This window comes from Platichthys flesus, chromosome 13, assembly GCF_949316205.1.
Source record: "Platichthys flesus chromosome 13, fPlaFle2.1, whole genome shotgun sequence".
Taxonomy (NCBI): Eukaryota; Metazoa; Chordata; class Actinopteri; order Pleuronectiformes; family Pleuronectidae; genus Platichthys; species Platichthys flesus.
The window spans coordinates 7,358,947-7,503,125 of record NC_084957.1 but is presented as its reverse complement, the minus strand read 5'-3'; the positions used below and the strand labels follow the sequence as shown (position 1 = coordinate 7,503,125).

The window sequence follows — 144,179 nt, the reverse complement described above, 5'->3', positions numbered from 1 at the left end:
ATCTAATTTCCCTCACCCAAACAAGATTGGCCCTAAATCAAAGAAGAGGGTGATTTTTTAATCTAAGTATTTTGACTATGAATTCATGGAGGTTCTTTTGACAGACTGCGGTACTAATAAGATCAGCATTATGCATAATGGCACGTGACCTTTTACTGTGCTTTTAGCTTCACCTCCAGATTGGAACATTTAGCTGTCGCTGTGGCCAATTATTTCTCAGGTACCTCCTGTTGTGCAGGATAATAACACTTAATTAGCCAGAGAATGCGGGGCAGGCTGGCTCTCCTTTTTTTTTGTCTCCCTTTTCTCTCATCTGCCATTTCCTCCATCACTTTGCCTTCATCTGTTGGAACGCTGCTCTCCTGCAGGGTTTCCAGTGAGAGTCAATCATGTCCACGCTGCTGCCTCGACACTCACCTGAACAGTGAGGGGTCGTGGGCTCGTGCAGTCTGGCCTGGCCATAATCAAAGTATTCACAGGTATTATGCTTTCAAGAGATGTAAAGGTCAGACCAGTGGCAGGCAGGAGGGAGAATGCGGGCCCATCTGCCTCTCCAGCCCCAGAGCTACTCTCATCATCATGATCATGATCCTGATCGTCCAGCAGGGCTGAAACGTCACAGGAAAAATGAGCCAACAAACACTGAAATGCTGCATTCCCTTAAACTGTTTTGACTTCGAGGTCACTTTGAAGAGCCAGGACCAAGTTAAGTAGTTTTAAATGTAGCCGTGCATTCGAGAATAAAAAAGCAAAGGCATTGCACATCAATGACTTGCAGAGTTGGAAACTGAACTCCCAATATTAGAGCCAAGATCTAAAAGGAATTGTTGTAGGAACTACATCAACCTGCTCGACCATGGTCAGAATAATAATGTCTGAATGTCTGAGGTGGAAAATACAGGAAAGTAGCAGGATTTCAGTGGCTGAAACCTCATGTCCTCAGAATTGAGGAAATTGAACGAACCCAATGTTTTAATGACCTCCTCCTGTAGAATACAAACTCAACCAACAAACACATTCTCCCTAAAGCTGTGACACTGATAGAAAAAACTTCTTTGATTATAAAACAACTCAACTTTCTGATAGATTGTTCTCGTCATGTCCTCTGGTTGAATTAGTTAACTGAGAATTCTGTCCCTTCAACAACAAGCTACATGACGTCCCTACATTACACAGGCGTGTCCTCATGTGAGCCCAGGAATTACTGTGGTAACTAAAACTGCATCATAAAAATATCTTGCATCAATATTTGATACTTCTAGACATATGGAGAATTAAGCATCTCCATGACATGTGTATTGTGTATTTATTCAGCACTATATTATGCTTCATCTAACCCATCTTCACTTCCTTCAACTATCCTTAAATTAATCCAAAATATCCTGGATACACACAATGCCATCTTGAACCAATGGCGTAATTTAGCTCCACAGTCAGTGCTGTAGTCGGTTCCATCCTCTAACATGGAGGAGGTGGGATTCGTGACCTATACTGCAGCCAGCCACCAGGAGGTAAGCGAGTACACTTTTGCTTCGCTTTTGGTGAGCTATGATGTCGATCATCATTATAAACAGTCTTTGTTCAGAGCAGAAGAGGTTGACTCGATATCAGCCGGCTTTAACAAAGTATTTAATATTACAAGATTTCCACACCAATCTCCAGCTGAAACAAACAGTTAATTTCAAGGTTAATTAAATGGCCCCTTAAAGATAAGAACTGGTCCCAGTGTTACACCTCTATAAATTAAATGGGCCACAAACACTACTTTGCATATTGTGCCAATATAATTAGTTTTTTTTATGAATTATATTTTTCTAACTTAATAATGTGGGATATACACAATTAATATTGTGTATTCCTTCACTTTGTTGGAGAATGAAACATGTGTTTTGTCCTGATTGCAGCAGAACTTGCCGTCACAAAAAGTACAGCCAGAAGTTTTATAGTCAAAGCTGCATGAGTTGTAGTTTTCACATAATCTGGCAATGTCTCTCCAGCTTTAACAATCGTATTAACAACCTTATCGGATAATTGAGATAACATGTAACTGAATGACCGAGTGATACAGACTCTAGCTATTTACCTCACAAAAGCTCAAATGTCCATGGCAAAATCACATAAAGGTTGTTTTTCTCTGAATCTTGACCACTGCATTACAGAGATGCTATGATGTGCGTTTTCTCATGAAACTACTTCGTGCTGCCACAGTAAATGTTTCTATTAAAAAGGCCACCAATATCACAATCTGATACATCAATTATATTTTAAAGGTCACACATAGGGTACGACGCTTCAATGTTTGGCTCCAGCTATTTGATGATTTTCACCGGCATAGAGACGTTCAACATTCATTATATCTTTTTCAGGCAAACCCAGGACTAAAAATAGGACAGAGATACCGTAAATTGCTTAACGGAACGCACTATTTCGCTTTTGATGTGGCCAGTGAAAGTCAAAGGCTTCGCATGCCAGCCGATGTCTGTGGTCTAGGCAAATTGTCGAGAAAATGGCAGACAGCGCGGGGCTGAGATCGGAACAATGGTGCAGACAGTCAATAAAAGATCTCAGTCAGTCATCAATTACCCAGAAGACTGTGTGGGAAATACAAAAGCCAGCTAATTACATTTAATCTCGACTCTAGATGTAAAACAGGAGGTTAACATAATATCACTTAACCATCTTCACGGTTCAGCGATGCCAAATGACTATGCTAATGAAAGCCAGTCTGCCTCACTAACACCCTCTGACCACTCATTTTTTCTGAGACAAGGCACTCTTGAAAATCCAATTTTCTCAGCGCTTGGTTTCTTTTTCATGTCTATTCACTTGTCATGTCTTACGTCACCAAGATTTTTTCTTTTCTTCCAGTTTTTCAGCCTCGCTATAAATCTCTCATTTACAGCAGGTACAATACTTGGATGGAGCATATCCTTTCTGCATGAGCTCCCCTTCTGTGTCAAGGACTTGAGAGGGGAAGGAAACTGTTGAGCAGAAGGAATGAGTTCTGTGGTTTGTGAATATGTCATTGGGTTCATAATCTCAGGAGGAGAGTACAGCGAAAAACACTGACAAAGTTTTGCAGCCCCGAGAGAAATGCTCAGTAAATTAAAACTTAAAAAAGAAAATAAATAAAGCTTTAAAACTCACATCAGGAACATATATACTTGCATAGGCATGAAGCTCACATTCACGCACGGACACATATAGGTCTCACTGATTTCCCCATCACAGTCATAGATCATGTGGAGTTATTACTCTTACAGCTTGTAATGGGTCTGTACAGGTAATGGGAGAAATGGGCAGAATGTGACAGACAAATGGCCAATTTCTACCCACAACCTCACAAGGCCTCTAATACTCCCCCATATGCTTTGTGCTCTCACAAGACACATTGGAGGACGCTGGAGCTCTCATTTTAGCCTGTACAATTCCAGTAAGAGGGACTATAGGAGGAACTACCTATTAGATATATGGCTAATGGAAAAGACCACTGCAGGCATTGTGTTAACAGATCCTCCAAATGTGCCTGTACACTACGGGCGTTCTCCATTGATCTGTATAAAAACATATACGCAAAGACATGTTGTAAAGCTGTTTGTGAATTAGTGCCTTGCCCTGAGGCTGACAGTGAAAGCGAGGTTGTGTGTACAGATCCAACTGAATCTCATCAGGTTTTAATGGCAACACGAGGCTGGTTGTGAGCCTTTCAAAGACATCACGTGTAATCAAGAAGAGCACTGCAATTATTATCTCAGCAGTAAAACGTTTAAATCTCATTATCTGATCGCTTTCAATGCTCACATCTTCAATATCATGAAGTGTTTTTTATATGATTAGAAGATTTATTATATTTTATTTAGACCCAGAGCTATTTGGATATAGAATTTGATATTTTGTGTTTTTTTTGCGAGGAGTAAGATGCAAGTTCTTTGGGAAAACACTCAATGAATTAATCTTTCAGAGAACATAAACAAAACTTGCTGCTGGTTAGCTCAGCCTCGCTTAGCGGGAAACAGCCACGTACCAATAAAAAGAATTTCGCCATTTGATCAAGTTAGTGAGGGATTTAGGGAGCACACTAAATAATTTTGTATGATATAACATACGTACTTTTGTCATCACCTGGGCAGCCTCTACCTTTACTTGCCATTGATGGGTTTGTACACAAGACTGCGTCTTTTGTTCATTCGGCAGGTAGCAATGAAGGTGATCAGAGGTGAAGATAGCAAACAATCCTGAGAGCCTCTTCTGCGGCTTTTTCTTGTATTGTTAAATGCTGTCTCAACTTCCTGCAAATGGTCTGAAAGTCAGAACTATCCGTCCAAAACAGCAAAAGTACCAAACCATGATTCAGTTTCCTCCAAAAGTCTGATATATGACATACAGATAACATAAAATACCATTATACCATATCATTTGCATTGTATTTTTATGTATAGATTAAAAAAAAGACAAAATGTGTTTTGTATGATATATATTTGTGAACAGAGCCAAGCCAGCCATTTCAGATGTCCAGCTGTTGTTTGCACATTCATATTCACCATGCGGACATAACCAGTCTGGCCATGTAATTCTCAGTATCAATTTGTCAAACTACTTCTTTGGGAATTTGAAAGCTTTTCTGACCTCACGTACAACACTGTACCCATCTTTTCAGGATGAACTTGTCACAACCCACCTTGGTCAATAAAATTAGCCTTGTTGTGATATAAAACTGTCTCTTTTCCTTAAGCCTCATCCACCTTTGTCTGTTTTTCCACTGATAACTTGAGTACTACTGGCCTTTGGTGTAAAATCCTTCTTTGCAGTAATTCAGATTGGACCAAAAAGAAACAGAGATAGAAAGCAGGGTCCCTGCAGACACCTTGTTCCAATACTGTGCACCAGCTGCAGGCTAAGCCTTCGGGGTTAATCTGCTATTTAGTAGCAAACAAAAACATATCGAGTGGATCCCCACTCAACACAGTCCTCTGCAGGAAATGTTCTACTGGACTCTGATTGTGCTCATGGCTAAATACTGTTCCTAACACAAAATCTTGTGCCAAGAATATTCAGATTTTTATTCAAAGCATTATTCCATCACTGTCACAAAAGCGATTGCTCCTGCCCTTTGTGTTTGGTGGCTAAAGTGACCTTCATTCCGCTTGCATATGCTTGTTCCCTAATGGGGCACCACCATGCCTAATTTTTGCCCAATTGTTAAGAGCAGAGAACTCAAAAAGGCCAAATTACCCTAACCTAACCCTAGATAAGCCTGTTATACATTTTCAACCCTACCCCTTAGGGAGTCCTTGAACAACAAATATTGGCAACGTGTGTGCAAACATAATTTTATAGTGCTTATTGCTTCTTTTACAATCTGAAAGACCCTCAGGTACTGGAAATGGAGGGTGTGATGACACTTAAATGCAGCATGCACTCCTAAAACCTTTTCCCTCTCTCAGTAAATAACAGTAACTGGCATTACAAAATACTTCCACCAACATTTTTGTGGCTCAGTCAGCCTTGTGCTGTTATATAGTGTGTAACACGTGGTGTTCACTGTTTCCTAATCTTTCTCTGATGATTAGTTGTGCCACATTATTGACAAAAAAAAGGGTTGTGTGGAGGTTCCTTCAGCATAAACCTCACACTTAATTCAATGTCGCTTACGTGAGATTGTGCATGTGAGCAGAATGACATTATCCAATATGCTGAGAAACTGAGAAAAGAGTAAAAGGATAAAATACACACTCAACACATAACTCACCTATAATCACTGTTTGAAGTGTAAAAACATCAAAATCTCAAAAAGCCTCTAAATAAACTTGTGTATCCTCAGTAAGTATTGTACTTTCAAAGTAATCTTTTTCAAGATTGGCTTTTACAACATCCCAATTTTTGTCATGTGTTTTTCAGATCAAGGCCAAACACAAAGGTTTTCAATGAAAAACCAATTTAGAGGTTCTCCCAAAAAAGTGACACACAACTTTAAAGTTCCTGCTTTCCATTTAGAACAATGACCTCAATCTAAACCCAGTCATCCTTTACTTTAGGGAGGTTTGTTTTCTCTTTTATGATCTTATTAACATACATGATTTAATACCACTCATTCCTGAGTCAAATTACTCGTCAATATTTAAATAAGTAAAAATGTTAAATTTGATTACATTTAGATGAATTACAAGCACTTGTTGAGGAAAAAATAATTCATATATAGTATTTTTACTAGTAATTGGTGGAGGTACTGATGAAAGGCTAAATCCGCTGATGTTTGAAATGGGGCTTCGATTGCAAGATGTAGGAACCATTAACTCTGTCATGTGCTATGTCTTGTGCCTGATAGGATCATGTCCACAGCAGGTGAGGAGAGAGATGGCTGACTGTCACATGGAACCACAGGATCAAAAGCTTGCTACCTTTAGTGACACGCTGGGGGCTATAGTGGTAGGCTGCTCCAGACTCAATCATGGTTATGATCGTTCTATTTAAAGAGGAGAGAAGAAAAACAGACGCTTACGGATGTTTGGAACACACAAACGAGAATATATATTTAACCAGTGATAAACAACTGCTTATATATTCATGCTGTTCCAGAATCAGGTTGCTTTTCTTTCATACACTGCTCTTGTATGCTATTTATTTGTCTGAACAGGATTAGGGTGCATTGTGGAACCATTTGTGATCATCAGACTCCCCTGGACATCGCTTTGACACACAAACAGCGACTGGATGCCATGTTAGAAGAAAAGCTAACGAGCCTTTCCTTGTTATGCAGCAAAGGCCCTGTGTCATTAATACCAACCAGTCCAGCACTCCCAGGGACAAATGCCGCAAGCGCTGTAGGCCGGCTTGCATGCTAAGCTAATGGCTAGCCCTTTAAGACTGGCATCACTGTCTGTGTTTCTCTCCAGTGTCCGTTCACTGGAGAGTAAACTGGACCACTCCAGCTGACTGTATATTAGAAGATCAAGGACTGCTGCATTTTCACTGAGATGCTGCTCCATGAACTTATTCCTGAGAAGGATGTCCAGCTTGAAGGGCTGACTAGCCTCTGGGAAGAACCTTCATCCTCCAGTAATACTTGTGAAGTGGGACTGTATATGTACATTAACGAGGAATGGTGTTTGAATAAATCTGTCGAGACACTTTTCCCTTTCATTGATGGAGCCTTTAACCCCTTAGTTCTAGCCATTCCATCTACCGAGGGAGTTTGTTGGAATTATGGTCATAGGGGTCTGCATCCCTCCTGGTGTGAAGACTAAAGAGCTTTACAGCATCATGAATAAACCAGAAACATACATACTAAATATATTTATCAATGCAGAAGACTTAAACCATGTGGACCTGAAAAGCCTGTTGCTTCAATGTTACATGTGGACTCTCTTTATAGTTGTATTATTAGTATGGGAAAAATTCTAATTTCCCTTGGCCTCTGTCATGATTTTTTTTTTTACTGCATTATGTTACACCACTGCTTGATAGGACAATGATGTAAATATTAGCATCAATGTTGCTGTTGCTTAGCAACAGTGTTTTAAAAACTGTATCACTTTATCACACAACTCAAAGCACACCATGCATACGACTTCCCACAATGTAAGTACAACGAGCAAAAGAGTATTTCTGTCTCGGGCAATCAGGCGGGCAAAATTCACCCATGCACAGAAAATATACAACCTTTTCGTTGTTTTAAGGATAAGTCTGGTATTTGTAGCAAGAGGTCTTCTCCATTTACCACAATCTCACCCTGCACGCCTAAAGCCGAGGGAGAGCCCTCCCTGATAGACTCATCAACTTTGATGGATGCTTTGAGGATCTCAAGGATGTTCCTTCAGGAAGACTCCCACTTGGACTTTTGAATAAGCCTTCCGTCTAACCCCAGCCGGAGAGTGGAACACCCCCCGAGTTGGTCTCACAAGGCCAAGGGCCCTGACAACCTTCCAGGTTGTGTTCTCAGGGATTATGCAGAGCAGCTGGTGCTAACAGATCAAATCTCCCTGAAACCTTCATCCCCATCACTAAGATGATACGCCGTGCTCCACACTGTGCTGGTACATCTGGACAGGCTGCTTGTCAGGATGCTTCTTCTAGACATCAACTTTGCCTTTCTCACATCATATAGGAGAAGCCAAGAGGAAAAAACTGTAATTGTACTTTGGACTGAATCCTCGACCATTTGCTGGAAAGGTTGGACGCAACACCTGTCAGACAATGCACCAGAGCTTTATGCTCAACTTCTACTATTCACTATGATGACCCATGACTTCTGTCGCAGGTAGAGCTGCAATAGGATGATTTATTCTGCCAATGACACCACCATAATGGGTGTAATCAGATGCAAGGACAAATCCATATGTACACACAGAAACAACTGATGACCTGGGGCAGCTTGAATAACCAGACCAGAATGGCCAGCACCAAGTTCATTCAAGTAAACTTTACAGAGGATCTCACCTCTGGCAGCCATATGACATGCATGGCCAAGAGACCACAACAGCACCTCTGTTTCCTGCGTCACCCGAAGCAAATGAGCATCCGAAACCCCATCCTCACCAACGTCTACTGAGGCACGACTGAGGGTTTATTTATGAGCTTCATCTCCACATGGTATGGGTCATGCACATCTACACAGCTGTGGAGAGGGTGATAAAAAGCACTGAGCACATCAACGAAGCCCACTCCCTGCGATCCAGGACATCTTACGCAAGAGTTGCTTCTGCAGAGACAGCATAAGTGTATTGGACAACACACATCCCTCCAACAAGATGTTCCACAGCCTGAGAGCGAGAAACTTCTGAACGAGAAACAGCTTTTTTTTGTGGAGAATGTGAGACTCCTCGAACCCTGCTACTTCAAGCACCTGACGCACACTTTTAGAGACACACTCTGCCACAACTCCCCACGCTCTAAGAATACACTCAATATATATATGTAGAAATCGAAAATCAACTTCACCATCATAGATTGATATTTTAATACAATATGTGCCTCTATTATATCTGATTGCATGCTATATCCACCAGCTTACTTAATAAGCAATACGCAGTAATACTCTTCCGTTATACATTATGTATCCTGTTTGCAATTCCCACACCAAGACCTTTAGCTACATAATCTAGATTACATTTCTGCCCTGCACATTTGCTGTTAAACATCAATAGTATTTACAATATGCAATTTCTGGAAAACAGTGTGGTTCAGTTCAGTGACCTCAAAAGCTGCTGCCCAACAAACTACATACACAGCAGCTGATTGTAATCTTCAGTTAGGCAACACTGTGATGGTCAACTTTGCACGTGTTTTTAATTGGTGAACAGTAGGAGTCTTCACACATGCAAAATGTTAGATCTAGTAATTTCGGCATCACAACATAAATCCTCAGATTTTGTGAAAAAATGACCATTGAGAGTGATGCCACTGTTTTAGGGAAATAACCAAGCTGCATTGGGGATGTGCTAAAAAAAAGCTTAAAAAGACTTAAACTCACCAGTGACAACCACTTACGTGAATCTTGGCACTTACCTTGACTTTGATGTGTTTGCATTGTAATCAGAACCCACTTTACACCCGGTACACAGAATATTTTAATACAGAGTAGTGTGAAACAAAAAACCACTTGTTCAAGGCCTTGTAACTCTTTCTTTTAAAATTAAAACTTGAAGTGAGCAGAAGAACAGAGGAATGACACATAAATCCCACCGCATTCTCATTAGCACACAAAAGGCATCTAATAAAAGGCTGACCTTCACACCATGTATTTGAAGGAACCTGCAGTTTTAAAGTCAAAGACTTTATGCCAGATAAGCAGGAGTGCATTTTAATCCTCTCTCTGCTGAGTGGGGCATCTGGTTAAATAACTGCCTTTTCACCTCTTCTCTTTGTAGTGGGGATTTCTGTTATGACTGCGCTTCTCCCTGCAGATCCCCAAGACCTCAGATCCACCAATTGTATAGGCACATTGTGTCAAGCTTAAGCTCCTGCTCCAAATAGCCTTCACAGGCTAAGGCAGCATTTTACTGTCCATGGCATGAATCCTTACTTCCGGTGAATTCAGACTACGAAATCGTTTTCAATATTCCAGCTTCCCTCCAATGTTTACAAAAGCTGCTGCTGGTCAATTATGGTTGAATCTCAAAACCAATTAATTTGTGTTTTTCTCCTCACTGAGCTGATGCTCTGTCCAACATTATCTTTTCCAATGCTTGTAGCTTTGAATACAGTGTTTCCAAGGCAACAGCTAGGGCATCAAGCAAGATGTCATTTCATCTTTAACATTCCAGCCAGGTTAATTACTTATTATGGATTTAAGAAGTGAACACTGACATGGCCAAGGCATGTAGTGAGAAGTGGGTGAAAACCTCTAATGAACCTCATTATTCTTACCTTGCACTCTGCACCCTGATGCAAAGCAGGTGAGGGTGCTCCGTATAAATATGCATGCACTCAAGGTTTCAATGTACTACCTGGTGGGCAGCATGTCCAATTAGAGCCGCCTCCATGCCATATCTGAGAGATCACAGGGGGTGTCAGTGTTTGACAGCTTCTGAGCTGCTGACGTTGGTGATGATGCTGTGGTGATCGCTCTTCAGTAGAGGATCTTAAGCTAGTTTGCGAAGAGCTAATATACAATGTTTGGAGACTAAAGGCTCATTTATGCTCTAAAAAGAGACACGCCAACTTCAAAAACTGTGTTTCTGTCACTGCCCACATACACCCATTCGTCTTTTATGTGTGAAGGGTTGTTGAATTATATATCCATTAGAGGGCAGCGCAGAGTCGAGAGTGCCCGACAATAACAAACATGGTGATTTTTGAGGAGGTTGCGATTATGTTCCTCACTAAAGAGAAGTCAAAGCAGCGGTTTGTAAAAGTGTCTGGACACAATAACATAGATTAGATAAATGTAGTTTCTTATCAACTCGTAGTTTCCTCTTCTCCTATGGTCGTCTTACTTATTATTAGCTACACTGCCCCCGGTGATTAAAGGTGGTACTGCTTTGTTTTATCTGTTTAGTCGACATTAATAAGCTTTCACAAGACAAACACAAATCGGGATCAAATTAATGCAGAGTACAAACAGAAGGGCTCCGTCTGTTTCTGTATACATCTCTAAAATTGGGCATAAAGGAGCCTTCTATGGCAGCAAGCACACAGCCCCTCTTTAGATTTTCCCACCCTACTTAAAATCCCTCTGTTATTATAACTCAAAGGCTTAATTTCGTTTTGAAAATCAAGTTTGAAAGTATCCTGAGGTCCGTTCCCATCAAGTAACAAAGCGACAGCCGAAGCATCAGTGTAACAGTATTTTAAATTGAAGATCAAGTTGGTGTGACCTTTCTGCCAGTTGGTGTTAAATTACATGGAGTTACAGCCGCGGTGGATGACAATGGTGTGCGGCCTCACTCCCTGCTCACCAGCATAGTAATCTTCCTCTCGACAAAAACATGGACAGAAACCTGATGGATTTGCATACAGATAAGTTTCCTGTTCAAAATGCTTAGATAAAGTTAAAGAAGAAATAACAACCAATTTACACATTTCAGGAATATTAAATAATGATATGCTAATTATTAGAAGATACTATGCTCAGACTTGCATCGGGTTATTTAGTACGTGTTTTTGTATAAACAAATCTTTACAATACTACAGCATACATAGAAAAAAATCTGGTGCAATAAAACCAAACTGTTGAAAAACCCACACTTTAATTTGAGGCTTGCACAGTGGATAAGAGTGACTCTACAGAAACAACCTTATTACAGAGTTATGCCCTTATGTCCAAATTTGCAGGAGTTCCGGACGGGGATATTGAGATTATCCTTGAAGATACAGGGATGGAGATAGAACCCAACCTGGTAGGAATCACCCCTTGCAATATATGGAAAAGGCTAAGCTTGAGTACCTCAACAATCACCCTTATCTTACGGATTTATCTCTCCTTAAAAACTCATTATATTTAGTATGAAGAAATACGGTCCTACTGTTAACCTCTGGCTAACTGAGTGGACAGGATGTATTCGTTTTGATGTGTGGTGAAGACCATTTCCTCATTTCCTCTATTGTGAACTGATATTGACAGATAGTGTTTGCTGTGATATTAAGTCCCTTGAGAGATGTTTGTTTTACTTATCCAATTTCTATGTATAACAAAGAGCTCAAACTCTTTACTAAAAAAAAACTCAAATCATTAAACAATGATCATTTCTATTCCACTAAAATAAAATAATTATAAATATTATATTTATAAATATATATATATACATACATATAAATTTTAACTCTCAAACAGGAGAGTTTTATACAAAGGTATACTATCCACACATCCTCACTGAATGTAATCGGATGCTATAGCCACACAATCAAACTGAACCAGCCGATCGTGCAAACGTGCTAAGCTTACAAACACTTGCATGTGATCATTCACATCAAATTAGTTTTTTAATCATGCCACAAGTTTGAATGCAACATACAGTAACCGTGCAAATATTTAAAAAAACCCACCTGCAGTGGAGCTCACAGCTCATCATTTAGAACCAGTGTAATGATAAAGTGCAAGGAACTGCAATCAACATTTGAAAGCAGGGCCCACCTCATTGATAGTGGCACCATGGCTCTGTATGACTTGGCACGGCGCAAATATTTAACAAGGTCCTCACTGAAATGGATGAATGTACAGGAGGGGTTGAGATAGAGTTTCATGCATGGGAGAGGCAACACTGCATCTGCATTTTGCTTGTTGGTGATATCTCATGTGCAAGAAGCAGAAAAGGAGATTTCTGAGCTTTATGTCGGAGGAGATGCTGCGGTTTGATAAAGATTCATGCTACAGTTCAGCAGATATGAAATTCTGTCTGGGAAACTTTCAGAAAATTATCATAGAGAACTGTAGGATCAGGCTCAGAGAGGTACGATTAAGACATTGGACGTTTTTTATTAATAGCACGAAGATGTAACGTCCCTGTAAAATGAAAAGGAAAGCCACACACCAAAAGGCTCTAATGATCAATCGGTGTAAGGGGCAAGACATTTAAGTCAGATGCAGAGATAAGATTTTATTTTTAGAGCTGGTGTGGGAATGTGTCATGTTCTCACAAAACCACAACAACTGAACCATACATCTAACTAAAATTGAATCTGGAGCATGTATAAATTGGAATTAATTAAAAAAATCCTCTTTTATATAATTTGTAAAGGTTGCAGTGCAAATTACTACAGATCACCTGAAATAGCACTACTACCACCTCAGATGTGTGCTTTTGTAATTTCCTTTTTTCTTCAAGCTGCCAAACAACTGTCTTCTCCCTGTCATGGAAATGAAGGTAAATGCCTTTAAGTTAATCCAGAGCTGACAAATCATAAAATGGATAAGACGTATGGACGGACATAATCTTTCTGATCTGCCCCACTGTGCCAGTTCACATCCAATATTTGCTCTTCAGCTTTCTCTTCAGCCGAGACCTTGCATTTCAGCAGTTTTGGACGGCTAAGAAAAAAAGCACGGTCGAAGCAGGAGACGCTACTTTATGAATCTGGACCACTTGCATCCGTCTCGTTTGACAGAGGCATTTCCAGCAGAGCTCATTCCCACGTCAGCTGTGGTTCTTTGATGTCAACAGAGAGGATTAGTTCAGCAAAAAACAAAGTTCTTGGCAGAAAGTGAGAGTATCCTGGGCCTGCCGTCCTTCCCCAGCCTATTGTGAAGGACGTTTCCCCTCCTCCTGACTGTCCAATCAATCAGCCCCCTGTAGGGAGAGGGAGCTTCCTTGTCCCTGTCACAACAAGTGATTGCCTTTGCTGCAACAGAAGCAGGACGTCAAGCTCTGAGCAGCTCATAATCATCCCTACCTGACCAAACTGTCTCTGCAGACACATGCACAAAGCTGAATGAAACAGATATTATATTCCTATATTTCACTACACTGTGTTAATTCTGTGTTAAAAGATGAAGGTTTTAACATACAAGCACAATAAATACATTTGTTAAATGTTTTAAATTATATAGACTTGATGACTCAGTTGTTAATCACAGAGTTATCCGGACCAGTTTGCATTCAGCTCTATTCAAGCTTGGCTGTTCTACTTACTGACAGTATATTTATCTCTTTCAAGTCATTAAGGACACTGCACTTTGAAAGCTTGAAAAGACGAAAAAATATACACACCTGAAGTGACGATTATGCGAGAATCCTTTTCACTGTCCATCTTGTTAACGCCACATTTGTTGGTATGTTATGAGGCTTATCTGCTAAAACACTGTTATAACCCACAGCAATAATCATACATCTCTCTACCAAACGTTTTGACCCGTTCTCTCTGGATCAATTCATAAATATCCCACTTCAAAGAGGAAATTGGTCGGGTAGGTGCTGAATTATTTAAAGAAAGTTGTCAAACTTTACAAATGAATAGCAAAAACAAAGTTGGATAGAACTCACAAAAGCAACTACACCAAAAAACTTAAATTTGTGTGACTTAGTATTTATTTATTAGGCAAATGTGATTTTCTTCTAAATTATTTGCACACTAAATCATATTTGATGATCAAAATGTAAATACAATTACATTATGTATTACAACATGCAATATTAATGTATATCCCAATTAAAAAAGGATCCGGAAACATATATCTTTCAAAAGGCTCAACTTCATTTTTATTTCCTGTGTCATTTGCAAGATTTTGTTAGAAATATTTATTCCATCTACAGGCACCAACTTTGACTCTTAATAAAAAAAAGATTCCCAGCCGACATCAACTTTCTATCAAAAGATGCAGTGGTGTAACAGCAGGAGAAAACCAATTGGGTCGGGGAATATGTGGAATTGAAATGTCTAGAAATGACATATATTCTAAATGATCACATAGGCTAAACAAAGAGCTGGGCTGAGGAATGGGGAATCACAGAGGGAAGGTTGTCTTGTGTCACCAAAGACAATAGAGTCAACATTGTCAATGCTATCAGGAAGCTGGATTGGCCGTGTCTTCATTATGGGAACGAAGACTTCGACTAAGTGCAAATCTAGATACAATCTGGATACAAGATGTATTTTGACACCATGTATAAATTAAGTCTGTTTAAGTGGAAAAAGAAGACGACACGACAACTGTCTCCAAAAACGGGACACTTGTGATATCAACCCTTCGTTAGGTTAAGATGGTTAGATCTGGTGAAATCTAAAAGCTGGACCTGTTGGCCCTTTGGCGTATGTCCAGGTAGAGGAGGAGGATGAGGAGGAAGCACCTCAAGTCCCAGTGAAGCAGGCGGCTTATTCTCAGAGGGGGGCCTCTTAAAAAAAAAACCATTTGATTAGCTGCACCTCAGAGCAGAGGGTGCAGACGGAGACGGACAGTTATCTCAGTGAAGAGGTCATTGATGTGACGAAAACCTGCTGACTTGGTGGAAAGTGCAAAAAACTGCACTTTCCTCTTAAGTTGAACGTGGCATGGAAATATCTTAGCACCAGCCACAGGCACGGTGTCAAAACAGGATGTTAAGCACAGCTGGTAACATCATCACCTATCTTTGCACAGGGACAGTCATTGTTGCCGGTGGATTTATTTTCTCAGCACTTTATATATATTTTTCGGTTTTCACTGTTCTTTAAGTGATAAGCCAAAAGGACGGCAAAGCTGCACTATTGTTTTTTGGAATTTTTTAATTCATACATTTATCATTGTTTATATCTATTTAATAAGGAGACCTCTGCTTGATGTTTTCAAATGAACAAGCTGCTCAGAACAAAATATGCTATCAAATAATCAGGTTGCACAACTACACATAAAGTTTTGGGTCTAGTTCAAGATTGGGATTTTTGATTTGATGTAGATTTTCAGCAGTCAAACAGAAACAACTGAGGACAGCTTCATTTTCATTAATTTCTCGATTTAGTGAAAGACTGAAATCAGTGCACCAATAACCTGCATAAAATTACCCAACTACAACTGGCAGTTCCCACTAGCATCATCTCTGAATTATGCTTGACAGGTTATTTACTTTTCCGAGTTGAATTCTTAAAGGCAAACTAGCGAAGGCCTATTGTTGTCCCAGCTTTGAAACCGACGTCTGTCTGTAATGTGCTGGTGAACAGACCTTTGAGGAAAGAGACACGGTGTATGTGCCGCAGTGAAAGCAGGCTAACGCCAGAGACAGGGAAACAAAAGAAACTGTTACAAAGTGAGAGTGGGTGCTTTTAGTGCTATTTCTGTCCTTTTAGAATGCAGGTTAGTGATGTGAAGCTGTTACTTGTCTACTCTACTCAGCCTCAGGCACCATTTTCTACTTTCTTTCTTTTTTCTTGAAAAAGTGAACCCTCAAATAAGGCCCATACCATCAGGAGCGAAAGCTTTAGCCTGGAAAACTACAGCAAATAATTTTCAAAATGAATTGGTATAAGTGCAAAAGCACATTGGTGTCGGGCAAAATATAGGACTAGATTATAAGGGCGAAACATTATCCTATTCAAGTTTTTATACGTCCTGTTCCACTCTCGGTGTCTAAATCCATGGAAGTATTTTGTTGCGAGGGGGAAATAATCTTCGGGTTTGTGCAGGCTTCCGATTGTTAGCGTTTCTCCCTGGTTAATGTTCCTCTCTACAGTTCTTGCTGTGTAGGGGAGGGGGCTTAAAGGATACCCTGAAGGTTTCTTGAAAATACCGAGAGATTTCGTTCTCATTTCAGTCCGAGACATATCAGCGCTGTGTTGTGCTCCCTGAAAAAAAGAATTATAGCCACATAAGTGCGCTATGTTCATGGTGGTAATAATGAAAACCAAAGCTGAAATGAGTTTTCGGGGGAGAAATGCTTTCCTGTTTTTGCTTGGCAGTGCATGTTATACAGAAACATGGCTGCAATCCTGATAACCTTTACTGCATATCAGACGGGAAATCCTCTTTCATCGGGGGAGAGGCAACGGAGGGTGCATGTCCCCACAGATGCCTCTGTCTCCCGGTGATGATGGCTGGACAGAAAGATCAGGGATAAAACAAGGCAGCCGGGGAGGCAATATTTTCTCCAAGGCTCTAATATAATGGCAAGGATCTTAGGTGCGATAGATTTTGCTTTGACACGGTATTAAATAAAAATCGCCACGCTGTCCAGCTTCCATCTCCGAGCGCAAACAACGGCGAGATGGGTCGACAACTAGTTTATTTGTTTCACATTTGTTCTCGGGCTTCCCGTGGGTAATAGTTTGCAGAGAAGTGTCATTGAATAAAACAGACAAACATTTAAGCGGAGAGCTGCCCTGACTGTAAAACAGTCTCAGAGACCAGGCTGTATCGATTTCTTGTCCAGGGCACACAAACAGGGCAGCAGGGTAGAGTACCATCTTTATCTCGACTTTCAATTGTTACTGTGACTGATAGCAGAGGCCCTTTGCTAACAGGTCTGTCCTCCACCTATATGGACAGTTCAGAGCAGCTATACATTGTCTTCTGCACCCCCCCCCTGCCAGACCTCTGGGCCAACTGTTACAGTATTTGACAAATGGACTGATGCTATCTCGCCCAACAATACGGACTTCAACAAAAAGCAATTCACGGGGACATTTCGCTATTTATAAATGTCAACTTAAGTAAAAAGCTGCCGGTCTCCTGCTGAAAAGGTTTTTGCAATTAAAGGTCAGAATTTCAGATAAAGCAGTTTCACATGTTTCCATTTTCTTTTCTCACGCTGAGGGAAAGCAGGAAAAAACAATCAAGGATGAAAAATAAAGTCTGCATTACAGCAAAAGTGTAGGTGGGTGTGCGACAGACTCTTATATTAAGATTAGCTATGTGGTCTCTGAGTTTGATACCTTAAACAGACCATGAGGCAAAGGAAACGAACACTAATGGACAATGTGGCGAAGGAATAAGAATGAACCAATCTCCCTTCATATTTAAACTGTTTTTAAAACCAAAGACACAAGCCACACATGAAGTTGTTCTTCCTCCACACCTTCCCAGCGCCCACACCTACAGCGATAACCTGTATGTGAGCTATTTGAACAATTTGCGATGGTGACCTTCTGAGTGGATTAATGCCGTCCCCTGTATGTGTGGCTGTCTGCCTCCCATCAAGCTTTTCCCCAGACGTCTCAGGAGCTGACGTCCACTCAGCCGACAGCTCCCGGTGGGAGGAACAACTCAATGACCATGCGCGCAATTGAAGCTATAAACAAATAAATAAATAAAAAGACACTGTAGCCCCCGGTAAACATCAAGACACCTGTTTCCACTCCAGTAACGGTGATGGATAAAGCGAAGATGGCCTCTCCCTCTGAGAACAGGGCTTTTTCAACTGTTGGGTGACCTTGTTTTCAGGTTTTCATGTAATTACCTCTGCCAAAAAGGTTAGGTTTTGTTGAAATTTAGCAGAATTACGCAAAAAAACGACTTGGTGGATTAACATCAAACTTAGTGGGATGATTCGATATGAGTCACGGACGAACCCATTCAATTTTGGTCCAGATCTGAATAAATGGACAGGTTAGGAATTTAGTTTCATTTTCTCGACAGCATTTCCCACAGAATCCAATTAATCTATGGCGCACGCCCCTTGATCTCATGCGCTATAGATTCCGAGTGGAAAAGTACACAGACTAAAGCGTAAAAGACAAGTTCTCACATGAGAGAGCTTTACTGCATGCCACTTACAGGTAAGCACAAAACTGCAGATGAAACGATGAGGTTTAGCTGTGTGGACGGTAAAGAGTTCAATGGTGACGGCGCGAGGGAGCACTTGGAAAATAGGGCCGCACACAGCTAGACAAGTAGATAATGGGAAACACTACTGGTTACATACCTCACCAATTGGTTCAATACCACTTCATTGCACTAAATGTAGCCTTAGTTTCAACTCTGCCATGGGGGATGCCCTACATTTCGTGATAATTCAACTTACTGTGGTTTTTGAAATGAAATGATATTTAGTACACTGATTAAATATCACTTGATTACACAAATATTTCCGTCTAGTCTATTCAGTGAATCAAAGCATATTAAAAAAAAAATATTTTGGAAACTTGGGCCATTTATAAAATCTATAATAAATACCACTATTTACAAAAAGAGATGATAGAAGTGGGAAAATAATTTACAGTGCTACTAACAAGTACCAGAAACACGATAAATGAGACGTTACTGAATTGAAAGACAAAACACGTCATTATCTTCTGGCATTTTGAAAATTTAACTGAGTAGAACATTAGAATGAGCTGATATTGTGTTTATTTACCATAAAGACTGTATTTTAAACCTTTTTCGATGAAGCCTTAGGACCTGATACATCTCAACCACTCGTTGTGTCGCATCGCACATTCTCCCTCACCAAAGGGCAGTGCTACATTTACAGCTTATGTTTTCAGTTTGGAACAAGAAGTGTCACCGGGGAGTGCTGGGTGGGCGTGTGGTTAAAAAAGATGGGAGAGTTGGTGTTGGGGAGGGCAAAAATTCCAGCTCCTCAGAAGCTAGCCTTGAATCTCTGGGCCGTACACAACAATGCAGGATTTGTTATTAATTCGGGCCAAAAGACTCTGATTAATCATAATATTCATGAGGCTCCAGCGACGGAGTAGGAGTGACCTTGACTTCTCTCTCTCAACGCGCTTATACGAGCCCCGGAGTCAGGAAATATCAAAGGGGACAGAGTCCTCGAGATCTGGGGCAGAGACATCACCCGCATCAGTCACAGACCTCCGGGCTAAACCAACACTCTGGGTGAAATATCAGACTTTAAGGACATTTCCTAACTTGAGGTATTGGCCAAATCCTATAGGATATTTAAGAAATGTGTGTGTGTGTGTGTCAATAGTTAGTCAAAAAAAAGGCTGTTACTACAGTTAAGCTGAAAACACAATTGCAACATTTCCTTGATAAGGAAGTTGCTAATAATCAAAAGTTTCTCTTTAATATGGTTTTCCGTGCACACTTTTATGTGTGCACACATTATTCAGCCAATCGTGGTGCAGGCTACAGTTTGCTTTAAAGTTGTAACAGTTGTATGTTAAACTTAAGCAACAATTTAAAGGTAAAGGCAAGTGGAAAAACTCTTTAAAATTAGACTAGAGGAAAAGTCACTTTGCGTAGTTTTGTCCAATTGGATGCTTTAAAGCTGAAGATGCTCAAATGCACTCTTCATGCCACAGACCAATTCAAACCAAGGCAGGAAAAATAGCTCCTCTCTCTCTCTCTACAGATCATGCCAGTACACCAGGCCACATTTACATACACGAGTGTGCAGGGGAAATTTGTGCAGTGCCCTTTCATCCAACTTGTGTCTGCAAAAATTAGCACCTAAATTAAGTAAGGCAGCAGGTAATTATGCAATCAGTGGCTAGGTCTGTCTACCAAGTGCATTCTGGGAGTGGAACTGGCTGCCGGAGAGAACATTAAGAGAGGAAAATTAAAGAAAGTTTTATTCTGACAATGATTATGATTTTGTTGAGAGCCATTTATACATGGTTGTCAAATTTTTTTTGTGATTTTCTTTATGCTTTTCACTACACATAAAGTTTGTAAGTTAAGGAAGAACAAACCCATTTTGTAACAAAAAATATAAATAATATAATATCCGAAAACGATTTTGGTTGCTTTACTCCATAACCTGTATCAGGATATATATCAAAACACTAAAACAGTCAACATTATATATTGTGGTTATAAATATTAATACTGGACAACTTATGTCAAATTTACTTTGTCAAACATTTATTTATGAAATATAAATAAATTCAGCAACATTGAAGTTTTAAAACATATTTTACTCTCTTTCAAAAGAAAAAATATTTTTTTTTAAAGATAACCTGGATGATACATTATGTAGAGATGAAATGATTACTGGTTTCATGGTATACCGTAGAAAACTCTTGTTAAATTATAACTACCAGACCACCAAAAAAATGCTAACATCCACTTTTGCCATGTGCGTGCATTTTCCCAATGCTGACATTTGTGGTCGATGACTGCACTAAATGTTCCTTTAACTTTAGTGAATTACAAATAGTTTGCGTATCAGTTATATTTGAACATTTACAGCACATTTTAACAATACCACGATAATAATGATAACTGTGATAATTTCAGCTCCGTGGTGATGTTAAATTAAAATGTTTTGCTGTATTTGACAATGTATTGATGTTAATAACCTTTTTATAAAATCTGCACTTCGGACACTCAACATCAAAATGTAGAATTACAACTGTATGTCCCGGTCATGAAAAAATGCCTGACCGGGTAAACCAATCCACTTCCTGTCTTTCTTTTTTCACACCAGAATCAATGGTCATTCTGCTGCAACATCAATCACCTAGAACAAAATGCATTATTGGTATTTCAACATCAATAACTGATATCTAGATTATCAATAGACCTGAGAGGTGACAGGACTGGGTCTGACCTGTGACAGAGCCACAGAGTTTTGGTGAAGCCACGTACGTTCTGCTCCATGTTGAGTCTCCTGGTGTCCCGTTTAGACCATTATTAACAGGGAGTGTTACTCATTTAAGCTTTCCCATTTCCGTCAATGTATAGCACTCCGAGGGAGGCACCTGATGACCAGATAGACCAGCTCAGCCTTTCTCGGGGGGGGGGGCACGTTCTGCAGCGCCAGCATCGGCTGTCAGGGACATTTAACAGAGAAGCTGCATTATTTATGAGGCTACCTTTGAAATGCTTTCCTTAATTATGTTCCAAATTTCCATACGGGACTGGTGCGCGCAGTCCACTGAAACAGCCCGAAAACACACACCTAACACAGCAATTAGAGGACCAGCGTTCAGTGTCTGCACCCAAATTGAGTTGTGACACAGTCGCTGATTGATCATGTTTACCTCAACCGGCTCACAACTCACATAACGGATAAATGAGTTTTAACCAATTTCCCAACGCTTAAACCGGTATGGTTTCCCTGGTTACTTTGTTGTCCAATCACAAAGTACACGGTCTGTCCTAAACCCCCCCCCACTCAGCCTATAAATGGCAGATTAAGTTAGGGGCCTGTGATAGATCCGTTCTAAGTAGCCTTGGGTTACACTCAAACAAGCAAATTAAGGCAGGAACTAAATTACCTTTGTTTGTTCCTGTGAACGATATCACTCAAAGTCCCTCTCATCAGGGGGTAATCCTCCTGATTGTTGCAGGGAGTGCTAAAAAACACCAGTTTATTTCTACATATTTAACCGGACTACCTGCTGTGGGTGGTAGTGCCGGAGTGCCACAGTGGAAATGTTTTGTTCTCAAAAACAGATCAGCCCCAAGTCTTTAGAAACCAGCAATGTGTAACATGAAGTCTGCTGCAGTCTCGTCCATTGAAACATCACCTTCTGGACTGATGAAGCTATAAAATCTTTACACAGAGATTCAAACATCGTCTTTTATAATCACTATGTTCATTCTAACTATGCACGAGTAAATTATTATATATCAAAATGTGGTAAGATTGGAAAGCAAAATTTGAGAGTAAAAACAATATTGTTTTATTTACTGTAAGCACCAGGAAGATAGATTCTAAACCTGGTATTTGGTTGCTCAACACTAGAAAAAACGTATATAACTGTATTTTCCTCCTTAGGATGCATTTCCCAGATGCATGACTAAAAAACATCCCCTTTCAAGTAGCAGAGGGGTAATCAGGTGGTCCTTCAGCATCTGGCAGAATGATGAATTTCCTCTTAATGTATTTAGCAATCTGTAGTCTATTCGGAAAATGAGATATTGTGGGAGAGGCGTGGCAGCTGGTTTGTTGTTATTTGCCGTCGGGCTTATTTCAGTGCAACTCTGTCAAATTTCACTGACGTGCGAGCCATTGGCAAGAGAAAGAAAAATATCCAGTATGGGTTTTTTTTTTCATTCACATTCTGAATTTTGTAGGATAAATCCCATATTAATGCATCAACAGTCCGTGCAGGATTTTAAAATGTCTCCCGGCTCCTACAGGTTGCATCGAACGAGACACAACGATGTTTCCAATGTTGAAAGGTTTGCCATCTGAATTAATAAAAAGATCATAACAGAATGAAATGTAGGTGATTTTAATGGGTGTTAAAGCTGCAGTCTATTTGGAATATGAACATAGACTGTATGTGAAGAAAGACAACATGACGTCTCGCCAAAAGTGAAACCAATGCATCTTGATTGCTCCCTGGTGGCGGTTTGAAGTATAGTTCATAAACCCCGCCTCCTCCAGGTTAATGGGTGGGACATGGGCCAAACAAAAAAGTGTGATTTAAACGGATTTCGACGTTGACATTAGAAAGGAAGGTAGTGTCAACTTGAAAAAATACAGCAATTTACCAAATGAGAAATGTATGATCCTCTGTTGTTTTAACTTGACACAGGCTACTTAGAAATAAAGTCTAGTGTCTTGCTATCTGCTCCATTTTCAATTTGACCATTTTCTTAAAACTCCTGTGTCTCGTGAGTCCAACAACTTTATAGAAATACAAAATAATAATTTACCACTTTGCTCCTACAGTAATATTTTACGTGTGAGGAATTAAATGATCCAAAAAGTGAACATCTCAGGGGAAAAGTCTTAAAGCAGGAGATCTCTGTAGTCAATCACATAACGTTTCAGTCCAACTCCAGCTGGCTTTGAACCTCTCGTAGATGCATCGCTGCCATTTGGTACAAGACTCTGAAATGTTCGCACACGCAACACAAGATTTGTATCTATGCAAAGTGACTGTTTATCAATGTGGGACACACTGTGACAGTAGAGTAAAGATAAGTGGATAACACTAGCACAGATAGCGTGATGCCTCCCGTCAGCTCCTGGATTTGCTGCTAATCCACCTGATGTCTTTAAAGCACCATCCTGTGAATTGACTGCAGCCCCTCTTCCCAGATGCCTTTGATTATTCCGCACATATTCGCAAATGACAGGATCTTAATGGCGCAGCTTACAAAAGGAGGGGGAGGAGAGACAAACAAATCAACTCTGAAAGGTGGGGGGGGTGTGACTTGGCATTGAGGGGACGGAACCAGAGATGCGGTGAGAATGTGGAGAAGACGCGAGGTGCAGGAAAAGGAAAATGCGTATAGACAGAAAGAGAGGGAGAGATTTGGGAGATCTAAAATAATAGTGACATTGTCTCTAGACAGCACTCATTATTTCTCTATTCACTGAGCTCGGTGCTGAGGGGACATGGCTGAAATACAACTTCAGAATACATTTGACAGTAGCAGCGGAGAGGAGGCGGTGGATTTACAGTGCCATACAATATCAGCGTAATATTCGACTCCTGTCATCACAAATCACAGTTTGCGGCGCACGCTGGATAAATCCTACTACTTATTTGTAGAGTTTTTTTTCTTCTGTTCGTTTAAAAGAAGTGGTAGGAAAGATAAAGGCCATTTGGTTCAAAAAGCGCAGATCAAATCTACTCTGCTAACACCAAAGCAGCGTGAGATCAAGTGGCAGATGATTTGTGGGCCATCAGAGCAAAGACGCCACTCAGAAATTGAATTTGCCTCAGCAGCTTTTCGACTTTAAATTTATCCTCATGAGCTACGGCTGCATTAATGAACAAAATAGTGACCAGACAACTCACTAGCATGTAGCATAATGTCCTCATTGACTACAGGCGCTTGCTTTTTTGCCATATTCAAGTTTTGTGCAAAGGTTTAGAGCCGTGTCGCTCTGCAGTTAATTATTGTTTCCATTATTGATAAGTGTGATGATTATGTTCTGAATAATTCATTGAACAATGAAAACAAATGGCTGAAAATGTTTCCCAGAGTCATGACAATGTCTTTATGTGTCTTGTGCAGGAACTGGCAAACAAAATTACAAATCTTATGCAGAATAAAACCCAATTGTGTTTTAAGTCCTCAGTGCATAAGCTATTGATGAATATATATAACTTTTCCTTTTGTGCCATTGATGAAAATTATACAAAGATAATTATTGTTATTGATTATAATCCAGCCTAATCATTCATCACACCATAAATAATGTGTCCACAAACATGTGCACTTTACCACCAAATCCTTTACTCTATAAACGGGATAACCAGTCCCATTAGATCACAGAAAGTCGACCTTCTTCTTTGTTGTGTGTTTTTCTAACAACACGAACCTCAGCATGGAGGGTAAACAGACTGAACTAAAGAATGACACCAGCATCCTGACGACTACAAAGCTCAGCTGCTTAAGGGAAGAATAAAAAAAACATCACTGAGACAAAAGAGACACCCGTTCTGTGAAGACATGAATTTGTAGGTAAAACAAATCCGTCTTCTCGACATGAGTGGCCCATATTAATCAACTAAATGACTGCGTACGAGTTGCCCTTTAAAATCCCAGCTGTCTCTGGGGAAGTGCGGGCTGTTAATATTTAATATGTACACGTGTATTGTCGCAAATCAATCTGTCATACAAATTAGGTCTAATTAATTCAATCGGTGGTCAAAAAGCCATCTGATTAACATGAAGTGCTGACATCAGTGCAGTGGAAATTTATAGTACGGTTGATGTTGTCACGGTGGTTTCTCTTCCCCTAACCCGCTCCATTCCGTCCAAACGACACACAACATCAAAGCAGTTTTCACAATTTTGGTGCCACTTTAAATGTAAATTATGTTCAGAAATTCATTCTGTGGCTTGTTAATGTTAACGTGGCACTGGTGCGATTAAAGGGTGGTTTTTGTTCCAGCTCTGCTTTGGTAAGCATCCGTCTGTGGTGAGTGTTAAACAGATATCTCTAGCCGGCTTCAAGGTGGCTGGGCGCATCATAAATATGTATGTACCCGAGACGCTCATGGAAAGCAATAAGACATCATCATCACAGAGATCACCCTGCTGTCACTACCCTCTGAAGGGCCCATTAATAAACACTGACAATCAGAGCCCTTGACCTGCCCCTGCCACCTTGGAGGGGTGAGGGAGCAGAGCGAGCAGATTCCACCGGAGCCGCGAGACAATACTTTCAGGGGATTCTTTACATTTAGATCAAATTGACAGGAAACAATATCTCTGATATTCATAACCAAATTGCCACAGGAATATATTTTGATAATCAGCATCCTTCATTTATCAATAATATGAACTAGTGGCAACTGTATAGAAGTAAGCAGAGCTGATGATCAGCTAGGCTTTGATGATAAGGTTTCTCCTATGACAGATGTTTGGATGAGACTTAGCAGGAAAGCAGAGGTGCAACAGTGACAATCTAAACATGTCCACAGAGGAAGATCCATCAAAAAATATAAAACAAAACACTAAAAACCTAAAGCCTAAAAAAGAACTAGACACATCTTTTCCTGCTAATGATTTGCACAATCTTAATATATTTCCAACCTATATTAAGTTAATGCAAGCTTAAAATCAGTGATGTTATTTACAAAGAGCTGTTGCGGCTTGTATTTTTTTCAGTCTTCCCACAAGCACACATCTAACCTCCAATCACAAAGTTGACAATGTCAAATATTGAAGCTGTAGTAGAAGATATAACAACTTCCCTAATAAAGGTTATTTGTCAATTTATCAAATAAATTAGCTAGAATGATGCAAGAGGTGACTCAACTCCTGTCAAATAAAATGAACGACCCAAACACACACAGCTGGAGCTGTTAACAAACCAACAGGAACTTCGTCAAATTAAAAACTAAATTCTTGGTGCCAGCTGTTAAAACTGTTCGATGGACATGTTGAAGAAATACGTCCTGAATTTGTAACTCCTTAAGCAAGTTCTCCTCTCCTTGTTAATACTGTTCTCAAGTATTTTATCTTAAAATGTTATTAAGTGTACTGCTTTCAAACAAAAAAACACAAAAAAAGAACTCTGACCTTTTACATTGTAACTATAAGATGCTAAAAAGAGAAATGATGCAATTCCCCCATCCTGTGATATTGTGTCCAAAGGGGGGGAATTATTATCAGTTGTAAATCCATGTAGCATTGATCTTTACCTGTAAAACGTTTGGCTCCACCACATTTTGGAGGTGGTCTGTCACATTATGAGAAGTTATGCTGTAGACGCTATCTTTAGAGTTATGACTCTAAAGATAGCGTTATGACTCTAAAGATAACATTTTATTCCAGGTCCTTTGAGATAGAATACATAGTAGTTTCAACTATAATTTCCTATAGATTCTTGTGTTTTTAAATATCATCAGTGGTTTCACAAGGTGAGCAGAAACAACAAAGAATTTTTTTTTTTTTTTTTTAATGACTGAATTTGTGAGCAAAATTCAACATTGCCTTTCTATTCACTTCGGGACAGCAAATGTCTATCCTTGTTTAAGCAAATAGACTTTACCGAGAGACAGAGGGGAATTTGCCTCCAGGTAGCAGAGGCATTGGTGAATGAACGGGAGGCCTGTCAGACCGGAGCTGTTCTCCTCTGCTTGTCTGAGAGGATTAACCTTTGTTTATCCCAACCTCCACTCAGAGGACTTCCATAGCCAGCCCGCTGAGCACTGGGAGCACCAGCAGCCCATATCACCTCCTTTCACGACCTGTTTTCTATGAGGTTTTGTGATTTTTTACGAGTAGTATTATCATTAGTTGTAGATCGAGAATGTATTGTAAATATTACTAACACTATGGGATGTATTACTGTACATTTATATGCAAGTAAACTACAACAAAAAATACAGAGGCGTGATTGTGGCTGGTGTATATTTTCTACTGATTACAGTATATATTGTTAATTAACATTTTGTGCAAGTCAACAAGGTACTTTCCACCAGTATCAGTTAATATTGTAGTTCGATGTGAACAGGCCTCCCAGGAACTGACCCGTGGGGCTGCATATACAAAATGATCAGAAACAGAAATAAGTTACTACAAAGAAATAAAGATAAAACACTACAAAGAGACACAAAACTACAGAGAAGCGCAGAGAAATGGTGCAAAACGTTGACTACAAGGCTACAAAGATATGTAAAATGACAATTCAATTAATAGGCACCAAGCAACAACTCTCCATTGAAGGGTCTCACTCATACTGCGTATTGCAATTGAGTTGCACATCTACAATTACAATTCAACTCCCATTCAAGGTCCCAAATCGGTTTATTGATTTATTATCAATTGGAATAAGTTTTAATTGGGTTAAGGGATATTTCAGTTACCATTCAATTTTTGATTTGATATATAAAATATTCTCTGAGGACAATGTTACAATGAATGCTCTAACTTGAAAGTATTCTTACTTTTGAGTTGACATGGTGCAGGGGCCGTTTACTAAGACATAAATTTACTCAACCCTAAACTTAATAAATCCAATACACCTACTGCTCGATCAAGGGAACAACAACAAGTTCAAATTTAGGCATATCAGTCTGTCCATTTAGGAAGCACAAGTGATTGTGATTCAATTTCACCTGCATTGGTTAAAATGGAAGTGACAACAGGTGCAATAGAGGCAAAAGCAAGACAACCCCCCTGATGATAATATGTGCTTTGATATGGAGCAATTGTTGAGGCATAAAGGTTTCATATTTTGGCTTTTTACATTTTGCATCATTTTAATCTATGGACGACCAGCATGAGATTAAATGCTGTAGAATTCAGGATACATGTTTGTCTCATATAGTACATGGCTGCACCACCTCTTAACCCCTTATATAATTTTTAAGCCAGTCTGCTGCAATTTGCCAGTATAGCCAGTTCCTTTTACTCCGACGCTTCCTGATTAGATGTAATCATCAGCGTCGCCATAGTTACAATGTTGTTTCCTCTGCTGTGCAAATTTGAGTCCAAGTAGGAAATTGAAGGTCAGGAAGAACTCAGCGAGCAGGATGGTTAGTGTCATACAGAGTGTAGTTTTCGTCTTTTATTTCATATGTAACATTATGATGTTTTACTTGGATGTGACTTGGAGAAACTGACCCTTTACAGACTTTGTTATTTGTATCTTAACAGAATGTATACATATAAAAACACTTTTATACTGAAGGGAAGGAGAAAAATTACTCTATGGGCACTTTAAACCATTCAGAGAAAAAAAATGTTGCTTAACAAATAAACAAACAAATGCTGATTCATTCGAAGTTACCATTTTTGAGGACATTTCTGATCTGGGCGAAGGTTCTGAGCCAAAATCTTAAAAGCTGTGTAAAAAATACCAGTCAAATAAAAAATGCTCTTTAAAGATGTGGGTCTGAGGAATTCTTTTAAATAAATTTACAGGGGGGAATATACACGAGACAATCTCGCCGAGGTAGCACGTCATGTAGCTTCTCTCCGCTCCCTCAACTATTAAGCTGTGATTTATGACTTCATAACTGTAATTGCTGAAGGGCAGCTGCTCCATTGCATGATTCAACTGCGTTTCCTTGGTGTCGACTTCATCACCTGCTGTTCTGCTCGGAACTCAACGTCTCCAGTCGGAGGCTTCTGATGAATAACGCCGTGCACATCCCGGCTGTGGTCCAGAAAACCACAGCAAGAAATGACAAACTGGAGGCAGAAATCACCAGCGTGCCTTGTTTTTGTTTAATGTGATTCATCAAATATGAACCCTGGACCCCCTGCATACACATAGGGATTTAGAGAAGCGATTAATGACATTGCTGGGTGTGTCCTAATTGGAGAAACCGGATACAGGGGACGGCTGCCTGTTGTGTGCTGTCATTTTAATATAAATGTACATTTAGAAGTATTTAATAGGGCCTCTGTGATGAAGTTTGCATTACCTTGCAAACTGCAGGCAACTCAACCCGCCCGCCCCAACATGCTTTGCTTGTTTTGCATTTTAAATGCAATCAGGAGTAATTCTGCGACAATCTATTTGAGTGACAGCGTGACGGTGGAGTAATGACTGTGAAAGAGCATTTCATCATATCGTCACTTCATATTCTTAACTAAAGATATCCAGTGGCAGTGAGGAGTGTGGCATCAGTGATACACCAGACAGACAGAGAGCTAGCTGTGGATGCGTGGACACGAGACAGAACTGGAACACTAGATGTTTTTCATCGTTCCGGTTATTACCAGGAGCCAAATTATCTGCAGAGGACTCCTCCTCTCCGAAAACAAATGTGTATGATTAAATCTGCTAAAAAGAATAACACTGCATAGAGTAGCTTCACATTAAAAATAAGACGTACTCCTTTACTTAGCTACCACAGGACATCCCAGAAGGACAGGCCAGCTGGGCTGTTTGCTCAGTTTGTTGACTTAAGAGCCAGAAGTCTGATGAATTAAATCATCAATCTGGTTAAAATATATAATTCTAGAAAGTGCATCTAAAAATAAGCTGGAAACTGGATAAGAAGTACATTATTACTACATCTGGCTGAGAACGCCTGCTGACATACTGTATGTGCGAATGGGACATGATGCCATTGACAAATAAATCCAATATATAGAATGTCTCTACATTTGAAATGTATAATTTGTTAAACTATAATGCCAAGTGCACTGTTGTTTTTCTCGAGGAATCATTTTCTTCTTCAGAAAAAGAACAGCAGTTATTTTCTGATGTCACTTCTGTAGCGGCACTTAACCACATAAATATCCCCATGACTCACAACTCCCCGACAATCTACACAAAACCAAAGAAAGTAAAAAGAAAATACATTGCATTTGTTTCTAAGTGACAAAAAAGTGCTGGAAAAGGTTTTAATATACATCAGCCATGGAACCAAACCTTCAGCCTGGCTCTCTTCACTGACTATTTGTTCTGCTGTAAAAGGTAATGACTCCTTCTTCGATGGCACAAATAACACAGGCACTCGTCTCAAGTCTGGTCCGAAAGATGCCCTATGACTCAGAGTTGATGGGTTCAGAACTTTGCTTTCATCTTTTTTATAATTCAGACCCTCCCTATACACGTCTCCTCTAACATGTACAAATGAAGTGAGTGAAACTGCATGACAACCTGCAATTCACAGGAGACTTACTGCAAGTAAACATTTCAATCCTGAAACCGAGAAATATTCATAGGAAAAAGTTGAACGTTTTCCCATCACAGAAAATATATGTTCAAACATAAACTGCCGATACTATTAAATTACCTCGAGTGAACTCCACATCCTGGAAAATGATGGTTGTTACACTTCACAACATAAGCAATGACTTGAGGTTTGCAGACAGAGACGACAGCTCATGAGCTGTACGGAGTAAAAAAAGACACAAAAACATGTTTATTATTCTGGTTGCAATATGACAGTTATTATTGATCATTGGGATCTACAATACTGTTGTGTATATTGGCATAACTAATACCATGCCAGCCTTTTCAGATACATGTCTCAAATATACGAGAGATGTCTCAGTAGAATGAAAACCACATTCAATGTGTAGAAACATAACCAGAGAAAACTAAATAAACCTGTTCCGCTGGGACACATGTTCACAAAGCCCATTTTTTAGATTATCTCTTCCAGGAAATAAGATTTTTATTCGGAGGTGCACCATTCACTGGATAATCGCAGTTACAGAACGGCTGTAGTGATTCAAACTGGGTCACGATGTGACTCTGCCGTCCAAAGAAAACACATAGACCAGAAAGAATTTCAGAGCTCAACAGAGCATCTGCACTGTAATACATCTCATCTATTGATTCCCGGACATTGGAGGCGTGTGGTTAAACAATAATTTGTTTCCTCACAGTTTTTTGAATCATTGATCCGTACACATCAGCAGCTGCTATGGTGCTAATCACTGTGTGTGTGTGTGTATGTGTGTGTGTATGTGTGTGTGTGTGTGTGTGTGTGTGTGTGTTTTGTCTTGAGAGAAAGAATGAAGAACACTCTGTGTGGACTATGTATGAGAACTAAAATCCCTCAAATGGGGCTTAATTTCTCTCTGTTCCTTAAATAAGAAGTCAAGCATCCATTATAATCGTTTCTTGTTGTTCAGGAACAACTGTTTGTTGCGCGACAACACCGATGCAGCATCACCTTCGAGTTGCTATTGTGGGTTTTTATTAAATTGGAATCATCTTGTTAGACACCTGGCAAACATAGGTCTAAGATGTAAGGTCGAAGTTTTGAAGCTCTGGTTTGGTTCACCACCAACTTCTCACACCCAAATGCACCACTATGTTGAACAGAGAGTGGCTTATTGTGTCTGCTATTTGGTTCTGAAAGGTAGTGTTCAGCTTTGTTTTTGCAGCTTTGATCCTAAATCAGTAGAGTTGTAGACCCGACAGCCAAACAACAATCGGTGTGAGGCTCCATTTAAGGCTCATTTGTGCTCAACGTTAGATACACGTACGTTTTTCATCAGTATTTGTGCACTTCTTCTGAAAGCTTTGCGGATAAAGGCAAAACAGATGAAAAGGAGCAGAACCTCTGGAAATTAGCGGGGGGGGGGGGGGGGGGGGGGTCTACAATAGGACATAGCACAAGATATTTTCACCATATAAAAGTCACCGCCTGTGCCACTTTCTTAAAGGATATGTCGTCACAACCTTCTCCTTAATGAGCATGTCCAATGTTTGTGAGAAACTCTCACCAACGTTAAGGACGAATTAAGGTACATAATACACAATGATTGCACCGTTTACTAATATTGTCGTTCGCAGCAACAGATGCCATTTTGTTTAACTTTCATATTGTCATTGTTTTGTCTTTTGAAAAAGCGATTTTACACTTTTTCTTAATCTAACATAATACTTTTAAACGCTCTGTGCCGTGCTTTGGTTACTGCTAAACTGATGTGCCTGGTATCGGCCTGGGCTTTTGTAAACAGAGCATCTCCATCTTGGGCACACTGACTAAGTGAAGAAACTTGAAAGGAAGGTGGGGTGTAATTTCAACTTTCTGTTTTTCAATTCTTGCACCTACAAAGTGCCTTCCATGACACTGAAAATAAAACTTAACCTCCCTCTGTCACAGTTTACAGCGCACCACAGGAGATGTTTTCTTCCTGCCCTCCCTCAGAACTTTATTCTTTGATTTTCATTTTCATTTTCAACACAGATCTGCCCTTCGTGGGTTTGAGCTTTAAAAACATCAGCGGATTATCAAACAGCATTGGAATGAAACAAATTATGTATTCAAGGTTGACCTCCTGAAACCCTGTGGTCTCAAATGTGAGCCCATCATTTAATTGCTCAAGAAAAAAAGTTTCACCCATTTATAAAAAAGTATTGAGTGTGAGCAGATGTTTTTAAGATTACGATTTTAAAACATGAGCCAATTAAAAGACTGACAACAGAAATACTAAAGAGGGAGTTGAAGAGGGGATGAAAATACTGAAGTTACAGGAACTGAGATCCTGGAGCTAGAGATCATGCTGTTTAAAGAAGAAATCCAATTGGCAGTGCAAGACCCTGTTTTGTTCTGATTAGTCTCAAAATGTGAACAGACCTTGAGCTTTTTAATCTAAGGTTCATATCAGGATCAGATGGGGTTTGCTTCTTATTTAAATAAGTGATGTAAGAAATATTTGTCCATGGTTCACCTCTAGTGGTGATAATATTCTAACATATTTCACTTAAGTAGGCTGGATTCAATTAAATTCACATTATTTAACTTGTGCCCACAACTTATTAATGTTTGGGAACGAGACAAACAAGTCTTGGCCACGAGATATGAATCTGTTCTTAACTAATAAGACCTGTCGAACTGAACTGAAGAAGCCTCTTGGGTGAGAGATGAAACTTTTCACTTAACCACATGATGTTGCCTCTATAATGACCTTTAGTTTGACACACACTGTCTGCACTGCTCTGAGGACACACTGTTGTGGAAATGTTTGCAATAAAAACATATGGAACTTATTTCGAGCCCCATGGCTTATGGGGCATTTTGTAGTTTGGTGACAGGATGGGTCTGGCTTATCTGAAACAGGGAGAGATTGAGATGAAGTGGGTGTGTTAGCGGTGGGGTTCGACCTAACCAACCAGACATTGTTTTAAACTTCCCTTATCCTTCCCTCTAAGGACAGAGCACACTGCGCAACAGTGTAGTGTCAATTTAGTGAGGGCTGACTGTTGGTCACAGAGAGAGGGAGGGAGAGAGAGAGGGGCGCCGTCGGAAGGTAAATCTGTATGCTATCTATCACCCGTTACAAAAAAAAAGATGGATAAAAGCAATAAAACTATGTCCAGTTATCCCACCGTTAGCACATCTCAATCTCTCCCCTTTCAGGCACATCCTTTCACCATGATATCCGATGCACACGCTCCCTGCACACTGGACATTTAACTGAACTTGCACGGAGCGCTAACAAAAAATAGGGCCCTATGTTTTCACTATCTAATAATTGGAAACTGAACAAAAACTTAGACCTGCCTGGCCTCAATGATGCGCCCGGCTGCACTGAATGAGTGCTCCCTGCAGCAGGAAGGCACAAGATTCTCTTTCCGTGTCGTTTACATTTTAGGGAATGTAATTCATACACATTCATGATGTATGATGCAAAACTTCACCCACCCCAACCAGAAATGAGAATTGTTACGACCCTACCCACCCGATAAATCTGCATTTAGCTGAGTATATCACTAATACACAGCTGTTGTAAATCTGAGAGTTTTTTTCTGTCTTTCTTTGGGCTGCTCCCAATGGCATGTATCCATCTCCTTGGCCAAGATTGCAATCAGCTACTGGAAAACAGCAACAGCTATTTTTGTGAAAATCAGTTGGACAAGCATTCTGGAGAGAGCATGAACAAGAAACAGCAAAGGAATGTAAAGTGAGTTGCTAATTCAATACATCAGAAAAAAGGATGTGGATCCTGTAGTGACAATAAACCATCAAAGCTACTACAAAGCAAACGTGTCAAATATAATTCAACTAAAAGGCACAAGAAGGGCAAATAGATTTCTGCTGCAACTTTTCTTGTAAAAATGCAAATATGAAAATAAATCAGCCTTTTACCTTCAGCGTGTTCCATCAGTGTCCTTTAAGTGCTGTTCCTGTTATTCACATGGTCATGGTTTTACAGCTGTATTACACATCCTGATGAAAGAAAATTGCCCGAACATACTTGAGTGCTGAAAAAGAAAATATATTTGGCCTTCCCACTAAACAGCTTGTTAGCTTTGAGGAAAACTTTAGTTTTTCAGGAATGGCCTCGTTAAACCGAAACCTTATGGACGGAGGATTAGTGATCAGTGACCCATGGATATAGACAAGATAAGCCAGTATTCCACATATGCCATTGCAAGATAGTGAACTTACTTACAGCCCTAAATGCATATACACTAAGTAGAGTGGTACAAACAAGTTACAAGGATATTTAAATTTGTGTTAATATAAATTCTGATTAAAAGCCTTAAGTCTGCCCCCTGGTTCACACCCATTGTCAGACGTTTGCTCTGCTGCACCTTTAATGACACCGGAGAGCTTCTTCAACAGTGGTCAGCAAGAACAAAGTTTGCAGCTCATTTAAAGTTTGTTTTTTGGCAAGAAAGCTTTAATTCTTTCATTCCTGCTCTGCTTTCCTCTCTGTTAATGAGCAGTTCACAGTTGTAGGCGCTGATAAGGATTTTATGTAATCAAGACCAAGAACTATCTGATCGGAACATTTCTACAGACATTCTAGGTGTTTCAGTTGTTTTTGCCATTTAGGAAGTTAGTATGCTATTATTCATATCCTCGAAAAAGAGCCTTTAAAGACATCACCAGCATTTATACATTTAATATTCACGGCACCTGTGTTCACGTAGTAAACATTCTCATGGGCACTTTCAAATGAATTATATGTAGATGATTCAAAGTGGAAAGAATTACATGAAAAAAAAACAACTTCAGCAGCCTTTAGAATGTGCAAGTGAGAAGAATAGCCGCAGACCACACTTCCAGCACAATTGGAGTTTGGTGATAGTTTGGAAAAGAGCCAGAGCAGTTATAATGCTTTTTATTGATTTGCTTATCTTTAATTACAGTTAATGAGATACACATTTGTCAAATTGCAGTTGGCTGAAGTGTAGGATTCAATTTACTATTTAGTGAATCAAGACTGCGAACATCCAGGCTCATGTAGCATCAGTTCAGTAACAACACATCCTCAATTATGAGATAACTGAGAGGGTCAAGAGTTTTCCTGCATCATGCTTTCCAGGTGTTGGGTAAAATGCCTGTTCACCATGTACTTCAATATAAAACTAGGCAGCTACAGTTGTGACTTAGGTGACCACACCCAGGTGGCCAATCAGAAACCACTGCCATTGTTCATAAGACTATTAAGGAATACAAATTTTCATATTTGGTGTTTTATTTGATAGGTTTTTTGTTTTTTAATTGTTACTCTAATCACATCATTATTCAGGGTTCTGCTGTGTCGTGAAAGATTACCTGGCAATACAATCTTAATTACCATATATCATGTTCAAGTTATTACATCACATTTCTTAGCATTTTAATTCCCATCTTCTTTTTATAATTCCATAAATGTTCTTTTAAAGTTCATGTTTTATTACATAAGGAGAGGCAGCACATTTGATTTATATTGTAAATGATCAAATGGGAGGCAAATTGTCAGGAGAATTTCTAAATTAATTAATAATAACTCACTTATAAATCTAAGCTTTATCAACTTCTCATGAAAATGATTCAGCACATTCTTTTTCTGGGCTGAGCTGGGAGTGTGTCACGGTTTCAAACACAAACCAGAATGACCACCCTGTGGTGGTGAACCTCTGTCGGCCACTGCAGTTTAATCCTTTTTTTTTTCAGACTCATATGAGGTCGCCATGACCTTTAACCTCTGGCCACTGACATCTGATCAGCGACAACTGAAGAAATTCCTTAAAGGCAGACCTGAGACATCATGTTCAGAAAAGCCAAAAACATGTTCTGTGAGGACACCGTGACCTTTGACATTGGATCACCAAAATCGGATCAGTTAATCTCTGAGTCTGAACAAGCATTTGTACCAGATGTGAAGAACTTCCTTCAAGGTGTCGAGCCTTGAGAAGTTGAGACAGAATTAGACAGAAAACTTGTTTTGTAAGATCACAGAGACCTTGACCTTTTGAAAACAAAATTCTAATCAGTTCATCCCAGATTCCAAATAATGATTTGTACAAACTTTGAAAAGAAATCCATCAGACTGACAATCCAAATACATGATAACTCTGGCCACTGCCTCTTGCTGATGTGGAAGCATAACAACACGTGCAGTTAATTCACCTATTAATGCAAGCAGCATTAAAATAGCTCAAAATCGACCTAGAAATCCCATTTGAATGAATCGAAATTCTGAAAAATACATGCCCATTTGAACCCAACTGTCACAATAACACAAATTAGAGGTCAGCATGGAAATCATCGGGAAGCCAGGAGGGGCATGCCAGTCCGAGAAGTAATGAGAGAGCATATGTCCGTACATGCATCGTCGCTCATGATTCGATCAGTGAAATTAAACTTCCGTCAATAGACGTACAATAGATCAAATTCTAACTAATCTGACAGGCTCATTCATCACCCGTTGGCAGATTCCTTTCTGTCAGTGCCAGCCTCTCAATCTGCTCTGCTGAGCTGCACTGATTGAAATATGAAAGAGCTCTTTAGTGCAGCAGGTATTCAGACTTCTCAACAACTTCAGAATACTACGTCAATTCAAAAACATCCTCTGTAACAAATCATTTTCAGTCATTCAGTTATTATAACACGTCTCCCACGTTGAGGTATTTAGATTCACTCTTCCAATATGTATGTGTGTACAAGTACTGACTTAAGTACGACGCGGAATACATAAACATTTCTATTTTATCGACTTGTGTTATGGATTATTTATCCTCTTCGTTTATGGAGATGGAGCACATGCAGATCTCCTCGTGCTGGACTCGGGGACAGAGTATATATTAGTAATCTTAACTGTAAAAGAGGCTTAAATGGAGTGTACAGCCGTTCTGATAATTTCTTTACAACTCACAGTAAATGTGATTGTCTGCCATCATGCATTCAGTTGGCAAATTAATTCCTAACCCAAGCCAGGTGATGCACAGCTCTAAATAAACAATAGTTATCAAATAATTTACTTACACCCCTTATATCCTAATTAGGCATGTTTACTTTGGCAATAATCATTTCCAATTTCACGCCATTTTAACTTGAAGTTAATTAAAACAAGGTTGTTCATTAGCATGGTTCCAGACCCTTCCCTAGCCACTGCACCTGCACCGTAATGCAATGCAAATAGGCACCAAGGGGAAACTAGAGTGCTTTCACATTTCCTTCTAGGAAGTCTTGAATAAATGGCCATTATAAAAAGAGAGAATACAAACCATTAAATAAAACTTCACAAATGGCAAGAACAGAGATGAATTAGAGTGTGCACATTGAGAGAGGAACACGCATGAGTTTTTTTGTCTCCTCCATAGAAACTTGTACATTTCATCGGTATTGGAGAATTAAAATCCTAATTAACATATTAGCAGAGCCTCGGCTTAGCTCTGCCCTCGTGTTATAACATCGTTGAGATAACACACACAGGAACAATCAGGTGCTTATCAACATTTTAAATGAAACGGTCTCCGGAGGGTTTTGTTTGTCCCATGAAAAATAACCCAATTAAAAGAGGACTTGACAAATGACCTCTGTGAATGTAAAAAAAAAATAAAAAATGAGCAGAACAGGTCCTGGTAAACATTTGAACTGAGGAACACGACACAGAGACTCCATGACTTGGGGTGGGGTTCTTCATGTAAGTGCACCGATCACATGACACGCCACTGTAGGAGCAATTCAATTCTTTGGGGATTTGTTTCTAGATAAAGATTATGAGAAATCCAACACATTTAAAATTAACACAATGCATTTCTACATGAATATTTAATGTGAAGTTCTATAGGTTTCTGTATTGTGGTGGGACTGAAATGTTCCTTGAAGGACAATTAAACATCCAAAGTCGTACTTGGGCAGAATCGCCGCTAAGATAACTTGTGGTAACACAGGCTCTAACTTTATTTCTCCTTAAAAACTCAAAAGGACAACGGATTTAACAGTTCACCTCAGAAAACCAAGGATATCTTAAATATATCTCTTTCTTTTCTAGCGGAGCTGTGAACTATATGAGATTTGTTTTGGCCTTTGTTGTAAAAAAAAAGGTGAACCTTAATGATGCCATCTTTGTTTACCATTTCATGCAGCTCTGCTTCTCCGGTTTTCAAAGGTAATTAGCTCATGGGACTCAATCGTGTACAGTGCTGAACAAAATGTGATTTGCATTCTGTGGTGGAGTCCAGGATCATTGACGGTTTGTTTATTGTAATCTGATCCCATATGAAATAGGACTAATGAAATGTGGTGCAGCCGCAGAGAAGAGGACACAATATCAGCAATCACTTCATTATAACTTTACTTTAGAACCTTTCCTGTGGCACGGCAGCATCAATATTCACTCACAGGAATGAGGTTGTGACGTGGCCGACAAGGTGCGGTGCATTTTTGTGTCTGCGGCTCTGATGAGCAGTCGAGGTTGCGCGCGGTGTCGATGTGTTCCTTCTGTGTGCGGCATCAATGTCTTCATTAACAGAGCGAAGGAACCCTTCTTCACACCGAGGCAAGTTTTGTTCACAGTGTAAAGAGAGGGGGTGGGGGGTTGGGGGGGATCTCTGGTGTTTCACAACCCATGGCTTCACAGACCAAGCTCCCTGATTGATGTTTTTATAAGTAAGACCTTGCACTGCTCTCCCCCTGGGCCGTGCCTATGCTTCCTGGCATCAATCACACATCATTTCCATTCTTGCACCGTCGCCTGACAGAAATACTGTAAAGGTGATCTATGTATGTGTGTGTTAAGTAATTATTAAGTGTCCAGCTACTCTAATAAATCATTCACATCACGCCAACACCTCTCCCTCCAACCTCTACTTCTCCCTATTCGGCTCTTTGCATTTCCTCTTCCGCTGTCTGAAACAATATCAAGCCTCAGAGTAATAGTTATGGTACGGCTCATTCCTCTAGTGCAGAGGTGCACTGTGGTTTCCGGGGGGGCTTTTAATTGCAGTGCAACCACCGGAGTGAGGAGGGACGTGCTGATCGGACATGTTACGAGGCCTTGGACTGCGGTGGCGTTAATGAGATGGCTGCCATCAATCAAGGGCTGTGGGAGATGACTGTAAATAAGGCTGTGATCAAGGGGGGGTGTATTGTGACAGGCAGGGTTCCCGGCCCACTTTACTTCCTCGCACTTGACTTATGTAAACATGTGTCAAAGTGACAGAGGTCAAGGGTCGGGCCAAAGCCGGGGCCGACGACGTCCTTACACCACATCAGCACCCCCATCAGTCCTGCAGCTCTGGAGGGAAGCAAGAGAAAGATGCTGTTCAGACTGACCTGCAGCTGATGCTGAGCTGTTGACTAAACTGCTCCTTAATTCAATTTGATGTCCTCTATTGAATGAAAACTAACAATGTTAATAGAACATCAGTGTAATCTGTGAGGATAAAAGTCAAGAAGAGCAGGACATCAGAGAAGGGGAGGGGGGGGGGTCAGAAGAGGAAGGTGGTAGTCTTCTAAAACAATAGAAATGTTATATTTTGAAAACCAATCCAAACATTTTCATTTTTTAACACCTTTATAGAATGAGGACTGTTTTCAGCAGATTCAATAGTAATCAGCTCAGTGGCGTGGATTTAACATTTACATTTTAGCCTGACCTGAGTACAGACAGTGGATGTTACAAAATAAAATCTGGTGGCCTAAAGAAGGAAATAAGATCATCCCAGACATTCCCCGGTGAACTGAATGTTTACACATCTTGTGTAAACCAGTTTGTAATTGTGACACAACCGAAAAAAAAATCATTACAAATCATTCTCCAAGAGCCACAAATATTCTAAATTTAACAACTGCATTTTCTTTTTAATAAAGGTGACTTCTTCCACTTCCATATCCCTTGGAATACAGAATACAAATCCTGTAGTTTGTGTTATCATTGATGTTTATCTTATTTCCTTTTTCCATTTTTCATTTTTGTTTAGCATTTATATTTTCTATTCATATTTGAGCTGTATTGTGCACAACATACTTTACACAGACACTGTATTCCCGGGGCGGGGAACAAGAGCCATTTAAATTGTGTTGTTTAGTTTAAATAACAAATGTGTGGGTGGTTTGTTACATCAGCAGTAACTAATACATATCAGGCCTAAATTAGACCCATGCAATTAGCTGGTTTGCTCTCTGCACACCGCTGGTCTTTAAGAATCACTGCAAAACCCAAAGGTCGATACTCAAACTAAAATAAGACATGACTCCTATATAATATTTAATAAATGTATTTTTCTCTCTTCTAGCGAAGTTTGGAATTACAGGATGTGTGTGGCAGGACAAGCCCAGCTGTCAGAGGAGTGTGGGGGGGGGATGCTCGACATCGTGATGACTGTCAGCGCCTGGCGATGGATGAGCTGTCATTGACAGATTCATTTGTTTTTGTTTGTAGTCATACTGACGTCAGGTAGCTTGTTATTATATTGATATGCAACAACCCTTTTATTTATTCAGTGATAAGGCTTCTCAAGCCCAGTGTCATTGGCTGCACTGACATTGGTCTCTGTTGACAAATAAAGAGATATGGATTTTTTAGCACAGCCGTGTTTGGGAGCAGAATATGCATGTAACCACACTGGTTGTTTGTGTGTTTGGCGCAGAACGCCTCCGAGTACACAGCAGCACTGTGTTTGAACAGATCCACGAGAAGAGAGGAGAAGACGGCAGCTGTGGTTGTTTGCTGACATGCTGTGTTTTTCTAAGCAGGAGACAATGTGTTATATTTAAACCAAATTTGATGGCACTGTTGCAACTTAAAGCTTCTCCAATTTGTCAGTTCTAAATGATGATTAAAAGGTGAATTAGACATGAAGCCTGAGAGGAGATATTAATTTCACAACAGGACGGTGAGGAAATCCCACTTCTCAAGAAGGTCAGTCCACACGTGATATCAGATCATTGATGAGGCCAACTTTGAACTGATCAGTGACAAATCACCTTTTCTCCTTCCTGTTCATGGATAGCAGTCATATTCAAAGGGGTCAAGAGGCTGCAGCCAGAAATAGATAAATAAATAAAAATGATATACACTGCCACATAGAAGTTGTTGTGTTGTGCTCAGATGAGAATTCAGAGAGCTGGTGCCCCGCCTGACACGTCACCTGCCCTGCACAGCGGGTGGTCTCACCTCCTCTGCAACCTGAGGCCTGCTAGCTACCCACTACAGTGACCAACAGTGACACTGGAGATTCGCTTCAGCTCAACCATTTTCACCCACAGCACTGAGTGTATTAAAAAAAATAAACAGGCCATTCTGTCCATGTTTCCAAAAGAATTAGACTCAATTTGCAGTGGAAGGGACTCTTCCTGTAGCTCCCAGTGGCCTATGTGACTGTGACATATGGGAGAGAGAGAGAGACACGTACTGTATATAGTGTTATTTGCATTGGTATGTCCATATAAATGAATTGTATCGTGAGTGATATAAGACAGTATATTCATTTTCATACTGGATCACCTTAAGAGTTATCTCCCGGGATTTGGCCGGTGTGATCTGCACAATGTAAATATGAACAATGACTTGTTTCTTTTCTTTTTCTTTTTACAATAAAAGGCACTTAGCATTCTGTGAAATATCAATTCAATTACAACACATTCCTTCTGGTCTCAAACTGTGCTTTACCCCCCCAGCCATTCTGCTACTGAAGAAAAATACACAACTGACGATGGATCTTGCAGAGATAATTACACACTCTTATTCAGATGGGGTATTTTCAGAGCAGCGTCGAAACGTGAGTGAGGTGATCGGGTCGTAGTAGATCTTTATAACATGCATTACAAAATGGCCACTATAGAGCTTTCACTCCTCTGTGTGAACCCTGAGGCGTCAGAAAGCAATGTATTTATGCACATCTTTAGAATGAAAGCATGCTATTTATAATGCAAATTACCTTGAAAATAAGTGCTTTCGTCTGAATTTGACAGAAACAAAAACAAATTATAATAACTTTGATAGAACCGTGGTTATCTCCCACTATTTCTGTTTGTATGTAGAACTTTCAACACACAAGTTATTTCAACAGCTCAGGCAAATGTTTCATTGTAAATGCAATTAAGTAAGAGAATCTTTTGCTAACAGTGAACACACAGGGACATTAAAGGAACTTATCATATGTTCAGAAACCTATGAATACTACAATTGACTTTGAAACAAACACCAAAACACATGAATTACAATGCATTATAGTTTAATTCTTAAATGCTCAGATATAAATTCTGACTCTGATATTGCTTTTAACATTCAAACTGATTTTGTTAATAATATTTTCTCAATTTTACAGGAGCAACTACTGAATCCATCTGTCCATCCAAAGTCAAGAGAGTGTTTACATCCATATGTATGAAAATGCAGTGAGATTAAATAGTGTACTGCACCAGGGATACTTTGCAGTCAACTCACAATCTCTTGAGAGAGAAACTTAAATAGATCTGTGTGGCTTCTCAATCAAAATGTTTGTAGGAGATAAAAGTACACTTAGACACATTTTGAAGGATGACTTTGTTATTTGAGTCTAAGACTTTTCTACGAATTTTAACGTAAAACCCCCAAACAATTAGTATGAAAGTCACTGCAGAGGCCTGTCTCCCCGGTGAGTAAGTGCCATCACTCATGATGTGATGCAGAAAGCCATTTCCAGTCCATTATTTCTCTTGCTTACTGTCTCCAATACAAAGACCACAGTCCCCACCTCGGCTCACCTGAGAAGGCCTGAGCACCAAGCCGAGGATATAAATCTACTGAGCTGTGAGCCTTGTGATACTAATTACACGGAGGACTAGTAGAAGAGGTAATGGTGGAAAGTCTCTCCAACAGTCGGGCTTCATTTGTCTTGTGTCCTGTTTTTTGGACGGCACCAACCTCACAGAAAATTGCTGTTTGGAGAACTTCTAGTGTTAGTGTTAAAATGGATGTAACAACTTGTAACACATCCATAATGACAAACCTTTAGTCCTTTCACTTAAAGTATTTTTAAACTTTATAAATAAACAAAAAGTTGCCTACCTTCTAAGGAGTAAGGTCTTTCAAATTAAATTACTTTAAATGGGAACTGGGCCAACTATATCCAAATTTATCCATTCTTACATTTAATTACTTTGAAATAAAACCTACAGAGAAAAGTTGAGTTTCTCTTTTTGTCAAAAAAAGATGTAGAATTGATGATTGGGCCCATGTTGACGCCATGTTGAAAAAATACACTGATATTCAAGAGAATTGAGTCATAATTATAAAAGACTTAAGTTGTAATTGAGAAGAAACTCACAATTTCACATGAATAAAGCAGTAATTCTTTAAGAAAATATTGTAGTGAAACCATGAAACCCCTTTTTAAAACTTGTGTATGTAAACAATATAACTTTCAAGTCCCTGTTCATTTCTTAAACAATCTTTTCAAAGTCCTGACAATGACTGATGTGACAAAATATTCATTACGTCATTTGTGAGACCTGTACTAAAGTATAATGTAAGATTCTCAATTGAGTATGATGCATTGAAGAGGTTTGGAAAATACAAATAATAAAATACCTTAATTGCAAATGTGCTTTCAAGACAGTTTGCTATATAGCTAAACCCCCGAAACATTACCCTTTGTTTAGATGATACCATTTGTAAATCAGCTTGATATTAGATTGTGCAAAGTGTTGAAACATTCCTGGCACAGATGCCTGAATGTGTCGTGTTTAGGGGATGTTCTCCTGCGTGGACAGTTCACCGTCCTGTGACTCTTGACACAACCAAAAGTATTGTTTCCCCAATTACCGGACAGAAGAGTTCATCCATTTCACTTGTTTGGCAACAGACTGTCCCCTTGTGTGAACTCCTCTATCCCACACAGCTCACATCTCATGGTCTCTTGTTTCCAATCAAACTACTACTTTTAAACTTTCACACATGTAGTTCTGAGCTAATATCGCACTTATGACTGGCTTCTGTTGTCAAATATTACATTTGATGCACTATTACTGAGTTCGTATATTTGTCTCGTTTGTGCTGATCTTTAGGTTTCACTTTGGGCTGAGGACGGCTATGCCTGTATGGGATTATTTCGCATTTGATCAATACGTTTTAAAAACAGCTCACATGTATTTCTATTTATTTTTCCTGTATTGTAACTTTAGTGTAATAAGCTTCCATTTTCTTGTCTGTTGGCTCGTACGTAGATGTGCACAAGTGGGTTTCTATAAGAACAACCACCGGCTGTTTTGCTTTATCCTATAGCTCCAAGGTCATGGCTCAAGCTTGTCTCAGTGTGACCTCAACCATGTAACTGTGACGGCACGGAGCCTGCTCTGTGAAGCATCTGGCTCCACGTGACTGTGATTAGTGTGTGATCAGAGTGTGTCCTGCTTACCGCTGCTGCCTCTATGATCCCTTCATCTTCATTAACACAAGGATGAGACCCACCCTTTACCAACAGACGCACATTTTGCTGTCCTCACTCTGCATCCTCCTCTCTTCACCTCATGCACCTCTGTCTGCGTGGGGGAAATAAACTGAGAAGCATTGATTTTTTAATTCTGCCATCTGATGTAGAAAGATTTAGCGGCCCTTGCCCCCCACCCTCGGCCGAGCTTGTCCAGGGCCGGGCTGAATAGCTCATACTCGCTGATGGATTTGGATGAGACCTTGTCCGCCCTCCTGTCTCCATAGCAGCGGTAATGATGGCAGCAGCGCCGGTTATAGTGCACACCATGCAGCCGGCCGTCCGTATAGATAAGAGGAACAAATCACACCTAGGGTCTTTCAGCGTAAATTAGCGTCCATCCCCTGCAATTACCGAGCCAACCTGTGCCTTATCTGCAATTATCAACACACCACAGTCACAGAGTCGGGTTCAACTAAAAGAAGAGGATACAAAAAAAGGCCTATCATTAGACGAGGAGTGTAATGTGAAACCAAGTTACCAACTCCTCTATACAGCAGGGATGTTGTGATACTCACAGAGTACTGGCACCTCTTGGAATGACATGCATTCACTTTAAAGGTTCAGTGTGTAAGATTTAGCTGAAAGGGATCTATTGAATATAAACTAATCCTTGTGATTATTGATTTCACTAGTGTGTTTCATCTGAATTGTGCAGATTGTTTTTTTCTTTACCCTAGAATGAAGCCCTTTATATTTGAGTACTTTATATTGACATCAGGATAGGGTCCTCTCTATGGAGGCCACCATGTTTTTTTACAGAAATCCAAACTGGAAAACTAAAAACCTTTTGATTTATTATGAAAACTGAAGGCTACCACAGTTTCTCTTTCATGTTTGGAACAGGAGGGTGAGGCGAGTGGTATTCAGCTGCAACTTCACCTCTAGATGCCGCTAAACTCTACACACTGAACCTTTAAGGGGCAGTACAAACCTTTTATGATATGAATATTGTATACTTATACATGGTTAAGTAATTCTGATACTGATACAAGTGTGTCCTCTCATAATTACAACACATTAAATGTCAAAATAAATAGGCTATAGGACAGAATGTCCTGATAAATTAAATTGCCAATAATGAAGCTTAATCTCAACATCTAAATGTTATAATTATTTCTCACATCAGTTTTGAAAAAGGAGAAAGAATGAAAAATGATATAATCGTCATAGATAGACTCTATCCTGTAGCTGCTTAATTTAAAAACAATTAAGAATCAACCCTGGATGAGTACATTGTGATATTACAGTTTAAACACGGAAGAGGGAGTAATTCTCAGAAATGCTCTGTATTCTACTGACAGCAGTTTAATATTCTGTGAACGCAGCAGCACAGAGATGAGAGAGAAAGAGGCTCGGAAGGTTTAGTTTGGGCTGCAGCATAAAACCGCGTTAATGTGTGTATATTTACTAATATAAGTGTTGAGGTTGCTCTTTAATAATTAGAGAAAGGACGGTTCAGTGGGTTGAATAATGTTTTTTCAAATCAATTTAGCATGGCTATAAATGAAGCTGACTGCAAGACGAACAATAAGTCATGCAAACCTCATTAGAGTTTCCTTTTGTGAGTGTGCGTCTGCAGTAGTTATTGCATTTAACCAGAATACAGATTATGCGATAATACCTTATTAAATTCAAAGTTCACTGTGGTCATAGACATTCATTTAAAGCTGTGAGCAAACCTTTCTGTAACATTTAGGTACTGTATGTCAGACTTCCTTATTTACATGACAAACCCGAAGTAACCCAGCTGATAAAACTCATAAAAACGGCAAGACCACAATCTCTTCCTGGGATTTAGTTTTTCGGGGGGAGGAGGGTTCTGTTATACTGAGGAGGACAGTTGAATATTGTACAATCTGTAAAAGGATGGAACCTCGAACTCAGTCAATGTTCACTTGAGATGAGCAATTCATTTGTATTCAGATCACAAACATTAAGCGAAACCATTTCCTGTCTTTTTCAGTACAGAAAGTCAAATGAACCTGAATTGACACCTTGTATATAGTGACTATGCAATGTGAGAGCCATTTGAGTGTTTAGTCTCAACTTCCTTTTTGATGTACAGATGTTCATTCATTCGCAGAAAGATGATGAGCACCAACATATAGGCAGATCCGTCAAGAAACATCTTCAGAGAAAAATAACATCGTCATGGAGTCAGTGTTGAAATAAATGAACAGACAGAAGAGCCTAAATCCACCATACAACAGTGGCAAGTTCTCCAGTATTCTTTCAACAACAGTGCATAAGTGTATCAAGGTAGAGCTGGTGCTGTTTTAAAATCAAAGGTTGGTCACACTGAGTACTCAGGGTCTCTACACCTTTTTAAACACCAAATTAAAAAGTACTTTCCAAGCCCATTTCTTTAAAATGTCAGGACCCCATGTGGCATAGTTTGAGACGGAGATCAAGTTTGATTACTGTTACGACATAAGACATTTTTAACAACTCGTAACCTTTTTCTAAAGCTTGTAGCCCTCAATTGAATACAGAAAATAATGGGGCTGTTGTTTGGTTTTAACATGTTGGACAAATTTATCTTAATAAAAAAAAACACTCAAAAACTCGGGTGATTCCTGTCCAATCATAGAGGCAATTTAGGTTGCAAAGCAACGTTCTAACAATGACTCACAATTGGTTTTTCGGGAATTTCAGTGAATAGTATTACACTAAAAACTTGCTGGATTTAGCTGTTAAAGCATCTTCATTCAAAATAGCCTTTTTCTGTGATTCCATTTCGTCAGTTAAGGATCTCAGTGAAGCTGTTTACCACCTTGCAGACCAACTCCTGCCTGTGACGACTGACTGACTGTGATTGACAATCAAAGCCTGATGCTGCCGATCAGTGATGCGTTGAAACTGAGTCAACTCAAAAAGGTTGAAGAATAAAAAAAGGCAATTTTTACCAGTTGTTTAAATTAGGGTGATCAAGTAGAGTTATCTGATTATATCCCCTGTTACTGTGCGATGAAGTTTATTTCATGAAAGCAAAAACTGAGATAGTGGAACCACAACTCTGCCCTAACTGGAGAAGTGGGGAGGCGTTCGCTTCTCTTCACTCGCTCCATCGCTCAGGCTCCTATGGGCTTGAATGTATTAACACTTCTGAACTGTGCTGTGTTACAGTGATAGCACACTCAGGGTTTTTCAACCATTATAACACTTAGGCGCCACCTAAGTGTTTTTCACGGTACCGTCGCCGAATGAAAACACATTAAATATGCCGACAGTTTTTTTTCCGGAGTCTGCTGTCATTTATTGGTCGCATGAGTTTCACTGTCCTCTCCAATGCCAAAGGAGAGATGGACCAAGGGGGCGGGGCTCAGATCCTAACATCTCTCTCACACACAGAGTTCAGAGGTCGCAGCCGACAGAGAAACAGGTACAGTTAACAGCTTACTCAGGTTGACGATAACTCAGAAGCAGAAAGTGCTATTTCCAGCAGTTGCTATACACAAACACAGCTCACTCAGCTAATAACAAATTGTTATTAACAGGCTAAAACAAAAGCTGTCTTTATGTAGCCCATTAATCTTATTGTAAACGTATCTACTGTGAGTCACGGGAGCATCAGACGGAGGAGGACAAAGTACAGGAGGAAAACTTATACTGACAAATGTTCTTCACTTTCTCTAACCTTAGCTCACCATTTTGATGACAGCAATATATTTTATCTTACTGACAATATTTCTTTCCGGTAAGATATTGTCTACATACATAATGCTGTACACTTTATGGCTACTGCTGCAGAAACAATATATTAAGCTACATTTCCAAAATGAATCATTTCCTATTGGATTCAGTGTTTCCCTTTTTAAAATATTGCATTGATAATAATTTTATAATCAAACTATATCCCTCTTAATTGCAATTGGATCACAAGTTGCTAAGAGAATTGCACACTGAGAAAAGTTTAAATGACCTCATATTTTCCTCCAAGAATTTCAAATTCCCCAACTACTGCCACCCAGAGGAACACCACCTACACCCTCCAACATCCATAGGGAAAACACTGAGAGAAAGGGACTAAGGTCTCTTGCCTTCTCTAACACAGCACAGAAAAATAACACACACAGAGAGTTGAAGAGCTGAGAGATGGTGGAGGACGTGCAGACAGAGCCACGTAGCATGTTTGAAACAAAGTTCTTTTTAAAGTACTTACAAGTTTTTCAAGTTTTTTGGGGGGGGTTTACAAATTCTAATTGATTAACCATCAACGGGGGCTTCTTTCTTGTGTAAACATAATAATAAACATTGTTTTATACTATATTGTTGGTCTTTTATTGTGAACAGGTAAAATAGTGCTTCCTCCAAACAAAGATGAAAAAGACCATTGAACACGGCATGCATCCAATACTTCAACAGGCATCTAACAGCTTGGATGGAATTCTTTATGGCCTGTGGATTTTTGAAATGTGACAGGTGTTCACCCCTTGCTCTCTGTACCATCACAACATCTTAACAAATACTGAATTTGTAAATGAACATAACAGTAGTGGTGCCTTTAAGAAAAATGGAAGATACAAAGTGGATCTTTCTGAAGGACACTGTGCACATCCTACTTTAGAGCATAATGGATTTTTGCTGGGACATGTGTTGGAGATCTGCTTCTCATCTTTATTAATAGCCATCTCACTCAAATCATTTTTTCAGTCTTGGAAACACATCTACAGCTCTTATCCTGTTAGTGGTTTTAGTATACCTGGGTCTTCTCAGACCATCACTCTTCCTGAATTTCAGAATGAAGGCTAAGGAGCTAAAAGCCTCTTGTGTAGCACAAGGTCTGCCCACATCCCTCTCCATTTGCCGTGGTAGCCTGTCCTTGTCTGATCAAAGCCACACACAAACACAAAAACAAGCAGCAGCGATAAACATTCATAGAGTTCGAGGTTACAGATGGGCAGTGTCAGATAGCGGCTAAAAAATAAAGCTTGAAGGGATGACATCAGGCCAAAACAGCTCATTAAACGCTATTAACGTGTCATTTCATCTAAGTGAATTCTTTTTCGATTCCTCTGCTTAGCAAACAGCTTTGGGGTCAGAGCTAAAGACGAAGGAAAAAAAAGGAACGACAGGCAAATGAAGCAGGGCCACTCACCCTAATGGTGCATGTGGGACTGACAGAGGAGAATGTGTTGTCAACCATCAGAGAACAGGATTTGAATCTAATTATACACTGAAAAGAGCAGCCGATGCTGGATGGTCTGTTTAGTGCATCTGAGAACATGCATCTCTCGGGCAACAACAAAACAAAAATTACCAAATGAGAACATCCAATGAGCTGTGTAACAAATAACAGTGATTTGTATTAAGCAAATTAACACCATAGTTATGGGCCAATTGCAATGTTAATTTTAAATGAATTAAACCGTTTTGAGAGCAGAGGAACTAGATGAGCACAAAAAAACTTAAATGAACATATTATTCAGTCTTTGTGTTGTTTCTAGATCATTAGTTGTTTCTAAGTAAATTAGAGACAGAGAGAAGGTGGACTTCTGCATTAACTATCTTGTACGTATCGTAAATCATAAATCCTTTGAAGGTTTGAAGCTTCCTTTTTATATTATACGCCAGACATTTCAAATATTGTTAATATATTCATATTAATTCATGGTCAAAATATGAAGAACTAGAATGTCACTGAGTCACTGTATTCAGAGAAAAATCTACTAAAATATTGAAAAGTGCAATCTTAATGTTAAAGTAAACAAATTATAATATCCTGGATTCACCCCTGATCCATATCTGCACCAAAATGTAGGTTTTTCCTTTGTGGCCTAAACCACATACTCTCACCAAGTTTCGAGTTAATCTGTTCCATAGTTTTTGCATAGTCCTACTCACAGACTGACAAATCAAGCACACACAAACAAACACCTGAAAATAACCTCCCTGACAGCATGATCATCTTCATTGTCCGCAGATGAGGGAATTTGCCTTCTATTCATCCACGTTGATAGAAAGTGTCGGTTTCTATCACCATGTTCGTGATGAAAACCGCCTTAACTTCACGACAAGAATGAAGATTCACTGTCCTTGTTCTTTTAAAATATAGAAGTATGTAATTCTACAAAATAAGTGTTATTAATATGCATGACCACCACAATTTTGTGGGTTAGGACAAAGGGCTCAACAGTATTTAGAGAATAAAAGATGAAAAGTGAAGCTAAATGGTCACAATTTGAAATCTGTGGATCCTCTCTAAGAGACACAGTGCAGCCTTTATAGTAAACCCTGTTGTGATGTTACAAAATAATTTTTTTATTGTGACAAAATAGCATGACATGGCGCCATTGAGCTGGGTTGGAGAAGCTGTTGTCTGGTGCCTCCCTGCAGACGGCTTTATAAATCAATGACTCGACAAAGTCAGGGCGCAGCCTGAATGGAGACTAAACAGATGATTAATATGGCTCAAGGTTTCGATAAAGGTCAATTTGGTAAAAGTATGCATCGGTTTGGAGCAATTACCAACGGTGATGTCACCCCACCTGCAGAATAAGAGTTGCCATGGATACTTGCTGAGCAGGAAGCGGTGAGGCTTAGCCCGCATGACAGCATCTTATATGTATTCATTACATCCCTGTTTGTCTATGGGTAAAGTTGGAGACAGGGACCCGTCCTGAATATTCAACAAAAGAAGCAGATGAATTGCCGGATATTACACTCTCAGTTTTTTATGTGCTGTTGTCTGTGAGTGCACATAAAACATTCACTTTGGACAACAAGGTAGAATAACTAAGTGCATAATGTAAAGCAAAAGCGAGGGTGCATGTGAATCCTTTAAAACTTCATTCAAATGACAATTTTCTAAAATCAATTTGAGCAAAAAGTGAGGTTGATAATTGATTTTTCACTAAATACTCATGTAATCATAATTGCTAACTTTCAGCTGTAATATATATTTTTTTATCTGGGGTCCAGTGTTCCGCACAGAAGATCTGCCGTCTGTGAGTAACAACATTCTACCGTCACCACAGCCACAAGAAATGATTGAAAAGGTAAAAGCAAGAAACAGCCTGAAGACTCCAGCTGTCTTTGAGATTGCACAAGCCACTTTAGCATGTGCAGGTTTCCAAATAACAGGAAGCAACTGTTTTTGACAACAACTCTCAAAGTGTGTGTCTCAGTCCACTGCCCCGTTAGTAGTTGCCCAAAGGGGTCAGACATTTTCCCAGTGCCGCAAATTTTCGTTTGTTCCTTCTATCTCTTCATTCACATTAAGATTACAGTTTTTTTTCTTGCATTAGGAAGATTCTATAGTTTACAGAACCTTGATAAGCCCTTCTCTCAGTTTTGAGAATTCTGACTATGGTAGGTTTTTAGATGTTTTTAGCCATGCAAAGAGCAGCGCAGAGCTTTCTCACACACCGTGGTCCAAGCTTGACGACGTAGATCTTCAACCGGTGCCCACTGTGACAAAACAATCGTGTGTCACATAGAAACAATGCTCTCAGGAAGGCACACAATGCACAATGGGGGAAAAAGCTGATATGTTCGTGCAGCTCAGGCTGAATATTTTTGTCCGAGTCAGATCCAAACCTGACAGGCAGCCTGATCCAACCACATTCACTGAATATATAAGCTTAACAGGGTTTGTGTTACCCTGCCCCTGACATGCACAGTTATTCCTCCTTTTCCACCATTACAGACATCAGCCGTGTAAAATACCAGGATTGGCAACTCGTTGGTAGGTAACTTGTTGTAAGTAGAGAGAATGTGTTAAGCTCTGAAACCAACAGTGGGCATAAAGCAAACCTTAATGGTTTACACTGAACCCGTATGAACCACAATGCAAATTGATTTCTCTCTGAAAGGGCCTTTACCTGCCTCTTCATAACCAGCCTCAGCCTAATCAGCCTTATTGCTTCTTTATCTTTATCGAATAGCCGGAGTACATTTGGACTTCCTGATACACTGTTAAAAGGTTGGCAAAGTAATAATTAATATAAATACATCTGTAATTTACCACCAGTGATTGCACCTCACAGCCACTAATGGATTCTGTTCCTCCCACAGAAGTAGTGCCAGTTCCCGCTGTCATAGATTCTTAAAAAGACACCTTTGGATTGTTCTTGCAGTAGCAAACCTCTGTCCTTGTCTCAGCTAATCTAATACGTGGTAAAACACATTTGCTCCTGTTCCATATTCCTTACAGATGAAAATCACCAGGTGGTGGACTTGGGTCATTCATCTGGTGACTCCTCATCTTAGCTTTGCCGCACCTTGGAATGGTGTCACAGGTTCGAGGTAACTACCCAGTGACCCAGTCTTCACTGAATCAGTTACAAGTCATCAGTGTTTGAAATTAAAAATGTAAGTCATTGCATAGAGACCCCCCCCCCCCCCCCCCCCCCCCCCCCCGTCAGCCAGGACCAATTCCTCCCAGATATCATGCAACATGACATCAGCAGATACCGACAAGACACTCATGTTAACAAACCCGTGGCACTGCAGACCCACCGGGGAGGAAGGTAACACATCCGATGATAGCGAGGAGAGATTCCTCCTCTTGACAGAGCACCGCTCGCTGTTGGCAACACAGTTGGGAATGTAAGTGGAGAACGTAAACCAGGCCAGATATATAGTGTGCTTAAAGAGATAAACATAACCCCAGTTAAGTAATGAATATAAAAAGACCTTCAAGCGATTCCAAAAGCAACAGAAACACACTTTAAAGATTTATGAAATGTTGGCCTCATTTGTTAACACGTTGCGGGAGAAAAAAAGGGTTTTAAGTTGCTAAACTTACTTTACAACTCAAGGTTCATAAAACTACAAGACACCACTATTGTAAGTTAGTGGTTAATATGTGTGATAGGAACACATATTGTGAATTATGAACAAAGAACTCAAATATTGACATTGTCTTTAACTAGAGGGTAAGAATGCAAAATATTCCATATAAATCTCATATTGACTTTAGCTTATACTGTACAGACAAAAATGCAATATATTGATTAGAATATGAATTTGGTTCTAGTCCGGTGTTATTTGTTGATTAAAAACAATATTTTTAAGGATGATCTATTTAAGTATGTGGATAAAATTCATAAAAACATAAGGATCTAATACACACCCATGGACCATGAGGACAGAGGTGATGACCCACATGTCAGTACTGCAGGGTTCAAACTTGTTAAAAAGTCAAAATTCATCATAGTTTTAGGAAGGACAGTATTGGATGTGACATTTCCTCCTAGTGCAACATTTCTAAAATATGACTGTCATCAATATGATTTGCCAACATTGTAATTTAACAGATAACCACACGAGGTTGTGACAAAAATGGTGATAAAAACTTTTTTTGTGGAAAGAACTATCTCAGTGCAGCGACACGGCCTTCTGAGTGACCAGGGTGTTAATTAAACCCCCCAAACACAAGAGTTATCGATAAAGTCTTCAGAGTTTAATGCCTTGGGAGTTGCTGCCATGGATGTGAAGAGATTGGGAGGTTTATTTACACCGTGAGGGCAGAGTTAATCTGCCTTGATGCTCTTAGATCTCTAATCAAATAGAAAGAGTTTGTAAATACCGCAAAATAATCCACCCGACCCAAGTGGCAAAGGGTAGAGTGACTTCTGGAGCTATCAAATGGATCGAGTTCAATTTGGAAAAACATGGAGACATTTAGAACAGTATCTTTCCAAAGAAATCTTTTAAGACCGTAAATTTCTCTAAATTGAGCTGCCAAGCTGCTGATGGAAATGTCTCATTTTTTAAGGCATTTTGCGGTTTTTCATTACAAGATTACATAATCTTATTTTCAGGGTGTGCAAATATATGACTGATATATTATGTATAATATGTAGAGCTCTGAGCCTATATCTACACATGGATATACATAATACAAATTGCCAATGTTTCTGGAGATGTTATCAAACCCTTCAAAAAAAATTATATTTAGTTTGAGATTTAAAATATTAACCATACACTTTATTATAAATATGAATAAATACAAAGATGCCTATAACCAACCATGTAGAACTTGAATTGATAATATACACATGAATGAAAAATCTTTCTGCCCCATTTTACTTAGTAGGTAATTAGTTTTCTTATTTGCGCATATCGGCAAAAATAAATGCAGATACCGATAGGCCTATTATTGTGGAGGTTTCATAACAGCCAAATGTGTTGGTCTGGTTCTGATATAATGTTTGTGATCTTTAGATGAAATGTGCTTTAGTATGAAGTTGCTGGCACAATGTATGACTTGACTCTACTGAACCACATAGATGCCTTAAATATTATGTGACCAGTCCTCTGGTGTGAGACCAAGTTAGCCGAAAATGCGATGAATTGCACAAATGCCACCGTACGACACGGGCATCAAACAGAAAAAACTTTTGCTTTTGATGTGTGGTTACAGTCCTCACAGATAAAATTGTGTAATAATAGGACAATACTCTTGTCCAAAAATGAGGCAATGTGCTTATCCTCTATACAGGAAGAATTCCATTGTCCATCTGCCATGAAACCAATCACACTCTGAAACCAGGTGGAAAAAAAAAAATCAGGCGGGAGAAGTCTTTGATTTTTTCAATACACCGTGGTTCGTATGCATATTTCCTGTTTTATTCATATCAGGCATACGACTGTGAGAGCCTTACGGCCAAAACCTCTGCTGAAAGGATTAAGTTCAAAGGCAAACGAGAAAATTACTCACAGACTCTAAGTCTTCAGCCGTGCAGAGGGGCCTTCTTAAAGGGACAAGTCTTCACCACGGTCCCACACACGGCGAGCTGACTGGTCACACAGCCTTTGGCAGTCAAACTAGCCACAATACTGATGTAGTTGAAACTTTCCCTTCTCACCTCATACATAAGACTTGATATTCTCCCGACGCTCCGCAGGTGTCTCCCTCGGGTGTCTCATGTCACAGGTAGTGAAAGCAAACTTTCTAAGAGGATTTGTATCAGACCTGCGGGATGTTAAGGCGGGGATGAGTTTTCTCTGACGCCAAGTTCTCTTTGAGTTTGTTGATGTGATTGAACTAAAAGTAGTACAAACTTGCTAATGCTGTGGTGGATGAAGAAGCTGCAGACATGCAATGAGAGCGAATGTGCAGAGCTAGTGGTGGACTTAAAGGGTTAATGACAAACACCACACCATGGAGAGAGGTCTCACTGGCAAAGCCCTGCCATCGCCATCCCTCTCGATTAGTGCGGGAATCACCGGCAGGGGAGTGACACTGGGTCAGTTTCACCCCAGGCCCGGAAAAAAGTGAATGTGTTGTTGTGCAGCTCATCAAACATAAGGAAGTGGCAGAAACAGGCTTTTATAGGGAACAGTGGGAGAGGCAGGAAACCAAGAAGGAGCACATATCCATTCAATTACATTATCTCTTTCCATAACAAAACCTTTTTCATCAGCTTTCCACCTTCACACAAACAAATCCAGGTTCAAATCTATGTAGACCACTCTAAAAGATGGAAATTAATGAAAGCTCCCATAAAAAGCTTTCTTTATTCTGAGTGAGGTATCAGGAATTTCGAATGCAACGTGTTCCGACTGGTGTTGATCAAGAGGCATGATAAAGTTCACTGATCACAAATTAACTTAAATTTATCTCACCGCAGCAATAAATTTGAGGGGTTTCAAAATGTAGTTTTAGGTTGAAAGCACAGCAGTAAAAAACAAATTGGTGTTGTAATTGGTTTGTCTGAAAACAATGACAGAATAATCTGGCTTAATGTTCTGAGTACTAAAAGTGCACCAACAAAAAATGATCTGTGCCTGTGTGTGTGTGTGTGTGTGTGTGTGTGTGTTGGTAGGGAACAGTACCAATAAAACAGCAGATGTTATTTCTTCCCCAGTCACTCAAAAAAATAATTAAGTGGAGAGGAACTCAAGCCAAGAACAAAAACAAAACATAGAAAAACTGTACAAAATATTTATAACAATGAACACCACAACATACAAACTGGTTTCAATAGCTGCTTTCAGACATGAACTCCAGATATTCTACTGACATTATCCGAAGGGGTTTCTGTGTGACATCAAATGTCTGAGTCAGTTGCTGTTTCTCCTGCGAGTAGTAAAAACTCTGAATGAGCCCATGTCAGAATGCAGCAGGGGATTATCTGGACGATTCACTGCAAGCAGGTGGGCGCAATGATGAAGCTTTTAAAAAGACACGAGCGGTGCAAAACTGGAACAAATGAAAAGAATACAAAAATGTCTCCGGATGAAAAAGAGGAGACATAAACGTAGAGGACACAGACACAGATGTCAACTTGGAAAGACGATAAGACATATGTGCTTTCGGTCAGAAGGGCTGACGCCAGTGTCGATGTGTTGAACATGTGATGCAGCTGTATTTATACATCACATCCTGTCTCCTGAAAGCTCCTCCCCTCGCCTGAATGCCCTGGAGATTTGCCTGTTGTAGGGAATGCAACTGACCCAAAGAATCTCCTGCTGTGTTCTTCAAAGAAACGCAAACTCCAGACAAACTCTAGAGCCTCAGACAAAATCCAAAACCCAAATGTTGGGGCTGATCAGTGCATTTTCTTTAGGTTTAGTTACCCAAACTACTTGGTTTAAGTTAAGGAGAAGCTTGTGCTTTGGGTTCCTTTCTATACCATTTAAACCATCCACTCCTGTGTCAGCATTCTGAAGTTGAGACCTGAGCACTGGTGGGATGTTGACAACTTTTAATCAACATAGAGAAATCAGAAAATGTGTTTTTAGACCTTGACACCCTCTGACTCAAATACAAGTATCTGATTTAACTCACTTGGCCGGAGGGAACATGCTCCCTACTAACAAATGTTACAGACATCATGGTGTCAACAATCACGTTTCTCTGAACTCCTTTCTGGATGTCACAGTGATGTTTAACTCACACCTAGTCAAACTCTCAAAACTTATCAGGCTATGACACATCCCTCCGGCAAACCACATATATCAAAAGGCACCACTTCAATATGCGTGATTAACATAATCTTGACATCTCGTGAAACAATTTTAAATAATTTTTTAGGTCTGCTCTATAACTAAATTATTTCAGACAGGCACATTGTCAGGCAGATGCACCGACATGCTGATCTGTAGATCCCCCAGGCTTATTTGTCAGGGGGGGTTCAAAATTAAAACTGTTCTACACAGAACTATAACTTGTCTGTAAATCAAGCCTTTTGTCATCTTTTCTATTGTTAGCGCCACATCCTGTTTATAAAGTGTGTGTAGACATGCTGAGGCCTGGGTGGCTTTAATTAACGCTTAAATAATTCACATGTCGTTCAAGCAATTTATCTTGGAATGTTAACTCTGGATTTGAGAAAAAATACATTCCGCTGCACTCATTTCAGAGTGGTTAATTGAGTTTAGGGAAAAAGGAAGTCGGCCTCCCTCACATTGCTCCTGATAAAGCTCCTGGCTATCTCTCAGTGTCATCGCAGATTAAGGATTTAACTCCCGTCTACCAGCACCAATTGAACATCTACAGGACAAGTCAATTCCGTTTCAGGGAGAGACTTCCTCTTCCAGTGAGTTTTAAATGTGATAAAAGTTGATGATAAATAATAAATAGTAAAATCATTTCCTCAAACCGTTCAATTATCGGTATTTCGATAACGGTTGCATCACACCACTGCCTATTTCAGCTCATACTCCAACATGATTATCGCCTGTATTGTAAGTTTGTTATCAAGTCAATCCCAGTGAGTCTGTGCTAAGACAGCATGTGTAGCTTCATTTTCACATTGCATTGTGTGTTTATTCAATAATGTCGAGCCATCAGGGCCGATGCATACACTGTACAACAGGGTCTGTTAGACAAGGCAGCAAAATAGGAGAGAATAATAATCTATAATCTTCTCAGTGTTAGTTTAAAACTGCTGTATAGTATTATATTAAAATCAAAGAATGACAATGGGGGTTCATTAAACAGTGATAATGATTTTTTTATCTCACTCAATTTGGATTTACCCATAATGCTCCAGAATTACCCTGAACTAGTTTGGCAGCAGCCGACAGGGTTTTACCTCTTATCACCGCAAATAGTCTGAAAAGACATATTCATCCTTAATTAGTTTCGCAAAAAATTTACAACACCCAGCTAATTAATATTTTCATGACTGTAATAAAATGATGGATTAGATGAATTGCATTGCCCCCCGCAAGACTCAGCTTAAAGTCCTAGAACGAAATATACCAAAACAAGAGGAATATTTTGAGAACATTGTTTGGATATTCATGAATTTGCTTTCCTATCTCCTTCCTCAGAAACAAATTACTTAAAGCTAAAAAGTCAGTTCTAGCACCACCTGGTTAGAAAGTGTACTCAAAAGAATGTCACCAAAATAAGATCAAAACAACATTACAGTATTATTTTATTTAGATCTGATTTAGTGTTAGACTTCTTTAAACTGTCCACCCATAGAAGCATTTTATCAGATGTAAAATTTGACTCTTGTTTTCATCAGAGCTTTAGTCAATCAATGTTTCCTGCTCTATGTGAATAGTATGTCTTGCATTTACTAAAACATTATCACTGAAATGCCACAATGGCAAAACACTAGAACATAACCATACAGTACATTGCAGGATCAGGTTTGGGCATCTAAAGGTCAAGCAAGGTCAAGTCATACCACAACTTTCTTTCCCTTAAGATTTAAAAAATAACCTCTCAACTGTCAATTTTAGAATCAGGCTTAAAACTGCAGCATTACTGGGTTGTAAATTTGACCTTGAGCCGAGTAAAATCGACCCACAACTTTTAATTTCTCCCATGGTGCGAGCACCCGTCTAATTATCATCCCAAATGGAAATTACTGCATATGTTCATCAGAAAAGACGGTGCTCATTAACATTAACTCAATTCACAGACACTCAAACACAAACTGTGCCAGAGAACCGCAACACATTACAAATCAAAGAATTTATTTCAAACTTGGCATGAAAACTAAATGCAAAGCTCGTCTGTTTAGAGACAATTTATGATTGCTGTGAGACAGTAAGTATGGAGTATGGTCGGGGTTTCAGGCAGGATTCAGGTGCCAGGTATTATAACTGCAGCACAGGTCATGATGAATCTGCTATTTGCTTGGGTATTATCCTCTTGAATTTAAAATGAGCCAAATTCTGCACCCTCAGTATAAAAAAACACACAAAAGCAGCCAGACTGCAGTTGCTGCGCAATCTTCTCTGGACCACAGGCACAGTAGTAACACTAATCATCCAAGATGCCCAAGAGGTTGGCAGAACAACATTATCTACTCGGTTATTAAATTAAATAACTGGAACACAATGGTGCTTCCTTCACCTTCTCTCTGATCAAACAATACATCCTGCTCGATTTTCCTTTTCTAATCTATTAGCAACAGTATTCTCGGGTCACTTGAATTTGAGTCCATTCAGCCGCCTGGAAATCTGCCCTGTGAATTATAATAGGGGGGGACCTTTCACACTGAGCCCGTCTGGATAGTTACATGTTTGGTCAATACAATCTTTTCTTAAAGGAAACATGGTTTTTTGAATTGATTTTACTTTGAGCGGTGCTGAAAACTACAAGACGCAAATGTTTTATCTGAATTAGACGAAGACGATCACAACTTATCACAAGCCAACACAAGATATGTATTCAATATAATTACATCTTGTGGTCGTATGCACCTGCAAGCTTGTCGAGTTGCAGCTGACATCCATGTGTGTCCAGACTCATCACATATGCAATGGCTTTCAATGGATTTATTAGAAGGTTTTAAGCGCTTGTTGTCATAAATAGCGAATTAATACTTGAGTTATGGCCAAATACACGTGTTGTGAGGTCACAGTGACCTTGGCCACCAGAATCAAACGTCTTCAGTCTTGGGTCCAAGTGAAGTGTTGTACCAAATTTGCAGAAATTCCCCTAAGGCGTCAACTGAGATATCGGATGCCAGAGTAGCCTTTTTAGCCATAAATACTGAAGAAGTGTACTTGCTCTCACAGATTAGATTTGTATTTACATAGGATTTGGTTTATGTTGGAGACAGATTATCTATATGTTTAATGTTCATTGTAAATTGTCATCGATAGCATTTTGTTCACCACTTCCACATGAGGCACTAAACCCTGATGGTGTACGAGTAGATGTGTCCGCCTCACAGTACACTGACTAACTGACAATTCTCATAAGTCATTAATATACGTAACATGACTTGCTCACCATTCAATTTTCAACAAAGACATCGCACATTGATTGCGAGTGTTTTCTCAAGCTGCTGGTTAGAAAAGACGTCCAGTTGTTTCTCATTGTTTCTCATTGTTTCTTATCACCAGCCCCGCTGGACTTCTGTCCCCGATCAGCAGGACCTGGTTTTTGCAAAGATGACTTTAAAACAAAAAAACAGAAACTCAAAGTTCCTCTCAGGAGAAACATCGCTGATGAACAACAGGGATTTAGTGATTCTGCTTGACCTTGAAAGTCAATAGCCATCTGAAGTCTCTCCCTGATCCAACACAGACTGATCGTTTGTCAAGATTTATTTGAGCTATTTGGGTAAAATCTAAAAATCTAAATTAAATTAACTTATTTAGGTGGAGATATCTAGCTACTTCTTCCTGAGGCTTCATTAGGTACCGAATGTTAAGTGTTTTCCTCAATGCTCAACAAAACTAATAAAGCCTCTTAACATCTACTAGATGTTATTCATAAATTGTATTATTTGATAGCTTTAATATTTTCCGTTTAAAAAAAACTATTAATTTCATAATTGAATTTCCATATATTTTGTGTAATCAGACTTTTTGGTGTAACACCATTATTCCTTGTATGGATGCCACTGCTCCTGTATTGGTTTTGTTTGTACATTGGTTAAACTTCTCATGTTGCAATGCCTTGAGCTCCCTTAGCAATTGTAGAAGTACTTCATTTGACATTGTGTGTGTGGTTCTATAATATAGAACACAATTAGATTGGTTACATTAGCAAAACAGATCTAAACAAAGGATGAATTCTGTTGAGCATTGCCAGTTTCATGTTTTTGGTATTTTGACTGGGGGCTCACTGGGATACCATTATATTAGGTGCTGAGACAATTGAACAGAATGGAGCCATTGTTGAAGTTATGAGTAAAACAAACTAAGCTTTCCCTACAAAGAAATGTCTGGTGTGAAAAAGGCCAACTCTGACATTGAGTCATTAAACACTAGAACGTAAAATGAGTGATTTTTAAGTATATTAACCTGCTGCTGGGCTCATATTCTTCTTGTGTGCTTTGTCTTTACGCAGCTGAAGCCCTTATTTTCTCCAGTCAGCACCAACAGAAACTCTGCTTAAATTGTTTCATCCGTCTAAAATGTGCTTGTTTGGTCTTTGTCTATGATAGTGTGCATGAAGTGGCTATTCATGACAACACCTGGGTTTACCTTCATCTGAAATGAAAAACAAAGGCTGGTGAGAAGCATCAGTGTTGTTATTATCATCTCAGATCGAAGGCAAGAGTAAGGTCAAGTGACGGCAGCTAACTCGTTAGCTCAGACGTAAGATAAAGATAACAATTGTCAAGATTAAACATATTGTGATGATTAAGTGATTCCCTTAGAGGGGAGAGATCACGGCGAGGCACCACTATCCTTTTAAGACTGTGGGAGAGCTTTTCTTTCTTCATATCAGTGAATCCTAGTTCTCCATGGCCCATCATGTTTATGATAACATGCTGGTTATTAAATGGAAGATTGAACCTTTCATAATGATCGGGGAAGTTAAATGTGCACCTTGTAATATTGAAAAACATACTATTTTAAATCAGAGTTTATGGTTAGGTCAGGTATTTAACTAAAAAACAACAATTTAGTTGAATCTCGATAGGCCCGTTTGCCTACTTTGATAAATCACTGAGGTGCTAAGAACAAATGGAGCAGGAACATAAGTTATAGACTTTAGAGTATATCATTAAGTTTAACAACACGCCCTCAGCTTATTATCGATCCGTTTAACTTTCACAAGCATTGCACGGCATTCTTTAGGAACACTTTGGATTTCACCAGCTCCTCTTTTTGCAGTCAGTGGGTTTGCTGTTGATTTAAAACTCATCTAATTAATTATTCAAGGGTATTATTTTCTACATTGAATCTATTTCCTGCATCAGCGATGCCAGTAATGGCTCCCAGAGGAGTCAGGAGTGCCACGCTTTCCCCTTCTCTGCTTGTAACACACTACCTTCAAAATAGTGCTTCAACTTAACTCGGCACACATGCGCACACATGCACACATATCAACGTTTCAAGGGCTCACAGCATTTAGCAAAGTACTCTACTAAGTCCTGTTCTGTTCTCGGCAAAGTGCAGGGTTTTGTCAGTGCGCTTGATCCACCTGAAGTCGTTTCAAAGATGAGATGCACAGAAAAGTTACTGGATTTGCACCATTGGTGAGCCAGGCGAGCTTTGGGAGTTTTCCCATTGGCCATAGCTCTTTCAAAATAAACTGGTGCAAACATGTTCTTCAGCTGAACTCCACTCCCCAACATCGCCTTATTTACCCTTTTAAAAAAAAAGTACCTATAGCCACGAATTCAGCAACTTTATCTTTTATGGAAAAGCGCTGCCAATACTGTCTGCACTGCAGCCCTGAACTTCTCCAGCCATTACCCAGAGGAGCAGTGTGTGTGAATGCAAATGTCCAAATCAGTTGAACTGGACATTAAAGTGACTTTATCCTGCCAGCCCCCTCATAAAAAAGTCTGTGTAATGAGAAAATATAAGAGCAGGATACTGTAATGTATTCAACCTAAAAAAATCAACGTACTAACACTATTTAAAATCCTTGTATTTGTATAAAGAGTAAATAAATGATTGCTGCCAATTAAAGAGACTCGTTATCTTAGTGTTATGTGGCAAATTAGTATATCCAATATGATGCATTTCTTTCTTGCCAATCATCTGATATCCAGTTTAAAGTGCTTCTCCTATATGATACAGAATGTACCGTTTTCCGAAGGTAAATATTTTTCCATTACGAGACTTAATTGCAGTAACGAGGACAATTGATAGCAATGTCAGTTTAGCCACAAACAACATCTCACGCAGATAAACCCCCATTTCATTTAAATGAAATGTGCCAAGTAAATCCAATGTCTCATTATTGCCTGCTGATAATTTGTAGTGTTTTATAAAGATGTTTTGCAAAGCCATGACAGATTCTGCACGACTGGCCCCATCACAATGACATTTTTGTTATCATTAAACCTCGGCAAGAGCATTTAATATAGACAGACAGTTATTTCAATAATTACGGTGGGATTATATACATTGAAAAAGATTGATCGGGAAACTAGTGGGGACACCCATAATAAAAAAGAATAAGCCAGAATAAGTTTGCATAAAATCCTGTGCAATGGGAGAAGAGTAAGGGGTGGAAGGGTGCAGATAAAAGACAGTAAAAGCCGCCTAAAAGAGAAAGATAAATCAGAAATTACTCTGCACAAAGGATCCAGGAGATCCATTAATATGCCTTGGCCTGTTTTTCATTCACACAGACAGCATAGAGAGTGATGAAAGTGGGGTGGAATGGAGACTCACCTGAAGGATTTCAAATTCTTTTTTGATTCTCATTTGCATCAGAATCGAGTTATATTGTTAAATATCATAAAAAGGTTCAAACTAATTTGAGAATATATATATATATATATATATATGTATTTGTATCTGTGCTTGCATGCCACACCACTGCCCATCCTTGAGCAAATGCAGGCGCATGAGTCATGAGATACTTAAACTTGGTTTATGTGTCTGAATCAAAATCCAGTGATAAGACTTGATGTAGTCTCCTCATGAATATATCAGAGCCTACACCAACACCTGCTTTTAGGCTCAGGCATGCATCTGCATCTAACAGGAGGATCTCAACTACTTAATCCGCAGCCAAGATTTGTGTATCGTATAATCAATATGAAATGTGACGTCCTGTAACGTGGTGTGTTTTGCCGTCCTTACAGGTGCAGGTGGGAACACTACAAGTAAGTAAAGGAAAAGCCTCTAATTCTACCCTGCAGCTTATTTACTTTAAGTGCCACAAAGTCAACCAAATACAACACCACAGCTTTGCTCAAACAATCACTCGGAGGGGGGGGGGGGGGGCGTCACGCACACACGCACAAGACATGGCCTGACATTAATGAACACCCACAGTGCCCTCTACTGGGGATAGAAGAAATGCACCAGTAAACTTCATCTTTGTCAGGAGTCAAACCTGAACAGGAGTTCCAGTTTTGGGGAAACAGGTGTTCACATCAATAAAAAATGAAATGTTCCTACCTGTAATTGCACTGCCCCGGGCCGCTGCCACACTCTGAGCAACCGGTGTGCAGCTTGACAGGATAGTGCCCCTCTGGAGATCTGTGAGAAGAAAACATTGTTTGTATTTATTTTTGAATGTTTCCTAAACGGCGAACTCAACAGAGTTTACCTCGCACCAGTAGGAAATATTGTTTTAATATAATTTTAGTATCAGCATTTCATGTATAGGTGTCACCGGACTCACATTACTAATAGATGTATGTGGATTTGTGTGAGTTAGTTGTTGCAATGTTCGTAAAAGAAGTAAAGTTCAAGATCAATGTGGGTAACGTGGGTTCTTTGGAGCAAACCACAACTTTTCCTTTCCATATGAGCTTTGAATCAGATGGTTAAAATAGTTTTATGTTCACAGCGCAGTTTAGCAGAGTAGTTGAAAGGTCATTTTCAGTTCCACTTGTTGTAAAATTGTTGTAAAAACACAGCGGCACATCCGACAACATAGTCCGAAACATACTCTGCTACTGCACTGACGATATTATCCTGACGGCTCAATGTGTGGTCAGTGTCTAGCTGAGTAACTCACTCGGTTAGAAGTCCCTCAGAGCAACAGAGGCTGATGTGTAAGTGAACATAACTACACTTTGACAAGACATCAATATACATAAGTCTATTTTGATGCAGTGGGTTGTCTGACAGCTTCTGCCAGCACAGCAGAAGCAGACATCCCCTCAGGATGGGGTGTTTTCTCCAACGCTTTAATCTTAGATGTACAGAATGTGCAAAATTATGTTCTTATGGAAATGATGCAAATAATCACACTGCCATCCTCCATTAGTATGTGACAGCCCTGCATTATGCAATGCAATGCATAATGTGCTGTCCACCAACCACTATTGCATTCAGAAGGCAGAGTGATGCTGTGCATGTCCAATAAATAATTCAGGAGGATACATTTGGACCATCTACCCCACTGCATAAATCAAGAAGCTTTTCAGCCCCACATTATCAAGGCTGTACTTGGCTGCTTGGCCCTTCTGCACCCCAGCAACTGTCAGTGGTTACGATAAGCATCTGAAGAACTATACTCTCATGTGTGTGTCTGCTCTTTCTATGGATCAGGGTCCCTGCTTCACTACATACTCTGCAATCTGTCGATTTTCTTATTCACTTCAAGGATGTGTTGGCTTATTTCCCGTGAGCGCTGCTTGTGCAACTCCGTGAGTCATGTTACCTGTAATCTCACCACCTCTGCTGTTGAGGTTCTGGTTACCGGAGGACACACTCCAAACAAACTGCAGTATGTTAGGGAAACCAGTGCCAGCCTCCCACAGCTTTCCATGAATCATTAACACTTGTCTGAAATCAATCTTTTGATGCAGCCTCACAAAATAAAACAAACACAACAAATGAGCACATTATCCACTTGAATCGTTGAGGTCATCAAACAAGATTTTGACAGAGGCTCCATCTCCATCAAGACTGGTTGGACCCTGTACAAATTTAGAAAACATGAAGGTATACAGGGCCATATAATGAGGTGTAGATTTTGGCTGTAGGGGCCCCTGGAGGTCCCTGGGTATGTGTCTACTTTTCCTGGTTGGTAATTGAGCCTTGGGTCCAGACATCCTGCCCCAGTAAATGTCTCTAATTTTCATAAAAAATATCCCAAACCATATACATACTTACCTCATAACTGCAATTTGGATTTATTTAGATAACGAAATAGTTAAATATAAAGAGCATCTCCAAGACTCCTTAATATATTCACAATGTTCTGCATAATATTCCACTTTCATCCATTCATCATATTTTCTTATCAGTCGATAGCGAATCGATACTATTCAGAATAATTATTAGATCATTAAAACTTCTGGGTTTAAAGTCAGATTTTTGTTCCTGGGTGAAGGTTTGTGGTTTTAAATTCTTTATGAGGAGAGAATGACAAACACTTGCTAAACAGAAAAAAAACATTTCACACACTTAGGTTGATCAACTCTGAGTTACACCTCCTCACTGTGCTTACATGGTGTATAAGAAATATATCGATATATATATTGAACCTTTTTTATACTGATAAATTATTGATATTGTTTTATTGCCTGGGCTGAGATTAAAACCTTGAATTGGTCTGTTAGTTAAGTTGAATGCGGCCTTCTTTACAATAATTCAACTGTGGGTTGGAAGTATTTTCCTTGGACACCATATTTGTCTGGTTACAGCTGTACCTACTAACCCACCTCGACCCCACGTGACAATCCTCATTCAGTCATTTATCAGTTTGTTCATTAGTGATTTTAATGCTCATATTCCATCTGTGGTTATTTTTTACTTTAAAGTTTAACAATTATCTAAATTTTCCCGAAATATAAAACATGAGAATTAGAAGTTGTGTCACTTATTGTTATGAACGTCTTCCTCGGGGGGAACATCCCAGTTACAGACGTCACATGGCTGTTGGCAGAGAGTCTCCATCACGAGACTTCATCCCCACCGGCGGTTTGACAACACTCACCTCAGAGTTAACCTCACGCATCCACGTCAGGATGAAGCTCGTCCCGTCAACACGTCGGTGAAGGAGCGTGAAGCCTGAACTACGCAGTTAGCGACATGCTAGCATCGATGCTAAGCTAATGAGACGTCACACTAATGCGCCTGCGCAGGAGTGACAGACCTGTCACCTGTCATAGAGGAGTGAGCGATAACAAACTAAAAGCTTCTTTTTTTTTGGTATATTTAAAATTTTTGCACTAACTTTTGGACATTGATGTTATCGTAAACTAAAGAGTGAGTCTGATATTCAAAACCCAACTCACAATATTATTTTAAAGACTTAAAGAATAACACAGAATTGATCTACTGGTCAAATTTGTTAAATGTGTTTTACATTCTCTTCCACTAGAAAGAGTTTAAATGCACAACCTTCAATCAGGATCAAAAATCCGTTTTTAAACTTAAATGAATAATAATGTGACATTTATATTTATATTTTGGGCCGTTCATTCAGCCCAAGGCGACTATATGAAGAAATTCAGAAATGTAGGACAAGAAAAATCACAGCAAGAAGATATCGGATTTAAAGTCATAAAACAGTAACTAAGACAAATAACAAATGAGATTCTGTGACAAACACTACCACCTTATTATCTTTTATTATGAAAAAGACAAATCAAGAACATGGCGATACCATATTTCACTCAGTGTTTTTCCTTCCCACACGATCACAGAGTTTCGCTGCTGCTGTTTAAAACTTTGAGGTCACTCAAAATCTCCATGTTGAGCTGGAGCTCAAGAAAGAAAGAGCAGCTGATGAAATCTGTCAGGTCGAAAGCCACTGCAGACGTGAAACTGAAACGTGCCCTCAGTCAGGTGGATGTGGATATGAGGAACGTACTTCAACCCTGAGGGCAGCCGGCCTATCAGGGAGCTGCTGACAGATAGCAAAGCACTGGTTTTCACCCATAGTCGATGCCCTTAACTCACATTTCTGCAGGACTGGAATATTGGATTTATTATCATTTATTCAAAGAAGAGAAGTACACAGAGCGAGAATGGTAGATAAAGAAAATGGACTTTTCGTCACTCTAGGGTAAAAAGAAGTCATCAAACACATAATACAGAAAAAGCTATACGGTTGCGAGAGACTTCGGCGGAGACTTCATTCCGCAGTGTGTGTTGTGTCATTTTATCATTTCTTGAGCTGTATCACAGCTTGATGTTTTGCGACTTTATAGCAGAACACTTGCATCACTCAAGTACAAGAGGGTGATTTGAGTATTTCTAACCTGAGGGCAGGCTCACACTTTGGCACCCCGATGCTTTCCAGTCGCAGATGCAGCGGGCACGTGCAAAATACTCTGCATGTATCTGAATGATGAGCAGAAGTCTCCACTGATTAATTTGGACCGCGAGGGAGTCGCTCTGCACGAGAGCAGTAAACTGTAATAGATTCAGTGGCCTCTTGTAAAAAACAAACAAATATTAGACGTCCTTTGTGATTAATTACTGAAATGCTTATTGTTCCAGTGGTTGCCAGTCATTTCTGAGTCTCTTGTTGCACTCTGACATCAGCCATGACAGAAAAGACGAAGACATAGTTTGATACTCAGACTGAAATTATATTGTTTACATTATTTATCATTGTATTGTGTTTTGAAATGTGTGTCTCATTAAATAATCGCCTGATAGAACAACATGCTATGACTGTTCTCCGTGTTTGCGTGTGGTTTTCTCCAGGAACTCCGGCTTCCTCCCCCAGTACAAAGACATGCAGATACTGGTTAGGTTGATTGGAGATTCTAAATTGACCATAAATGTGAATGCAAGTGTGTGTATTGTTGTTTGTCTCTGTATGTCAGCCCTGTGTTGTGCTGGAGACCTTTGTGCACTCTCCTCTTCTCCAAAGTCCTCTGGGATTGGCTCAGGTTCCCCCCGTTACCCATGATGCAGTGGTTCTCATGATATACACGCCACGTATTCTATGTGATACGGTGTCTAATATCATTCTTAGACATTCCTCTTGTGTTGTTGTTTTACATATCTAAGTAGAAGGGTAGAACAAATGGGCAATTTCAAATTATTCCAAGGGACGTTCATGAGATGGTCCCCGGTATATGTTTCTACCTTATAGAGAAAAAGAGAATCTCTGCCTTAAATGATAATAGATAATTAATGGCTGGATGGATAGATGGCTGGATAGATGGATGGATAGATGGATTAAATTGTTCTAGTTCTGTGGTGAATCCTGGTTGGATTTGATCCTTTTGAATAAATAAAGATATTCACTTGGAGGAGGTTTAAATTACGGCTCTTTGCAGTGACACCAGGTCGAAACTTAAATTGTCGGAATTTGTGAAAATACAGCCATTCATTTAACAAGAGTACCATCCAGTGTAATACTGATAAGCGAGATTTGAAGGGGTGTAAATCACCAAAGTGTGAGTTTATATTCGGGCATTACTGTCTTACATACTATATATTGTCAGATTTACTGTGAGGTCCTGTGCCGGAGGGGGAGAATAAACCCTTAGATATGTTCTTTTATAAATCCCTCTGCTACATTTCCACGCACCTTCAACAGCAGAGATGACAAAACACAGAGCATTGTGCCTCACGATTTATCACAGCACTGCACTTTGCAAGTAAAACATGTTCAATGCAATCGCACTGCCCCACATTTAATGATTTCTCCTGGTTTCAGACATTGTTTGTGTTAAATCCTGTGCTAAGAGAGAAGGGGGGGGGGGGGGGGCAGCCGAGTTTATGGAAGTTCAGTCTGCTGAGAAGTGGAACTAAGACTGTTTTCAAAGTGGGGGGGATTCAGACCCGGCTTAGCGCCTCGGTATTAAACTTGGCACAAAAAATACAAATGGAGGCACAAAAACATGAAAACTGTTTCGTTTTTTTTAAATCAAACTGCACGGCAACTTTGCGACTTTCTGTTTCCAGAGGTGTTACTAATGCCACATTGGAAGTGATCAACTGGAGGAGCAAAATCACTGCGGCACAGACGGGTGTTTTTGGTAAGTTAGAGCTATCAAGGTCAACATTTGAGCAAAGACGTGTCGGTGATGTGTTCATCTTGTTAAACCTCGAGCCAGAGCGCCCAGCAGCAGGTGGTACGACCACATGGCGTGTGGACACCTCCCCTTGGACACATCATCTCATCAAGTAACACATGAACTGATTTGCCTGATTCAACTTGCTCACTCTTGTAATTTCGCCAACACACAATATCAAGTGCAACTTCGCATTTATGACTCAACAATATATCCGGCCTGACACATCTCAGGTTTGCTGTTATTTTTTAATACACTGTGCCAAAGACCTTGGCGAGTTCTCCCTCTAAAGTAATGCCCTGCTCGCCCGAACACTTTCAGAGAGAAGACAGTGGTTTTTATGTCCAGTTATGACACTGAAGGGATTTTTGAACAGGTTCAAACCTGTATTTCTGACGGTATTTCATGTTTAAGACATTATTGCAACTTAAAAATCCTCAGTGTGGAGATCTGTTGTAAAGTTGGCGTTCCTGTTTCTGGGGGGGGGGGGGGGGGGGTTATTACATCGCATTTATCAAAGTCGGGAGTCAAAACCTCGGAGTTTACGTTTCTGGAACACAGCACATATGCTGAGTGAGGAACAAAAGCACCTGCTCCCCCCCCCCCCCCCCCCCCTGTGGGATCTGTGGAGCCGCTGCTCATTGATGTTTCCGAGCACAGTTTAGCAAAACATTAGCATTCACCGGTGATGTGTGACAGGCAGCCAAATGCTTTTTTCCTTTTTTTTTTTTTTTTTTGCCGTGTGAATTTGAGCAGTGTGACATGTCGGTTTCTATATGACAGCTCATTTGTCAGTCCTTTAGGCCTCTGTTAGGCATCAACCTCTCGGAGTAGAGACACGCACATCCTCCACCGGTCCTCTCAGGTGGAAACATCCCTGGACCCCTGCCCACAGTCAGTCTGGCCTCCACTGCCTCCTCTCTGCCCACGCACACACAAATCCCCCCCCCCACCCCCCCCCCCCTCTCGCTCTCTCTCTCTCTCTCTCTCACTAAAACCTTACCTGGAGGTTTTATTTTGTTTATGATTTCATACGAGCAGACACAGGGTTTGTCCACTGAGGTTGCAGCCAATCATTTCAACCCTCCAGTTGTCTGGACACGTAATTGTACTGTATTGTTTTCGAATGCTTGCAATTTAGTATCGGTATTAGTTCTTTGTTTAACGACGGCCATATTCATTAATTTTCACATCAGGAACTGGAAACTGTGAAATGGAATTGAGACTTCTTATGCAAGACAAAAATAAATCTAATTCAGGCTTGGTTCAAACAATGACCGCGTTTAAATTTAAAACGATAATTTGACTTTAACCTTCTTCTGAAGACCACATTACTCTGATCATGATGTCCACATGATTTGCTATCAGACTGTTCCATTCACAGAGAGATAGTAAAACAAGATTTATTGTCCAAGTGGGAAATTTACCTTGGACATCACAGAGTCTGCAGTATAAAAAAAACCCAATCAGAAACATTCATCCATCACACATTCGTGTCGTTAGTCCTCCTAGAAGGTCGGTGGTTCGATCCCTGTCTCCCCCTGTTCCACTTGCCAAAGTGTCCTTGGGCAAGATACTGAACACCAACTCGCCCCTGACGGCTGTGTCAGCAGTGTGCGAGTGATGTATGATAGAGAAAGTGCTGCACACAGATGCACTGTGTGAATGTTTGTGTGAAAGGGTGAATAGATCAACTGTACTGTGAAGCACTTTGAGTGGTCATCTAGACATGAAAAAGGGGTATATATATATATAAATATATATAAATATACATGTCAATGTCAGAAAACAGCGTGAGAACTCCTGTCGGCCCTTATGATTCGATCAAGACGTATACATGTCTGTATAATGTGACAGAACCCTCCATGACTTAATTTGATCATTGCTTATTTCTAGTATGACCTTATTCGTGTCAAGGTGAACATGCTGTTGATATATGAAAGTGTCTTACTCTGAATATTCAGGTTAATATTAGAATATTGGTGTCGATGTAAATGTGTCTAATGTATAATAACAGTGACGATGGTAATCTCATTTGTGTTTCTTTTGTTGCAAATCTAGGTAGAACAGAGAGAATGGGTATTTCTTCCTCGTATGATTCTCCTTCTCTTCTGCCACGTCGACCTTTCTTCATATTTGAGAATAGCTTCCCTCTGAGGGAACAGTCAGAGGGATAAACATGTATTTTTTATGCTCTGCAAAGTGGAGCATTTTCTGAATTGCTTTAGAGAAACCAAAGGCCTGTAATCACGCAGCACTTCCTCAGTCGTTTGACGAAGGCTTGAGGTTTTCAGGATATGATTTTTTTTGTCGGAAACTTTCTAAATGAGCTACTCTTACTCCTCACACGAGTCCTGACGTCGGCATTGAGCTGAGTGTGAATACTTCACACCTCATTTACTGCAATCATCACCTTTTTTACCAGTAAATCTTTTCAGAATAAGACAAAAACAGCAGGGCTCAGACCTCTTTTCCATGAGAGATGCAAACAATTCTACTTTAAGTATTAGTGAGCGAAAGAAACAATTAACCTATGTGGCCAAAAATTCATAATTAATAATATCTAAACTGTACCATTGATATTTTTTAGTAGTTAAGTAAACACCACTGTTTCTAATAAACACATTTCGTGCACATTCTTAGTTTTTGTATGTGAGAAATCATTCATTATTAATGGCATCAGCAGTCCTCTAAATGTTGTCCTCTAAACGAAGCGACAAGGAAATCACTGAAGACAACCCTCCAGAAAGCTACTGAGACAAGTTGACACGAACTAGAGGAGCGGAGATGCTTTTAAAAACCCAGGTTGACTGTAGGAGGCGGGGACACACACTCTCAGCAGGCATGTCCTCTGATTCACTGAGCTGAAATGTCCTCTGTGAGTCAGGACGGGAGGAATTTGAATCCAGCTTTTGTCACATGTCACCTTCACTGTCGGCTCCTCCTGATTGCTTGTGTCCACCCGACCTGTGTGTTCACTTCTTTTTAGGACCGAGCATCCCGGCTCTTGAGCTTCCTCTGCCGATCTGCCCACCAGAGGAACACCGACGACGTTCCCCCACTCAAGAGGCCAACCAAGATATGTTGTTATTAAGTGCTTAGTAAATAATATTGGAATTTGAATCCACGAGGTGGACCCCCATTGTGAGCAGCTCCTTGCGTAGCCTAAATCAATGGAAGGGTTCACCGGTATGGGACTGGAAGGCCTGTTTGATCTAATGAATATCAGGATTGCCTTTCATGTGAGCAGCATAGAGGTTTTAACACAGTTGATGATCATCATACCTCCGAGAACACCAGTAGAGTCTGCCCTGGACTGGGGCTAAAGCAATAAGCAACTGAATCTATCTCACACTTACCTGCAGTTACATATGGAACTTACAATAAAATAAGTTCTGAATACCAATATACAGCCACTTAATTTGTTGTACCTTTCATTAGAGGTAAGTTTGTGAAAGGACTTGATTAAATATGTTAAGCTGCAGCTCCAGTGTCACAATGCACATCGCTCCTTGAAAGACACACTCGCTGCAATGATTGGAGCTAAACTGCTGAAGTGATCGTAAGGGGGTTGAGGGCTTAACAACTAAATGTTCATTTGCTCTATCCATAAATCGGAGCAGCCACATCAGTGATTGCAAATCCCCAATTTAAGTATCTGCTGCCGCTGCTCATGTGTTTTGTCTTGGGGCCCCCGCAGCCCCCTGATGGGTTCACATTTAAAAAAGGCAGCATTGCTTGATTGCAGTGTAAATCTGGAAGCTGCGGGAGATTAACGGTCAATTTTTGTGCCTAACAATGAAGATGCTAAAGGTTTTAATCAAGGTTCCGCATAAATAATCACCTCTGAAAAAATGAATCAGTCTGAAGCCTGAGATCTTTATTTGCCAGTCATTTCTAATCTCGAGCACAAGTAACAAGTCTCAGGTTCGCCGAGGGTGAAACATTATAATAAATCCGACCAAACAGAGTCTGCAGTCGTTTTACAGTTCGGTAACGTTGATAGAAAAACAATATAAACCTCAGGCATCACAGCACTTTTCAAGGTGAATCAACATGCATGATCAGCCCCTCACCAATTTTGCTGGCATCCGATGATGCATAAGGCCTGGGGACAAATATATAAAAATCTATCTTTCAAAACTATTTAATGAATGTCCCATAATCTTCATTTTGGACATCTTATATACAGTAACTCAGAGGCAGTGGCAGCGGCCGCTCAGCCGCATCCTTCATCAGTGACAGTAAGTGGACAGGAGCACGGGGAAGATTAGCTAAAGAATGATTTGGTTTTTGAAGCTGCGGTTCAGGTCTTTGTGTGGGAGGACAATCGAGTTGAGTATGATCACCTCGGAGGGGATGGTCACGTTACAACCTGAGGAGACAAAGCAAAGTGACGAGACAGATCAGTGGTGCATTTGCACTCAGAGCATTCAGGGTGTTTCCTAATTTCTGGTTTTTCTTGAAAAATAAAAGGGAAGTCAACTTAAAAAAGCCCTGTAGCTAAAGAGGGTTAAATAATAATGATTAGAATAATTGTAATAATAATAAAAAGAAGACGACAAGGAAAAACAAAGAAGAAGAAAATGAACTGTTTTTAAAAAGTGATATCTGGGAAGTGACTTGCCAAAACCTGAAGACAAACAGCACTTATGATAATGAGTATGATAATTTTGAAAATACTTACATCAAACATTAACTTGTATTTACAGTCACTTAGTCAGAGCACACTTACCGAGAATAGTAATGGAGGGCGTGAGTTTTCCTTCTCTGAACAGCGTCTCACTGTCGATCTTTGCATACGGGTCGTTGGGGTTCGGGTCACTCGGGGTTCCTTCCACTCTCGCCCACTTGCCGACGGTGCTATCCCATCCCACGATGCTGTTCAGAACACAGCAGTGATCCTTCAAGGAGAGAAAGATCAGAAAAGTTTTTAAATGTTCAAGAATTCATCAGCAGATAAACTTTTGAAGCATCTCCCTCACGTATTAGAAATTGTTAGCAGATGTGAAAAAAGACTGTCCTTAAAGTACCAGATTAAAAACAGGGGTTGTTTATATGGATGGAGACCTCTGCTAATAAATTGTCCTGTAGGCAATATGAAATGAAAGCCAATAAGTCATCCACAGCCTAAATTCATTTTCGAGGCACCAGTCATCACTGGAGACATGGGATTAAATTATGCCAGACTCAGAATCGTTAAAAATGACATCTTTGTGAGAGGCACAGGCAACAATATTTCTGCTGTGACAGTGGAGCTTAAGAATAAATTCCAGAGAAGTCGCAGCTGAAGTGTGGATAACGTCAGTCATAAAATGTAAAGATGTCGCCGACAGTGAAGGGCCAGATAAATTTCCCCTCAATTAAATTAGTTTGGAGGTTCAGTTTGAATCCAGACTTGGTGTTTTGTACTCTGAGGGAAGTTAAACATTTCAGAGGCCGCTCATTCTTTACATGACCAATAAAGCTCACTTTAAACTCTAGAGAGAGTTCACCTATTGATGTGACATGAAAATTACACTTCTTCACTCCCACTGCAGCGAATGGCAAGGCTCCAAAATACCAAATGAGAAAAGCTGTTAGAAAAGCCCTCGGGTGGCTGAAGAAAGGGCAGAGTGTGTGGTGTGCATGCACAGATCCAGAGCCCCATGTTAGCCTGTCCTGTTTCAATGGAAGAAGTTCCTCTTGTAAACATGTGCAACATATTCAAAGAGGCTCACCTGCAGATTTGCACCATGGAGGATGATCGATTCCCGAACTCTGACCCCTGCACCAATAGTCACTCCGGTGCCAATGGAGACATTGGGACCCAACTGAACAGAGAAAAGTAGAAGTCACCTCAAGTTACAGCCGCAGCACAAGTTTAACTGGTCACACCAGTCCACTACAACCCTTTAGGTATGAGGGAGGACATGAAATTACCAGTGACACAGATGGTTTTGCATCTTTCACGTGTTAGAAACATCATCAACTCGTTCACGGCCAATTGTTTATTCCAACAGGGAGACTATGTCATGTATATTTGATATGATGTTTTTAATGTGATGTACTGTTTGCTGGTAAATGTTCTTTTGTTGTTTTATACAGAATTGTCTTTTGTAATTTACTAATATTTATCAAGACATTGTGCTGTTGAATATAGACCCTTTTCCTTTGTATGTATGCACAGAGTTAAGAACATCGAATAAAAGTACTCTTACCTTAGCAGTGGGGTCAATATTGGCTGTCGGGTGGATATAGACATTACCTGCGCAAACAAGAAGTATGAATAGTCAAATAAAAGCTTACATAAGTTGTGTTTATGTCAATATTGAGAAAAGAACAAAGCTACAGACGGTTCAATAATCGTACCACTTATTTTCGGCCCTCCTTCCTTATTTGACGCCAGTCTTTCAGGATGGGTTTTGTGATACTGGTTAAGGTACAATCGACTGGCATAGATTGCAGACCTGGGAATGACAAAAAACTCATTAAGTTTTGAGCACAGAAAGTCTTTCAGTATCATGGATATTGCCACTGTCTCTAAACAATTACAATGTTAGCTGAGGTTCACTCTGTCAATATAATTTAATGTCAATGTCTAAATAATTTTTATGCTCGTCCAATGCCTCCCCTCTCCTCTGGCATTAGGTAGGCAATGGGGTCACACATGATGTTAAGATGACTCTGTGTCCGGTTGAACCTGACAGTGTTTATGACCCCTTCACTCACCCTGCAGATTTGATCTGGCTCCAGAACCTGAGTGTTTTATACACGTAGAGTTTGCCTGTCCCTGCCAGGGCCGTAAAGATGTCCTGCTCCAGCCTGATGGCCTCTGCTCTGTGCCAGCCGTTGGTTGGCTCCTCTCTGCAGGAGACAGATTATCAGTTCATGGTGCTGAGTTCCAAACCAGGGCCAGAGGACTCATTTATTAAATTAAAATCTTGGAGTAGCATGTTAGAAGTAAATCCAAGAAAAAGTTGGGATTAAAACAAAAACAAAATTCCATAATTCAGAAATCACTTTGATTTAAAATGATATGTCATATGTAAAAACCATAGACTGTATGTAAAGATTTTCGACATTATGGCTCCCGACAATACATGGCCTCCTCCATGTTAGCCAATGGGACATGAACCCATAGTAACTCATCCAACATGTCAAAAACATTTGTCTCGATGATGAATTCATGAATTTCAGGTCAATGGTCTGTATTTATACAGCACTGTTCTAGTGTTGATGACAACACAAAGTGCTTTACAGTACAGTTTGCCATCCACTGATTCACACAAGTATTCTTACGGTTTATCTCTGTGCAGCACTTCATTACTCATGTCTCATACAGTATCAGCACAGCCGTCTGCTCCCATTTGGGGCTCAGTATCTCGCCCAAGGACACTTTTGGATGCAGAATGTGGGAGATTGGGATCAAACCGCCGAAATTCAGCCTCCCGAGCCACAGGAGGAAGTTCTTATCACACCGAAGTGTTCATTTTCCTGGTAGGTTTGGTTTTGCCTACTTATTTGACAGCCGTATCCAGTATGGTGGCAAAACAAAGTATAATTCATCTGCATCTGGCAAAGAATTGTATTGTATTTGTTTTAAATAAGCCCCTTGCTTTCTAATATGTCATCAATGACTTAATGACTAATGATTCACTGCAGCCAAAGATGCTCCCGACACAAACATGAGGACTGAAAGGATCTGGGGGTCTTTGTTTCAGCCTGAACCAAACATACCCACTTTTCCAGATCACCTCATTTAAATAATCTAAACTATTCAAGTCTGGGGAGAGGGTTGTTAAATCGTTTTCTCTTACAAAAAATTGTACTAATGAGAAAAAGAATACTTTATGGGAATCAAGAACGAGTTCTCGTGGACTCTCTCTTCACCCTCCCTGTACTTGAAGAGTTGTTGAGAGTCCTTAAATATTAAGTTGGGTGCACAAACTAACCCAGTGGCTCTGTTACCTCACAAGTCTCTTGATGCTGAAGAAAAACATGCGTTGACCTACAATCCAGTGCCCAGAAGTAAATGAGAGCACTGAGTTAAAATGCATCATTCCTACTAACCATGATGGTGTCAGGAATGGGTTGAAAGCAGAGCTGATGACCTAGCAGGGAACCAAAAGCCAAAAGGGAAAGAATCTATGTGTTCCATGTTAATCAGGTCTCTGGCATAGGGTTTTGTGAGAGTCCCAAGATTCAACGGCTTGTTAAATATTGATGAAAAGAATATTTTAAGGGATTGCACCCATAATCGAAGTTTTGGGGAAAAAAAGGAGGAGACGTGGTTTGAGGCAGAGTAGTCCCTGAGAGAATTTGTAGTCCAACACGTATAATTTCTATGAAGTATCTATGATGTGTTCGACAATTTTGCTGATGCAGTGCCCGGTTTGATTTAAGTGCTTTTGATGTCAGCAGGTAAATTATGCATGCTGTTGTTCGACTTTTGGCTATAAATTTTCAGTGTCCTTGGGGGGTGCAAAACCTCAGGTCTACTACACCCATGTGTGAGAAAACCCCAGCAGGGAAAACAGTGTCACTGAAAACTTTGAACTTATTCCATGTGTTTTAGTTTCTGTGAGTGACCGGGGTCCCGTCCGTCCATATGCACACTTAGGCTGTGATCAGACAGAAAGCTTCTTCTAGGCCGAAGGAAAACTGTGCAGTAAGAATTTATGAGCTACAAGACCAACTGTGAAACACAAAGTTTCACCAAGTCCAAGTTACCTTATTAGACTTTGTTAGCTAAACTAGAAAAAAACACAGGGACAACATAAAACAAGATGCTCTACTGAACTTCTGTTTCTGTACAGATAAAAAAAAACAAGATGTCAATTATTTTGTCCTCAGTGACCTTTACATGTGCTGTTAGGCAGATTTTTTATTTTGTTCTTCTCTGTTTCAACTATTCACCCTAAGCTAAGCTAGGCCAACCTAACCAATTACTGGCTGTAACTTCACATGTCAACCTTTTCATCTAAATGTCAGTAAGAAAGCAAAAAAACTTGTATTTCCTAACATTTCAAACGTGAATCTCTGACAGGCAAAGAGATTTTCCAACAATTAATCGTCACTGTCCCATTAAATTTTAGCTAAAAAAGCCCATAAATAAATAAAGTTCACAATAGGAGATGTATAATTTATCAAAAAAGTGCACAGAAAAAGGGGGCACAGGCAGCACAGGCAGCACAGAAGATTCACAAAGCATCCTATGCAACTGCAGCTTCTTCATTTCTACACCTCACACTGTACACTACGTGCTCTAGAACCACACCGTGCAGCCTCGATGTACCAACTTACCCATCGTACGGATATCTGATGAGTGTGTGGGGGAAACAAATCATGGCAGGGAGGAGAGGGGGAGTGGGGGAAAAAAGAGACCATGAAAAGGACCAAAGAAAATGGAGTAAATGGTATTCAGGTGCTTTCCCATGTACAGATCCCCAGTGAGGGAGAGTGTCCAACTCACAGTAACATGTCCTGCTGATTCTTCTGGAAGACTGCACCGATGTGCTGGAAGATGTCCGGGCTGAAGAGGTAGACACCGCAGTTGATGATGTCACTCACAAACGTGCTCGGCTTTTCCACGTAATGCAGGACCTGACAGGAAAAAAGAGGCGTGGTTAAGATTCAAGAATAGCGACAATAATGACAACTAAGGGATATTAAAGAGGAAAATTTAAATACCTCATGCGTTTCCTCATTTTCAACAATACAGCCGTAATTCAAGGACTGTGTTCTGTTCGCCTGGTAACAGAAGAGTGGTCATATGGTTAAGCACATATACATTTTTCTTTTTGACATCAGATGAGGAATAATTCAATATAATCAAGATGCTAACGCTAGACAAAATCAACTGCAACAGGTACTAAGGAGTAAAATGATCACTTTCAAATCCTTTTACAAGTTGTTTCACAGACATTAACAAGCTGCCGACAACAGGAGCTTACCGTTGTCCCCAGGATAACAGAGCTGTTTGGTTCTCCGTGTTCCTTCTGGAAGCTGAGCATCTCTGTGAGGGGAAACGCTGAGCACACATCAGCATTCAGGACAAAGAAAGCCTCCGGACTGCCGGAGACAATCTGATCTCTGAAGTGATAGATGCCTCCTCCAGTGCCCAGGGCAGAGTACTCCTGCAAATACCTGCAGTGGCCAGCCAACAAGAACAGCATATAAACAGTCATTCAGCAGTGATAGTGATGCACCACTTGTAACAGTAACACAATTTTATAAAGATGAAAGAATTTGACTCCTTAGTAAAACATTATTAAAACTCCCACGATCCCCCAAATACACAATCAGAAACCTAGTGATGATTATCTGTACTTGTTTGGTGAGACAATGAAAAGCTTGTTTACCTGATGGAAATCTTGAACTCCTGCTGCGCATTAATCATGAACCTGGTCAGTTCTTCATTTGGTTGAAAAAAGCCAATGAGCAGAATCTCCTTCATGTTTGGCACCTGGGACACAAAGTGGTTAATATTGGATTGATTCCATTAAAGGATTACTTATTGACACTGACAAGAGAGATTTTAATGATTCCGTATTACTCAATTGAGTTTAGACCAATTAAACTTAAAGCGTTCTGTGATATGCAGGGTAACAATTTACAATGCCATATTAAATTTACACTAATACCAAGATGAATATAAAATAAGCACACACAACATAATCTGAGAAGCCTTCGTACACTACGAATAAAGTAAACTAATCATTTTAAACCTGTTAACAATGTTAACCCTTAGATGATCTACTTTTCCACAAGGAACCAGTGTTGCAAAAAAAAAAAAAAAACATACATACTACATACTGCAGTGGGGATGATTGCTGTGTACTACGACAGTGGTACTGTATCACTACGACACTCACCTTTGCACATGCTTCAATGTGGTGCTGTAGCATGGGCACACCAGCTACTGGAAACAAGGGTTTGGGAACTTCAAATGACAGCGGCCTGAACCTTGTGCCTGCAAAATAATAAAGTTTTTTTAACTTTTAAAAACAATTACAACTCCCGATAGCTTTCTATAATGTTAGCGGGAATCACACCAAAACAAACTTTTAACTTCATTATATGAGATGTATTGTTATGAGATATCCTTTCTGAACTGTGGTGTTTTAAAAAGCCGTCTTTATGATCAAGATATTGTTTTGCAGAGCACCAAGAATCTAGTAGTGAGCTGTTAGTAGATTGATCCGTCCACACAACGTTTATTTTTGATAGTTAATTTGTCATTACATATATATATTTTGATTTTGGACTAAACTAAACAAGAAATCAAAATGTCTCCTTGTGGCGTGGATATTAGACGATTTTTACTATTTCATGATATTTTATAAACCACATGCAAATCAATTAATCCGGGAAATATTCCTCAGATTAATACATAAGGTATCAGGGGCAGTGACCGTAAAGTAATCACAGGAATAATCAGATTTGGGAAACTTCATTTATAAGAAGTCAACAGTTGATTATATCATAAGTACATCTACAAAAATAAAAAGCAGCCTATATTTCAAATGCACGGATGTATATATATACTAAATTAGACATTAATTTGGTTATAATAATCCCCAAATACGTTTTTTCAATAGGGCTACGTTAACTGGTAACGTTTACCAGTTCAATTCTTAGACCAGTGCTAGGTGGACAACACACAGTTTATTGTGCTATGTGTAAAACTACAGGTCTCGGTGGGATGAGCAGGTTCTGAATGAGGGTGTGTTGTTGTGATCGTGTCATTCTGCCACGTCAGTGAAACAAACAAGCTCAGCTGGTCTGTGCAGCTCAGCTCCTGTTAGCATTAGCAGCCTAGCTCCCCCTCCACCACACACACACGACTGTAAACACGAGCAGGGAGCGACAGTAGTTTCTCTCACCTTTCTGTGGACCTCCAATCAAAACCACCGCCTTCAACATGTTGACTGGGAGCTGTGGGCCGACAAACACGGGACCTGTCAGTCTGACTCTGCTCTGACGATTACCTACAGCTGCTCCGACGGCACTTCCGCTTCCACTTCCGTGTTGTATCGTCGACGAGACGACTACCTTGACAACGTGTAGTGACGTCACAGTAGAGGAGTGACTGTATATCTATATACAGTCTTTGGTATATTAGCTTATATACAGTCAGTGATGTGCAAGTTCACACCTCTCATGTACTAGTTCAAAGTTCAGTTCATGCAAGTAAACATGAATAGTTCACGTTCATAGTTCACCATTTAAATTCTGAACTAGTTCATAGTTAAGTTCATTTCATAGTTTTAAGGTGGAAAGTGAGAATGAAAGACTTGTTAAAGAAACCCTTATCCATCACTACCCCTTGCCTTTACTGTCGGAGTCTTTATCAGACAGTGTGTACAGTGGGGTGGCTGCTACAGGCTTGCGTAAATCAGTCCCCTGTGAAGACCAGCGTCATTTACCCTTGAACCAGCGCGGAGAAATGATGATGAAAAATGAAATATAATTTTTTTTTAATTAAATTAAATTAAATTAAATATTTAAAAAAAAAAAAAAAAAAACTGCGCGCGCACATCCTGCGCAGAAGCCCACTGAGCACATCCTGCGCAGAAGCCCACTGCGCACATCCTGCGCAGAAGCCCATAGTTCATCTTGCGCAGGAATTGCGCGCGCATTTTTTTATTTTTTTTATTAATTTTTTTTCATGTTTTTATATTTAATCCTTTTTAATTTAGTTTATTCAAAGATATTTTGCAATTAAAACAAGACATTCTGCCAATTTTAAGGGTTCAATGTATTGCCATTTTTGAGATTAAGATGGGAAAGGGTTGGATTCAAACCCGGGACCCTTCTACTGAAGAATGGGCACTTTACTGACTAGACCACACCACCTGATGGATTCTTCGAGGAACTAAGCACTTTAAGAAGATGTACATATTATCGTGTGCGTGTGTCCCTGTCATTTTATGTTGCTTTTCAGAGAAAATAATTTCTACTTTACTACATATATTTGACAGCCTTACTTAAAAGTTACATTTATATTTTTGGCTTTTAGATACTGGATGATTTAACATACTTTAAAAACCTATTGTTAGAGAATAACCCAGTACTCTCTAACCTTGTCTTCTGACGCCTTACAAGAATCAGTCTGCTGTGATGTCCTGAGGCTGCCCCCTGCTGGCTGCTGGGTTCCTCTGCTGCTCAAGCTTGGTTTTTTGCAGCTTGTGATTAACTAAAGTTTTCCATAAAAGAAATCCTTAATACACACTTCAAGGGCAATTTGATGTACAACCAGTAATCAGTGCACGACAAAAATAAACCAATATATACAATGTAAATAAAACACAATATAAAAGGCCTACAGACAGTCAAAAGGTTTATGTAATAAGCTGAACCTATACGGCCAGTCTAGTGAATGAATCTGGAATCTTCTCTCAAACCCCCCCCCCCCCCCCCATAGGGTTTGTAGTGTGAAGCCAATTAGGTGTTTTATAAAGATGTGATCGAAAACGTCAGACCAAGTGAATCCACTTTATTTCAGCATGAACAGAAAAAAAATGAAGGGAGTTTCATTTCACATAAAAACAGTTCCTCATAGCAGCATGAAGCATACAAAGAGATGTGTAAAAACCTACTCATTTTGGCAGCATCGTAGGGACATTTGCTGATGTCACCACGCGTGGCTCCGTGGACAGGCAAGCCAGCATCTAAAACATCCTCCTGGATGGTTCCCTGTGTGAACAGTCAGGTGGCGGCTCGCACAGAATTTGCGCTTCTGCCTCAGGTGTGTCCCTGATGTCCACGCTGCAGTGATAGACTGTGGTTTGAGTCAAAGATGAATCAAAAAATATAAAATTACCAGGTAAACTATTCAAAAGCACCGCAAAGCAGAGGAGGAGAAGAAAGAACAATATAGAGATAAGAATCACCCCGATTGTGGACATCATTAACGTTTATTTGTGTCAACATGACATGATATGCTATCAGTACAGGACTCTTGATATTTTTTATTATATTTTTATTGTTTTTTTATAGTTTACAAATTTGTCCGTTCAAATTCATTATTTGTCATTGAGTTGCGTTTAGTTCATCGTTCTCATAAAAGTAAACGTGTTCAATGAACAAGTTATTTTGTGTTCGTTCATGCACAACACTGTAAACAGTCTATGGTATTAGCCCATGTACAGTCTAAGGTATTTGCCTGTATACAGTATATTAGCCTATATATCTTATCGTCAGGTGGCGGCTCGCACAGAATTTGCGCTTCTGCCTCAGGTGTGTCCCTGACATCCACACTGCAGTGATAGACTGTGGTTTGAGTCAAAGATGAATAAAAAAATCAGATACTAATGCATTAAAATGCATTAGTACTTTTGTTAGTCAAAATGTCAGCTTCTGGCTAGGATTTTTTTTTTTAAGTATTAAATAAAGTGGTCTGAGTTTTAGGAGCAAAGTCGTGTTTCACTGCGTCCACAGATTCAAAATGTTGATAGAAAAACCAAAACAAATGGTGTCTTTTATATCTTATAAATTACTCATTCTACTTTCATCAGTGGGCCTCTTACTTTATACAGAATATGTCATATCGAGATGGAGCCTCAACACACCTTGAACCCCACAGCTTGTTGTCTGTCATCTGGCTCTGCTTTAGCTCCAGAAACCTCTGCTCATTTCTTTCCTCTTGTAAATTTGCGTTAAGTAGGTTATGCTCCTATTTGAGTGGTGGGAAGTCACAGCAGCAGTGGATAAAAAAATAACTCAAGCTGTCAGTTCTGAAGATTCATAAAGACAACAAATAACACATACACAGCTATAATGGGGGAGTTTACTTCCTCATTAAAACATAACCTAAGGTAAAACAGTGCAACGTGTGCGGTGGTGTTCGTAACTCAAACATATGCAAATAGGGTGCAAATCTGCATCAGACAGGCAGAATAACATTATAGTCGACAATCACCAAGGGATGTGGTGCTCTGGTGCGTTCTCCTCTACCGGAGCAAGGAAGAAAATCTGAAGCATGTTCATGTCAAAAGTTTCAAGGTTTATTTCTTTGCGTTGTGACCCATTGCCACCTCGACAGAGGCTCCTTCAGAAAGAAAGACATTTAATGACACGGAAAAGCAACAGATGACAATATTTATTGCACTAGATAACTAATAACTCCTCTTCTATACAGTCACAGTATAAAAGAGCCTTCAATATATTAAAAATGTGTTTAATTTGGGATTTAACAGGTTTATAAACATTTCTTCATTTGAGGGTCAAAGTAGGAATTAATAATGAAATATTAATAATAACTAACTAATAACTTAAAACTGACTAATTTTAACCATCAACTCAAACTCATTGGAAGTCAGTGTACAGAACTTGATTCAACTTCAGCCTTTAACTTTAACCATCATCATGACTTATCAAACACTAACGCATCTCTTCCAACAATTCAGTCAAGTACAACAATTCAATACCTCTCTGTCTATGTAGTGCCACTGCAAACATTTCAAAAATACAAATCTAAATGTACAATAAATTCAGCAGAAGTATTTTTCTGTGAGACACATTAAATTCTTCTAGTCTTGACTGGACATATGATTCACCTTTGGCCCACTAGCACATAGATCCATGTTTCCATGAGTGAAAGATTGAATAAAACTTTCAGGGCAAATAATAACATGCACTGACATTAAGTAATGTTTAGCCGATGTGTTTCAGGTCAAAACTAAATTGGCTTGTTGATACAGCAAAACACCCATTCACCTCACAGGCTAGGGTTCAAACTTTTCCCCTATATTTTTGCTGTTGTTTGAAAAAGTACCAAAACCAAAAGGCGTGTTGTTGTTATTATAATTATTATTATTCCATGGCTTAAGTTGACGTGAGCTGGAATGAGCTAGATCATGACACTTGGCTTTGTAACTGTAAATGATTCTCAGGAAAGATTAGCAGAAGATATATTTAAGGGTAAAACATGACATAGGAGGGACAAATTGTGGAATGGTGAGTGTGCAATAATGAAAAAGATGCAGGCTATGTGATGATGAAACAAAGGTCAGACTGGTCTCACTCCTTTAAAACCAGATTCAACTTCCTGAAGTCGCTTTGCTCGGCTCTGTTGGGACTCTGCCTTTTGTTGTGCACCAAAGCGCTTGAAACAGGAAACACCTCTTGTTGCTATCAGAACAATTGTTATAACAATTTAAAATCAAAAGTCACATATTCCACAGAGAAGGTTATTACTCTTCAGCAGCAGTTGAATGTGAAACCGTCAAATCAAATACAGCATTTTCCCAGAGGTTTGGACGACTCGTCCTAAAAACAAACAAGGGTGTGTAGTAGACAATACAGTACCTGACGTGGCCACCCTGTGTTCCACACACCAGAAGGAAAAATCTGGTTATACCGACTACTAAAGACAGGACAGTACTACATTATGGTTTATGCCTCTATTAAAGGCATCTTAGAGAGGCAATACATGAGCACTACTCTGTCTATGAACACAGAATTACCACAATGTACCGCATGTGGAGAGGTAACAGGATTATTAGAGTTTAGATTATGTTAAAACAAAAGTGTGATTTTATCCGAAGGCTCACTACAGGTTGATACATGTAAAAAAATATTAAATATGGCCCTTTAAACATTCCAAACCTGTCAGGTGTTTGTACAGTACCTCTGAGCCCAGCTTCAATGCTCTTATTACTTCAAACCACTGCTGTTTGTACCACTGTCCCCCGTGAGCTCGCCGCTGTGTTCCCTGCTGTTAAGTGAACGCTCGCTGGTACTACTTCCTGTTGAAGAGGTCTTTGCGTTTCCGCAGCCCCTCCAGCACCCGAGCCCTGTACTGGGTCCAGTCCTCGTCCTGGAGCTGCTGGAGGCCCAGGACCAGATGGAGCTCAGTGGAGTGGCTGCGCAGGAAAGGATTGTACAGCTTCTCTTCCCCGATAGTGGAGGGACACTGAAAATAAAGCAGGTGTAAAAAAAATAAATAAAAAAAAACACAACCCTCATCAAAATTGATGTGCAAAGCCTATCTCTAGTGGCCACGAGGATTCACATGCCACTCATTCATTTAAAGAACAGCATTATGGGTAGCAAGGGATTAATGCCAAGTTGACCCAGAGCAGCTTTGTCTTTCTGCCCCAGTTCAACTGATGCAACACTTTAGATCGTCAACATTAAATCAAGTCTTTCATTTCCATCTCATGCATTAGCAGAGAATCATCTACATCATTTGCTAAACCAGATAATAACCTGTACATAAAGGTTAAAGTGGCTATAACAACAAGTTGAATTTTGTAAAACCCTGAGAGAAGGTACCTAGATTCCTACCACAAGGCAAATTTAAATAAATAGCTAATAAATATCCTGCACAAGTAACACATTAACAGAACAACCCAGGGCTGGGATACTAGAGCAACCTATATAAATCACTATAGTGGTTAATTTGTTGTCATTTAGAGAAGTAAAAGCACAGGTAAATTTTTCGGATTCTCCTTCCATTTCCGTGGCAGTGATATTGCATCCATCAGTCGGTGGAACCTGACCCAAGGAAGAACCCATTCAATTTTGGAGCAGATTTGGATAAATGGACGAATCCAGGAATTTCTTTTCACTTTACGAGATGGGGGGTAAGCCTTAGTGCAGGTATTCAGTCTCTTAATAGCACAACTGTATTTTAGGTGTATTAGTGCCTCATTTGAAACTCGTCTCTCCCCATAGTTATTCTTTCAGGAAGTTCTGCTATAAGCAAAGCTATCTGGGATCTTTGTCTATGTGCTTTTCTGTTCTTGTTCCAACAATGCACACGATGCAGAGATTTAGTGATTTAATACGTTTTGGTTGTGAAAGTTCAGTAAACTGCAAGTTTGCAGCACCACCTCTATACGCCATGCTGTATAGATCAAAACTCATCTAAATTCCAGATAGGCACTTTCCTCAACAGTGACCCTTTGCTCTGCTGCAGACGCTATCGTAGACGAGGCTCAACCGTGAGAGGCTGAAAGGGGAGGAAGTAAGAAAAGAGCGAGCACTCTGGGCACCGACAACAGAAACACTGTACGCAGGTGATAAGCCCTTCATTCCAGGTGCTGGACAACGTGAATCCTTTCCGGGAAGGTGTGCTTGAGCGGCATAACAATGGCAATATATCATTCTTACCGTGCACAGCTTCTGGCCTCGCTGCTGCAGCACCCACTGATATTTGTTTTCCCTGACAGTGTTGTGTGGTTCAACCTCAGCGCCGAACAGCAGGTTGTCTTCTGCATACTCATGACCTGAGGGAGAGCCAGTTGACACAAAAATCAAAAATTATGCCCATACACTTAGCCATACTTAAATCTTACTCTTCTTAGTAGTCACTACGCTAAGGCTTTCAAGACTTTGAGCGTAAGTAAGTGGATCTCTCTTACACACACACACACACACACACACACACACACACACACACACACACACACACACACACACACACACACACACACACACACACACACACACACACACACACACACACACACACACACACACACACACACACACACACACACACACACACACACACACTGACAAGGGATGAGATTCTCCTTACCCGGCCATAATAGCGTATCATCACTTAAAGCGCTGACTGTGTCCAGAGATGACAGCATTGTTGTCGCGTTGCCTTCAAACATCCTCCCTGAAAACAATGACAATGGGTTTGGATCTGAGTTCAAAACAGGTCGTCTGCACATCTGCATTTGGGGCGGGGCATTTCAAAGGCATTTCAAACGGTTCAATGATCTTTTCATGGCTGCTTGGAGTTCAGCTTTTAACGTTTTTGAGATTTAAATTTGTCCATTGATGTGAAATTGTTTCTGACAGATCAGAGATTCAGTGTAATATATTGAAAAATGACAAATCAGCTGGTTCTATGCTACTATACGACAGTAGTGCACCAAAGAGCACAAATTATCATAAAATCATATATTTGTTAGGGCTTTAGTCTTCTGGTAAAATTCTTAGTGGTTAGACAATCACAGTTGTTTGTATTCATAAGTACAAAAGTGCCACATCGATAGTTTACCGGGGTTAATCCATTTTTTTAAACTTTGGACTCACCTAACTCAACGGAGACTGCTCGGTCTAACTGATTTGTAGGATGATTATTTCCATGGAGAAAGATTTCTGTGTAACTCACCGCATCCTGAGAGGAAGACCAGGTCGCCAGAGAAGAGGCAGGGGGGGGAGCCGGCCGCTTGTCCTTCCAGGAGGTAGATCATGTGACCCACTGTGTGTCCAGGAGTGAAGAGCGCCTTAAAGTGCATACGGCCAACTGTTACAGACTCCTTGTGTGAGAGAGGGCTGGAAACACAAACACAAAACAATAGATTTGATTTTATTGTCATTGCACAGTACAAGTACTTATACACCACTGATGTCAACACAATACCGCTGATTTGCTCTTCACATCACACCTTATCTTTTCAATTCAGATTTTTGGTGATTTTTCATATTTGTAAATAAATAAACAGATTAATGAAGCATGGGATGAAACTTTGTGATATGTTAAAATGATGTAAAGTTCGCTGCATGTGAGCAGGGACTTACTGCGTGAGGCCAGGGATGTTGTCCGCTGCATTTCCATAAACTCGACAGGAGCTGTGAAGCTTTTTTAACTCTTTGTTTCCTCCACTGTGATCCCTGCAAATGGAACAAAAAGCAGAAGCTTGCCAGTGCTGCAAACACACAAAAATAAACTGTGCATTTGTTTTGGCCTTCGGGTGAAACTAGGCCTTTTCAGCAACATACATTTTATTGAGGTATAAATCTTATTTCAAATACATGTAGTGTGGGTTTTTCTCTCCTTAGATTAGCAAGTGTATGCATGAGAACGCCACATTATACTTTGCATATTTAGCACCATCTTCTTATTTTTCCATATATTATAAATCTAACAGAAAACAATTAATAAAATAAAAATACACATGCAACCAAACTATAAACCTCACCAGTGCTTGTGTGTGCAGAGTATTGCCTCTAGCATCACTCCCTCTTCCTCAAGGACAGCCTGAAAAGATACAAGTGCTGTTTAAACCATCAGTCAACATCAGCAGCAATTTACACACAAGCCCGTTAAGAGGCACAATACTTTCAGATTGTTGACACAGGACGACGCACACTTTCACAAATGACCACGGCGATTGAGGATTAACAGCTGTAATTGTAGACGTGTTTACCTGCACTGTCTGAGGGTCTGCAGGGTCAACAACCACTGCAACACTGGAGGCTGTGTCAATGACCAGATAGCTGTAGTTGTCAGACAGGACTGGGATGGGGATTATTTTGATATCTGTCGAGACACAAAGAAATTACAAGATATGAAATATAATATTAAACGTCTGTTTGCAGTTTTAAACGTATCCATGTTTAAAACGTGTCTGGATGTAATGTTCATAGTGCATCTGGTAGAATAGTAGAACCGCGGACTGATGATAAAGATGGAAGACATGACAAGCTCTCTTAAAGTGAAGCCAAACAAATTTGATGGACCACTGGAGGCTGACTGCCCTATAGATTGTACATCCCTGCGTCCACCATGCTAGTGGATGGGACACGGGCCAAACTAAAAAGTAAAATGACTGACTCAAAGTTAGTTAAGCGTATGTAAGGGTGGGACCTCAATACCACAACACCACTACAGCGCAGACTCCAACTCCAAGTGCATTCTTCTGTGTAAAATGGCAGCTCTAGTGTCCACGATACTTTGGCTTCAATTTTGGATTGCAGGAAGTGGAGACGCAATCGTTCATCTTTATTTACAGTCCATGTCTGGTGCATTTAGCTGTGAGGATAAGGAGCCTGTGCAACATGCAATGGGCATCTGCACAAATAACACAGAGCAATGACAATCGCTGTAATTGCATCGTAGAAAGACACACTAAAGAAATGCTGGTACATACCATTGAGCAGCGTGGGGCGAGCGGTGGAATGTCCAGTAGGGTATTGCTCCCGGGCTTTTCTCAATTGCCTCTTGTAGTACATGGAGCCCAGTCTGGTGCTGGTGTACAGTGCGTACCTGCAGGGGGAACAGCCGACACTGGGTCAATGCTAACCTGACGCTAACACACGCTTCCTGCTGCTCACCCTAATGAGACTGAACTAACCAATAAGAAGCCAGACAGGCCTCAGACTAAGGTAAATGCGATTAGAAATACAGAGGCAGATTCAAAACACCATCAATCCTGTTGAATATGTCAATATGCAATAATATAAATAGTGATGAGTGTGTAAACATACAAATGCAAATAACTTAATTGTAAAGAATCTAAACCGATTTCTTGTCACCATCATCTATCAATGAGGAATATGTATTCCTACTTATAAACAGATTCTACAGGTACATTTTACATTTAACATATACGTTAGTGCTGCCGAATTAAACAACAGCTGTCGTGTGTTTAGGAAATGCCTTCGACCAACATGTCAGCGCATTAGTTTCAGCAGCTTTCAATGGTAAACTTTAAATTGCGGCATGTTTCCGACGGGGTTTGGTGTGACACCGCCACACGTCGCTGAGCTCCGCGGCTCGAGGACAACGACTCTCGTATCAAACACTGTCACGTTTTACTCACGCTATGCGGAACAGCGGCTTCCCGGTGCGCGCCATGACGCCCGTGGACAGCTTCCTCCACAGCGCGCGTCCTGTTCGTCGGTAGCGGAAACACACGCAGAGGAAGCAGAGGAGAGACGCGGCAGCGGTAAGAGCCGTCAGGTCCGCTGGCATCATTCCGCCATTGCCCTGCAGAGGAGAGCGGTGACGACACAGGCGACGCAAGCAACCGGCCGGAAGTGAGGACGCGCAGAAACCACGCAGTTACAATAAACAACAATACAAAACAACAACAGAAATAACTTTTCTTTTCTTATTTTTAATCAATACTCATTTGCACCTTTTTTTAATTTGCATTTTTTAATCTCTCGTTTAGTTTAAGATTATATTGTTTTTTATTATATTATATTTATTTTCTGCTTCTGCTTCGTCTTTACATTCTAGTGTGTCATTAAGACTTTATTTGATTCATTTGATTATTATTTTACCAAAAACACAGAAAGCCACATTTTACAGAACTGACCATTCATATCAAACAACACTTTCCATCCATCTCTGATTGTACATTGATTGTTTCATTGATATTTCCCATTTTTTCTCCTTTTTATTGATTTGGCTTTTCTATTTGCCACACGTTTTTAATTTGTAATATTGTATTATAGTGTGTGTTAGTAAATTAAATGTGTGTCTTGTAATCCCTAGCATCTAACTAAATGTTGGTAGTAGACAGATAGGCCACACACAACAATCTTTTTTTTTTTTTTTATCTAATGGTATTTTTGTTATTCTGAACAGGAGCCAGTGCAGCCAGTCTCAACCACCACACATCAATACCAGTGTGAGTTTCACCGAGCAGATCCTGTTACAAAGATGACATCCCCCCCGTGGGGAGGCAAACCCCAGAGGAGAGAAAGGACCGAAGGCCACAGTGCTGCCAGGCTGACGCCGCCAGGTAAGTTACAGTTTCATTTCTTTCTCCGGCCTTTTATTGTTTAACCAAGTTGTTTTACAGAACACAGTGTATGTGTTTGTTAGAAGTAGAATAATGGTGATTCCCCCCTAACTGTTAAAAATACTGAATTTTTACCTCTGTCAAATTGTGTTCTTCTTTATTTTAATGTTTGAGGTTTTCACAATAATATAACAACCTGCTTTTATTAAGTAAATGTGACATTGAAAAGTACAATAAACGTGATTACTGTGGATGATATAGTGACCTTACACAAGTCTCATATTCTAGTCATCCTTTTACGTTCCCCTAGTACACGTACAGTTTGAGTTATTCTCTCTTTAAGGTAAACATGTCGTCTAAAGAAGACAGTCCTCCAGCTTATGAGGAGGCAGTACAACAGCCGAAGTATGGAAACTACCCCCAGCAGCTCCAGCATGGCTCCCCTCTCCCACCACCTCCATCTTACAGCCCCAGTCCCGGCATGTACCCTGGCCCGCCTGGCTACTGGGGCCAGGAGGGCGTCTACCCGCAGGGCGCCATGTGGGCACCAGCCCCTGGCTTCTCTCCAACCGGGATGGCCACCACAATACCGACTCTGTCTGCTGGAGTGCACGCGTCCAACTCAGGTTCTGAAGAATGACCCTGGACTTCAGTTAATCACTTCCTGCATTATATTCACATAAGCTCCCGAAAGATTAACAAGTCTAAATCACCACCTCGCTGTTCCCAATTCTGCAGGAGACATGGAGGATCTTCTGAGCGCCCAGTGGGAAAGCACGTCTATTCGACATGGCTTCATCAGAAAGGTAAGACTGCTACTGTGTGTTGTTTTGTTGTTCAGACCGACAATGACAAATCCCAGTAATCTCATCTAAATCTACTAAATGTGTTTTCTTGTGTGCTCAACAGAACTTCTTGGTTTTGTGTCTTTGGGCAGGTTTACTTAATTCTCACAGCACAGCTTGCCGTCACCTTCTCAGTCGTTGGCGTCTTCACATTTGTGTAAGTGTCCCCGTGCATTGGAACACTTCTACTTACTTTGTGTGTGCGCTGGAGGATGAGGAAGTCTTGTATGTTTGTGCTTTTCCCAGGGACCCAGTGAGGCTGTTTGTCATCAAGTACCCTGGCGTCTACTGGGCATCTTTGTGAGTTACACTCCAGGAACACAATGAAAGGAGACTTGAAGTGCAATTAAAAGATCAATATTTTCACTCCTGTGTTTCTCCTGATGTTACGTACAATACCAATCAGAGTGTTTGATCTCTCCATAGTGTGGTGTATTTTTTGGTATACTGCATTCTCATCTGTTGCAAAGAGCCGAGGTGAGCACCCCCCCTGTCCTGTGGGAATAAAATAATTATAGTACTACGAATTGTATGACTTCAAATATTTTAAACCAGTAATATTTCTATTTGTATATCTACCTAAAATATTCAAATGTGTTTGTTTAGGAGACGTTTCCCATGCAATCTTATACTGTTGGGAGTATTTGTAAGTATTGTCAATATTGATTAATTATTGCATGGTTAATGATTAAGGTCCAGCAAAGGCAAAACTAAGAAAACTGGAAAAGCAAAGGCCGCATTTGAAAGAGGAAAGAATCCACTCTGTATTTTGTAACACCTTGTTTTCATGTATTCTCTTGCAGACTCTCGCCTTGTCTTACATGTCTGGATCCATCTCGAGGTTTGTTCTTGGCACCAGAACACACCAAAGAGAGTCACAATTTCACAATGACGTATTCATATTATTATTCTGTTTAGTCGTTTGAATTCCGATCTCTGTCTTTCGCAGCTATTATGAAACGAAAGCCGTGCTCCTCGCCATGGGAATAACAGCGTTAGTTTGTATAGCTGTCACAATCTTCTGCTTCCAAACCAAGGTAGATGGAGACGTGGTCTGTGTCTGTCTGTGGCTCAGTAGCTCGTGGCTTGTCAGAGGTTGTCTTTGTTGTCAGTGTAAAAGAACTCCTTTGTCTCGCGTTACAATGCGGCCCTGGGTTCCTTAAATATTTAAAACATTTCGGGGTAAGATGTGAATCCAACTTCTCCGTCTGATGCAACCCAAGACGAATGAGTTACATTTCTGGCTGGAGCACGACACATCCTCCCCGGTTTATTATTATTATTTCATTTTTTAATTTAATTTTAAACCCTTATTCTGAAATGATCTCCACTGCTCTTTCATGTGACTTGAAGCCTATTAACTTCCCTTTCATCCCGTTAATGACTTGCTCCTCATCACAGGTGGATTTCACCTCCTGCGGGGGCCTTCTCTCTGTTGCCGCCGTTTTGCTCATGATCATAGGGATTGTTACGGCAGTCGTCCTCTCCTTCCAATATGTGAGCTCTCTTTGGTCAAATCTTTTCATTTATTCTCTCTGCTCGTGTTTCTCTGTGTGTGGGGGGGGGGGGGGGGGGGGGGTAGCAGCTCAGTTGGGTGTATCTGTGTGACTGAGTTCACATTCACCGGCCTTTCTTGTGTCACTCCTCAGGTCCCCTGGCTGCATATGCTCTACGCCGCAATTGGAGCCGTCGTTTACACTCTGGTGAGTCTACACCCCCGTGACTCTTAAGGACAACTTGTATCACAAGGTTGTCGTTGTCACAAGAGTCGTCTTAACACTCTGAAATACACAATAACTCATCAGACCGAACCACATGTGGACAATATACTACTTATTAAATCGTAATAACATCAGGCCTATCTCCACTATGGGACCAGAAATGATTTGATAATTATTAAGTCATATAATTTATGGTTTATGATTGGTTTAGTCTGAAACTGGATTAAAAGGCCCGAAGAGATGGACCATTGGAAAGAGTTAGCTTTCTGGAGATATTGAACATCAACAGTAAATGTTGTTCTGTTGGTTTGTCCACCACCTTTCCAAATTATATTAACACCTATTGAATGGATCGTCACAATGACTATAGCTAATCTTTCCTGTAGTGTTGCCACAAGGGGGCAGTGTCTTCAATATCCTGGCAATTCATGAATGTATGGCCAGAAATGTGGCTCACTAGCATTTCTCATGTAGTTGATGAACATGGTAAACATGAACATATTAACATAGCCGTTGTGAGCATGTTAGCATTCTGAAGTTAGCATTTAGCTCTATAAACCATGGTACCCAAGCATAGTTGTATGCATCAGCCTTATTTGTGCACTGATGGAAACTTGGAAACAGACATTTAGCCTGAAATGTCAAAGGATATGAAAAGATTAAAATGTGGAACATGAAGGTCGCCATCATTGTTGTGGCAAGTTTTTCAGATTGACCGAGTGTTTCAATGGTGAAAGTATCAACACTCTCCCCTTGGACCGAGATGAAAAAGGATATAACATGTTTGCATGCTTTTGAAATATTTGAGGATCTGCATCTCGTGCCCTCATCAGAAACATCTTATTAGACAAGTGAACCTCATTTAGTTTCTCTCCGTGTCGTGTTAGTTCTTGGTCTACAACACGCAGCTTCTCATTGGGAACCGGGAGTTGGCCATCAGCCCAGAGGAGTACATCTACGGAGCGCTCTCTCTCTACGTGGACATCGTTCACATCTTCCTCTTCATCCTTCAAGTCAGCGGAGCAGCGACTGACTGAGCCTCGTGGTCAGAGCGCATCCCATCATCTCAAGACTTTACTTTATACTGTATTTGTCATTAAATATAATGCTAAATGCAAAGTGTGTAAATTAGGATGCATCATTACTATCAACTCCACTGTATTAACTGTGTTAATGAAAGCGACACATGAGCACTTTGATCTCCTCACTGTATGAAGCTGGAAGTGGATTTAAAGTTTATATTTACCCAAAAGTGAATGAACAGAGATTCTCGAGCTTTGCAGATTGTATAGTTGTAAATTAATAATACATGTTGTGTTCCTTTTTCATGTTAGAAAGTGGTATTTTAGTAGATCGTTGTTACGAAATAAAAACATCTTAATAGTGTCGTAGTCTGTGATCGATTACATCTCTCAAACCTGATCATTACTGAATCCATTAACAGTGTTTGATTCTTGTTCAGAAGTATAACAATAAGCTTTGGAAAGGCACTCTGTTATTCCCCTCTACTATTCCCCAGTCAGGCAATGCCAACTTCTGAATATTGATATACTGTGATTTCATAGTGACACCATTAAGATATCAATCTTATCTTATAAACATAAATTGTGTTTTAATCTATAAAAGCAAAAAGAAAATTTGTTTTTTTGACCATGTTTGTTGATGGACACACAGACACAAACACAACCGTTGGAAAAAACTAAGGAGACAAAACACTTGATGGCTCAAGGATTTTTTTGTATTTAATGAATTGATTTTAGTTCCATTAACAAAACACCTTTAATTACCGGCAAACCACTGGAGACCACAATCATTAGTCCTAAATCTGTGCTGGTAGTAGGGGGGACTCAGATCTGGATTAGAATAATTTTCAAAACATTGTAAACATAGAAAAGAAGTTTGATAAACACTGACTCATTGGATAAAAGACGGAATAAGTGTGTGCTTCCAGCAACTTCCTTAAATCACAGATCAGCTCCTCTTTCTTTTTATTCCCTTTGTCATTTGCTGTTGTTGCACGTCAATCAATAAAATACACACTACCGTTGCGACTGCGTTATTCTTGCATCTTATTGGTTAATCATAGAGGCACGTTAGTGTCTAAGGTGGCACTAACCACTATACCCTCTCCTTTTCTGGATTACTATTGTTTCCCGTCACCAGCATCTGTGTGTTAGTTCCGGATGATTGGGTTTGTCCACTTGCACGAAGGCTCAAGGTGTCAGGCGCTTGGGGTCACGGGGGAACATGGAGGTCTGACGTATGTTGTGGAGGCCGAGATACAGCATGCAGACTCTCTCCAGGCCTGAGGAGGATCACAGTCAATCAGCAAATCTTTATTTCTCACAATAACATGTGGAGCTGGGGTCATATTCTCATGGCGTTTCTTATGATAATGCTCTTTTCAAACAGGTATTCCTCAGTAAAGTTCATCACTTACCAATGCCTCCACCGCCATGTGGGGGGGCTCCATACCGGAAGGAGTCAATGTACGACTTGATCTTTTCCAGGTCTATAGTGACATAAATAAACAGAAAGAGTTGTAGCGTTTAAAAAGAAAGAAAAACAAAGTTACATGTGAGACAATCATTCCAACATATTTCTGGGTGCTGTTATTACCACCGGCCACCTAAAGAGGGAGACAAATCACATGCTCCTATGCACAATGTCTGAAACAGCATTTATGCACGTGCTCTTACCAATCTGGTGGTGGACGGCTCTCTCAGTCAGCAGCTGAGGATCGTGGACTCGCTGAGCTCCAGACAGGATCTCCTCACCCCTCATGAACATGTCATAGGAGTTGGAATATTTCTGATAAAAAAAAAAACAAGAAGACGTGTTTCATGTGACATCCACAATCAAGCTTTCCACATATCTGTTAATGACCCTGACACAGAAATGGTGCGAAACTCAAGAACATTTGCCGATACACTAAAAGACGCACAACTAAAACAAGAAAAAAATGCAAAAGGCAAAAATTTGAAATTTCTGCAAGGAGCTTTATTTCTGGGACTAGATTCTCTCGGCACATTCCAATATCCAGCAGAAGACAGAGGAGTGGTTGGCTCAGTCTACCGCTGCTCTCTGGACAGTTTTTTAAGTTTAGGCACCGTCAACCACAAAACTAATTTACACAAATTTACATAACATTTGTCTTCAGCATTGTTCGGACTACGTAGCCAGTAACTGTGTGTGTCGAAGGGAGCGACTTACAGGGTTGCTTGGATCTGGCATCGTGTAGAAGGGTCTGACAGCCAGCGGGTATTTATCCAGCACGTAGAAGTCAGTATCATACTGAGGAAATACAAAAGAACAAATACAATATTATAAAAGGTACTTCTAGTTACTTATGTTATAGTTATTTACAGTTATACAAATTCTGTCAAATTCTACCAACACTGCTCAGAATATGTTTGCTTTGACATGTGCAACACTTATGAAAGCTATGTTGTAAATAAATTATTCTAAACATGGGTTTTTGTGCAGCACTCTGATGAACCCACTGACACGATCATGTACAGTCCATGTCCAGTAAAGCTATGTTCAGATTTTTACACCGATATTAAACTAAAGGGCCACGTGAACGTACCTTTTCCTTGACGAGACGGCCAAGCAGCTTTTCATTGGGGGTACTACAGGAGAACAGAGAAAGAATTCAATATTTCTATTGTAAGCAGCTGTATTTTATTGTGTTCGACTGTAACTCGCAGCTCGACACAATAAATCGATATAATGCTCCACTAGCGTATCTACAGCAACACCAAGTTAGACAAAGCGTTTCTATGTCCACTTCTATGTCCGGAACAGTTTGATCACAAGATTTACTTGAATCGTAAAATGTTGCTGAGTTATCGCGCTGATGTTTCACTTCTTTTTAAACTCAAATCTAATTGTCTGACATGATGAGGTTGAAGTGGGTCACAGGGGGTCTGACCTGAGGTCTTCTTCATCACCCATCTCCACGCCGGCCTCGTGCAGCATGGCCACGGCCTCAGTGAACTCCAGCCTCAGAGTGGGCTCCAGGAATTTGAAGGGCTCACTGGGAAACTGCTTGTTCACAGTCTGGATCTCGTTCTGGAAGCTGATGCAGAAACAGACACATATTCAAATTTAGATACCAGGGCTTAGAACTCTGGTTGCTAACCAAGCAAGGGTCAAAGCCCACATGGTCAGTCACTTTGTTAGAACACATTTTAATCATTTAAGGCCACTCATCTCCTGGCCACTATACCGGCTCTCTCCCCAGAAACAGAACATAAGAGCTCATGGAAGAGCTAAAATACTTCAATGGAAAAGACAGAACTAAATCACAAGTAGAATGCATAGTTCTGTCAAGGCAAGACAATCCTACATGTCTATCTAGCTCCTACAATAATATAAAAAAAAAAAAGTCTGATAATCTGCAACAAATTATACCAATTCATCAATATCAACACGAAAAATTTACAAATAGATCAAAGTTGTAATCCTGAGAAATTGACAAATGTTGAAAAATGTTGCATTATCCTGTTAACAGATGAACCAACAGACTGACAGAGGTGAGAACATGATGTCTTTGGCAAACACACTGGAAAAAGCCATATGGGAATAGAAGAGCTCTTAAAGACGTCTGACTTGAGTCATTCGTTTAAAAAAAAAAAACACCCAAGACCACAAACACAGATGAAAGTCACAGTTGTACAGTTTGTAAGGTCATGAGAACAAAAGACAAACCGCCAGTGTCCTGAGAAAGAGGAACAATAGTCATAAGCTGAAACTAACTGACGGGGACTAGTATGACAGGACAGGAACATCTGCGGCGAGCTCACTATGTGATCGAATGTGACTCACGTCTGAATCCATGTTTCACACAGACACTGGCTTATTTTAACCCTGGGAGCACATGGGCTGAAGACTTCAGGGCGGGTCCAAATCCACGTTAGGTAGTTTGACGGTGGGAAAACACTGTGCAATCCAGGTGCATGGTTTATAATGGTTTTATTTAATGTCTTTAAACAAGGGTGTGTTTTTTGTGTAACATGCAACAAACCAGCAAGAGTGAGATATCTCTTTTCCTTTTGGTGCAACTCGGTGGATTGCTGTTGTAAAGGCTGATTCATCAGGTACTAGGAGGAGTGGACACTTACCCGCCTATGTAGGTGCACGTCACTATCTCAATGTTACTATCTGTTTTACTGAGGTGGTTTGGGTGTGAATGTGCACAATAGAGAGCAGGAGCCATTTTTAGTAAAGGAATAATGAATTGGTAAGGAACTTTTTGAAGTGTTGGCTTTGAGGAGTCAGGAGTTGACTGAAGGAGGTGCATCTCTCATCCATGCACTGCCTGCAGTCAATAATTAAACAGACGGTTTATGACTGGACAGGATATGACTGGAAATGACTAAGACTAAGAACTACTGTCATTCACGGACATTTGGAGCCATAAATACTGCAGCTTCCATACTCATCTCCTATTATAGTTCATTTCATGTGCAGTACTAGTTCACAACGCTAGGAGGCAATAGAGCCACATCAATAAATCTAGTGTGTGGTAATGTCTGCCCTGTGTTAGAGAAAACAGGAGTGTGGGTGATAACACTCAATCTGGATTCAACAGATGAAATGACTTTACTAAGACATACAATATTCAAACCTTTTATCAGCCATAAAAACGTCCGCACCAGGAATTGAACCTGTTAAAATTCAGTTTGAACCCTTGGTGACATTTCATCTACATCAGGTTTTGGTGCAAATCGTCACCTGAACTCACAAAAAGTTTCAGTCCAACTAGAGTGTTGAGAACCAAAATGTCAGCCTATTAGTTTGAGCCTCACTGTATAAACTCCTGATCTTACTTGTCTCTCAGGCCCTTGAAGATCTGGACCATGGTGTCGGTGATGGACTCGATCACTTCATGGTAATGGTAGTTGAAGGCCATTTCGATATCCAGACCCACGAACTCAGTCAGGTGACGGTGGGTGTTGGAGTCCTCCGCCCGGAAAACTGAAAGATTTCAAATCAGTGTTTAAAAGTCAGCGAATGGAAGAAGAGGAGAAGTGGCAGCTTTCAAATCTCAAACAGTTTGTAATTCAGGACCTTTCATTGTTTTGCTTTGGAATCACATTGTGTGCCACGAGTCCTCTAAACTGAATCAGCACTGATCACCTCTGAGATGATGATTTCGACATCACTGCTGCTGATGGTTTGCAGGTCAGTGCTGCGATGCTCAGCTGCAGACAACTGAGGCCTTGTGTAAACCTCAGGTCTCACTAAAAGCTGCTTTCAGACAGTCAAACTGGGTCCAGACATTTGCTGGTGTTTGCCCTCCACTTATGAGAAACGCGGCAGCGGATCAGTCTGGGACAGACGCCTTCACAACAACAGGAAATTGTCTGCACATGAAGGGGAGAAGTGGCAGCTGGGTAGAGCATACAGCAGGCAGGAGCACATTCTGCTGCACAGATCACATGTTTGTATCCACAGCACAAAGACATCTGCCTGTCGGGGGGGGGGGAGAAACTGACTTTGACATTTGTGTTCTCACATCCAATCACTTCAGGGCAGGTCTGAAAGCAGCTTGATTGTGAAACGTGACAGAGTGACAGTCCTACATGCCATCAGTTGATTAAATGTATCTCAACACCCACACGTGGCTGAATGGGGACCCATGTATAAAGCTATAAATGTGGATATGCACATTTCTGCTGTAGGGCTAATTAAGAGCTGACAGTTTTATGCATCTGACCCCTGAATACATTTACTGAAGCTGATATAATAAACCTAACAGAGCCAAACATAATTAACAGGACATCTGCTCCTCAGTGCTGCAGACCGGCCTTGTGTTCACGTCTTTGTTCCCCCCGTGGACCTCTTCAGCTGGACTTCGATAGTGGCACCATATATACTTAAACACAGAGACGCCAGGGTTTCGAGGAGAGTTGATCTCAATTCTCCTGACTTGCCGAATCGGTGCGACTGTAACTAAGGCAACAGCAGCGAGCACGTCGTTGCCTCGGAAGCTTCAATGACCTCAAGTCCTTTGATTTCTTTGTGTTGGGAGAAGAAAACCAGGACCTCGGTTCAGCCGGTGGAAAAAATGTGCATCCATCTCCAAAATGTCTCATTTTATCTCGGGTCAGATGTTTTGTGTCATGTTGAAAATAGGTAAGATGTTTCTGAATGTGCAGGAACCCACGAGTGGCTGTTCGTATGCGATCGAGCGGTGGCAGTGTTTGCTTACCCACAGATCTGAGGACAGTCTTAAATCCCGTACAGCATCATAAAGTCTTTTACAAGCCCCACTGTGTCGCTAACACACTACGCTACACAGCAGCTCTGCACACAGTTAAAGTAATACACAAAAGGAGGGATGTCTGTTAAAAGTTTAATAATCTAAATGCATTAAGAGCCATTTCTGAGACAGACAGCTCACTAAATGGGGCCGAGAGATTTTCACTAGACTCCTGCTGCTCATTTCACTCGCACAGGTGGATGTGGAGGGGACAGATGGGAGAGTGGAACTCACCTGGCCCCACACAGAAGACCTTGTCAAAGTCGGCACAGATGCACATCTGCTTGTAGAGCTGGGGAGACTGGGCCAGGTAGGCGCTGGTCTTGAAGTAAGACACAGTGAAGACGTTGGCTCCACCTTCACTGGCAGCTGAGAGAGGACAAAGTGGACAACTGTTAGAAATGACATTCGCTGCCGGAGATGATAGAGGTTTTGCTAAACTTGTGCAGTGCCTGTTGTAAACCTGCCTGTTCTTTCTGAAGCTGTTAGTGACCTGCGCTAATTGAGCCGTGGTGAGTAAGGACTGTGCAAAGAGCTGATCAGCTGTTTATTCAAAGTTCAGTTAAACCCAGAACACGGAACCCTGAACTGGAGAATCAGTCGTCGTGAACACGCCTGTTCTCATGAGGTCACTTACATTGATGAGTCCCAGGCACCGCTGCTACAGAGCGCTGGTCTCCTGTTTATTCAAAGTTTATTGATATTCAACGTATCGTGTGTCCGAATCCTGCTTAATTGAAAACTGCACTTCCTTGGGCCATTAACTAAACACATGCCTTGTGTTAAGTTGATAAGATGAAAGCTTCAGTAGATATTCGAGCCACATACTGACAGAGATGGTGAAGGTTAATTATCTATCTAATGATGACTTAATTCCAGATAAGAGACCCACTGATGGAAACTGAATGTTTTGTCATGTGGCAAACTCAAACTGCCACAAAAGATGAGACACAGTTTCATTTACAGTAATAACTGTCTTTTTGAAAATAGGGATATTTGAACGTTGGTTATGAATAAAAATAAAACTACATACACCTGTCTGGCATATTTTTAAAAACACACAAACACAAGCCGCAGACTTATAAAGCATACGCCCGACTTGCATAACACATTTGCGGTTCCTTTTTTCAAAAGACGTCAGAGGGCATATTCTGAAACTCATCTTGTCCAATATAGGGTTAAGGGTGGTGCCTCACAGGACACAAACTGTCACTGCGTGTGCTCTGGGTGGTGGCAGGCAGGAAGATGTGGGTTTCGCAAATAAAGAAAAGTTCACTGTTTAGAGGTGCCGCCAAAACCAAGAGCGGCAATTTTGAATTTAAATGTGAGAACAAGATTGGCTCGTTCAGAAAAGGGGAAGTGGGCGCACCACATGTTTCGCCACAGTTCAATTTGGGAGACACTGCTCGAGACTTTTGAGAAAAACTGCATTTCAGCTGAAGAACAGACAAGTTACGCTGGTATCTGAGACCTGGGGCCTAACTTCCAAGAATTGTGTTTGTAAGAAATGAGGCCTGAAAAAGATGTCCGCCACTTCCCACCCTAACGTTGGGGTCTGTAAAACATGACAGGAGAATGTTTGTGCCTAAAGGAAAACCAACTGACCATGTATATTTTGGAGACAGGGGAAAACTGGTGACTAGGATGGGGAGGTGGTGAATAGAAGCCGGGTTGTGAAGTTAAATGTGGGAGGCATATGTATGATGATGGCAGGATTGAGGCGAGGTACCATTACCACTTTAAAACAGGCTAAATTATCAATGTTGGCTGCAAAATAACATCCAGCAGCATTCAAGATTAATTTAGCAAATTATGTTTTGCTTTGCTGTTGTGTTAAGTAGCTGCAGTGCACGCGCTCTCAGCTCAAACACAGGGAGGACCTTGATTTCTGTGTCCCGCAAATTCTTTTCTTGCTTGCCTTGAGTCACCATGAGGAACCATTCATCATCGGCCTCATTTCTATGCATCATATTTATGAGGTGCTTTGTATTGACCAGTTACAACTGAATGTGGGCGAATAGAGGAGGGAAGGACACAAGGCTGATCCACATGTGCACGTGTCCAGGTGGACTGTGGTGATTTGGAAAGTTAACATCGCCTGCAGGTGTGCATGTGCACGGTTTTATAAATCTCAGCCTTTCGCCATTTTTGACTTTTGTGCGCATGTACATTTTTAGTATGGATCGTCCACACTGTTTTATAAATGAGGCTCCTGCTGTTGAGAATAGATTTTCAAGGATGAGTGATACACTATGCAGGGGAAAAGTCAAATAACTGAATCTTCTGTATGTTGGTGGGAAGGTTTTTGTTTAAATCTGATGGGTTTTTTCTCCCCTGGTCTTTTGCTTCTTCCTGTGATGTGGGGTAAGGCCTTTGGGGAGCAGGCTTAAGGAAAACCTCTGCTGTCAATTTAGAGATATTGTGTGGAGATATGAGAGTTTATTAAAATTCCCACAGGGCTGGATGAAATTTCGCATTGGTCTGAAAAAGTTTTGTCTGTTTGTCTGAGTCTGGTTTCATAAACCGTATTAGTCACTAAAACCAACAAAACCGTTTTTGGGAGCTTCAACTGAAATGTAGTTCCTGATCTACAAAAAGAAACGGACAACCCAAACAGGAAGTGAACTATACAACCGCCATGAGATGACTCACGGACATCTGTGGGTGGTGATATGATATGGAGAGGGTGTGCCTCCATTTGAAAAAGATTCGGTGCACGTTAATGTCTCTTTTTCCCACGAGGCAGGATCATGTCTTTGTACCTGATATGATCTTGGGGGTCTGGATCTCCACAAAGCCCTTATTGGTGAGGGTGTCTCTGAAGAGCTGGCACACTCTGGCCTGCAGCCGGAAGATGGCCTGGCTGGTGGTTGTCTACAAACAAAGACACAAACAAACACACAGACATGGCATGAGTCTCAAGGTTTATTTCTACACAATCATTCCACACAACAATAACGTGAATCCAAACCCCAGCACGAGTCCCGAGAAATGTTGAACTATTAACTGTTGCAGATTTTCGGGTGAAGAGTAAAGGGAACAGAGCCTTTGAAACAAGAGCTCCCTAGCTCTGGAATACCCTGCCTGAGGAAATCCTGCTGGCTGGGTCAGTAGCTTCCTTGGAATCCAAGTTTAAAAAGTCATCGTGCCACATTTCAAGATTTTACCCAATAAACCCAATTTTTGGGTGGTGCAGTGACTCCAGGAGCGGTGCGCCAACACAGTAGATAGAGGTAACGCACCTTGACGTTTGTTACCACCCGCATATAAACCAATAAGAGGAATATTTTACCCAATTATATATTATTGTGTTCTTACATTTATGTCACACCTTTTTATTATTATATTTATTCTTGACTAACTGAGATTTTATTATTTTTCTATGTATTTTTAACAAATTTTTCTTTATTCCTTGAATCAAGGAGGGGTTCAAACTGTAAACAAGCTGATAAATGTAAATACCTAAGCCCCAAAATCCCCCGAAGCTACAACAGTTAGGCGACACACCATGTGAAAGCGTAAGAGAACACTCCCTAGGATCCACTGATTCATCTCAAATGACCACAAGATTTCTAGAAGTGAGCCTTACTGGCTTTCAACTCCAGTTATTATACATCTTCATGAAGACAGGCCTCGGCTCTGCCAATACATGACACCCAGGTCGAATTAAGAGGTTTCATTCCTCTCTGTTTCCCCACATCTCGGGCTCCTGTCCAGTCCTGAATCAGCCTTGTCTGACTAGCAGTTGGCAGAAATGAAAGGTGATAATGTCTTCACACTGGCAAAGCTCATTAATCTGCAGACAATGCCTCAGGGCCGTCTGACGAAACCTTTTTTACATTTCTAATCTGAATACTTCAGTGATGCAGTTTGCAAAAAGAAGATGTGAATAAAAACAAAACTTTCCTGCTTCAAAACACTGTGATCAAAGCCTTTAAAGAGCAGTGAACCTAATAATTCATTCAACCCCCAAAACTCCTATGACTCATTTGTATCTTGTATTACACATGTGGCTGTGCCCCACTTCAAATGTGGGGGGGGGGGGGGTAATCGACCTAAAACAGCATGTGCAGGACCACGTTCGAAGATTAGAAAGCGCTTCCTGTTTACAGCTAGTCTGCAGTGAGCAGGTAAGAGGGTGGCTGGTGGTTAGTTACTAGAAACTGACAGATCTTCTGATGGTTCCCTGAACCTGAGGCACCTCTCAGTGGCAGAGTGTGCTCGAAGCCCTACTGCGGTGACGCTCCACCACAGGCAGGTTTCAGACAACACAATTAAATGTTCCTCTTTTGGTGCGTCTATAGTGGTAAACAAGTTAAATGTACGGGCTTTTTTAAATCACTCGAAATTAAATCTTATAATGGAAAAACAAACCAAAAAACTGGCTTTAACCACCACTTATCAATAAACTTGCATCTACCCATGTTCATAAACTAGGTAGCACACTGGCTAGAGAGGCATTGGTGATAAAGACCCATTCAATCTGAATTTGAGATAATTTTATACTTTTTACAGCTTTTTATTTGTTGTGATGGTGTTTTATAAACCAAACAAGTGATAAATGCTAAAAGTTGATAAATTAATACAAAAAATTTATGGGTTGGACTGATTCTCATATACACTTAAAGAGTATTTCCTTACAGTCATGCTTCTTAACACCAGGGAATACTAGGATGACTGTCCAGCACTGTGACTGTGGGTCCGTGAGCTGGAGAAAAGCTGTGAGCACAGTGTTTTAGTGTGCAGAGCCTTGTTTAAACATGGACAAGTTATAAAGGGCAGCTCCGTAGGAACTAAATTATTATTGGATTGTTTTTATGGTTCCCTTTAGGAGTCTCCCCTTGCAAGTGTGGGAACCACTTTACAGCTTCACTGGGCTCCGCGTGTAAAACTGATGACAGGCCGTGAGTCCGTGAGCTCAAAGTGCAGTGTTGGAGAAACAGGTGTTGCTGCGAGGCTTGTGGGCTACGTGGCTCTGTGCCCTGGTGTGTTCGTCTTCCTGCCTGTAGCACCATCCACGTGGGAGGCACAGATCAAAACAATGAGACACTTTGTGGCTTGGTGTCTTCTGCTGCTCGGGTAGACTTTGCACATCTCCCACACTGCACACGAGTGAAAGCACCTGCCCATTAAATCACAGACCCTCTTTCCACTTTAGAGGCGCTGTGGTTTGCTTTGCATCCAATGTGTTTACAGAAGTTCACACAGTTGTCTGATGAGCTTTTATTGTCAAACATAGGTTTGTTTTGTTGCTGCAAAGCAAAACGGATGTGTTTTCTAAAGTATACGATTTTTTAAATGGTGAATAATAGCCCTGAAAACTTGAGCTGGACAAGGGGTGGCTTCAAATATCTGAACCAACAGCTCTTTTTTCCCCAGACGACTTCACAAGCCTCTAATGGGAACATGCCACCTGTGAGATTAGATATATCAAGACAAATACTCTGCAGCCTTTGTCACAAACTCCGGGTTTTTTCTCATCTCAGTTCTGGGAACAACTTACCCTGAGATCAATCACTCTGTTGTCCAGCTTGGTGTCCTGGTTCACTGTGGCTCTGCCTTCCTGTGGGCAAACACAAACATCATCACATCAACAAACGTCCTCCAACTTTGAAATGTTCAGCCACTGTTAAGTCCGTGTTCACATGAGTGTCACAGCCACTGATGTACAAACGCTTTTTCAAGGTTTTTCTACCCTCACACAAAGAAAATACAGGTAAACGTTGAATACAAGTAAAACAAAAAAAACAACAGGTGATAAACAAACACCATGATTATACAGCTGTAACACATTCAAGTTTAAAATATATAACAGTTGTTTTATTACATGCAACAAATTGTACGAGGTCAACTACAACAAAAGACATCTGCAGCGAGGGGCAATGAAGCAATAATAGAGAAAAGGAGAGAACACAAATGAAAGAGTAAATGTTTCATCACAGGAGGAACCACTGCTTCCAGGGTCATGGATGTCAGGCTTCCTCATAGGACCCACTGGATTTGAGCTAATAGCTTCACATCCTGCTCCAAGCCGCCCAGTGCACAGTAAATAAACGACAGACAGACAGAGAGACAGACAGAGAGACAGACGGGGCTGTTAAGGCCTGTGTCTCTTGGGAAGACAGGTGCTGCAACAAGTGTGAGATACATCGAATCCCCAAAGAAAACACCTGGGATTGTCTAACGGGATAAACATGAGCTTTCTCTCAGATGGTGACAGCCATATATAGATTTTCTCATTCAATATATACACAAACGTTGCATAATTAAGAACTACGGCTGTTAGAAGCGGGAATTTGAAACCGTCTGTTAATATAACTGTTTGCATCAAGTAGCAGCTAGAAGGCGATCGTCAGTTCACTTTTTGGAATTAGTGTGATTATTGCAGCTCAACAACTTTCCTTTTCACAGATGAGCATGACAGATAATGATAGCAGCATTTTTTTTTTTTAAAGCTTCGCTGCTCATAATTTAGAGGGGTGGCAGAAAGTTCATATAACTTGTTGAAACATCCGCTCTAAACCTGAGAAAGTGCTGCAGCAAGAGGAATTATAATCTATCCATTAAACTAAACTATCCGCCTACCTATTGAGCTTAACACAGCATTTCTACCAGTTCTAAAGAGGCGACATGAGAGGCTGCAGCGAGATACGTTCACCTGTTCAATGATCCGGTTGTGGGCAACATATTTCTGGCCTTATTGAACAGTAACTCTCTAATAAAATAAGCGTAGGATTCGTGTAAATCAAGTGATCTGAGAGAAAAGTAGATTCATGCACTTCCACTAGGTTCAGTTTACAGCCATGGGGAACTTAACAGGTGACTTGGACCAATCAAAAGGCAGTTCAAAGAGAGGGCCCTCCTATTGGCTGTTCTACTAAGCAGCTGCATGTGCACTTCCCTTCAGTGGAAATCCTATAGGAACAGTCGCTGTTCTTGGATTGGCAATAACTGCCAAAGCTACCTTAAAAAAGGAAGACGACATTTCCCCTGTTCTGCTGGTCAAAAAACTCACCAACATCTGGCTTTGGTCTGTAATGGGAATGGAGACACTTGGTATTCACTCCAGGTCAAATGACTCTGGAGTTCTTCTTGGCTCCAGCTTCATTCTTTACTTTTCTTCTTTATGATTGCAGTCTAAATGCTGAACCTTTTCTGCATGACGTCATGACGTGCATTGAGCTTCCAGGTGTAAATAGCCATGAACGCTTGTGTACTTTGTTTTTTACATCTTGGGAAAAGAGATTTTCAGTCAGTTATTTTAGCAGCTTTACCTGCTGAACCAGGACAGGACACAACAATGAATTTTTTAGCGATCCCATCTCCTGCGGTTTCAGCTCGATTGAGAAATTATAATCATTTTTTAAAGGTTATAAAGTTTTTGGGTAAAACATCCTTTTTATCTTTTAGGTAAAACCACTACGACAGTAAACTTTGAAAAACTGATCAAATAAATAACCGTTTAAATTGAATCTGAAACCATCATGTATTGAACTGACCTGCTGTTAAGCCAGTGACTGACACCACAAGACAGCAGCTTCAGAGTTAGATTAATAACAACTAATGACGTACGAAGTGTAGGTGGGGAAATAATAGCTCTTTATATAATGCATCATCTCAAATGATTCAGTATCGATGCACAGCTCTGCATAATTGGAATTCAAAGAGCTTCCTAAACCATGGCTGCCGGCTCTTAGCAACACTGTGTGATGAAATCACATTTCGCACGAACAGAGGTGAGTCAATCGAGGTGATTTTACTCCCTGACTGTTATGTTAATCAGTGGGAGCTACGCTGCTCTTCATCTTGTTTAATTTAAGCAGGTTTTATGAGATGATCCTGAACTCTGCCAAAAAACACAGATCTCTATTCTCCTTTCTGACAACAAGCTCAAAGACTAAATAAATCATAAAGCAAGGCTACACTGCAAACTTGCTTTCTATAGAAAGTGCTCATATGAATTGGGGCTCAATGGTTAATTATGCTGTTTCCATTGTCTGGTCCGACCGAACTTGAACTCTGACGAACACAGACAGTCAGTTCCTCTTTCCCACACTGAGAAGTTGATGTCGAAATTGTTTAAATGAAAGCCGAGTCTGGAGCAGGGTCTACAGCTGCTGTACAGCTCCTTTTCTTCCCTCAGCTCAGACTGAGCTGTCTTATGGACAGTACAAGCCCATTCTTTCACCTGGCAGTAAAAAGTTTCACTTCATTAATGCACCTCACATGGAGCCTCAATGTATTTCAGTCTACGGTGAGGTGATTGGAAGAATATCGTCTGTCTGCGGTTGGCTGTGTCCATAGCCAGATGTTTTTGGGACGATTTCTCGGGCGATTTCATTTTACTAATAAAAAGTCTGCCTCCTTGAGAATTAATTCAACTTTATAAATAATTAACTCAGGATCTGGCATCCATTATATATTATGAATGATATACATTCATTGATTTAGTCTCTCCTCCCCCTCTCTCTCGAACTTACACACGCACACAGAGTCATAATAATAATCTGTACAGTCAGATTGGGTTAAATCAACATTTCCTTTTTTGCAGAATGGGAAAGATGAATCAGCTTTGGCTTTGAGCAAATACAATTAAGGGGGGGGAGAAGAAATTGCACCGGAGTTTCCCCATCAGAGGGATCTTTGGTCACACAGGACCTCCACCCCTCCCCTGCACCCCTCCCCTGCACCCCTCCCTACACTCCTCCTCACCTCTTCCCCCTCTCCATCTGGCCTGACGGCGTCGTCCAACTGCAGGGGGAGACGGGCCTCCGCCTGGCTGACGACAAAAATCTGGGAGGTAGAAAGAAACCGAGAGCATTAAAATTCACAGGGTCACAGAGCACCAATGTTTCCAGTATATGTTTGTGGTAATGGAAAGTACCCAGACTCCACACCGACTCGAATGTGTCAAAGTGAAAGAGATCGAGCGTGTTCAAACTTCATCTACGTGTGAACAGTTGACCTGCGTGTGAAAACCACTGGGGTTGTCATGTTCGGGTGGTGGGTAGAATCTCGTGCAAGCCACTGAGCAAATCTCACTGTCATGTTTAGTTATTTTCTTACTATGGACAGTGTGCGACAGTTCTTGACTACATCAAGTGTAACTAGTATAGTGTTTGCACGGATTACAAAATCAAACCTGTTTTGAAGGTTTGGAGTAAATAAAGATCATGCCCTGGGCTGAGGGAGGAACTGAGGAGTTAAATGCTGAGTGTATGAATCTGTGTTGTCCCTGTGTGAATAGAAAAGCATTATTCTGCTTGAATGATTCTGAAGAGGCTAGATGTGTGATTGTGTATTTGTATTTAGACGTAGAGCACAAACAGAGAGACTGTATCATCTGCTCTGTGTTCACATGCACTGTTGACTGCAGGGAAAACTCGGCCCACCCTCTCCACGTGCAGCTCCACGTCCTGCTGGGAGCAGCTCTCGATCTTCTGTTCGACTCTCCTCACCGACGCCTCCACGTCCACGATGCTTTCCTTGGTGATGCTGGTGGAGACAGTTGGAAGGGTGGAGGGTAAACAACAGACATCACTTAGAAAACAAACTGCTGTGTGGGAGGCCGACTGTGTGAGAACAATATTTCACTTACACCCTTGATGCGCGTTGACGTGCATTTTCAGTTTTTCGTGGTGTGCTGTGCGGGACAGTGTGGGGTGAGTGATTCTGAGTTAGGTGGTGGGTTTTGTTTTTGATTCAACTCACTGCACATCCGAAGAGAACATAGGCTGCATTGACATTTGCAAACACGGGGGGGTAAAGTGGACTAAGATCCCACAAGAGCATATAGCTTTCATAACAGAAACGGCACCTCACGCCCACCTCCTACACTTTCTCTGCTCAACAAGCGAGCATCTACTTTCATTAGGTTCAAACCAACAGGCTGCATCGGGAGGAAAATATTTTTAAGTTTCCACACATCATGCGGTAGACAAATTTGACTGTTGCGGAATGAGTCACAGTGGGAGAACTAAGATACACAATTAAATCAGAGTTTTACACACTACTCCTGATTCTGAGGACTATAAACAGACCCAAATGTCTATTAAAGCTTGGGTTGGTGATCCTGGAAAAGGTAGCAAGAGCAGCTTACACTTAAAAAATACGCACCCAATACATCCTAGCTTTGACCAGAGGGCCTCTCGTCAAAGCTAGGCTCATAAATCAGTTAAACGCGGTCTGTCTGACAACCGCGATAAGATGACTTTTCCATCACTCGCTCGCCATCTTCAGGCGTTTGTCTCTGCTTCAGTGGTGTATGTCTTTCCAGCTGAAGACTCAAGAAGAGCTCAGGCCGTGAGGTTTGTGACAGACAGGTCTGCAAACCAATCATTTCATTTGGGCCCAAATTAAATGATTGATCGTGTTTACAGCAGGTTTTTTTCCTCTGAAAAATTGAATTATTGATGGCTATCAGGAGGTGAATAGAATTTCAACAAATTACAGCGTCTCCCACAGAATAAATTCATCTATGGAGGTCATGGGGGAGCATGTGCATGCGCATGAAGGTCATTCTCTCGTGCAGCAGATTCTGAGGGACGCGGTACACTGACTAGAGAGTGAAAGAGAAGTTAATGCGTGGGAGAAACAGCGGCAGCTGGAACTTTGAGGTCGGACTGTCTACACAGTAATGGTGAAAATGTTATGTACCATAATGGCAGCAAGTGGTAGCTCACAGTAGCATGACAGCGTGAGCACGCACCAAGTTAGAGATCTCCTATGTTATGTGTAGTTTGAAAAATGTATTAGGAAACTGTTGCAGGACAAATTAGAATATGGTAGCCCACCACGATCTCGATAAATATGGGAAACACTGAATAAGATAAAAAAAAAAGTGACAGACTCTAGGGTGTGCACTATTACAAACAGCAACAGCTAATTGACAATTGTTAATTACCTAATTTCACTTTCACAACTGTATATTCGTGGTAAATCCCTATAAGCAGGTGAATATGAGGAGGGTTGTCCAGCTACCAGACAAGTCATTGACAGCTTGGAGCAACGGGCCTGTAACCTAAATCATAGTGAGAGCTTGTGGGAAGTACCCAGCACCACAACAATAACAGTTGGATATTGAGAGGACGAGTACAAATTCCCCAATCAAAAGTAAACTACAGTGTATTGAAGGGGAACCATCTTCCCACGCAGCTTCCTCGCTGCAACTCAGATTAGAGATGCGCAGGACAACACTGATCATCATGGAGCGCAGGGCCAGATGGGCAACCTGCTGAAATCCTTCACTCCTCCTCATTAAAAAGCAGTAATGAGGGACTGAGCGTTGGGGAACTGCTGTCCCTTCAGCCCCACGACAGCTGCCGGCGAAGTCCTTCCCCTCTAGTCGGAGATCAGTTAGATAAATAAATCCCTGCATTAATAACCTCCGCTGCAGGGCCCGGTGACAACACATCCAGCGCACACCGAGGGAAACGGAGTGATTAACCCAACACTGGGACTTGACAGAGAGAAACACATCTGAGAGAACACAAGGGTTTCGATTTTCACATCGAATCTGTTTTTAATTTGGGGCCATGGCTGCCTGGAATCAGTACAACAACGTGGAGAGACGTTAATGAAGTAAAGCTGGCATTTCTGGAGATGATGTATCTTTACTATAACTTTAGGATTAGGATCACTAAACAAAACCTGCACTTCATTTAGATATATTATTGATGGGCTGTATGAGGATATGGTAGAGATATACCAGACACTAAATTATAAACATTTTACCATTGTAACAGAAACATTTGTACACACAACCCTTCAGAGGCTGAGGTGTCAATGTGACAAATTAAATTTAAGACCTTCATTACACCATATTGAATGAATGAATATGACCTGACAGATACGGAAAAAAAAAGTCCCTGAATTAAACGTACATAATTGAAGATAAAGTGAAGTAGCCCGGCTGGGAATAAATCTGGAAATGCCACCTTATCTCAAATTACAGGCAGAAACAGTCGGTATGCAGAGCCAGAAGCCGGAACCAAATTCTGTCTGGGATGTTTGTAGACTGATCTGATCGGTTATCAGTTCCACATTGGTCTTGTTAGAAGTTTTATAACAGTTAGCTAATACCACTGAGAAAGAACTACAACCCACACAGCCATTACAAACTATGCATGACCGAATACATTTCTCTTTAGGAAAAGTGTGACAGAAGTAGCATTACATGAACAACCTGTCCAACACTAGACCTTCTGTAGAATACTTTGAACGCAGTGGTAGACCTGCTGCTCTCACTGACAGTGAAGATCACACACATACTCAAACATGTATCATTTGAATCAACAATTCATCAAAAAGCCCTGACTTGTAAAGCCATTCAAAATTGAAGTGACCCTACAAAACACAAAAACTACACATCAGGCCACATCAGTCACGGGTCTCCTCTGCTCTACACTACAACACGCCTGAGGTGCTTGAGTCGTTTGCCGAGTCTAAAGATCACTTAATTAAATTGTGTGAGTGAGCGGAGGATGTCCTGGATATACAATATGTAAAATTAGACTTCCTCAGCTATGTCATCACTGCCCTTGACATGATTATGAGGGCATTGACTTGTAATCCAGGGTCTTACTCCGCTTATCAATCATCGCACCAAGTGTGTGGAACAAGACAGGGGGGGCAGAAAGCCACAGGAGCTCATGAAACCACCTGTTCTTTAATGTTTAAATAAAAAAAAACACACATAACATGTTGATCCTAACAGTGACCATCAGACAGCCTCTTGGTCACTTTACCATGTTTGACTTGACACAAGCCTGTGGCGTCATAGAAAACGTTTCATCACTTTCACTCAGTCTTTTGCCAGGTGGCGATGTGTGGCACAATAATTTAACCGTCCAACCACAGTATTGCAAAATCTGATTAAGGAACTACCGCTACAATACAATAAATCATCTTGTTACAAAAACCTATTGAAACATAGCTGATTCACACACACACACACACACACACACACACACACACACACACACACACACACACACACACACACACACACACACACACACACACACACACACACACACACACACACACACACACACACACACACACACACACACACACACACACACACACACACACACACACACACACACACACACACACACACAGAAGAAGGAGAAGAAGAAAAACACCTCCTGTGTGACAGTTAACTTTTCCACCATGTCACACACTTTGAGATCACGTCCTTTTCCTGCTCGCCTCTCGCTGTAGGAGAAACGAAAATAAAGCTGAATGTAGAAGCCGGCGATCCGATGAGCAACTGAGAGGAACTATGACCCCGGTCAGGGCCCCGTGACACTAGCAGAGTTGGGGTCAGTGTGGTCGGGCAGCAGAGGTCAAGGCTCAGGTGTGAGCAGCAGTGACCTTGCTGTCATTATAAACTTGTGCACTTTTGTTTGAGTTGAGATCCTAGTGAACGTCAACAACCCACTGAGAGGATGCGAGGGTCTGATTTACGAAACACGGGTTTAATGAACCTAAGTAAAATGGTAATTTATGCACATTTGGAATTCATCAAACATTTAGTTGCTCCCACTTGTTTACATATGATTCAGGCTGGTGTCTACATAAACTCCATCGTTCATTATCCACCACATTAAAATCGGCCCTGTCTGTCCGGAATGGATGACTATATTTACTCAAAGTATTACAGGAACTAAAGGAAATGTTTGTGCTGCTGTTTATTGTTTATTTATTTTCACTGCAGCTCCGTCCCGAATGATCCGAGGGAGAAACGCTCGTCCTCTGGTCAGACCACAGAGTCACGGCCTCCGCGGCTGGGGATGAGGTCACATGTCGGGAACAATGATCGGGGCCTGAAACGTCTCCATTGATGTTTGACACTGCATTCTCTATCAGTGACGTGCTCTTTAATTAACAGCTCTAACGAAGCCGGTTCCCTTTCAACTCTGGTTGGTTTCTCTGGGAGGTTGAAACAGCAGACACTTCTCTTCTGTCTTCAGTCTTGTTGGCAGCTTTTTGTGATGCTGGACGACTTCAACAGCTGCTGCCAAACACTGGGCTGGTTTAAACAGCTCTAAGTCGCTGTATTATCAAATGTCACAACTGCTCCGGCATGTGAGGAAATTCATTAGACAACAGGAGTACGGGAAAACAGTAATTTACTAAAGCACTTTGTTTAGTAAATAACCTGGAATTTCATTGTGAAAGTCCAATATTTTACTTATTTCAAAAGCCACACCCCTTTTGCTTTTAATCGTTTAATAAAGTGCACTTCTGCTGACAGCTTCTGCAAATTCATAGACAACCAGTAATGTGGCTGGAGTTTCAGAGCTGAACATGACTAATGGCGCTCGGCTCTTAAGTATTTCTTCCTCCTCTGATCCGAGCTGCTGTATCTGCCATCTCAACAGGAACCGCTCCATTAAAACGCTGCTGTATCCCGCCCTGTTAACAGCCAGCTTTTGTTGTCAAGTGAAAAATGATTGATTTCCACACCGTCCACCTCGCTCAGAATGTGTGAAAATGGATCAACGGGGGCGATTAGGGCCCAGGATTTTCCCACCATTGTTCTTTGCCCTCTCCGACAGGAAGAGCAGTCTCTGTACTCACTTTGCGGCGAACTTGACCATCTGCTTGCTGGCACGATCTCCCACTGCAACGAGTGCCTGCACGTTGAACTGCTGTTGACGCAGGACCAAAAAGCACTGCTTCCCTGAAAACAAAACAACAACAACATATAGTGCCAGCTTGGTAGGACCTCTTTCAAGACTAACTGGCTTGTCACAATAAAAACTCTGGTGCTAACTCTGACAGTAACGTCAGTGTGTGCAGTCTAAAGGGGCTACGTGTTACTCGGAATGAAGAGGGTATCCCTCAGCTGGAAGGTTTCTTGTAATCTACAGGTAAAGTGTCAAACATTTGTGAACAGTCTTGTCTTTGAAGAGCACTGTGTGGCGAAAGGCTGATTGCTACCTTCCTAACAAACACACACACACCTAGAATCAGTGTAAACAACTTAGCCAACAAAAACTCAGGGCAGAGGACAGTCAGACCACCCAGGTACTTTGATGTTTGTTGCCTGTGAGAAAGGGGGGGTGGGGGGGTGGTCGGGAGAACAGTGATGCTACAATCCCACCAACAGATGCACCTCATCCCCGACCGAATCAGGATGTTATTCTGCTCACACGTACATCCTTACAGCAGGCACGGAGAATGAAGACATGAGCGGAGGGGAAGTGACTCTGAGCTGTGGAAGTTATCTTGAAAGGCTACGGCAAAGGAGATCATCATGGAGACCTGACTTTATTTGTACCAACAGATTTATTAGCAGGGCAGTAAACGGGCTTGATGTTTCATACAGAGATGCAGTAACCTGGCGGACTCGGTGGGTTCACTGGGCTCAAGCAGAGCAGCTACATGGCTGCCAGTGGCTGTAACCCACCTAAGAGAGATATCTGTTCTTTTAGTTGGCAAGCTAGTCGGATGAAATGATATCAAAAACACCCTCAGGTCATCAAACTCTGCTTAACATGGAAACAAGAGGGAATAAAACTCTGTATCGCATTAACAATTGTGTTCAGTTGTTTTGTGCATATTTCTGTGTTACTGTAAAATTCAAAGAATCATGCTGGGGTTTCCTGACACATAACTCATGCATCTACCTAATTCCATGGAAATCATTTCAGTAGTTTTCGCATAATTTTTCAGCCAGGCAGACAAACCAATAAATCACTCCACACTGTTTCCTTTTTTTAGTTTCTGAACCTTGATATTGATCAGCCTAAAGAGAGAGGTCTCAGTTGTCTGAGGAAATCTAACAACACAAAGAGCAATTTAGAGAAGTGAGCGAAGTGGAAACCTGGTTTGAAGAAGCTTTACACATATCAGTAGAGAACACAGAGGATTTGCACGTGGGTCGTCTGGCTGTTTTTTCTCCTCACAAAAGAAAGTTGTGCTAGAACAAAAGATGGGGAACCAAGACGGGCGATGATCTCACCTTTGGCTCTGCTGGTGTGGACTCGGGCACGCAGCCATATCAGCTGGTCGGCTCTCTCAGGAGTCAGGTCCTGGATCCGTACCAAGGCCCTGTCTGGCTCACACACAAACGCACATATGGACATTTTATTACTTCAAAAAGGAACTTTCCTGCCTCCCCCACCTTTGTATGAAGAATCTCAACACCCTCCCGTTTCCCCCCCTACACACCCCCAAAGGCAGAAAGACATGTGAGGGAGCATGCATGTGCGTGTGTAGACGGATGCACAATAAAATGCTCAAATTACAGACATGCCTAATAAATAAGACACACTAGGAGGCCTGCTGAAAGCTGTCTAACGCACCTATTCTTTGTGGGCTTCATGACAAATTGACTCTAGTTTCACCTGTGTCACTCAGAGCCATGCTTTCTCCTTATTATCGACGAGCAGGGGAGGCAGACGCCGAGGCTGCACTAAAGAAAACAGAGTCGCCCTTTTGGCGGGGAACTCTGCGTCAACCCACACTAAAGCCCTCACCCTCCATCCCACACACCTCCACCCCGTTCCTATGGCAGAGCCTGGCATGCAGGTGAGGGAGGACCCACTTTGTTTGCTGCCACTGGAGCTGAAAGAGCATCCAGACAGACAGACTGACTGACGACGTGACAGGTCCGCCTGCTGCCTCCTTCATCCGGGAGTTATCACACACGCTATTAGTTACTGCAATTATCGGGAGAAGGGGTCTAAAAGCATTTTTTCTTGATGTGCATCAGCTGTAATCGTGTTACATCGCTAACTCTTGACAGGCAGGCGAGATATCCAGGACGTTCTGGATCAGGATGTAATCTTGCATCAAAACAGGAAATTTGAGGGACGCACGCGTTCTCTATTTCATCATTATATTGTCATTCCCTCACTTCTAGAGCCGAGGTTCGGGGGCAATACACTGACTTGCATTGTCTATCGCACAAGTTGAAGGTAAAGGTCATAAGAGAGGAACGAGATCTGGAACCTATTTGGTTTCTCGAGCTGAGTTTACATTTGTACCAGTTGTCTTTCTTTAGCATTAATGTTTTCAAATGTAAAAAAAAAATCATTGTCAGTTACATCGTAAAATCAGCAAGAGAGAGAAACTCTTAAGAAAGAAAAGGAAACAATACGTTTTCAAGGATTATATTCTCGGGTAGATTTCCACTTCTGGTGTCAGATGATTGACAGAAAACTGAGTACAGTGCCAAACAAACTACTGAGAAATAAACTCTGAGACCTCGAAATCAAAATAAAACAAGACATTTATTCCAACCAAAGGAGTCCCTCTGTTTACTGCCTGTACTGTATTCAGTGAATCGTTTTTTACACTATGTGGGTGTGAATAAATACATTCTTCTGGAATGCACATCTTCCTGTCACTGTGCTGATATTATGCAGACAAAGACACACAATGGAATATCTAAAAGGAGGAAATGTACCGACACAGGAGCAGGCGGAAATTGTTCAAACTCTTAAAACACTGAATATTATCATAGAGAAATGGGTATATGGTCAATACATTACAGGGCAAAGCAAAGGTTTTATCTCTTGCTAATTTTTATTCAAAATAACAGACCTTGTTTGAACTGTGAATTGTAAGGAACCCCGTCCACAGTCAGGAACTGAAAATGATTTGATCCTTGACCAAAAACAAACTAATCATCCTTGTTTTTCTTCTTTTTTTACAGGATCATTTTTGCTAAAGGCGGGTATTTGGTTTCTGTTGCCTGTGACAGCCGTGGCTTAAATACTCACCCAGTTTTTGTTGGGACTGAACCATAGGCGGCACACCATACTGGTCCTTGGCAAAGTCCTGAAAAACAGGACGTATGACGTTAGCAGTCGAGATCAGGCATTTCATCAAACCTCTAAATAACAGTCCAATGTCTCAAAAGCAGTTCCACCACTTGATCTTCTGTGCGTCAGTCTGTCTACTACATGCGAGATAACAAACAGACAGAACAGATAATCAGCCTTATCTTGATCTTTGTAGGACAGAGAAAAACAGAGTTCAACCTGCTGGTAGCTGTATTCATACTGTAGAGAAGGTGTGAATGCAGAGGTAAACAGACAGACAACTGGTCTCAGGTCAGAGTGCTATGATCTTTACTGGATACTTACATCTTCCTCTGTGGTTTGTTGCTCGGCAGCCTGAAACACAAAGTGTTGACAGGGGTTTAAAAGGGCAAATAACAACAAGAAGACTATTAAATTCAAAACATCCATCAAAATCTTGAAAAACACTCAACTTCAAATGGAGCAACTTAAAACGTTTGGGCCACAACAGTCGTGTAAATTGCGTTTTCATCCTTCGCTATCAAGGATTTGAATAAAGTTAATAAATCATCACTCAGTCCCGGAGCAAAGCCTCGTATCCCTGGAATACCCGGCTCTTCTACCCATTACAACACATCACACAGAATGAGCAATGGCAGCAGGAGCTATTGCTTTATAATAGAAAGAGCGTAAGTGGACAGATATTTTTTATCTCTGCGCCGGCAAATGACTCCCACAGTGCGATGAGATCGAGTCTTGGCAAAGTTACAGTTCCATTTTCTATGCAAATTGATATTGCAGTCTGAAATGGCTGGTGGCGGTGGAGTGAATTGGAATCACCCAACCTTGATATGATGATACAGTCACATGATGGATGATATTGCATCTTACTATCAAGTGAATATGGACCCGCTGTAACCCTGACGCAACTGGCCTGCACCGGAGCGTGACGAGTGTCAGCACATCACAAAATCAAACGGTTAACACCGACTTAATAAATATTCCAACTCAGCGTTCAGGTTTTCCTCGAGGTAACGCTTGCTCCACCACACTAATACAGACAACGTAGCAAGTGTATCAAACAGTGACAACACCTGCTTCTACCATGAAGCATGTTGACGGGTATATTCGGCTTGAGGAGAGGAAAACATGAAGCTTTCACCGTTAAAAGCCACTTGATGCATGACAGACAAATGGATGAGGTGTCAGCTCCTTCTTTGAAAAGTCAAACAGCGGCTGGATGCTTCTCAAATCTTGCTTTGAGGTTAAAATTACTTCTAGACTTGACATACACTTTAATATTTTGTCCTGAGTGACACAAACGGTCAGCGCTAAGGTCTGATTGTACTCAAATGCATCAGTTGTGCCAGCAAAGTATATTTTCTGCACTGTTTGTATAGATGTCATTTGGCAACAGTACACTGACAAAGTACTGTATGTAAGACATTAGTACAGCTCAAATACGGTTTCAGGAGAGCAGCTGATGTAATATCTCATTAACAGCCAACTTTACGCAACTGCAGATCCAAATGATTGTTTAGCGTGAGAGACGGGACGAGACAGGAAAAGCAGCATTGAAGCTGATCGTCCCAGCAGCTCAGCCTGTTTGTCGAGTGGCTATCTGAGCACATCAGTAACCGTACAGCACAATGCATGTTTGTTCCATGTATTAGTTACGTTAAGGTCATCTCTATGACAACCTAATCAGAATACTCCCATGTCTAGATAAAGAAGTGTCTGAATGTCTCAGCCATCATGTTGAATAACACGTGTATATGAGAGATTACAGTGATTCTGAGGCATCGAACTCTGCAGATCCTCCGTATTTTCTCTGGAAGAGAGCGAGTAAGGGGGCCGCGCTTCTAACGCTGGAAAGACGCAAAAATGAAAAAACTAAAGCAAAACAAATATGTAGGGCTGAAAAAGTGGTGACAACACACACAGAAGAAATCGTCGAAGATGTCAAGAGAGGTGGTAAGAGCCGACGGCGACATTTGCAGGTCCCAGCTTCTCAACCTTTCACCGGAATAATGTGGAGGATTTGTTGCAGAGAACCTCCCTAGCTGTTTCGTACCTCATGTACGAAACAGCTATAGAGTTGAAATGTGGGGAAGCAAAGATCGCTTGTATCAGCATGAGAAGACTTTGAGAGTTGGCAATGCAGAGAAAAAAGTCTTGAGTTCCGTGAGTTCCGGTGACCTTTCAAAAAAAATGTCACCACTATCCGCAACCATGATGCAAATGTGCGCCGCAGTGAAATGGACATGTTTGCTGCTATATTTGTAAGTCTGACCTTTACTGTGTAAAATGGTTGCAACTGCTCATTAACAAGGGGCCCAACATGTTGTGTGCTTAGTGTAGAAGAAAATAGCACTTTGTTTTGGGTAGAACTAAACAAAGCCGAAATGACAGGAATACTTAAACAATGGGTCACTTGCCCCCCTGCCGGCTAATCTACCCTCCTTGACCCGCAATACCCAGCGAGCCGGCACGTCATCGCCGTACCAGCTGTACGAGGGGGGGGCAACGGATGTTAGGAAACAAACCAAAAAAAAGGGGGAAACACAAAACACAACACTGACCAGCTTGGCCTGTTTCTCAGCCTTCTTTGCGGCTTTCTCTGCTTCCTTCTGCTGTTTCTTCAGGCCTTTCTTTGACTGGGCCTGCTGCTCCTCCTCCGTCGCCCTGAAACAGGAAGAGGCATAAAAGATAAACATGCAAGTCCACTTCCACCACCAAGTTTTTCCTGCGCCCCACGAGGAAGTTGTTGACCGCCTGGGAAAATGAATCCTGAGCCACGGTCACCTCCAGCTTTTAAGTCTGTGCTACCTTTAACCCATTGTTTTTTTCTCACACGACAAAACAGCTGTAGCCTTTGTGAATGGAGGGACGGGAGGTTGGAGAGCTAAAGGCAAACAGTGTGAGACTGGCTAAATAAACAGTGATACTTTGAGAAGACAGTGGTCTCACCTACTCTTTTTTTAATCCACTTTTCTAAAGTCTGAAGAACACAGATTATGTGATTATGAGAGCATTTAGTCTTATCTGAAAGTAAAGGTGTCTTTATTTGTTAAGATCCCGCACAGTGACAACACAATGTCAGACCTGATAAGCAGGCGACATTTGCCTAGAAAGTAAAGTTTGTTCTGTTCCGGGAAAGGGACAGTAGACTAGGTCAACACAACACAACACTCTTATTAAGATGTAACAATTAGTTCACAATACAATGCACAGGACAGCTGGAGTGTGAAGCTCCAGAAAAGGTCAGGTCAATTTGTATGTGTATGACACCGCTTCTTGACCAGGAGATGTTTGTTTTCTTTTAGTTTTTTCATTTTTGCCTCTGTTGTGCGTATGAAGCATTCAATGTTTAATAAATTAGAAATACTGCCTTTGAGACTGAAAATAAAATACAAGTGCAAGTGATTCAGGTCTCACGCCTCTTCCCAGGAAAGTGATCCGCCTTTACTTTAGGTCAAAGACGTGAAGGCTGTAAAAAGATAAAGCAGCAATAAAACAATGAGTCACAGACTTGATATAATAAACTTAAATTGCACACTGCAGAATCAGACCTGCACTAACTCCTACAAAAGTGTGCTGGGGAAAGAATGAATGAGGGCTGCTTGGTTTTTTCCTTAGACCAGGTGTGTCGACCTGAAGGAAGCCAAAGAGCAATATCGGAGCTGCTCCTATTTAGTTGCAGGAAATAACAAGCACCAAAGGCCAACCATGAATACCAATAAAGTCTAAACAAGAAATTCAAGTCCCAACAGACAAAAAACAGGTTCTAGACCAATCCTACACACCACTGTCCCAAGAGCCAGTGTTTGTCTTCAATCATTAAAACAAGATATTAAGACATTTCAATTCAGAGGAGAAAACAAATGAACTAACATGAAAATGGATAACCCAGCGCTCTCCTGTTGTACTGATATGAGGCTGAACCACGTTGAAACAGAGACGTGAGGTAGATCATTAAAACAGTTATGTGAGTCGTTTACGTTATTTATGATCCAACAGCCAGTTGATTCTGTTCAACTGAGTCTACACACTTTGTTGCCCTCAGGCAAGAAGTCAGTCTGTTTGTGGGGAGCAACTGTTTAAAAAAAAGACATGCAGTCTGCTGTTATATCAATAAACAAACAAACTTTGTGCCACACTATTAAATGCTGTACAAAGCGAATTAACCCGACGCTGTCTGAGACGTTATTTGATGTTGTACTTGTTAAACATAATCAACCTATTCCGAGTTGGCAACTGCCACCAGTCAGTTAGCTCGGGAACCAGATGCCATGATGACACATGCCCAACAGGTGTATTACTGCCCAAGCGTTGACACATCAGGGGGGAGGAGATTAAACTCAATGTTATCAGTCGCCGCAGGGACATTAATCAAAAGTACAATATGTCACAACAAAACTTAAAGTAAAAGTGGAGGCACAAATGGAGAAAAATACCTTTGATAAATTGCATTTACATCCAAAGCGATATACAAATAGGTGAAAAGATATTCATATCAATATAATTTTTAGCAATAGCAATATGACAGAATTGATGTCGATATATTGCTGCTACACAGCAGAGGCATGGTGAGGACACTGTACATTTGTGGTTTTAATGCTCGACAACACGTTTGTAAAATGTGTTGTTGCTCATCAAGTGTTTTGAGTGTTAGACCACAACTTTCACTCCAGTTTAAAAGTTGCTGAATTGGTGTGAATTGTTTGATGATTAAGTAGAATAGGGGGGAGGTCAAGACAAGCCCACGTCCCTTCTTCCTGGGCCTTCGTCTCACCAGGTCGTGATGTCTTTATACATCTGGTATTCTCAAAAAGCAAAGTGGTTCATGACCAGAGGGGAAACTGCAGGAGGCCGACCGTGGAATGTGGACAAGCATGAAGTGACAAGTTGAGATGTGCACACTCACATTAAAAACCTATATGCATGTAATAGTGCAAGTAAATAACCTTTAGTGTGGAAGAAAATGTTGTTATTGTAATGTTCTGTGATTGTAAAGGATTCAGATTGTGATGCTGCTTGTATTCAGACACCATGCTCATTATAAACGTTGACACTTCATGTTCATATCAACCGTATTCATATTATGCATCTGCTGAATTCACCAGGGAACTAAATTTTGACTTTGATCAACTTTGGATCAACTCGCGTCTGAATCACACAAACACAAAACTTGCTAACTTTTTTACTGCAGATTAATGTGACGCAGGTTTAACAACATGGCTCGTGTGTGATTGTGTTTATTTGTTATACTGAGTGTGTTTCGGACGTTTTTGCTCACGTGAGGTAAACGCAGTGATTTCTTAGCTGAAGCTGTCAGATGATGCAATCTGCTGCATGTCAATGCAAACGCTAGCTAGAGGCTAACAGTGCTAACAGTGGTGGTTTAAAATGCGTTGAGTGAGACGTGAGCTGCGACGCGTCGTTCTTACCCCTGGACTTCGTCTTTCGTCATGTCGAGCTACGGTCTCACGGAGTGACGAGGAAAACACTTCACGACTTTCTGACAGAGAGAGAAAGAGAGAGAGAGAAACTCCACATCAGCTGTTCTCTGCATGGACGGCAACCGGAAGGAAGGACCTGTTTACAGGGAGCACCGAATACCGGACGCTTAAGGTTCCGGCTAGAAACGAATGACTAAACTGTGGTTCCGCTTGAGCTAGTTTGTCAGGCCGTTACCTTGGATGTAGTTAAATAACTTATACGTTTTAATGCAGATAATGATCACAATAAATTATACAACATAGTATCGTATAACACATCCATGGTGTTACAAAGAGTAAAACATGCTGTTTGCGCATGTTGTAGTAAATGACTCACAATGTAAACGTAGTCAAGCAGGATATTGTGGCAGTTAATGACTCACATGTACATTTATCAGAATCAAACATATGCCCAGGCTACTTTAACAAGTGATTCTTCTAAACAATGTGGATATATTTGCAATCTATATTTTCAGACTGGAGTTGACCTGGATAAATAAATGTAAAGCTATTGATAAAAAATGGTAATTATAGACAATAATTGGAGCTGATTTGCCTGCACCCAGTGGCAGTGTGCCGTGAGTTGATTAGTGTCATCATCTGCAAAGTAAAAAGAGATGTGCAAATTATAGTTACACATGTGACAATATGAAGGCATGAATACAATATAAGGAAAAACACATTTTGAAATACATGACGTAAACTAGAATGTCACTCAGTAAAGCACATACCTCTGCCAAGGTCCAACTTTCCCCTAATGAAACCACATTTAAATTCACTAGATCCAGATTCTTTTGGATTTGCACCACTTCAAATACACTCATAAATATCACTCCGCCAAACATTAGAGAGAAGAAATTGGAGAACATCCAGAAAAATGTCTAATCTTGTTTGTGTTATCCTGCTCAACATACAGATGAAAACATCTCCCTTGGCACAGCTGATAAACAGCTAAACATGTGACCACCATGTGTGGCCTGTTTAACACATTTTTCACACATCCACACGAGCACTAAATGCGACCAGATCTCCATGAAATCACTTTCACGCCTGTGACCGGTCGCAGTCAGGACATCCAGGTATCCAGTGACCTTTTGCAGGAACGGCCATGCACAGCAAGCGCTGCTGGATTGAATACAGTGGGGGTGTCATCAAAGCTTTTCTCAGGCTGTTGGCCACAGGAGCTCCTGACGCAGGAAACAGCCTTCCTGCTGCTCACTTCTCCAGCCAAAACAATGCAGCCATTAGTGGGGCTGGTCAGTGCCCAAAAGGAACCCCCATGTATTTGTATTCCTTTCATCCTCAGTATGCAAAAAGCCTCTTTAAAATGGATTCTGCACTTATGGGTACTAATACTGTCACTCATAATCACACACATCTCCGCAGAAAAACCCAAATGAGCTGGACAATGGTCTCCAAGATGCTGGTAATGAATCACCAGTAGGAACTATTTCCTGTCTCCTTCAACAGCTTTGGCCTTTGACCCAGCAAAGCAAACAAGAAATCCCTCACTACTACAGTATGTACTGCAAGTTACCCTCCTGAGTTTGTTTAAACGGATATATAAACTGTCACAGATCTGTTATTTCGCAGTGTTGCACAGGGAAATTGTGTTGTTGTGTTTCGCAAGAGATGATGGCTTCAGGATCATCTTCTCAGACAGGCTTAGTGCATCTACAATTAACACTTTGGCAGTGTTAGAGATGTGCGGCTGTGGAGCAGTATGTTGTTTCTTCCTCATCACACTTAAGAGAACAAAAGCTTAAATTATGAATGGCAGAGGACCCACTTGAATTCCCAAGGGGTTTTACAGGAGTGCACTCATATGGATCCTGGACAATTATGGGAAGTGTGTCCCCCATATGTATATTTTATGATGATGATGATGATGATGATGACGATGGTGATGTTGTAGTTGGTTAGAGTTTAGAAAAAAGTCAAACGCACATATTTGAGCATATAATCATATTAATGAAAGAAATAATGGAGAAAACAAACATCTTAACACTGATCTGCTTAAAACAACTCAAGCATAATGCACAATATTATTATTCATGTGCAATATACGTGATATAACTGTTTTTCATTTTATAATGTTTAAAATCATCTGCAATGTTGCAACTGACTTAATCCAAATATCACTACACTTCCTTTATCATTAGACCCATTATGACAACTACTTACTTTATCATTACTACTTATGGTCACTTTTGTTTAGTAGTAGTCTCACATCTTTACTGTCTCACATTGTCATCAGGCATTGGTCCTACCCTAATGAGCTGGACAATGGTCTCCAAGATGCTGGTAATGAATCACCAGTAGGAACTATTTCCTGTCTCCTTCAACAGCTTTGGCCTTTGACCCAGCAAAGCAAACAAGAAATCCCTCACTACTACAGTATGTACTGCAAGTTACCCTCCTGAGTTTGTTTAAACGGATATATAAACTGTCACAGATCTGTTATTTCGCAGTGTTGCACAGGGAAATTGTGTTGTTGTGTTTCTTTTAATTTTCACTTTTTATTTATATTTCACCTCAATACTGTATAAGTCACTGCATTACTTTGTTGTTGCTGTAATCTTGGAGCAAGGTGGCACAACAATCTCCATCAGGATTATTAAATTCTTATCTTATCACTTATTTCTTTGTGTACTCCCTCAGGTTTTTAACCAGTTCCAATGCACAATACCTATTTGACACATACTATCAGTTTACAGTGTATCCCTACAGTGTGCCCCTGAATTACAGTTCTGTGTATGTGCTGGTTGATATTGACCCAGTCCACCATCAAGGCCTCCTGTTGAAAGGATTCATTTGAGCCCAGTGAAGTGTTAATCGCAAAAATCTCCCCTGCACACGTCTCCCTGCTGAGGCAGCACAGCTCATATGCTAATCCCGAATCATCTGGAACATTTCCAAGTGAAAAAAAGCACCTCTTGTTTTTCAGCTTGTGGGACGACCGAACACGACCATTAACCTTGTGGCTTGACGGGGGCACTTCATAGCCCCTTTTAGCATGTAAAGAAATGGAAATCTCCGCTGGAGCCTTGAATAGAGGCCAACACCACGCTGCACTGCGGCCGTTTGACTTCTCCATTCTCCCTGACGTCTATTGTTCCCAGCTTCCTTTAGGTCTCCAACTTGATCTCGAATATTATCATGTAAGAGGAATCCACGGAGACGCTGACACGAGTGGGTTCAAACTTGTCATTTTTATGTCTTACGTTGTCACTATATCATTCCAAAAGATTTATCACCAGTGATATATTGCATGAATCCTTGATTTTGTCTATTTGCATCCTCAAAATATATCATCTGTGAGTCTCACTATTACTATTTCTATTTGGGGGGGGGAATAGCCGAGCTGACCTGTTAACCCACTCCGGAAAGAGAATGAGCATTAAACTTATTTGTCGTAAATAATGGGGGCTTTATTTCTTGCAGAGTGAAAAGAAACGGGAGAGAAGTCAAAGGAGAACTTAACATGCTATTTTCTTTGTTAGATGGCCTGTGGGTGCTAATTATAACTAAGGAGTTTAGCTTTTGTGCAATAGCTGCTTAAGATGTAAAAGTGCACAGATGTTCTTGCAATTACAGGGCCTGTCTGCTCAGTCCTCCCTCTGCTTTACTGCCAGATCAGGTGGAGACATTTGTGTTAAGAGCCACTCACCCCCACCCCCAACCCCAAACACACAGACACACACACAGGAACACACCTCATCCCCCTCCCCGGCCCCTGAGGGGAGGAGGAGCTGGTTCTAGGTGAAGACACACACCACACTGTCATTATGAGAAGCACTGCAATCGTTTTTTATTCTTTACATAAAAAAAACAAGGTAGAAAAACACAGCATGCACTTTCTATATTTTTACAAAACTTCCAGTGTGAGTGACAGCAATAAATAATAGCTTTCAGATAATCACACAATGTAAGTGCGAAACACACAAATGCTACAAACTATGTACAGGTTTTCAAAAGCAGCTACCAATCCCTGAAGAAGAAGAAGAAATGGGCATTGTATGCCCGGTACAGTGACACTGGTTGTAAAGATGAGAACTGGGAAATGGACCAGGATTTTTAAGCTGAATGAGTTGAGTTGAGGCATCGTCTTAAGATACAATCTGCTCTAAGGAGCATAAAACTTACATTACAATAGAAAACCCTCACAAGACACAAAATAGCAGATCACAAAGCAAACAAATAAAACTGTATAAAAAAAAATCTATTTTTACATCTGTACAAAATGTAGTAAGTTCTTTGAAATTAAAGCTTAATTATTTTTCTCTCCTGAGAAAATGAAGTCACATTCTCCAGTCCTGAGGGTTTGTTAACTTGACAAAACACTTGAAGACTCGGACTCGGTCGACACAGATGAGATCGGTCCTCGCTTTTTAGTCATAAGAGTCGTTTTCTGACTTGACCTGCTGCTCTGGGTCAGAGCGCTCCTGGCGGATTTCTTAAACTTTACTCCCAGGAAGGCGTAGAGGATGGGGTTCAGGCAGCAGTGGAAGTAGGCTAGCGCCTCCGTGATAGAAATCCACATCTCCACCACTTGCTGCAGCTCACAGGAGGGGACGATCACGTTCAGCGTCATGAGCGAGTCCACGAAGATGCCGATGCAGTACGGGAGCCAGCAGGAGAAGAAACACACGATGAGGATGATCGTGGTCTTCAGCGCCTTCCTCTTCAGCACCTGGGCCTTGGCACCTTGCGACAGCTTGACGATGATGATGCAGTAGCAGATGAGGATGACCAGGCCGGGCAGTAGGAAGCTCACCAGGATCTGCTGGAAGCGGAATGCGGTGGCCCATATGTGGTTGTCCTTCTGTGGGTAGATACGCTGGCAGATAGTCCTGGATTCTCCGGTCTCCATGCTCTCATCTGTGAAGTGGTAGTTTGAAGACCCCGTGTCCTGCAGCCGGGCAAACACCATGTCGGGCACAGTCAGGAGGGCCGCAGGAAGCCACACTCCCAAGTAGATCACTCTGTCCGCAAGCAGCTTCCTCATGGCTTGGCTGTTAGTGGCCCGCACCACTGCCAAGTATCTGTCAAAGCTGATGAACGCCAGGATCAGCACGCTGCTGTACAGGTTGACTGTGTAGATCATGTGCACAGACACACACAGGAAACTTCCAAAATACCAGGTTTTGGCTGCGTCCACGGCCCAGAAGGGCAGCGTGAGCACGAAGAGGAGGTCGGCCACAGAGAGATGGAGCCGGTACTTGTCCGTCATGGTTTTGAGCTTTTTCTGGTAGCCCATCACAACAACCACTAATCCATTGCCGATGACGCCCAGGATGAAGATTATTCCATAAACGGTGGGAAGGAAGATTAAGTTGAAGTTGCTGCTCAACAGGCTCCCACATGGCTCCTGGAGACCCAGGTCATAATCCCCGGACTCCTCCGAGATGTTGTCAGTGCCGTTCTCAAACACGTATGCAAAGTCGTACTGGAGGAAGAAGAAGGAGACCAAGTTAGAAAACATTGAATACCTTGGAAAGAATTCTCTTGAGCAAAAAAACTAATCTAATCTAATCCCTTATTTCTGGTTAAAGAAAGTTTGACTTTGACTTTTCTCCTCGCTGCAAACTTTATCATTAAAAGCACTATTACAAAAATAAAAACACAATAAGTGAGGATATGGTGAATTAAACTTTAGTAAACACGGGTGACAGATGATCAACTGCAGCAATTACCATTAAACAGCCTGAAGCAGAAACACACATTAATGCTGCATGTTAAAAAAGCCGCAACAGAGACACTCACCTGCATGATTACCACTCTGCGTGTAACGTTGTGTGCGCGCGTGTGTGTGTCTGCTGTCCTGATGGTCAAACTGTTCTCCGAGAGACAGCAACACAATAAATACCCCCCCGGTCTCGTGACCCCGCCCCCGTGAGGAGGAGCAGTGGGTTGCGCTACTTTCCAAAAACGGCCCGACTATAAAAGCTGCTTGTCTGTCTGAGGTGAGGGCGTCTCTAGGGGAAAGTTTGTTTCTGTCAAAAAAAAGAAAGAAAGAAAAGTGATGTTTTGTATAATTTATTCGGCCACCTTGGTAAATTAGTTAATGGCACAACAGGAGGGTTACATTAGTCCTAAATTATAGATTAACCTCAGGTCTGAGCCGTTTCCCCTATGTTTGTTGTTCATCATGTCACGTGTGTATAAACCTAAAGATTTATTTTTGCTTCAAAATATTAGCGGTTATGTGTAAAAGCCTGAAATGAGTCGCCACCTAAAACCAGAAGTTTACATTAACATCAACTGACGACGATCAGAGGAGGAAGTATAAGTTCAACACTCCTTATCTGTGCTCTACATACAAACAGATGTGTATCTCCACATGTGGAACCGTGGATTTTTCAAATATTATTTTTAGATTAGTTCATTTTACAAAGTATATTGTATGAGAGAAAATTATGAAACACTTTGAAGTTCTTTGTTTATTTTGTGATAACAAATAGTGATAAAGCTATGGTGGATTTTTAAGGTGATTTTTGAAAAGAAAGGAGGTCAAAAAAAAAGGGTGGCTGTATTTATGTTATGTCATCTATATAAGGGCAGGAAGTAAAATATTGTGCTTCTTCCTGTGCTTTTATTTGTTCATGCAATGTGTATGTAAGTGTGACATGTTTAGTTGTTGTCGATTACACAGAAATTAACAAACTAAACTCAATTCAACTAGAATAAACTAGACTTATTTGATCCAAATTTTACCTCACAGAACTATTCTTTATGTTAGAATTGTTCTTGCAAGTCTTGGGAATCATTTATAACGTTCCAATCACAGATATAATCTTTTAAAAACAACTTAATAGAACAACAACAACAACAACAACATTAAACTGTATGCAGAGAGAATTCCTGCAGGGACTTCTCTTTATTATGGAGGTAGATGTCAGTTTGGTAATATTCTTTCTAACTGAAGACCTTCATCGTGTTTCTACAGCTTAAGAAGCACGCTGCAAAGTTTCTTTAGAGTCACTGATGTAAAGTAATAGATACTATGTTAAGTCCTCAGCCGTCCCTCCAGGAGGAGGTACTGGGAAATTAGAGCAATCTTCGGATTACACACTTCTCTGGTTTATAACTCAGCCGTCTCTCATTCTCCACCTCCCTCCTCGGAGTGCACGGGGCAAAGGAATGACATTAAGATTAGTCTCCTCTTCATCTCGTCTTCCTCTCTACAAATCACTTCATAACTGGGTCTTATGACAGTTTTAATCAGCTGGGGTCCGGATCTGTCCTCACCTTTACACACACCCTGTCACTTCTCAAGTGGCGTTATGTCTGCGCTCCAAGTGACCTCCCCCTGGTGTATTTGAGAAGAGCCACACGCCCTATAATGTGGGATTTCGTTCCAAACCGTCTGCAAGTAGGATGTTTAAGTCTCTGATTTCAGTTAAGGCGGCGATGACAGGGCCCAGGCCACACGAAACTCAGCCCACCCTCCTCACAGACGGAGCTGGCGGTGCCATGAAACTCGATATCCTCCATGTGGCGTGCACGTTCATGTCTTTGATATATGAGAGAAGTGATGGATTCAGCGAGTCAAGCCGCATCATTGATTCGACTGATGTCATCTCTCTGAAGCTGCACGAGAGCCGAGCAGCAGGACGTCAGCACATTTTCAAAGGACACATTTTTTGTCTCTATTTTGCATTAGGAGTTATGATAATGAGCTATTTTTTTCGTTCCCCTTTTCAGCTTGTAATATTCAAAAAAAAACTTTCAAGCACGAGAAGCATTTCACAACTTTCTATTCTTACGATGTCAGAGGTTGGTTAAGGTAAGATTAAGCAACTTTAGACGCTCTGTTACAGCTACATTACACTTTACAGTCTCATAAACATCACCAGCTGTGGAAACCACAGATATACATGTTGGGGCTGAAAGGTGATTTCCTGTGAGCATAAAACACAGTGAATGGCACAGAGTACGAAGCTGGTGCAGACTCGCTGCATGTGATTGTTACCGAGAAAATCAGAAAAGGAAAGGAAAAGTGATTCAAATCAGGAAGTCTTTTATTTTTTAAATGTTCTGTTCCACACAGCTGGTGAGGCTGAAATCCCCTGTTGTGAGGGAAACTGTATTTTTCTTGTGAAAAATACACATCATTCGTTTTTTGTTTCTTCAGAATCAGAATAGTGGCCAGAAAAACCCAGGAAACTCTCACAGAGGTTGATTTACAAGATGGAAATGTATCAGTGCAGACGAATAAACAAAGGATAAGCCCAGTGATCATTGCTTAATATAATAACACAGCATCAGTGGCTGTAATAATCTACAGATTCAGCTGCGGCAGACGTGTTAAAAACAACTCAGTGGGTTTAAATGAATTCAGTTATCCTGAATTTGGCCTGATCAAAGTGGCTGAGGACTAATCCTCTGTGCTCGGCGTCCTCACATCCACCTGCAGGCAGACTCCCGAGGAGAGGAACAGGGGGGGAATCTGCAGCCCAGAGAAAGGCCACTGTATTGGTATGATGCTCTTATCAACGGCATTCAGACACAGACAGTTGCTGTGTTATCTGTCTGGAGGCAGGACCCCTGGATTTCATCTGCGTTGCTGAAATACATGAATATATCTTTTATTATTTTCACATTCCCCCCCAAAAAATCACTTTCTCTACTGAGTGAAATTCCACTGCCTCACTGCTTGAAGGTTCCTTTCTCTTTTTTTTTTACTTGGTCTTCTGAAGTTTAGTTTGTTGTTTAAACAACATAATGTTTTTCTCATCTGTTCTGAAACCAGCGTTTTCTACTCTTGAAATGAGTGAAGCTGTGTGACACTGGAGCGTTTTACTGACGTGAAACATTTCATGTCACGTGACAATTCCAACTCCAAACAACAAACCAAGCACTGCAGTGTTCAAAGACATGAATGTTGTTGTTATTACATACAGAATAATGACCTCAAATTCAAGCTTACTGTTATTTATTCTTGTTTATGGTTCAAGTTAAAGAAGGTCCTATGGATGCATGAGATGTCGAAAGGAAATGGATGGAGGCCCAGATGGATCAAAATACTGTCACTTGACACAAGTTACGCAGGTTTTCTCCTTTACTTAGCAGGAGATTTGGTGATTTTGAACCTAATTTCCCGCTCATTGACTTTAAATATGTAATGTAGTTTATTAAAGAACAACAAAGGTTCCAGAAAAGGCTCCGTGCATCAGCGCACTGCTGTCAATCCACTTTTCCAGTGCACCTGTCGGAGTCTGTGTGTGTTCCCGTAGCTCGTTGTTTTGGAGAATCTCAACAGAGGAGTTTTCACTCCTCATAATAAATAAGAATCTTTTCCTAAATTTTTTTTTGTTTTTGCTTCGGCAGGATATCTGCAGCCTCCACAGTCGGCGTGAGGATTCAGATCTCAATCGTCCCCGGAGTACAAAGGATCTGCGAGTCACTTAGAATACAAATCACAAGAAGTGTGAACGACAGCGAATGGGGGGGGGGGGGGGGGGGGGGTCGTCGGTGAAGAATGGCTATTGAAATGAAGCAGAAGAATGCCAGGGAGATAAAGAGAAGAATGAGGGAGTGCTGTTCAGTCAACGCCAGCCCTCCAGTTCCAACTCATCCCCAGCCCCCCTCCACAGCAAGTTGGCAAGGGTTTACATTTTCATAATGATACCTCTGCTCAAATATCACCTTCACTTTCCTCCACCAACCCTTTTTTTTCCTTCTTAAATCACCACATGGAAAAACAACATGGAGCCTTTGATGCTTTGACGTTGGGTGTTTCCCATAAATGCACAATAGGGTTTTGGGCAACTCGAATGCCTTTAATCTCTTGTCTGAGCAATGAATAGCAGTTGTCGTGTATTTCGACTCAATGGCCTGCATTGCACAGGAGAAGTGTGTGTGCTTGACGATGCATTAGACGGCATTGTGTTACAGTGAGAGAAGAGGCTTTAATGTGTGTTGAGATAGGCACACTGCTCCTTTGATTTACTGCGGAAAAAAACACATTAGGAGCACTGTTTGTTCCATCAGGCATCTCCACCCTCATTATTTACACTGTCACCGTGATATAAAGAATCTGTCTGAATATTAAATCAGTTTTGCGGCATATATTTTGTATTTATCTCTGTTTATTTAAATGCCACGACTTCTATAATATTCCCAGGGGGGCTGAAAAGTGGAATCTGATTTTTTTTTTATAAATGACTCAAGAAGATCTGAATGTCCCTGCATGTTTGTGCATTGAGTTATGTTCATTATTCACCCAGGAATGCATAACTTCTTTATCTATCTATCAGCCGAGGCTCTCTCAGGGTGCTTTTGTTTTCCCATCCCTCCATGGTTGACGCGTAGGGCTCGTTGTTTTTTTTCCAGTGGGAGGAGGAGGCTGGTTGTGGGGCGGTGGGGTGGTCTTCAGTCAAGAAGATGAGCGGCTCACCCTTCATGCTCTCCGAGTCTGTGTTTGGGTTTTCGTCTTGTGCCAAGACAAGACGAATCAAGCCTCGTTGCGTTAAACCTGACACCAGAAACACGATACTCAAACCTATCACAGGAGTCGGATGCAGATATCGTGCAGGAGTGACCGTAATCTCACAAAGAGTCTCTAGCTCGCATTTGACTGACATGTAGAAGCTGTCAGTGCCAGTGGAAATCCATCACAGGGCTGGCACGGATAAACATTGAGGATTATATTTCTACACAGAAAGAAAAATATTTGTGAAAGCTTCCGTTTTGCTTGCTTGCTTAAATGTTTGTGTTTGGAGAAAGAGCTTAGGTTCTGAACAATGGACCTCACTTTAAAGACAAAGCTCGCTCCTTATCTTTGAACGACACCCACTTAAACTTCCTACTTTTGCTGCAGGGTTTGCAAGTGTTTCTGGAGCTTTAAAAAAAAAAAAGAAATCATTTTCCTGACCTCAGTCAAGGTCACACTGCTACTGGATGAAATTCAAGGGGATATGGAGAAACCCTGCCTGTAGCTCAAGAGAACTGGCATTAATTATTACTCTCGGCATTCCTGTGTTTGAGAGTTTGATAATGTAGTGTGAAGCTGTTTAATGATGTTTCTGCATGAGATAGTTCCAATTTATATTTTGTGTAAGCAAGGTGAATGGATGCATTACTTTATTCCACTGGTGGGGATTTCATCTTTAAAGCTAGGGTTGTTAATCCTGGAAAAACTAGCGGGAGAAAGCTACACAAAATATGCAACCGATACATCCCACCTCCTCCCATTGGTCCTCTCGCCAAAGCCCCACCCCCAAAACACATGAACGTGAGCTGACTGACAACTGGTAGAAGCCGACTTCTCTGTGACCATTTTAGTTTGAAAGCGGCATTTCAAACTAAAACGATTTATTGTGTTTTGAGAAATCGTTTTTGTATGAAAATGGCGTTTCAAACTGAAACGTGTTCTGACTCCAGTTTTAATCTCCGTCCATATGAACGATGATTTTTAATTTGTTTTTTAACCAGAGTCTTCTGAACAAAGTTTTAAAATCTGTTAGTGCAGAGGGAGATGTCCCCAAACTCTTCCTGGAGTGTCATTACCCAATTGAAAAAAGCTTTTCAGTATTCGCCTTAGTGTGTATCTCCATATTTAGATTAAAGTGCATTCAATATTCTGACTTTATTGCTAAAGCTATTTTTGGGGGAGCACAGTGGGATGGTGATACACACTGGTCTCCCATTCAAAATGAAGCCCAGGAGATTTGTTTTCCTCACTTGAATACTAAGACGCTTCCCAACCACCAGTCTGTCGACGTTGGTGGGCAAAAGACTGGAAGCGAGCGTTCTTTTTTTCTAATTTCCAAATAACATTTTCACACTGATTACCCAGGATCCTGCTGCTGCCTGTCCCGACACGGACTCCCTGCAGAATAAGTCAAGAGGGCATGAACCAATAAAAACGGAAAATGGGTGACAGTACCCTCGAGCAGTTACGGAAGAGGGGGGGGCGGGGGGGGGGTTAATATATCCTCCATGTGGCACAGATCCAAAATAAGCCTGACGGCTGGTTGAGAAACGCAGCTAGTTGTGGCATAGGAAGGGTGTTTTCTATGAGTCCATGATAAACGCAACCGGGGTTCACTTTCCTTTTTCGCCAACGTCTCCTCTGTGGTTTTTGCCTTGCAACAGCGGTATTAAACAAAACAGCCTCCTCTGCCTCGTGGAGTTGGTCTCTCATGTGAATACATCACCCAAAGCAATGCAAACTCCCCCACGTTACAATGTTTTAATGTTATAATTTGCATGATGTGTTCCTTTCTGGAATATTTGGTGAAACAAGGTTATACATCTGTCACTGCACATATAGTAGGAACTCAACCAGTTCCTCTAGATGCTATTTCATCCAGACACTGGGGGAGATCCCTGCGCTGCAAACTCCATGCGACAGAAGATCACAGCGAGAGCTCTTTCAAGCTCTCTGCAGGTGGAGGTCCTCCATCTGGCTGCATGTGCACGGTGGAGGAGGCGCTCAGATGCGAACAGGGGCTGATCACCTCAGATAATGGGAACAATGGGCCAGATGACAGCAGATAAGCTCCCTCCAGAGTCGAGTGACCAGCGGAGGGAGAATGAGATTCAACCTGCTGTCAGGCCAGACTGCCTCATTACTTCTTACATCAAGAGTCCTGAAGGAGAAGGGTTTTTTTAAATTACATGTCAGCATCTGCTCTATTTCAATCTCCCAAAGACGAGCCAGATATAAAGTTTCGTCTTTAGTAACTCACACGTTTATTGAACACTGTAAATCAAAATAAACAAATCTATTTTTGGTTAAATTCTATTTTGCAAAGGCTCCATTTAGTCTCTAAAATATTTTTTTTAAATGACCTCTGCCAAGGATGTTTTCAAACGGGTTTGTTTTTAAGATTTCACAAACACTACTCGACTGATTCCCCTGAAGTCTCATGGAAAGGTGGAGCAGGAGCCAGGGAGAACAATCCATTCAATTTTGCCTTATTTTTTATTAATAGTTCATCTTTTATTTCTGATGTTTTGTAGAAGTGGTGTTGTTTGCTTATAAATCAGAACCAATGCTGTGCTGTCACTCAGCATCTCCTTCTGAGGAGTGTCATAATAAACAAGTCGACAGTTGAGCACAAACTCTCAGGGTTTGGGTAATGAAGCATACCTAACATTTTTAACCTTTGGTTTTAGTGCTGATTTATTGCACCACTCAGACGGGCTTCATTTATTATTTAAACAGTGGGATGGAAAACTGACAAGCTGGATTTGTGCATGCGAGCGTCCCCGTCCATGGGCACCACCTGGACACGGGGGCCCTGATCCAGAACGGGGGGGGGGGGGGGACAAGCATCCGGCACCGGACCCAAAACAAAGCAGCGTTGGAGAAACATCTCTCAGACCTGGCGAGAGGGATGCTGCAGCGCCTCCGGCCGGTGCCTCCTCGTCTGAAAGATGACACCGTCTACGTCAGCTGCCTGAAGCTACAAGAAAACAAATAGTTGTTTTATTTTCTTCTTCCTGCCGTCTCCAGGTAAAGGGCAAAGGGGAGCATAAACCATCACTGTCGTTAAACGCACACAAAAGACATTTTTGTTTTTCTGCCCTCGTGTCTCATTCTCGCTCCATGACTCACACATATTAATCACTGGCTGTTCTTCAGGCTGGAGCCTTATTGTGAAGCAATTTAAATGTTGTGCCAACTTTCTGCTCTACCTGGAGTAGATGCAGGTACGTGCAGGGTTTTTCAGCTGAGCGTGTTCCCCCGGCGCCGGTCGGCGATGTGGCACTAAGCGAGCGTGAAAACAAAAGGAAGCACCTCGTCTAAAATCTGTTATTTGAAAAAAAAAAGAGAGCTCCACGATGCCACTGAAAGGAGGCGAAGATTGTTGCTCTTCATGTTTGTATTGCAGGGAGGGGCCCCTTGTGTTTGTAAGGGGTGAGAAAAAAGAAAATACCAGTATTTATAGCTGAACAAACCAACTCTCTGTGCTCCCTCGGCCCTGTGATAGAGTTTCCTCCTTCAGCCGACTCTTCGGTCGGATTCTGAAGGTGCTCGCCTGGGACCCGCAGCCCTTTGTACTCGGCTGCCTTCGGGTTCATTCTCTCAGCACAATAGAATTCCCATTTTTTTTTTTCTTCTAAAGACTGTAGATCCCTCCGCTGATACAGAGTGTTGCCTTTCCAACCCTCCCACCCCCCCCACGCACCCTCCACCCCACTGCCCCAAATCTGCAAGGATTACTGTGTTATGTGTAAACAAAGATGCGGAGTAAATAATACATCTGGATTTGCTGCAGCCAGATCAGCATCTGGGGCTTTCTGACATTTTGATTAGCAGGACTGTGCCTCAAGAGTTGTTTATGGCAGGAAATGGGGACGGGGGTGCGCTGGCGACTCTCTCAGCACTGTATCCCCCCCCCCGCAGGAAAGGGCCATTGATCAGGATATGACAGGTGCGGCTTGTTTTGAGTCTTATTTCTCATTGTGGAAATGGTGCACATGGCTTCCTCTCGGCCTCAGCGGGTCGGGAACACACACGCTCCTCCGAAACCGCTTGTCCGTAAATAACTTTTAATGAATTCGTTGGCGTCTCGTTGGCACTGCGAGCCGGAGGAGCAGGATGCGGTGAAGTGCTGCCTGTGCTGAGGACAGACAGAGGTGCTCCAGGCCTCAGGCAGGGAGCGAGCTCCTGTGAACTCAGAGGGTTGAGACGGATTATTATGTGTCAAGCAGCGAGACACTTGGATATGTGCTTTGAGCAGTGGTGGCCAGAGAGAGGAGGGCCGTGAGGCTGCTGGCGGAATGAGTAATTATCAGGAGTGTCAACAAAGCCTCTGGGTTATCATCCATAACATCTGCACGGCGGCGAGAGAGCAACGTGTGTGTTTCAGTCAGCGCCCGCGTCCCGCTGTGATTCACTGTTGACTCTTGTCTTGTACCCAGATAAAAAGCCTTGTGTAGTTGGAGTGTTTATTGCACAGCACCCGGTGACCTCCACACACACACACACACACACACACACACACACACACACACACACGAACACACACACACACCCTGCTTCTTCAACGTCCTCGTCCTTGAAATCTTTGCTCGTTTTTATTTTGTACATTTGTTGTTATCGAGCGCCCCCTCGGCCGGGCTCTGTCCCAGAAACCACCTGTCAGTCCCATGGGACAGTACCGGGGTGCTTCCGGTGTTGGAGGCTCTATGGATGAAATTGTTCTTTCTGTCCCTTTCTGTTTATCGCAGACACATTTCAGCTGGATAACGAATCACTCCCTGCTCCTCCGGAGACGTAAAAGCTTTCAGGCGGCGTAATAAACTGATTCATTTTTAGAAACAAGGCCTTGAAATGAAACACTTCTATCACTTCTCTAAATATTGCCTGATTTTTACTTCAAGATCCATGAATTATCACATGCTCCCACCAAGTTTTGGGGACATCTTTAATCAGTAGTTTTTGCATTAATTCTGGTGACAAACAGTTACACAACATCTGTAAAGTATAAACTGCCGATGGTGTAATGTAACTATGTACGGTTTATTCAACAGGTGTGCTTGAGCCCAACTTTGAGGTAACCACCTACTGGATTTCTCCCCCTCAACTGCTGATTTACTTTAACTGACTTTACCACCTGTCATACAACAAGTCAAATATTGATTTAGATCCATAGACTGTTTGATTAAGCCCCATTCATAAGTTTCAAATTACACTTTTATCAGATGTACCCAATAATTATGATTGTCTTAAAGAATGAATAAGTAAATATTACAGAAATATAATTAAGCACTTAATTTCTGCCGACTACACTGCACCTCAAGGTTCTAGTTGAAAGATAATGCATCAATAATGATACTGTTTGACCTCGGTTGGGCAAATATCTCCACCAAGGCCAAACAACCCAATATGTGTTTTAAAAAAACAAACATCAAAATGTAGATTAGATACAACAATATAATAAAACGTAGGCACTCTTCCAATATTGATTCTACTTTGTGCAGTAGCTTATTCTGGACAATGGTCCCTTTGTTTTGTCACTTTATTCAGGTTCACCACCATATTTGAGCTCTGTCTTTATTTTGATTCCTTGTCTACACACTTAAAAAAACAAAAACTTCCTTGGTAGAGTTGATAAAGTTTCAGTAATATACTCCAGTAAAACAGTGAGTGAAACCATTCTGCATAATGACGGCTTTTACTTTGGATCTTTTCGTCGCTTTTTGCTAATAACCTTCTTCAACCGCTGTTCCCAGCTCCATCTTTCTCTGTGGCGCTTTTATCTGAAGAGACAGCGAAGGGAGCAGAGAGGCAGCGGTTCTATCTGCGGCGGGTACAGCTGCTCGCTGCTGTTTTGGAGACAGATTAGGATTTCACTGTGAAGTTTGGATTCATCATCGTGTGTAGGTGGACGTCAGATGAGAATAAGCGGCACCAGGATTTTATTAGTGGTAAACAGGAGAATGTCATAAGAGCTGGGCCACTGTTCTCTCCTGTGAATAAAAAACAACGGAACAGTGTCAGTCAAAAGTTTGACAACTTTCACCAACTTTTCCAACAGGTTTGATTAAAAGAAATATAAATTTTACATAACTTAACATCTCAGTCTTGCTTGATCAAAAAGTGAACAATTAAACAAAATTGAGGCTTATCAAACTAAACTTTCCCAAAGAAAATAAAACTATATAAAATAAAATAAAAGGCATGAACTAGAATTAAACATCTGAAAATTACGGGGACAACAACAGAGCCAGTAAGCACATCGTCTGAAGGTAGCCTCGGCAGGGAGCTGATATAAATAGTTGCCATTTTGCAACTAATTTATCATTTGAGCCCCTTTGAGAATGTTTAACCTTCTCAAGCTCGAGGAAGATCATGACATTTGTGTGGTACAATGGAGAGAGGCTGAGAGAAGTCTAGTGATGTGCCAACCGGGTTGTAAAAGAAACTTAGTTTGCTTGTTGAGAGTTTAATGAGAACAGACCAGTGGGGACACTGAAGATGGCAGATGGGGGACATGGTTGCGGATCAAGCCTAGGAAAGCATTGAAAAGGATTTTCAAAAGGGTTTTGAAAAGGGTTTTGTAAATTCCATGTCAATGTCTGTTGTCATTTAGGGCAGAGGGCAACCACAACAGGACTCTTGACTATCTACCACATTTTTTAAAAGTAGAACGGCACTAAGAGAAGCAGCCCCCCCCCCCTATTAAACCATATTTAATTTCACTAGCTCCAGATTTTTGATTGAATCTGCACCAAACACACATCATACACTCACACATAACATTCTGCTAAACTAGTTGTTTTTCCAGCTTACAACAAGATCCATGAATTTAGTGTGAGAGCAAACATCCTATTTCCCAATCTTAGAAAAAGTGTGGAAAAAAACAATCCGCTTCTGCACCTAAGTTTAATGAGTTCTTTCCTGACTCATACCAAACCCTTTCATCGAGTTTCACAATAGACCCACCAGTAGATTTTGGGTAATGCTGGTAACTAACAGACAAAACAAAAGCAAACAAACAAACAAACACTGATGTAAACAATACCTCCTTTGTGGAGGGAATTACATTTTTATTGCCTGAATTTGGTGAAAC

At 40.9% G+C, this 144,179-nt stretch overlaps 5 protein-coding genes across 6 annotated transcripts; 1 reads left to right on the top strand and 4 right to left on the bottom strand.

Annotated features, from left to right (window-relative positions):
- Positions 1–74,927: 74,927 nt before the first annotated feature.
- On the bottom strand, positions 74,928–83,075 carry gmppaa (GDP-mannose pyrophosphorylase Aa). Of its 2 annotated transcripts, XM_062402823.1 has the most exons (13): positions 82,930–83,075; positions 81,919–82,016; positions 81,406–81,509; positions 80,998–81,190; positions 80,735–80,794; positions 80,517–80,647; positions 80,348–80,362; positions 77,774–77,908; positions 77,414–77,511; positions 77,263–77,309; positions 76,783–76,875; positions 75,798–75,966; positions 74,928–75,437 (listed from the first exon to the last, which is right to left on the bottom strand). In XM_062402823.1, exons 1-13 carry the CDS (start codon positions 82,967–82,969, stop codon positions 75,337–75,339), a joined length of 1,284 nt encoding a protein of 427 aa, XP_062258807.1. In that variant the 5' UTR covers positions 82,970–83,075; the 3' UTR covers positions 74,928–75,336. The 2 variants fall into 2 exon arrangements, with proteins under 2 accessions (XP_062258807.1, XP_062258808.1); XM_062402824.1 differs by lacking the exon at positions 80,348–80,362.
- Positions 83,076–86,030: 2,955 nt separating this feature from the next.
- On the bottom strand, positions 86,031–92,817 carry pnkd (PNKD metallo-beta-lactamase domain containing). The gene is made up of 9 exons (XM_062403107.1): positions 92,617–92,817; positions 91,945–92,060; positions 91,222–91,334; positions 90,994–91,052; positions 90,593–90,685; positions 90,183–90,346; positions 89,595–89,681; positions 89,165–89,280; positions 86,031–87,962 (listed from the first exon to the last, which is right to left on the bottom strand). Exons 1-9 carry the CDS (start codon positions 92,769–92,771, stop codon positions 87,789–87,791), a joined length of 1,077 nt encoding a protein of 358 aa, XP_062259091.1. The 5' UTR covers positions 92,772–92,817; the 3' UTR covers positions 86,031–87,788.
- Positions 92,818–93,842: 1,025 nt separating this feature from the next.
- On the top strand, positions 93,843–97,465 carry LOC133967200 (protein lifeguard 3-like). Its single transcript, XM_062402476.1, has 11 exons — positions 93,843–94,172; positions 94,285–94,352; positions 94,484–94,548; positions 94,638–94,691; positions 94,818–94,868; positions 94,998–95,037; positions 95,195–95,232; positions 95,341–95,428; positions 95,793–95,888; positions 96,041–96,094; positions 97,000–97,465. The coding sequence occupies exons 1-11, from the start codon at positions 93,896–93,898 to the stop codon at positions 97,147–97,149; spliced, it is 981 nt and encodes a 326-aa protein (XP_062258460.1). The 5' UTR covers positions 93,843–93,895; the 3' UTR covers positions 97,150–97,465.
- Positions 97,466–97,828: 363 nt separating this feature from the next.
- dars1 (aspartyl-tRNA synthetase 1) lies at positions 97,829–126,753 on the bottom strand. Its single transcript, XM_062402475.1, has 18 exons — positions 126,595–126,753; positions 123,727–123,829; positions 121,490–121,519; positions 121,124–121,181; positions 119,359–119,451; positions 117,972–118,074; positions 112,775–112,877; positions 112,095–112,175; positions 108,886–108,945; positions 106,145–106,256; positions 103,617–103,751; positions 101,947–102,094; positions 100,047–100,193; positions 99,702–99,744; positions 99,326–99,406; positions 98,812–98,923; positions 98,553–98,624; positions 97,829–98,417 (listed from the first exon to the last, which is right to left on the bottom strand). The coding sequence occupies exons 1-18, from the start codon at positions 126,615–126,617 to the stop codon at positions 98,326–98,328; spliced, it is 1,596 nt and encodes a 531-aa protein (XP_062258459.1). The 5' UTR covers positions 126,618–126,753; the 3' UTR covers positions 97,829–98,325.
- Positions 126,754–130,431: 3,678 nt separating this feature from the next.
- Positions 130,432–132,477, bottom strand: LOC133967481 (C-X-C chemokine receptor type 4-like). Its single transcript, XM_062402953.1, has 2 exons — positions 132,412–132,477; positions 130,432–132,094 (listed from the first exon to the last, which is right to left on the bottom strand). Exons 1-2 carry the CDS (start codon positions 132,415–132,417, stop codon positions 130,973–130,975), a joined length of 1,128 nt encoding a protein of 375 aa, XP_062258937.1. The 5' UTR covers positions 132,418–132,477; the 3' UTR covers positions 130,432–130,972.
- Between the last annotated feature and the right edge of the window lie 11,702 nt (positions 132,478–144,179).

What these genes read in the sequence shown, in the direction of transcription:
- pnkd (XM_062403107.1), bottom strand. Translation starts at nt 92,771, where the DNA reads ATGATGCCAGCGGACCTGACGGCTCTTACCGCTGCCGCGTCTCTCCTC. An exon ending in CAGACCCTCAGACAGTGCAG is followed by an intron (nt 91,053 to 91,221) that starts GTAAACACGTCT and finishes GTATCTTTTCAG; the next exon opens with GCTGTCCTTGAGGAAGAGGG. An exon ending in AACATCCCTGGCCTCACGCA is followed by an intron (nt 90,347 to 90,592) that starts GTAAGTCCCTGC and finishes TTGTGTTTCCAG; the next exon opens with CCCTCTCTCACACAAGGAGT.
- LOC133967200 (XM_062402476.1), top strand. Translation starts at nt 93,896, where the DNA reads ATGTCGTCTAAAGAAGACAGTCCTCCAGCTTATGAGGAGGCAGTACAA. An exon ending in ATGTCTGGATCCATCTCGAG is followed by an intron (nt 95,233 to 95,340) that starts GTTTGTTCTTGG and finishes TGTCTTTCGCAG; the next exon opens with CTATTATGAAACGAAAGCCG. An exon ending in TCTTCTGCTTCCAAACCAAG is followed by an intron (nt 95,429 to 95,792) that starts GTAGATGGAGAC and finishes TCCTCATCACAG; the next exon opens with GTGGATTTCACCTCCTGCGG.
- dars1 (XM_062402475.1), bottom strand. Translation starts at nt 126,617, where the DNA reads ATGACGAAAGACGAAGTCCAGGG. An exon ending in TTCAAGGGCCTGAGAGACAA is followed by an intron (nt 100,194 to 101,946) that starts GTAAGATCAGGA and finishes TTTCTGCATCAG; the next exon opens with CTTCCAGAACGAGATCCAGA. An exon ending in AGCCGTCCACCACCAGATTG is followed by an intron (nt 98,625 to 98,811) that starts GTAAGAGCACGT and finishes ATGTCACTATAG; the next exon opens with ACCTGGAAAAGATCAAGTCG.
- gmppaa (XM_062402823.1), bottom strand. Translation starts at nt 82,969, where the DNA reads ATGTTGAAGGCGGTGGTTTTGATTGGAGGTCCACAGAAAG. An exon ending in CTGTTATCCTGGGGACAACG is followed by an intron (nt 80,795 to 80,997) that starts GTAAGCTCCTGT and finishes TTCTGTTACCAG; the next exon opens with GCGAACAGAACACAGTCCTT. An exon ending in TCCATGGTGCAAATCTGCAG is followed by an intron (nt 75,967 to 76,782) that starts GTGAGCCTCTTT and finishes CTCTCCTTGAAG; the next exon opens with GATCACTGCTGTGTTCTGAA.